The 132,062-nt window shown below is 40.7% G+C and overlaps 1 protein-coding gene across 1 annotated transcript; it reads left to right on the top strand.

The window, feature by feature from the left end:
• The first annotated feature begins 20,915 nt into the window (after positions 1-20,915).
• On the top strand, positions 20,916-123,781 carry WWC3 (WWC family member 3). The gene is made up of 23 exons (XM_084790583.1): positions 20,916-21,543; positions 61,417-61,526; positions 64,954-65,157; positions 75,075-75,151; positions 76,532-76,611; positions 86,324-86,453; positions 87,486-87,635; positions 89,470-89,543; positions 97,008-97,250; positions 102,347-102,436; positions 103,198-103,760; positions 108,771-108,891; positions 110,069-110,143; positions 111,047-111,133; positions 112,084-112,276; positions 112,618-112,785; positions 113,137-113,288; positions 114,706-114,871; positions 116,007-116,171; positions 117,853-117,945; positions 119,514-119,741; positions 120,236-120,363; positions 121,205-123,781. The coding sequence occupies exons 1-23, from the start codon at positions 21,260-21,262 to the stop codon at positions 121,269-121,271; spliced, it is 3,648 nt and encodes a 1,215-aa protein (XP_084646709.1). The 5' UTR covers positions 20,916-21,259; the 3' UTR covers positions 121,272-123,781.
• Positions 123,782-132,062: the final 8,281 nt, after the last annotated feature.

Genomic DNA, 132,062 nt, shown 5'->3' with positions numbered 1-132,062 from the left:
CATTCACATGGTACATATACATATGTGAAGGTAAAACATCCATATATATAAAATAGTCATTTTTTAAAAAGATACACTTGAGCTACAGAGATGGCTCAGAGGTTAAGAGCACTTTCTATTTGAGTTCAATTCCCAGCAACCACATGGTGGCTCACAACCATGTACAGTGAGATCTGGTGCCCTCTTCTGTTGTGCAGGCACCCATGTGGGCAGAAGAGTGTATACATAATAAATGAATATTTTTTTAAAGATACACTTGAACTGGTCTTTCTGCCTTTACCCCCAGAGCTCTGAGATTACCAATGTATACCATTAGGCTGGGTTTACATGGTATTGGGAATCAATTCCAGGGCTTTGTGCATGCTAGGCAAGTATTCTATCAACTGAGCTACATTTCCTAGCCTCTGCTTCACATATTTTTAAGAACTAATAAATTTCTGGTACTTTATATGCCGTTCACCACATGTAAAGAAACTTTTAACCAGGCATGGTAGTGCACACCTTTAGTACCAAGGCTTGGGAGGCAGAGGCAGGAAGCTCTATATGAGTTTGAAGCCTTGTCTACAAAGTAAGTTCCAGGACAAACAGGGCTACACAAACTCTTGTCTTGAAAACAAAACAAAACAGAAAGAAAAAAAGGGAGAGAGAACATTTTTTCCTGAAGTTATTTGCATATTTTTATCCTTGATCCCAGAATTTAACAACAAAAATGTGTTCTGTATTATATATATTCTTATTGCATTTATCATGATTATAGATTTTCACACTTAGAGTCTCAACTAATTTTAAGTACACTATTAACACATTTTCTGGATGACAAAACGCATTATTTCCAATAACTGAGAATCAGGGCTCCCATGACAAACAAGCATAGATGAATGTCATCAAGAGTCACTCAAGAGAGGCAGCCCTGGCAAAGTAAAGCTTTCTAGAGGAGAAAAGGCTGACTGAATATTGGGAGCCTTTTCAGACTTGGAATAGCACCTGTGTTGTGCAATGTAGCCAGCAGTGGGTTCATGTCCCAGTTCCTCCTATCACTCTGGCTGCCAATCTGGACTGTGAGTTGAGCATTTAAGTCAGGGATTTAAGGATTTCAGATTCAGCGTTTTTTACTTAACCAGCAAAATTTTATCTTGTAAATTCCCCCTCAACTCCCACTCTGGCACTTTGCCGAGGATGAAACCCAGACCCCTAGAGAGTAAACGTTCTAGGCAAAAGGCTACAATACATTCTGCTCTCTCTCTCTCTCTCTCCCTCTCTCTCTCTCTCTCTCTCTCTCTCTCTCTCTCTCTCTCTCTCTCTCTCTCTCTCTCTCTCTCTCTCTCTCTTTCTCCCTCACCACCACCACCACCCCCCCGCCTCCGCCCCGGCCCTGGTGAGTGTGTGTGTGTGTGTGTGTGTGTGTGTAATTTTTATTTTTATTTTTTACACTCCCGTTATGAACCATGTAGCTCTGGAAAAGCATGTGGAACTGAGCAAACCACACAATTTAGGAAGAGTTTAGTAAACTATGCCTGTAATCCCAGAAGCTGTGGTGGAGGGAGGGGTGGGGTCGGGGAGGGAAGCACAGCCAGTCTAGGACACGTGGGTAGACCCTGTGTCAAAAAGCCAAACAATGTCAAAAAGGAACAAAGAGGAGAGGGGAGGTGGTCTTAGAGAAAGAAGCACTTACAAAAGTATGAGGTGGTTGGGCTCAGCCAGAGAGGGCCAATTCCATACCAAAGCACTTCACAGCAGGCAAGGATCAAACCCCTCTCTGGTGCTGCAGGGGAGGGGAGGATTAAATGGCAATTTTCTCTGTTTCCCAGAGTTAGCACACCATTTGGGTGCTCTGAGCAAAGGGCGCCCAGAGGCTTTGTCTCTGGCTGATTGGCTGACTGGATAAGAAACCAGTCTTGAGAGTAAGAGATAGTGCTCTCATAAAGATAGGGAACAGCTTCCTCCTTAGAGGCATCCTGGGGATCTCAAGCCTTTTTCCCCTCCAGGGAGCCCTTGGCGCATCTGGCAGGCTTAAAAAACCAGGAAGTTTTAATCTCTGACTGGGAGGCAGGCCATGGCATTCCAAGCAGTGAGTTGGTTCCCTGGGGGGCTAGTGGGCCAGATAACTCAATGTCCTAATTGAGGGTTCCTTTTCTGTAATGCAATGGGGCCGCTGCAGACAAATGCCTGGCCCTCCTGATATGGCCTGTAAAAATTGGGGTATCAGGCACTGGCTCTGGAGGTTGATCTGGCTTTTGCTGTGAACAACAAAGTACCAGTAGTGGATCTCTGACCAGGATTTTGGTGTCCTGAATTAACACATGTTCAGGAGACTGGGGCAAACTACCAAGTTAGTTGCAGGACAGGACAAATCTCACTGTCTAACTTCCCAGGCTGAGCAGAAGCAGGCTTTGATGGAAGGACATAGCCAATTCGAAAGTCATGAGACCAGCTCTCACTACTCCCGTTGCCAAAGAGGATAGTGGTTGTGGCTGCTGGGAAGATGGGTGAGGAGATGACAGTACAAAGTTTCAGTTAGATCACATGAATACTCATTGGAGGGCAAACACCTAGTAGGGTGACAGTGGGTAACAGTACTTTATTTACTATGTATGTGAAATTGTCTAAGAGGGTAGATCTTAAGTGCTCACTCCAGAAGGAAACACAGTGAAGCGGTAAGCATTTAATTAGCCAGATTGTGATGACCATTTCACATTTATGTATATCAAGTCTTTAAATTGTGCACCATATACACAAAACTAATTTAATTCATAAAAGAGTTTTATAGTTGGTGTGATGGTACATACCAGTAATCCCAACACATGAGAGGCTGAGGTTAGGGGATTATTGGGAATCTAGGCCAGTCTGAGTAATAGAGTAACAGCCTGTCTCAAAAACAATAACAACAACAATAATAGTAATAGTAATAATAAATCTTCCCACACTTCTTTTGGTTTTACGTTGAGGATTTGTACAGTAAAGACCAGCCTGTCATAGAAGGAAGAAATAAAAATAAATGTCTTAAAGGTACAAAGTTAAAATGCCTCTGAGGATGAACGTTCCAGATCACTGACTGCCTCCCTTGCAGACTGTCATTGAGACATTCAGATTCCATCTTGTTTTTCCTCAATCTCTTAGGACACTGCCCCTGTCTTCCACAACAATGCTGTGGAGTTTCAGTGCCTGAAGATCATTGAGTAAGAAGACATTAGAATTTAAATTGCTTTCATGCTCCCTTGACAATGCTTGTGGATAGCCACTCCCAACCAAAAATGGGGCTACCAAATATATCCAGGTGCCCTAGACTTTGGTAGCAACTATCAGGCCTTGCGTCAAGAGCCATCATATTTCCCCCTTAGGCCGCTACAAAGTTGTTCAATGTTATTTAACAACCCTGTTTTCCACATGCATTCACGTGTGCCTTACCAACAGTAACTTCATTTACTGTACCCTAACTTCAGTCTATTTCTACTCACCTATCCACTTCAATGATGCACTTCAAAAGTTACATTAGCTGACAGAACGTTTTTCTATCAAAAAGAGAGAGTACATTCTTTCCAACTTCTCATTTAACAATTTTTCTGACTTTTTTGCTTCCTTCTTTTTCCATGTAAATCTCAAGTTAGCTTATGTACTGTAACAATAATTGCATTACATTTAAGCGTTTGTAAGTTAATTTAGGGATTTCTTATTCAAGCTCTTCTGCCTTGTATCTTGTAGTGTATTTTGGGTTTTTAAAAGTGGTTTAGTTTATTTTGAGGGGGTCTTTTTTTAGATTTTAAGTGATTTTTAAAGCATTTACTTATTTTATATTTTTCATTCTGGGAGAGGCAGGCATATGGAGATTAGAGGACAAGTAGGGGGAGTTGGTTTTCTCTTTCCACCATCTGTATCCCAGGGACTAAACTTTGTGGCAAGTTCTTTTATCCTCTGAGCTATCTCACTGGCTCCTTCCCCCACCCCATCTACACCCCCAGAACTTATTGAATATGTGCTGAAACTTCTCAGATGTTGCTGTTGTTGTTGTTGTTGTTTCTGTTATTGTTGCTGTTCATGATGATTATTTTGTTTTTAATCTCCTGTGATTCCATTTCCCCACTTTCATTCATGGAAACTTTCCCAAGTCTACTTTTCTGGCTGACAAATTTTCTCTTTAGCTCTCTAACCCATTCATTGAGTTTATCTCAGTGATGTAGCTGACCCCATTCCCAATAAGTTTGTTTTGTCCTTGATGAATTTCTTTCTACTCTCTTCTTATAGTAACTTGCTATTTTGTTATAGTTTCTACTCCTCCTTTTGTCCATGTAAACATTTTAAACCATTGATTTAATGGTCTATTTTACTGTCCCAACTTATGTCTTAATTTTTTAATATATTTTCTTTTCCTTTGTTAATTTATTTTTTGAGAAAGAATCTTGCTGTGTAGCCCACACTAGCCTCTTACTGGAAATCCCCCGCCTCTTCTTCCTCCTTTCTAGTGCTGGGATAACAGATGGCTGGCATGACAAATGGCTATGGCCCTTCTTTGTCAGGCTTTAAATCCTCAAGGATATAATGTCTGTTAAAATTTCTCTATTTTAGAAGGCTGATTTTTCTTGGATTATGGTTGAATACTATACAGTAGATAAGCTTTGTTTCCATCAGACCAACCAAGTCTTCTCACCAATTTCTCTCCTTGGAATTTCCATGCCCCAAGGACAGTGCACATTGTCACTCTACAAATATCTCCAATGGGCTTGAGTTTTCTTTGTTCTCATAGTTTTAGCTCAGTCTCCTTCTCTTGCAATGAGTAAGCACAGAAGCCTGTCTGCAAGGAGAAGACATTCATCTTGTCTTCCATTTCATGAAAGAGGTAGTCTTGCTTATGTCCTAGCTTTTGGCAGGCTCCATGTCTTATTCCTATGCAGATATTAAAACTGCAGCTCCTGACAAGAAGTGTCTATGGTTGAGGAAATTGATCTTTCTAGTGGTCTGTGTATTTAATATTTTTATTATATTATATAAAGCATGTCTATGTGTTTGGAGAAATATGGGGGGCTTGGGATGCATTACTTCCATCTGCCCAAGTTACAATCTGTTTTCAATTTTTCAATACTATAAATAATTCTATGATGAATATCTGCACCCATTAATCTTTATGTGCGTCTCTAGTTATTTTTTTGGATAAATGCCTAGAAATGGTCAAAAAGTAAGACAAATTTTAAGGTGTTTTACATATATTTTTCCATTGCCAGGCCTAAAGAATGCATCACTTCACAGTCCCTGAGAATTCTTGTTTTCCTGTGCCCTTGCCAACATTTGGAAGTTTTGAAAAAATGTTTGTTATTTGGTTAGATATTTTAAATAGTGCGAAAACAATATTTTTAAAACATTTTAAACAGCTTTGGAAAAGATCAAAGGAAGAATAAGATTTGTGGTATGTGAAAATTATATGATATTTAAATTTTAGCATGAACAGAGACAGTTTTACAACTGTATCCATTTGTTTACATATTATCTATGGCAGCTTTCCAACTACAATGGCAGAGGAGACTTATTTCAACAGAGACCCTTGGTCTACCATGTAAAATATTTGTTATCTAACCATTAGTAGAGGCAGCTTGCTAACTCCTTTTTTAGATAAATATAAGCTTATACACAGCTTGTGACATGTTCAAGAGAATCATTACCATCACAGATGTTGAATTAGCTACAACTATACACAATGATGCAAAGGATTTCATATACATGAAGTTTTTTTTAAAAAGCTAGCTGCATATAAGTACAAGTAGTGTGTCATCCTATAGATATAAGAAAAATAAAAACTGAGTGTGGTGACACATACATGTAATCTCAGCACTGGGGAACTTGAGACAAGAGGATACGAAGAGATTGAAGTCGCCTTGGGCTACAGAGTGAGATCTTGTCTCAACCCTGAACCCCAACCAGGGCACGAATGCCCTGTGTTGACAGAAGTCGAAGCATAGGTAATCACTGGAGCAACAGAGTAATTCATAGAAGAGCTATAGATGATTACCAAGGCATGCCCATTCAAGAAGAGAGGAAATAGACTCTACATCAATAAAAGGAACCAAAAAACATTCATAGGCTTCTTTAATCCACCAACTTTCTCTATAGTGGCTGAGGAGTTAGCTGGAACTCGTGGGGTTAAAGGACATCAGTGGAATATGACAGATTCTCCTCACTCCTGTCTACAGTATGGGGAACTTCTGATGGACCACTAATGAAGCTTGTTTATGTTCTCATTGCAAACATACATTATCCAATAATTTTGGGGAGCAATTCATTTAGGTAATTGAATTGTATATTGTCAGCTTTTCATTTAAAACAAGTGGGTATGGATTGGAAAGATGGCTCAGCTGTTAAGAGTGCAGGCTGCTCATCCAGAGATCCCAGGTTTGATTCCCAGCATCCATAATGTGGCTCGCAATCATCTGCAACTCCAGTACTGGAGGATTTGATACTCTTTTGGTCTCCTCAGGTCCTAGGCATGCACATGATGCATACATATATACATACATATAGACCAAACACCCGTGTCTATAAAATAACAAATAATCTTAAAATCAAAACAGATAAATACTACTATTTACTCTGTTGGGCCTGAAATTCAAACATGTTGCTAGAACAGCAATTAATGCTACCTGCACTTGTATAGATTGATACTTCTATTTTTTTCAAGATTTATTTTATGTGCTCTATCTGCATTTACACCAGCAGGCCAGAAGAGGGCATCAGGCCACATTACTTATGGTTATGAGCCACCATGTGGTTGCTGGGACTTGAACTCAGGACCTCTGAAGAACAGACAGTGCTCTTAACATCTGAGCCAAATCTCCAGCCTTCTTAAACTTAAATTGCAATATGTATAGGACTCATGTGAGCAACTTGCTGAAAATTACATTCTGATTTGGAAGGACTGGGGTGTGGGCTGAGTCATTCTGTTTCTAATATTGAGGCTGATTATCTCTCTTTGTGGAACACAGAAGATAGGTGCCTCACACCATTGTTAGGCAGAATTGAACCACAATAGTATTCAATTAGTATTCTCTAACTTTCAAAGTCCCTATCAACTATAGATAAGAGCCATTTGAACCTTCCTTCATTACTTCTTAGTTAAATTATTAGAGAGCTAAGCTGGTTCTGTATTGGAAGCATAAATCAATTGACTAATAATGAATACATTTCTTCACTTGAGGGTCAGCTCCTCCACATATGTACATGCATGCACACATATACACATACATACTAGTTTATAAATGAGAGAGAACATGACAAAGAAAGAAAATTAGATTCAGAATGTGTAAAAACAGAAATGCAAGTACCTTATGAGGAATGCAACTTGCTTCATATTAGATCTTATCAACTCCAGGCTCTGGAGAGCTAAGTAAAATCCTAGGTTGGGGTGGAATTATCTAGTAAAGATAGATTTGTACATTTTTTTAAGCTAAACACATTAATTCGGACATTGAGCAGGTCTTCAACTGCATTGATTGTAGCCCTAAAGAGTTATGTGTTTCTGTGTGTACGAAAACATTTATTCAGTTTTACAAATCTAATAACTTCCTTAAATTACAATTTCAAATGAATATTTTTTCCTTAATGTTATATTCAGCCTGGAATTGAAATTGTTATCACAATTTCTCTCTCTCTCTCTCTCTCTCTCTCTCTCTCTCTCTCTCTCTCTCTCTCTCTCTTTCTCTCTCTCCCTCCCTCCCTCCCCTCCCCCTCTCTCTCTCCCTCTCTTCATCCCTCCCATCTTCCCTCCCATTCTCCCTCTCCTGCCTTACTTATTCTTTCACCCCCTCTCTTCTTTTTCCTCTCCTTCCCTTTGTCTCTCTCCACATGTAGCATAGGCTGGCCTCCAGCTCAAAAAGTGTCTGAGGATGACCTTGAATTGCTGCTAATCCTCCTGTCTCCATCTCCGGTGTGCTGGGATTACAGGCATGTGCACCCATACCTGAATTATTGGGTGCTAGATGATGAAGTAGGGTTTTATGCATCCCAGCAATTAAACCACATTCTCAGGCCCTCAGTTCCCTTCTTAATCACTTCGGTCATCTCCAATAACAAATACATTCCCAAGTACCTAAATAAGTCTTTGAAATCTAATCAGATTTACAGTGAATCTTACGTTCTCTTAAAATGTATGAATACTGTATAAAATATCATTTTAACCCAAATCAGTAGTTTAATTCATTCATTATTGTTTTGGGAGATAAAATATCTGACTTTGTAGCTCGGGCTGGCCTAGCATTCACTGTGTAGTCTAAGCTGGCTTCAAATTCAGTGTGATCCTCCTTCATCAGCTTCCAAAGACTGGAAATACAAGTGAGAGTCAACATCTCACTCTAAAATCACTAGTTAAGATTATTCAGTTGTTCATATCATGTGATTTCCAAAGTTCATTCTTTTAAATGTTATAAATACTCTGATCATTTTTATACAGTCAGATGTCTGTATCCACATGTATTCAACTAGCTGTCTTTTAAAAGATCTCAGTTTTCTTTAAGCCACTGGCCACTGAGAGTGTGACCATGCTCCAATGAGTATATGGGCAACACAATTTGGACTTGGTGTTTTGAGAGGTTTGGGGAGGTGCAAGGGTAGAATAATAAACCTGAGAAGAATGGGAAGTGAGTATTATTGGGGTGTATTGTGTGAAATTCCCAAATAATTAATAAAAATATTATGTTAAGGGGAAAAAAGCCTGCATCTGGGCTAAGTATATACTGACTGTTTTTTTGTCAACTGCTTTCTAGGCAACGTAGTCTAACAACTCCCTATATAGCATTTATATTATAGTAGATACTATATGTCATCTAGGGATTATTTAAAGTATATGAAATTATTTTTGTAGGCTAACCACATCCTTTTATTTAAAGGACTTGACCATCTTCAGAGTTTGTTATCATTAGTGGATTCAGGGGGAAATTATATGTACAAATGTCTTCCACATCCCAAATATATGTCCTATAGCTTTGATTCATTTAATAGGCCTTGTATATTTCTGAAGCTTTCCTCAAGCTGAAAGACACACTTTTTGCACATGACAGTTAACTTCCTAGTAGCTAAGCCTGAATACACACTCAAGATTTAGGTCTGACTGAGACTAGATTCTTTTCAGGGCCCCTAATGGAATATTTAACCCATTAATAATTGCAATGTTCATGACACTATAACTCATGGGAGGTCATCTCAAGACCCCTGACCCTAAGTTTTAAATTATAGACATTATTGATTCTTCTAGGCACATGTAGGCATTTGTAGGGCCCCCAGCATTGATCACCTGATTGGATTCTGCATTCTTTTGGTTCTGGAGATACGTATTTTCCCCTCTAGCTGTAAAGACCTTTGCACTTAAAGGAATTCTATGATAGATAAGTGTCCCTTCTATCTGCCCCTAAAGACCTTTGGAATCCATGGAATCTTTCTAAAGCTTTGATCAGATTTGGGTTGGGGGAAGCAGGACTGCCTCATAGGCCATGGTGTTTGTTTTCTTCCCTGGAGGAACAGTATGCCTGGTGACTCATCTCTCTCCTCTCTCTCTCTCTCTCTCTCTCTCTCTCTCTCTCTCTCTCTCTCTCTCTCTCTCGCTTTCTCTTGCTCTCGCTCTCTTTGCAATGTTAGTAGGAACATATATTATTCAGGATTTTTCAAACAGTATTTAGTTTTAGCCATCTTGTGTGCCTTTTCTGTGCTATGGTAACTGATTTTGAGGTAATTTTGACCAGAAGATACGATGTAAATGATTAACAAGTTTACACTTTATTCACCCAGCAAATATATCTTATTTCCTGCTCTTTGCAGTTACACAGTGGATAGTAACACATGCTCTTTGCTTTCTGCTGCTACTTACCCAGGAGCTAGCTAAGGTTTTGCTTTCTAGAGTTTCTATAATGGTTAGCTGCTTCCAACTTGTGGCTTCTATCCACCAGAATTCTAAGAGTGCTGCTTCCCTGCTCCAAGTTTCCTGAAATTGCCCAGTGTCCCTGATAGGCAAAATCACTGTTGTAGTATACTTGAGAACAGTAAATATGAACAAACAAGCAGAAATATAAACTTGACAGCGGTTACCTACAGGAAGTTTTATGGCCAGTGAGTGATAGTTAACAGATAAATATTAGCATCTTAGTCCATTTCTACTGCTATTATGACATATGATAGACTTCCTTTCAAAACACACATGGATTTCTCATAGTTCCAGAAGCTGGAAGTCTGAGATTAGATGCAAAGGTCATGTTTGAGGCTCTGGTATGGGCTCTTTCCAATTTCTGATTATATCCTTACATGATAGAAAGGGAATTAGTTTTCTGGTCTCCTCTTATAAGGGAAGCTCTGATTCTATTCACGAGGGATTTTCTCCCATGATTTAGTTACTCTGAAGTTCTCACCTTCTAGTAATATCACAGTGGATTTAAAGATTCAGTGAGTGACAATATCACATTAGAATTGAGGAACTCAGCTAGTGACTTGGGGGATATGAATATTACATCCAATAATCTGATTAAACAAAAGTATCTCCAAGAAGATACTTTTCAAGTTCTGATCTAGCCCAGGAGTTGGCAGATGTTTGCCATAAAGGATTGTCAGATAAGCACTATTTTTGACTTTAGGGTTCTTAATTTCTCTGTTGCAACTTCTGAACTCTGCCACTGTACACTGGAATCAAACTCAGATAATACACAAAAGAATGGCCATGGCCATATTCCATTAAAGCTTTATTTACAAAACAAGCAATTTGGTCTATGGGCCATCTTGGTCTAAACCTTTAGTGGTTGTCAGCTAGACAGAATGAAATGGGACGTTTTGTGCTTATGTCTTATAGACAAAAAGCAACTTTTATATTTCTTAATGCATAGACAACTAAAATACCATATATAACCTTTTCTTAGAAGTTGATAGTCAGATCCAGGATCTCATTTGGATTTTTTTGGACCATATCATACATATTTGGACATGGTCTTCCATAGAAAGATCATGTTTTGTTCTATCTCTTTGTGTAATGTTAGCAGCATTGACATTCAAAGTTAAGGTCTAGTCAATTTATGGAAGTTATAGCCCTTTATTCTAATTCTTTCACTCCTTTAGGATTTCTGGAAGGCTTCCATGGAAAAACACTTTCCTTGTCTACAGGCTAGATAGCCAGAGGTCCAGAGTAAATCTGAACTTTGAGCATAATGTAACAACAGCATATGGCTTGCCTCTGGTCTCTCCACAGACTGTTGTCTGATACAGCTTACGGAATACTTTTGTGGAGTCATGCATGCCACAGCTAGGATTCCTGGCTTTGGAAGATTTCTGGATATCATGGTGGGTTTCTGCTTCTTAGGATTTCCTGGCAATCTCTACTAAAGTAGCAGCAGGGACCTGGGGACTAACCTCTAGGTACATTCCTTTCCTAGGGCTATTGTAATAAAGTGTCACACACTGGGAAATTTCAAATAGCAGGAATTTCTTTTCCCGTAGCTCTGCAGGCTAGAATTTTGCAGTCAATGCACTCTAACGACACTTGAAAAATAGGTTCCATGCCTTTCTCTTAGCTTCTGGTTACCAGAAATTCTTGATGTCCTTTTGCTTGTGGCTGATTCGTTCCAATTTCTGCTTCCATTTGTCATTAAACCCTGGGTATCTCTGTCTCTTCTCCCCTTCCTATAGGGTTACCAGTCATATTGAGGTGAGGGCCCACTCTATGGTATTATGCTCTCATCTTAATTGATTATACCTGAAAGATCTGATTTCCAAATAAAGCCAGACTCTCAGCAACCAATGAATGGTACCTAATTACATCTTTTTTTTGTCTGCATATATTAGTTATATAATTGGTTCCATTATATTATGACATTTTCATATATGTATATAATGTATTTTTATCTTATTACATTATTCCCACATTACTTGGTCCTTTCTCTTTCCCGTACTTACAGTCAATACATCATTTCTTAAGGAAAGGGATACATTTCTAACTCTAGGGAACTCATGGAATCAAGACCCTGGGAGTGCTTTCTTCCAGTGGGAGGCTACTGGGTTAGTAGAGGAAATTTGAGGGGAAACGGATTTTATTTACAGTGATAGGGTTGGATTTTCAAAGAACCTTCTCTGCTGTTACTGACAATTGTTACCTCTTTAGAACTTTGAAAGAGCACAAAAATAAAATTTCAAAAGGCTGGCTTCATAGGCTGTTACCTGTATGCTCATCTAGAATTCTATGTTCTGAACAATTATTTACTTGATTTCCTTTTTGAGACGGGGTACTGCTATGTAACCTGGGCAAGACTTGAACTCATGGTTCTCCTGTCTTCCCAAATGTGGGGGATACAAGTGTGGACAGCTGTACCTGGCCAGTGCTTATTGTAATGTTCTACTGTTTCTATCATGAAAATTTTCAGATTTTCTGAACGAAGGGTTAAATGTGTTTTCATTTTACATTCCAAAATGTAAACCACAAATTACATAGCAGATCCTGGGTGGGGAGAAACACCAGGCCAGGGAGATACACTTGGGAGGAAGGCAAAAGTCAAGCTTTGCCCATAGTCTGGTTGGCCAGCAGCTGACTTTTTTTTTTTATCCATTTCTACTTCCTGCCTGGGAAGCCAGACTGAATTTCACAGCGACATAACGTAAAGCTGAGTCACAAACAGATCCAGGCTCTTAAACCTGCTCATCAAGCTGAGCAAGTGTGAAAGTGGCTTGTGATTACACTTCGCTTAATGACTGCTGTAGGGCCTGGCACCTCTTAAATGGTAAACAAACCCTTATTGATTACGGGGGTGAAGTGAGGAAAACACTACCCAGATGGCTCTTTGAGTCAATATTGTAGTAAAAATGCTATCAAGAACTGCATGCATTTTTAAGGCTCTCAGCCTTTGCACATCAAGATCACTGATCATTACTGTGGCTGTTGCTGTGAGCTCTGTGAAATGTACAGCAGTGTCCCTGGACTTCACCTACTAGATACCAACAGTAACCTCCATCCCTACTGGGACAAGTAAACCTGTCTTCAGGTCCCTTGGGGGACCCAGTTATTCTTTTCTTTGAGTGTCACTCTTATATAATTATCATCTTGGGCTATTGCTTCAAGACCCCACTGGCTCATAGACTATTGCATTCATGTTATAAATGAAATTTATTTGTAATGCTACTGTTATGAATTGAAAAAAAAACCCCAAAATGCTTGCTTCTTTCTGTGTGAAAATCCCCTTTGTGTATTTGCAGGCAGAAACCTTGGAGCTATGCTGCTTGGCTCAGAATGCAGAGGTCTGCAGTTTTTCCACATACTCTGGGGACAAGTACGGTAATCCTAAACAGAAAGGAATCCTTCAAGGAGGAAGCGTCTTGTACAAGGCTGGCTTGGGGCAGCTTCATCTTTCTAAAATTATGGTTTGCCTGAAATAAATTTTAAATCAGCCTGAGAGCATTTTGTTAAAGAGAACCCATGGGCTGAAAGGGGAAAGAAATAAAAATATAGTATTGGAAGGGGAGAATTGGGGAGGAATGATGTTGGCTCCTTTTCCCCACCACTACATCCCCCTGACTCAGGGTCTCTCTGCAGCTCAGGTTGGTCACACAGCCACTCAGTTCTCTTGCTTTAGTTTCCCATAGTCTAGCTTTACAGGTGTGTGCTATCACAGTAAGGCCCAAGTTTTCTTAAATTTTTGAGAAAAATTGGTCTAAGTTTTTTTTTATCTGTATTGTAGTAACCTAACTATGCTGTACCTACACTGACGAAATCTCACTTGAGAAGAGTGCCCCTCACCACCACCAATTTTAAACCAGGACTCCTCTCTGGCTACAAGTTAGAAATTTTATAAAAACATGTCTATCTTTATAGAAAGCCATGGACTAAGCACAAAGGGACAACTCCATACCATCTACTTTCCAACTCCTGAGCCAGGGGAAAGGGTTCCTCAGGAATCCTTGCTTTTCTCCTGCCTTCTCACCCCAAAAATTAAGACAAGAATGATCAAGAATAACTTCTAATCGACTTTGCAGAGGAGGCTGGAGGGCTCCTATCATTTAAATACATGAGAAGCACTCATGATTAATTATGCAAGAATTTTTAAAATGTCAAACAATAAACCATTTCTTCTACAGCTGCATTTCCCTTGTTCTGTTAGCACAATGTGTAGAATTGCCTGACTTGTTACTTCCTAGAACACTGTCTTGTTTATAAAAGGTAGGCAAGACTTCTCTAGTGGCTCTGTATTTCTTTTGCTTATTTTAGACATGATGATTGCAGCCTTTCATAGATGTTCCTTTTCTAGCAGCGCCTCAAGTATTGCATGTGCATTAATCCAATTTAGTACCTTCCCTTTAAAATTAAAGTTCATTCTTTTGGGAAAAGAGTAGAGAGAGAAGGCAGAATCTAACGGAGTAAAAGAAAAATCTCTCGTTTCTGTCCTTGTTTGATTTACTCTATAACAACCATTTTAAAGATAACATTTTCTGCATGTCAGAAACCACTGCATTTCAGTAACTTCGGAAAGGGAACTTCCCAGAGGGCTTTTGGGTAGGAGAACAAAAGTATTTGCATGTCCTTTACCCAGAGCCAGAATGGATTTTTCTGGACTGTTCTTCCATGTGAAATCTTGGTGGGAGGATGGATCTCTACAATGCTCATACTTTTGTTGCTGGCAGGGCCGTTGGTTTTAATGTGGAGGAAATAAAGAATGAATAATTGTGCATTCAGTTAAGACTAAAGACTCCTTTACCCAGCAGTATTGTGTATGTTTGTGTGCATGTGGTTTTTTAGTTCAACATGGAAAGTCCCACTTGACTGCAAGAAAGGCAGACCTTATTTTCCCTCAACTTCCCTAGTTTTGTAGCCAAGCTGCAAAATTAAGAGTTTCTGCACCCCTCTAACAGCTCTTTTTCCTTCTAACACATTCTTAGCATTTTAGGGACATTAAGCAGATGGCTAGCACAAATGTTGTGAGACAAAAGGACTAATGGAGTAATAGCGGGATCGTGGTCATCCACATGCTGGCTTCTTCCTCTCTGTTTAGCTCCTTTTAGAAATACAAATATAATAGTTCCACTTCAGTTACTTAAGGCAGTGCCTTAAAGATGGTAGTGGATGAGTTTGTGAAGGAAACCTTATCAGGGAGAGTTACCAATTATTCTTCCTTGGTATGCCACATCTCCCTCCTTTTTTCTCTATTAATGTATAGATGAAAATGAAGAATACCTATAGATACTGTTATGAGGATTATGATTTAATTACTACATATTACAACCTCTTGGGATCCCTTGAAGCAGTGACCAGGATGAGCTCTCATGTGAGTGGTGAGTTGAGGGCACATTTACACAAGATATGGTAGGCAAAATAGGGTAAAGGAGGCCATGGCAAAGGTTGGTTTTGGAAAAGTGTAGCCTAATCCCCTGGACAGCTTTGTGAGTATGTATGGTACTGGAGTTGGTTCCCCCAAGGCAGGATAGCTGGGCTGCTATTCTACATAATCCAAGGGGGAGGCATAAAACCTCTCAAACTGCCTCTAGGCCTCAGCTTCTTTTTTTTTTTTAAGATTTATTTTTTATGTATACAGGATGTATCAGATCACATTATAGATGGTTGTGAGCCACCATGTGGTTGCTGGGAATTGAACTCAGGACCTCTGGAAGAGCAGGCAGTGCTCTTAACCTCTGAGCCATCTCTCCAGCCCCTGACCTCAGCTTCTTAAAGTACATGTGGTGTCATGGGAAAAATGGCAAAAGTAAAAGGTTTCTGAATGTACAATGACCAAAAAGTAATTCAAAGTCAAAGACCACCTGGATGTGGTATATTAACACATGACAGGCTTAAGCAAGAGGATCAGGAGTTAAAGGCCAACCTTAGCTACATAGTGAGACCAAGACCAGCTTGGACTACATGACACCCTGTCTCAAAACAAGAAAATGAAGCACAGAATGAATCTGAGGTGCTCCTGTCAGCAATGTGACTTCATGGCAACCTTGGCTCTCAACATATAGCATGCATACTTTGTTATTTGATTTTTTATTTTTATTTACTTACTTATTGGTTTTATGCGACAGAATTTCTCTGTGTAACAGCCCTGGCTGCCCTGGAACTTGCTTTGTAGACCAGGCTGGCTTCAAACTCACAGAGATCTCCTTGCCTCTGCCTCCCTGAGTGCTGGGATTGAAGGCATGAGCCCCCACCTCCTGGCAGTGCATGCATACATTATATTGTACATCTTGTCACAATATGTAACACTAATAGACACTGGCTGAAATACTTGGACTCAGATTCAAGATTATTGAATGTTATGACTTGCAATATTTTTTTTATTGTGCACAGTTTTTCCTGCTATTGTAGAAATACCATAGTATAATTACGGAAAATCTTTTTAAAATATTTATTTATTTATTTATTTAATGTATATGAACACTCTATTTGCATGAACACCTACCTGCCAGAAGAGGGCATCAGATCACATTACAGAGGGTTGTGAGCCACCATGTGGTTTCTGTGAATTGAACTGAGTATCTGTCGAAAAGAAAACAGTGCTCTTAACCTCTGAGCCATGTCTCCAGCCCCAGACAGTATTTTCTTACCAATATTCCTCAGCATGAAAGTATACAATTAATATCTCCTTGGTTGTATTGTATTGTTCTGGTTTCCAAATTTGTTATGTTTGTGTTGAAGGATTGATACCATGGTGGAAATGGGAGAAGGAGGCTGAGAGAAGGAGATAGTAGGATATAAGTATTATAAAGAGAGAAAAGGGGAAAATGGGAGAGGAATTTAACTGAGGGGTTGGAGGAGGGTAGTACAGATGGAGATAAAGGAGAGATAAAGAACGTTAAGGATGTTTGGAAAAGCTAAAAAGAAACATAATTTTATAAGGTTACTTTAAAACACACACACACACACACACACACACACACACACACACTGCCATTATGCCACATAGGGCAGTTATGCTCTCCTCAGGAGCCATAGCCTATCTAAAAGTACCATGCCAGGCAAGGGAAACTTACATTTATTTGAGTTATTGGTGAAGGGGGTCCAAGAGACCCCCCAAGAACAATGTTGGTTATTGCCATTGCCATTGGTTGCCTCCTAGAACTTGAAAGTAGTGCCCTTACTGAGGACACTGAACACTTGAAACATAGGACTTGGAGGAATCAAGCTAGATCTGACCTCAATGTCTCCTCAGTGAGGAGTATCTCTTATTAAAAGGAAGGATCTATGCAAGCTGGAAAGGGAGAAAGTCCTATGTAGACGTAGATGCAAGCCTTCAAACCACAACAAGTATCAGCCTAAAAAGATATCAATGGTGAAATAGTGGCACTTAAATCTTGGGAGTAACCAACCAGGTGTCTAATTAGACTAAAGGACCATTCAGTACCAGGGACTCATGGCTGGTCATGACAATTGCCTGTGGCTGGAGAGGTCATAGACCCTATTGGAAAAAATTATGTCTATCATTTTCCTAAATCAATATAACTTCTAACTGTATTCTAAACAATTTTCTTTATACCCACGCACAAGTGTAGCTCTCGCTTTTCATCAAGCAGCGCTTTTTTTTTTCAGCAGACAGAGACCAACACAGAGATAAATAACTGGTCACATGCAGATCATAAGTGAGCATGACCTGCCCAGCCCCAGTTGTATACCTACAACACAACCTCTACCCTAAAGGCTCAGAGAACACTGTGGGAGAGGAGGCAGAAAGATTGCAAAAAGTCAGAGGACCAGAACATCTGATGAGAGATAGTGTCTTCTAGATATGACAGGTATGCTGCACCTGTGAAATTTCAACAATATGGTTGCCTAAACAAGACCTGCACAATAACAACAGTTGACATTCCAACGGCTATGGGGGAAATTTCACAAAGTCCTAACTCTAGGTGAAGAGCCACAGGTAGTCAACAGGTTCTAAAAGACAGATCAGGTTTTCCCTGGGATAAACCAATGATAGGTATCCAATCTAGAGTGGTCAGCCCTAAAAACTTGTACATACAAGGGACACTGCATGCATGTATATCAATAATAAAATAATAATTAAAATGAAGGGATCAGGAATCTGAGAGTGAGACGTTAGATGGGGAGGGATGTGGAAATTATGTAAAAACAACATACTCATTTAGGAAGTTCTAGAAAAGACTCTTAAATTTAAAAAAATCATTGAATGAATTTTGGCTTCAGATTAGGACAGATGTTTTCAACAATTTATAAAATGGCCATAAATATCTTCTGCCACTTTGCAGCCTTCTAACATTCACAATTATAAAATGAAAATACTGATCGACTCAAAAAACATTGAAAATGCTCTATTTACTACAGAATGAAGTATTTAGCCAAAGCTTAATTATTTATGTAAATAAACAAAGGACATCTACCTTATTAGTATGCAAACTTGCTTTAATCTTTAATAAATTTGTAAAATTGTATGTCTATTAAAGTATTTTTTATGACTCATTAGCAGTACATGTTTAATTTGTTTGCCTTTTATATATTTATACCCAGGATCATGTAAAAATTTCTCATGTGAAGAAGGATCACAAGGTGCTCTATTCCAGAGAAGGAGCCTGCCTCACCATGGCATTCTGCACAGCACCATGGAGCATGGCATACACTATCGAGGATTTGATGATAGCAGTTCATAGGCCACATGGTAAGAACTCAAAACTCAGGATTTAATAGGACCATGCCTCAGTAACCCCTTCCAATATATCTTCCCTTCCAGTCCCAGAACCCTCACCTCCTTGAGGCTTCAAGTTAAGGCTGGCAGACAAATCACCACTGTATTATCATTTTTAATTTCTTCTTTTGATCCCCAGCAGGTAAGAATGGAGCCCAGACCCTAGGCTGTGTAGTGCAGCACCTCCCACCCCCACCCCAATGCAGTGTCTGCCCGTGTGTGTGGTCAGCAGGGCAGGCAGAGTCTCTCTCACCACAGCAAAGGCCAATCAGTACTGGCCTCTTTGAATTCCTGGTTGGATACAGCCTAATTCCTCATCTTACTATTTATCTGTTCCACCCCTCCCCCCCCCCCCCCCCCCCCGCGTCCTTCACCTGGCCTTCTCTGCCCTTTCTCCTTTTCTCCAGGGTGATTTCACTCCCCTATACATTTGTATCCAGATTTATGGGATTCTGAAATGACAATGTGTCTGGGAGGGTAGGAATGAAGCTTGTTAGAACAGCCAGGCATGTTGATGATAAGCTGCCTTCAGGATGGGCAGGAAGGGAAAGTAAAAGAAGGCAGTGGCAGTCTAGTGGTGATGAATGGTAGGAACCTGAAGCAAAAATGTGAGAGTGGGAACACACAACATATAGGACAGTCTATAACAAATGAGTCATCACAAAGTAAATGTCTCCATGTCTGCAAAGGATCCCTTCCCACAACTTAAGTTTAGTATAAGATTTGCCTAACAACTTACATGCTCCTCACTTCTAGGTGACTTACAACGTAAAATGCTATCTAGATAGTTCCATTATTTAGGGAATGATTGCAAGAAAAGATTTCATGTATGCTCGGTGTAAATGTAACCACAGTACACCTGACTACACACTGCACACCAGCAACGACTGAGCAACTCCCCCCCTCGGTTAGTCAAATCCATGAACTGGGGCTCTTGGGTGTGAGGGAAGCCTGCCTTTGCTTTTCTGGCCCTCCTCTAATACTCATTCATGGACCACGAAAATGAGGCAACTAGTGAAATTCACAACAAAATTATCTGGTAGAAATACATAAATACTTGAGGAGCCCCATGTTTTAGGGGTAGATGGGGAAGAAAGGCTTTTGGTGTACACCTTTCTTGGCAGTTTCTGTGTCTTTGCATTCTTTTTAGGCACATTTTTTTCCCCTTTGTAAAATAGTCCCACTTTACGAGAAAATCGGAAGGTAATTCTAAAAGAAGGGGAAAAAAGCCCAAGGAATAAAAACTACTGTGAACAATTTTGAGTTGGAGGGTGCGGGAAGCACGTTTTCCCTCAAGCGACTCTTCCCCTGTGCAGTGGATTTAAACAGCTGGTTAAGACGTAGTCAAAAATGCGTTTACATTATTGTGTCTTTAAAAAATTCCGTGTTCATGCATTTTCATGCTCTAGTGGATTATGGCCCTGGGTTTATAACTGGGGAATTTAGAGCAAGACGCAGATTTCACTCTGGGGTCTCTGTTTCTCCGCTCTCAGATGTGAGAACAGAAATTACTAGTTAGGTTTTAATGTGACCTGGCTTTCTAGCCAGCACTAGTTTTCTAAGGTCTCTGCCCAAACTGTGGGATCATACATACTGGGTAAAGAGCATAGAGAGGGTTCTGGAGTCCAGTATAAGGAACCTATGTAGAAGCCCCTGAAGATGTCGTAGCGTGACTGAGCTTGCCACCAGCCTAGATGTCCTCTTACAGTTGTGTCCCCTGCTTCAATGAATGTTCCTCGGCAGGCTACCGCGGCTTTGCCTACTTTGTGGCTTGAGCTTGAGTAGTCAACAGACCAAAGGCTCAGCCTCCACCCCCAGGTGCGCAGAGGGGAGGACCCCAGGCGTCTAGGGTCTGAGGGCGGGTGAAGTGCGGTGACTGCCCTCTCCAGGAGTCAGTCCTGAGCAGGCTGCGTCCGGGTGCAGCACCGTCCTCCTGGCTCTCCTTTCTCTCAGAGGTGGCCTGGGGGCGGATTGACGTGGCGGCGCCGGTCCAGGCCCGGGTGCGGATTCCCGAGGCTGGGGGAGGTGGTGTGAAGAGGGAGGGGAAGGAGGAGGAGCGCGAGGAACCTAAGAAGGCAGGCAGAGGAGGAGCCGCTGGAGGGGACGCAGGGCGGGTACAGTTGCTTAGAACAGAGGAGGAGTTCCAGAGGGAAATGGAGGAGGAGCTGGGAGGGAGATGGGCAGAAAGGAGAGGCGGAGCAATGGGCGGAGAAGGGAGAAGCCAAAGCCTAGGGCAGAGGAGGAGCCTCGGTGGGAGATTGACAGAGGAGCAGCAAGAGGGGGCGGAGCGAGTCTGGAGTGGGCGGGGTGTTCCCGTCCGGGCTGTGTGGAGCGAAGATGGCCGGACCGGCCTCTGGAGTGGAGGAGCCGCCGATGTTGGTGGCTGTAGCTCGGGTTTCTGGACTGTGACTTCGCGCCCGGCAGTGACCTGGGCCATCCCAGCGCAGCGAACAGCGCAGCTAGCGGCTCGCGAAGCCTGTTGGGCGCCGGTGCGCAGGCGCCCCGTAGAGGATGCGCCGGGTGCGGCGGGCGGCTCCCCGCAGCCGCCCCCGCGCCCCGGGCGCCCGGCCTTAGTGCTGGCGGAGGAGGCGGCGCGCGCGGGGCGGCCGGGCGGTGGCGGGGCCCGAGCCGTCATGCCGTGGTTGAGCGGCGGCCGGCGGCGACGGCGGGGACAATCTCGGGAGGCCCAGCGGGAGCCACTGCCTCAGGCTCAGCCCCAGCGGGAGCCGCCACCGCCAGCGCCCCCAGTCGCGGTCTCCGCACCCTCTGTGCCCTCCGTGCCGCCGCAGCCCCGGGCCCGTGATAGCGCGGAGCTACCGCTGCCCGCAGGCTGGGAGGAGGCTCGTGACTACGACGGCCGCGTCTTCTACATCGACCACAACACGCGTCAGACATCGTGGATTGATCCCCGCGACCGGTAAGTGTACCATTGGGGGCGGCGGAACTGGGCGAGGGTGCACCACAGAGGATGTGCTGGCAATACGCCCAGCGTGGAATAGCCAGGAATACTTTTGGGTGCCCCTTTTCCTGGGCCCTCCGAGTCAGGATAGGTGCTGAGTTGGGGATCAGGATGCCTCCATTTCCAGAACTGGAGCTTTTCTGTAACCCCTCAGTCCTGGCTATGATTGTAGCGATTCCAACCTTTGGGCCCAGTGAGAGGATGGAGTACAGGAGGCCCCTAGGTCTGGAGAAGTTCCTGTATCCCTGGTATTGAGATGAGGATTTGAGTTTCTCTGCTGCACATCCCTGCTCCCAGTACTCTGGCAGAGGGTGGAGGCGACCGCTCTGGAGTCTTTACAAGTAGAAGCTCCTATCTCCTCCAGGCCCCTAGTCTCGAGGTAGACACCAAATCGATTCCCTCACGTCACCCGCTGTACAGGGCCCGGAATCTGGGCCCCTGGAATTTCCTCTCTGGAGTCTGACGGATGGCCCTCTTTTCCTTTTTCTGTAGTGGCCTCGCCCATCCATACCCCAGGTCTTTAGCGGCCCACCACCCCAGGATTGGCGGGGCAGGGATTCCCAGCCCCTAGCAGATGCGAGATGCGCTGTCACCTTGGATCACAAATGTGTGCACCAGTTTTGAGAATGAGGGAATGAGTTCTCTGCCTGGAGGGTTGAGCCTGGTTTACATCCAAAGTCTGGTGCCAGACAGGCATTAAAAGTATTCCCAACTCCTCTGGAGTTAGGAGAGGCTGTTCTCAAACTTTTTGTGCTCTAGTGCCCTTAAAATCAAGTGAGTTAAAATTCTGTTCGAAATAGCCTGTGTATTGTGGCCACAATGGCATATGATTAGTCCCATATGCTTTTGGAATAAGTGAAAAACAAGAGTTGAATTTAAGTTTCCTTTTTGTGCATGATATGCACAAGGCACAAAGTTGTCCAGTTCATGTAAATAAATCTGATAAAGTAAAAACAGGTTCTTCTAAGAGAACTACCAGATTTCACTTAATTACTATCATATAATAAAGTTTCTCCTAGTTGCATTGAGTCAGCTACTTTGGGAGGTGTGTGTGTGTGTGTGTGTGTGTGTGTGTGTGTGTGTGTGTGTGTGTGTGTGTGTAAATGGGAATTCTGTTGAAACCAAGTGTTTCCACTGGTTATCTGATATCTTGTCCTTTCTGGAGCAAGTTCTCTCCACCCTGGCCCGAATGCCAAAAAGGAAATACTGTAGGCTTCCTAGTGATTTCAAGACTTGAAAAGGCTGGTGTGGTGACATTGTGCCTGCTTCCTCCCACCTACACAGGAAAGGCAGCTTGTATGGCACTGTCGTTTGAAAATAAACTTTTGAGGAGGGAAACTGCTAGCCCCTCCCCCTTTTTGAAGATTTCTGTGTGTTTAGATAGGGCAAAACAAATCTATAAACAACCGGGGTTCCTGAACATAACCTCTAACCTTTGCAGACCTCTGGACACAGACAGAAACCTACATAAATCCAACCTCAGCTTTATGGATTCAAAATGCTTCATTTAAAAAATCAAGTGACACACACACACACACACACACGCACACACACATATAATTTTAACCAAATGTGAGAGCCACATCTGTTTGCTCAAACCTTGTATGATTTTGAAATTGGTGGAACTGCTTGAAATGTGATGCTCTTTTGTGTTGTATGTCTGTTAAAATCCTAAACAACTAGAAAATGAACCAATTAAAATAGTATTTAAGGCAGGACATGGTAGCTCATGTCTGTAATCCCTTGGGAGGCTGAGGCGGGAGGATAAAGAATTCGAGATAAGTCTGTGCTGTATAGCAAGACTTGATCTCAAAAAAGGTGTTTTATTGAGAAAAGGCTAAGGCCTACTTTATAAGATTAATATAACAGTTGTGGCTATCCCGCAAAAGAGATTTATAATAAAATACATAAGTGTAAACATTTTATTTTAATGCAACATAGGTATATAGGTCCTACAGGAATCATCTTCTAGATCTTTACCTCGATAGATTTTTCTTTCCACAAATCTGTTTTGCTCCTGAATAACATTTTCCCCATTTCAGACATAACTTTGATCACAGGGCTTTCAAAGTCCCCTTTCTAAGTGCTAAGTGTTGATTGAATGAAAAAAAAGTGGATATTTTACATTTTTTTAAATAAAGTAAAAACACGTGTGTACTTTTTTGAGACATTGTTTTTATAGTGAGTGAAAATTCAGCTGGGGACAGCTTGAACTTCAGCTCCCATAATACCTTGCACGAAATATGTATGGAATGTTCAGCAAGCCACAAACATTTCAGTGGAGCCTGCTTGAAGGGTGTGCTAGTCATTCTTCCTCTTTGAAAACACAAGGTTGCCAATTTTTATAGGTGACTAGGAATCCTTTAAGGTTGTAATTAACTTTTATTATATGAACAAGACTGCATATCAGAGCACTGTGTTTTCTCCTTGTATCTCTGACATGTTTTGAATCTTGTTTCATTCAGAGGACTGGAAAATGGTGTTCAAGAAACTTTGATCATATAGCTTCCAAACAGAAATGACAGAAGAGGCGGAAAAAAAAAAAAGAGGAAAAAAGCATTTTAAAGAAAATAAAGTATGGTGGAATAAATGAATGTGCTAGATTAGGGGGAACCTGTTGTTGACTTTGAACATTATTTCATCTGTAATTATTAAAATCCTTAAATGCATGAAGTATACTGTAGTAAACAAAATAACTGAGTGCCAGAGGATGTAGAGAATATCTCTTCTAAAATGTTAAAGTGATTCTATTCAGTGTTGTATTTAATAACATTAGATATGTCCAGTTCAGCATATTAGTGAATTATTGGACCTCTAATTTTTAAAGTCAGAATGAATGGCATATTATTGGAAGGAAATATCTTTACAGATATGGCTTCATATGTCCATGAAAAAAGTCTCTATATTTTATTGACAGAACTTTTTAGTTCAAATGTGAACCACCTTTTGATTTAAATTCGTTATTTTTATAGATTGACACTGTTCATATGATTTCTATAGTCAACTGAACGTATTAATAAATATTGTTGTGAAATTATTTTGCTATTTCTAAGGCATGAAGTTCACTTGTTTAAGTTATGATATATTCTGCATATATTATCTTATCATACAATGACTGCCTGAAAGTCATTTCTTTTTTTGTAGGTTGTTTATCATTTATTTAATGGCTAATATCCACACATATACCATATTTATCTTAGTGGTTACCACAGAGAAAGTTAGTTCTTATAGAAAATGATTACAAAATCTTATATTTAGAAAATATAGGACAAAAATTTTTGTTTAAAAAAAACAATTTAATGCTTTTAACAGCTGTGTGTATGTATGTGCTTCCAGCATGGTTCTCTTGAATTATGCTGTTCAAGGATCCAGTTGTAGAAAGTGGGGCATTTTGTTTCTTGTAGCCTGGTTATGTTGTATAGTGCTGGAAATGAAGATCACTGAGCAAAATTATATTTAAGAGCCACAAGATAGTGGCTAAAGGTGCCTGGTGCCAAGCCTGATGACCTCAGTTCCCTCCCCAGGACACATGAGGTAGGAGAGAAATGACTCCCGAAAGTTGTCCTCTGACCTCCACATGCATACTCTGGCACATTCCTCCTCCAAATTAAAAATAAATCATTGTGAAATGATATTTGAGATCAGAGCTGGATGTAAATAATGCTGGACTGCTATGATTATGTCATGGCATGAGAGTTAAGGGCCATTTGTTCACTAGATGGGATTTGACCTGGTACCACATGTAAGAATTCTGTGGTATATTAAAAGTTCTCTGAGCAGGCTTTTTCATCTTTCTTTGCACAGAAAAAGGACACACAGATATGCTCAAGACATGGTAAGATTTAACTCCAAGCTTTTTCTTAAGGAGAAAACAGTCTTTAGCTCTAGTTGGAGCCTTCTATAACAGAGCCAGATAACACTGCTACCTTCTTGGAACTACTATTCAGTATTAATTAATAGAAGCTTGACTATATTTACCTCACAGAGTCTATTTCTGGGTTATGTGAACTGTCTAAGTTGGGCTTTCCTATAAACAACTTAATGATTTTTCCATTTTTCATTCTTTAAGATTATAGATAGTGTTTGTATGAACACGGGGGAGTTTTGGCTTTAAAAGCCATCAGAGGTCAAACCCTGGAAAGAATCTTCCTTTTGTATCCTTTAGATGTCAGCTACCACTTTTCAGTCTAATACCTTTCTTTTTCTTCCCTTCTCTCTCTTTTTTTTTTCCTCCAAGAAAAGTAAATGGAAAAGTCATTGATTTCCAAAAATAGTTCTCGGATGTTTAGAAATCCCCAAGTTTCCTTCTCTTTCCTTTCCCTCTGATTTGGGAAGTGGAAACGGTGTGTATCACAGTCTCTGGTAGGTTCACTTCAGGAAACTGCGGGTCAAGTGACATGACAGGATCACCTGGTAAGCCTGAGGTAGGCCTTCTGGCCTTCTACTGATGTCTGCCTTTCCAGTAAATTCAGTAAAACTAATCTGATGGAGAAGAAAGTAAAGTTAAATCCTATAGCGCTCAATTGTCTCCATCTAAATTTAATAAAACTAATATTTATGAAGATTCTTGACTTCATGCTGTGACTGTACATAAAAATCAGTTTTGTTTTGTTTTATTTTTTAAATAGGTGGTAGGTAACAGACATGTAAAGCAAACAAAGATGCTAAAGGTCATGGGACATGCAATGATTAATTCAGTTCCTTAGGTGATAGTAACTTCCAAGAAAAGGAGGGAGAGTCCTCTCTTAAAAAAATACACTATTTGTTTTATATATTTTCTTGAGAATTTATACATGTATATTACGTGTTTTTTTTTTTATCAGATCTGTCTCTGTTCCTTCCCTTCTAAATCTTCCCCTATTTTTACCACCTTTCCCTTCCAATTTCATTTATTCTCTTTTTAAAAACTCACTGAGTCCATTTAATGCTGCCTGTATTTGCATGGGTGTAGGATCGTATCTACTGGGGCATAGGTAGTCTTTCAAGGTTGTTGTTTTTATTTTTTCAAGACATGTGTACCCTTTGCTGTTCTGGACTCACTTTGTAGAACAGTCTGGACTGGAACTCAGAGATCCGCCTACCTCTGCCTCCTAGAGTGCTGAGATTACAGGTGTACACCATTGTGCCCAGTAGTCTTTCAGGGACTTTTTTTTTTGGTTTTTCGAGACAGGGTCTCTCTGTGTAGCCTTGGCTTTCCTGGACTCGCTTTGTAGACCAGGCTGGCCTCGAACTCACAGCGATCCGCCTGCCTCTGCCTCCCAAGTGCTGGGATTAAAGGCGTGCGCCACCACGCCCGGCTCTTTTCAGGGACTTTTAATCCCTGAAGAAAACATATTTTCTCTACAGCCATCAATTGGTAACAGGGCTGAGACTTCATTAGGCCCTCCCTTTATTCATGCCACGATTTTGGCCTATTTCATCATATTCTGGTCTTAAGCATGCAGTCACAGCTGCTGTGAATTAAGGTGTGCAAAGGCCCTGTGGTGTTGTCATGTCTAGCACTCTCTTATTCTCTATATGTTAACCAGTTTGGGTACTAATTGTCATCTACTACAAAAACAAGTATCTTTGATGAGGGATGAAAGATCTCTTGGTGTATAGGTATATAGATAAGAGCTTAGGAGACAGTTTAATGCTATGTGAATTTAGCAGAATAATAGTATTAGGAGCTATGATCTAGCAAGTTACAGGTCGTTGGTTTGGTTTCATTTGTTTTGTTTTGATTTTTTGTTTTTTGTTTTTTGTTTTTCAGTTAACACTACCAGGCATGAATTCCATCTTGTGCAATGGTCTTTAAATCCAATCAGATGGTGGTTGGGTACTCCCATGGCATACCAGTGGGCATACCTTGCAGGGTTTATAGTTGAATCCAGGAAACTAATAAGGGGTCATAGGAGAGAGTTCAGGGAAGTGGATTAAATTCAGGTGGTATGAAAGGGAGAAAGGAAAATATAGAACAGGTGTGATTAAATGGAGTAGGTGATGGCAGGGTAGGGTGGAGGAGGAAGTATGGAGAGGGAAAACTTAACACTAAAGATCTTTGGAACAAACCTACTGTAGAAATTTCGTGAAACATTTACACACACACACACACACACACACACACACACACACACACACACACGAGTTTAAATGGAGTTACCTTATAATGGTGAGGGGCCCAAGGCCTCCCATACTCCCATAGACTAGTAAAGAAAAAGTGTAATGTTGGGTATGGGTCACTTGTTTTTGAGTTGTTGGTCAGAGGGTTTCCATAACATACACACCCAAAAAGGTCACAGACTGATGCCATTGCTCTTGGATACCCTCAAGAGTTTCATGATAAGACCTTATTAAGGATGTATTTGGGTCATACAGCATGGAAAAATCAAACTGCTACCAACCTCTATTTCCACTACTGGAGAGAGAAAAGCATTCCACAATTTCACACTGCTAGGACAACTTTCTTGAACATGCAGTGATTTTTATCCTTGTCCATCGATGTCTTGAGGCAAGATATTCATGTGTTTATAGAACTGAGTAAGATAAAGAGATGCATGAGAAAAATGCTGGAGATGAGGAAGTGCTGAGCGTGTTCCAAGCAAGTGAGAGAATGAGTTGATATGACTGGCCCAGAGGTTGTATGTGGAGTGCTGAAGACTTGGGACAGACCTTTCCTAGCTGAGATTGCCATAGTCTTGGGGCTAGAAAAGCTAGGAACATCTTGTTCAAACTCCTCTCTTAACACTTGAGAGCCCAGCCAAGTGGTGTGTTCTGCTCATAGTTAGAAGGCCATGGGTTCTCTTGACCTCCATTTTAAGTATCTACCCTCTGTTCATTCAGTTTTTCATTGGTCCAGCAGGGGTATGTTGCACAGCTTCCCTCTTCAGCATTTTTTTCCGAGGTTCAGGACTGTAGTGGCTGCACTCATGCCATTTTTAGTAAGACCTCATCACAAAGTAAGGTTTCTCTCCATTGGGATTCCATGCCTTTTCCCACTACTGGAGATAGATCTCAGAGCCTTGTCAATGTCAAACAAGCACTCTACCATTGAGTCAAACCCCAGTCCATGGCTCTGTGGATATGTTAGACATATGTTAAATATGTAGCATGTATGTTTTCACCAGAAGCCCATCATAGCTGCATGCGGTATAGATGGACACATGATTAAACTGAGGCTAACAGGAGGTTGACTCAGAGACCTCTTTCCCACAGCCAGTATATTTGACCCTCCCCTGAGTAGGGTAAGTTTTCTGGCCTTTGTACTGTGATGGGCCCTCTGGCTTTTTTTTTATCTTGTATTCATTGTTGTGTGATGTTTATTCCCCTCTGAGGTATCATGACCCCTTAAAGATAGATTATATTAATGTCTCATTGCCTGTTAATAAGTTACCTTTCATGGCAAGATAAAGTTTGCAGATACAATTAAGGATCCTGTGATAGGGAGATGATTCTGCCTTATCTGGGTGGGCCCAGTATCACTAAGAGGCTTGCCAGAGAGAGCAGAAAGATGAGGATGAGGGAGAAGTGAGAATAATGACAGTGGAATCAGAGGATGAGGACACATGGCCATGAACCAAGAAATGCCGACAGCCTTTAGAACCTGGACAAGGCAAATAAATAGAAGGATGCTTTCCTAGTGCCTGCAGAAAGGACTTCAGCCCTACAGCCACTTTGACTTTAGCATAGTAACGCTGATGCAAAACCTGTGATATATAATTCATCTGTGTTGATTAAAGCCCCTTGGTTTTTTTTTTTTTTTTTTTTTTTTTTTTTTTTTGCCAGTTTGCCACAGCATCAATAGGTATAACTACCATACTCCCAAACACTGTGTCCTGGAGAGAATGGAAGTACTTGCTCAGCTTGTTGTTTTTTTAAAAGAGCCTCCTGCTTGTCACATGCCAATGAAACAGGCCCTGTGCATTTTCTACCAGCTTGCATTTCTGGCTAGGATCCACTTTCTTGTGGTTAGAGTGTCGAGTCTTATGTTGAGGCTTATATATATATATTACATTATATTCTCCATGTTAGGTGAGCTGGTCAAGTATGGGTGATGAGCAGGTTGTATATCTGAGAGTACTGGAAGATTAGAGACTATTGGAGGTTTTCTTGGGTGATGGTGGGCCTGCATAAGAGAAGTCTCAGGTACTAGGGCTAGAAAAGGCAAGACTTGTGTTGGAGAATATTGGAGGAAAACAAAAAGTGCAAAGGATTTTGGTAATGACATGAGGTATGGCCAGTGAAATGATCAGGGATCTCAGACTTATTGATAAAATCTTCAGAGGAGCTGAGGCACTCTGGACCAAGATGCAGGAGTTCTTTTAGCGATTCCTGGAAGCCTTTATTTTTACCATCTTGTATATTCAATGATATAATAACAAGAGAGAAGCCTGTTAGGTCATTCGAATGACTGTACAGCTGACAGGAGCGTCCTCAAAGGTATCTAGACTATGAAAGTGTTACTAAACCAGGGTTTCTCTGCTATAGTAGTCTTGTATCTGGGGGCAGATAGTTGTTTGGATGCTGTAGCATAGAATAGTTAACATTATCCCAGGCCTCTACTTACTAGAGCTAGATGCTGCTAATAATCCCCTCCCAAACTCAAGTTCTGGTGATCAGATATGTTTTCAGACATTATTACATGCCTTATCCCTTGCTTACCATGCTTTGGTGACTGCATTTTAATTTTAATTGAAGCAATTGATAGCTCCTGTGGTATCGTATGTAAGCAGGTAAGACCATTGAGGACTGGCTGCTTTCTGTATTTCCATGAAGAATAAAAGTTACAAATAAGCATATGAAAATCCTTGACCCAGCACATGAGACTTTGTAAATACATGTCAGTCTGCATAGTGCTACCTATGTGTAGGTGCTTAAGATACTCCAAGTCACTGAATCCTCCCTTCAGTGCACAGAAAAAAAGTGAGAGGGTTGCTTCTGCCTTTGCTCAGGTCTGGAAATGAAGAGCAAGCACAGTGCATCTGGAAAGGCTACTTATGGGGCTGTGGGATCCCCAGTGTTTTTCATCTGGAAAATGCTCTATTTCTTTAAATGGAAGGGGCCTAGGGAAAGAGTGGGAAGATGAGAGGAATGTTGATGCAGAGAACGAGGAGTGCAGCCAGGCTGTCTGTGCCACCCCCAGATGGCTAGCAGTGCAGTGTTGTTGGGTGGGCCACTGAGACAGACAGGACATCCTGAGCAGTTCCTTAGTAATAGCCTCATTCCTACCAGGTGAGAGAACTTCTACCTGGAGCTTGGCCATGCGTGTAACCTCGTGGCTATAACTACTTTTCAAAACTCTGTGTCTCGGAGTGTGGAATTGACTCAATTAACTTCTTAAATAGTCTGTCTACTGCTTTGTTTTAAAACTGAGATTTAGTTCACATACTATAAGATAGCCCATTTTAAAGGAGCACAATTTAGTGGCTTTGGTATATTCATAAGGTTGTCAACCACCACTACTATCTAATTCTTGTTACCCCTCCCTAAAGAAACCACATGTCCATTAGCAGCCATTTCCTGTCTCCCCCAAAGCCAGTCAACATCTAATCAGTTTTCCGTGTGTATCATCTCATAGATGTCTTATGGAGTTGTCTCTGGATAATTCTTTGCAGTACTCGGATGGATTTTTTTTTTTTCAAAATGAAAAGTTAGGAAAAGGAAATTGGGAATTGAAGGAACCAAGTAAAGATCTAGTTTTGTTTTGTTTTTTTAAATCTCCTTTCTTTTAACTTACCCATATTTTATACTGCTTTGTGTACAGAGTGCCTGACATATAATAGCATGTCCTCCATAAATGTTGAATGTAATCAGACATATGGGGGTGAGTTTTACTGATTTGTAGTGGTCATTTTACATTTCTGTATTTCATTGAGTTTTTCTCATATATTCTAGAGTACTTAAGAGCAGTTTCTTCTTACAAAGATGTCTGTGCCTCTCATTTTGACTCAGGATGGGATCCATCTGTAGCTTTTATTAAAATGCTAGTTGTTCTTAGATACTAGGTCTCAAATGGGGAGGATCTTGTCCTCCACAGGGTATCTGACAGTATTTGGCAACATTTTAGATGCTACGACAGGGGAATGGCATATAGTAGGTGGAGGCAGATGAGGGTGCTAGGTATCCTACAATGCATGAGATAGTCCTCATAACAAAATGACCCAGCCCTAAATATTAATAGTGCCTGAGAGTGAACTAAGCCAGACATTTAGTATTTAAGTTTACAATTGGCTGACACAGGATTCCATGACCCAGATCTTTCCAGTTGAGCTGGGATGTGAGGAATGAGGCAGGAATGGTTGAAGAGAAGTCCTTCACCCCCATAAGGTGATGTAGAGCTAAATAATGTCCCATGGGGTTAAGCCACTGTACTGCTACCATTGTGTTAGGAAGGATCTAGTTGTGAAGTTGGGAAAACTGAAAGACTATTTATTCCCTTGCTAAGGTGTATGGATAGATGAATTATACCTTTGGGCTGTCTACCCTCAGTATTTTTAGAAATGTCTCCTTACTTTTTAAATGAATTAAACTGGAGTTTCTGGGGTTTTTTTTTCTTTCGAGCCTACCAGCACACAAACATTCTTGTTTTCTACCCAATGTCTCCTATAATTTTATTCATGGCTTTCATTCTTTTCTCTTTTCTTTCTTTGTTTCTTTTCTCTCTCTCTCTCTCTCTCTCTCTCTCTCTCTCTCTCTCTCTCTCTCTCTCTTTTTTTTTTTAGGCAGGATTTCTTGTGTAACAGCTCTTGCTGTCCTGAGCTTGCTTTGTAGACCAGGCTGTCATCGAACTCACAGGGATCCACCTGCCTCTGCCTCCCTGAGTGTTGGGAATAAAGGCATATACCACCATGCCTGACTTTTTCTTTTTTCTTTCTTTCATATTTTTTTTTCTCTTTTAAGTTTTTCAAGACAGAGTTTCTTTGTGTATACTTGACTATCCTGGAACCTGTAGGACCAGGCTGGCCTCAAACTCACAGAGATCTGCCTGCCTCTGGGATCAAAGGTGTGTGCTACCACATCCCTGAATATTCATGGCATCTTCTGGGGTCATAATTTGTCACTAAGTACATATATTGACACTTACTTTTCTTGTTTTAACCAAGCGATACTTATGATCAAGTACTATAATTGTAATGCTCCTGTGTACTCTCTCTCTTTCTTTCCTTCTTTCTTTCTGTTTCATGTCTGCCTTAGAAGTGAGTTTATGTTTTTAAATGTAGGGCAAAAAATGCATTTTGGTTCATTTTTTGCTTTAACACACTTCTATTTTGGAATGTTTTAGAGTAATTGGAGAGTTGTAAAATTTGCATGTCTCCCCCATTATTAAGTTCTAATATTATCATAGTAGGTTTGCTAAAACTGAGAAGCCAATCTTGATCCATGTAACTGATAGACAAACACTAAATATTTGGTTGTCACAAGTTTTTCTATTGTGCCTATGATTTATTATTATTATTATTATTATTATTATTATTATTATTATTATTATTATTATTTAGAATCAAACAGTCTTGCTTTGAGGCTTCATGAATTTTGGAATCATAAAGCCTGGGAATGTCAGGAAGTAACTGTGCTCAGATAAAGGTTGCAGCATGTATAATCCTGTATATACTAAGATCACAGACTTCTGCAAGCCCAAATATAGCTCCTAAAATAATGGAGACTTGGTTTGAAATGGGCTGGTTGCCCTAGAGATGCCTGCCACCTACCCTGTTGCTGAATGAGTGTATGCTTCTGTACTTAGCCGTCATCAGCCTAGATATACCACAAAAGATTCATTCCATAGTGAGTCACAGAAAACTTTCCATGACTTTCCAACACAGCTTGAAAGAGTGGGGTACAGTCCCAAGTACAGGATAGTTTTCACATGAACAGGGCAATTGTTGGGCCAACTAAAAACCATGATGTTTAGTGAAGCAGTGAGACAAAGACAACAAATTGTATGATCTGATTACTACTATATCCAGAAAGTACGAATTTGTAGAGGTGTAAATGGAATAGTGATGTCAAGGTCTTAAAGTGGGAAGAGCTGGTGTTAGCAAAAGGGCAAGAGGTACCTTATTGGATAATGTCCTAAAATTGAAATGTGTGTTGTACAACTCAGTAAATTTACTAAAATCACAGAATTGTACACATGAAATATGAAGTTTATTGTATGATGGCTATTCCTAGTAAAATTTTTATAAACAATTTGAAGGGGAAATCATTTTAAAATTCAGATAGCCACCTTGACTTTGTAGTCGGAGAGGCTAGACTATGTAGATTAGACTTGGCAACATCTTACCACGCCAAAGGGTTTTGGGTTTTTTTTTTTTAAATGCCCATACAATTGTCAGGGCAATGTGCCAAGAAGCCACATGTTAATGTTGCTTAGGAACTTTGCCAACTGTGAGAGCAATACTATGCAACAGCCTGGTTATCATTACTGTGGCAGCTAATTTTTTTACTCAGAGCCATTGATCTTCTAGGATGACTCATTCATATTTCTGTGCTGTCTGGTTACATGATAAGGAATAAGGTTATTCAAAAGGAGAATTTGACCAATTTGACTATTTGATCAATTTGGTATTCAGAACTCTAAGGATCAGCATTTTGTTTTGTTTTGGTTTGGATTTACTTTCTCACATGTTTTGGGGATGAACCTCTGAAAATTGTATTACACACTTTTTACATTTTTTTTGGTTTTACATTTTTAAATTATCATTTGAATGGGTGGCCAGAAGCAGGGTGGACCCTAACCGTACATGGTATCAGTAACCATGTGGACTGATTGCAAACATGGGACATCCTTGACACACTCCTGGCTCTACTATTTGTTGTGGCATTTCTGATATCCCGTTTCTTCTTCTATAGTATATAGGATTCAGCAAGATTGTATAGACACTTAAGTCAGTGTCTACTGTAGAACAGATACTATATTTTATTGATTCTTTGGTCACTTTTTATTTTGTGTTTGTGTGTGCAGGGTGTGGGTACTCTCAATGATATATAGATATACATGTGTACATGTACAAGTCAGAGAACAGTCACTGGGTGCCATTCCTCACATACTGTGTGTGTACATATACATATATACATGCATGTACATACACACACACACACACACACACACACACACACACACACACATATTATATCTACACTCTCACTGGCCAGGAGCTCACCAAGTGGGCTAGGCTGTCTGACTTGTAAGCCCCAGAAATCTGTCTGATTACATGTTCAAGCCACCAAATCTTTTTTTTAAATATATGTAGATTCTAAGTATTGAAGTCTGGTTTTTTTGTTTTTTGTTTTTTGTTTTTTTGTTTTTGCTTGCAAAGTAAGCATTTTACCATTCGAATATTATCCCAGCCATTTTATAAGAATTGGATTTTATGCAAGGTCAAGATCTTCAGCCATATCTGTTTTTAATCACAAATTTGTCAGTACTTTGGGTATATGTTTAGTTGTACATACATTTGGCCTTACTTTTGGAGTGAAATGAAGTTTTTCAAAAGTCAGTTGTTGGATCTTTGAAGGAACCTGTCAAGAGTATGGGCAGAGTAGGTAGAGATACATTGTCCACATCCATGTCCTCGAAAATCCTTGCTTATGTGGTGCTTACTATGTTTGGTAGGAGAAGCGAAAGCACGTTCAACTGAATTAGAGAGAAGCAGTGGAAAACAATGAAGAGTTAAGTTCAACTGTAAGCTTAGATATTTTCCTAGCAGCATGTGCCCAAAGCTGTAAAATATCTTCACCCTTAGGTTCACAAATTCCATTCAAAGTGGTGGTTCTCGGCCAGGGATAATTTTTGCCTTCCAGGGGACATTTGGCAATGTCTGAAAACATTTCTGGCTGTCATAACATGGTGGTGGGTGGGGGTAGTGTGGGCTAAGGTCATGTAGTGGGTTGGAAGCCAGTAACATTGCTCAGCATCCTACCAGACCCTAAATGGCCTCGTATGATGAAGAACTGAACCATCAGTTGTCTACAAAGTTAAGACCAAGTGGTCCTACCTTGTCCATGTGGGATTTACAGTAGTGGAGACAAAGAACAATAGTGAATATGTTAGTATCTTCCAAGGTGAAAATTCTGCTTGAGGGAGATTGATAGGGAGTGTGTCAGATATAGGTAGCCATTTTGTGGAGGGTATCAGGAGAGGCATCTCCAGATTCAGTCAGTGCCCTATGAGCTAAGTCTTGCAGAGGGTCAGAAGAGAGCCTGTCATCTGAGTAAAGAGCCTTTTAGGGAGAACAAACCAGAGAGGCTGAAGTCAGAAACAAGGGGCCAGTGGGAAGGTGATATCTGTAAGCGAAACATCCATTGATGGGGACCCTGGATATGATTCTAAATAGACTAGGAAGTCATTCTACTTGAAAGACTTAACCTTTCACTTGGGGTTCCCTCATTGTTTTAGGAGACTAGAGCAGTAGGAACTGAGGCAAGAGGACTAGATAGGAGATGGTGATTTTCCTTAGAGTCAGGCAGTGATGGCCGAGGGTAAGGAAGAAGTGGCAGTGTTCTGAGACATAGATATATGTGGTTCTTAAGGCCCTGGATGCTGTGCTTTGGTCAGGTGTATAATTCACCCTTCTTGGGACTCTCTCTTGGATTACTTGTTAGCTTGGGCAGTATCAGGTCTTACCAAAATGGACATTTGGTCATAATGACTACATCAGCACAGAAGAGCTGGCTTTATTTCTGTATTATTCTCAGCTCTGCTTCTGGCACTACAGTGAGTTTTTTGTGACAGAAAATGCAGTGCGTACATCATGTTCTTACTATGTTACTATATGTGTAGCACTGTATTTAAAGATAGAATCTGTAAAAGAGATCCAAACTCTATGAATATCCATGTGCTGTAAGTAATGGTGCTTATAAAGTTATGGTATTATTATTTAAAAGTGGTGATTGCTTGCTAATGGGTAGTGATTAAGAATCTGAAATAATGGGGCTTGGACTGGTTGACCACCTCCACAGAGTCTGTTACATTGTTTCCTGCTACATGGACACTGACTTTTTTCAGAAGCACTATGGTCTTGTTTTACTTGCTATACATATGCTTATTCAAAAGGCATTTGAGATAAATCATTCTGTGATTGACCTGATCTAGGTTAACCTAAGATTGTCATCTTGTTAATCTCAGTATTAAAAGCCTAGACACCAGAAACCAACCTTCCCTCCTCCTCAGCCCATATCATAAACCTCCAAAATGTCACCATGTACATGGCATATTGACAAAAATGTCAAGGATTACCAAGAATAGCTTCTTGCATTCATATGCAGTTACAAGAGAAGGACAGAGTAGCTTTCGAATTTCAAGTGCCACTGCAGTGGCCTTAAGCAACAATTCTTGTTTGAACAACTTCCAAAGCTCAGCTCTACCTTGGGGTTTTAGAATTACATCATACCTTGAAATTTAAAATATGAACACATGTTCTTATGCACCCAGAGTTACTAATAGAATTATTTTTGTTTTTCCTTTTATTATCTAGTTCCCCTTTAAAATATAGATGGCTATAATGTTTATATAAACTGGTAACTGATTTTTCCTGACTCATTGTCAGTGTCTCAGCTCTGAAGCTTGTGCCAGCTTAGTCAATATCTAATGGAATACAAAGTCTACATTTCCTTCAGATGTGTTCATTTTTTCTTGTCACTTAGATATACATAGTACTTCCTTTTCATCTGTTTAGGAATGGTTGCTGCTCACTCTCTCACTGTTTGTAGGGGGCCTCAGCCCTTTTGTACACTAGTAACAATAGTATTATTTTATTTCAGGGACCAACATCTGGTTCTGTATCATTTTAGAGTTCTGAAACCATGTAGATTAGCCCAACCATGTGGTGAGAGGCTGTTTTTTTTCTCCCACCTTCATGTTCCATGAGAGAAGTTTGGGGGAAAATCCTTAGCAAGCCTGTATCTTAGATCTTTGGGTCTTCTGTCAGTGATCTTCACTGATCACTTAATAGAAAAAAAAAAAAGGAATGTACCTCTGAACTTTTTATCTCTTTTTTTTTGCAGTCTCTTTTTAGATCTTACTGGTGTTGGGTTGCTTGTCCCTTCCACCCCGAGTTAATGAAGGGGCCTCAGCATAATCCAAACTACTAAAATAAGTGGAAATCAGGAAGTTTTCCATGAAGCAAGCCTATGACATAATGGTACCTCAAGCATATGAATTACTGAAATTGGTTTTGTTCAAGTGGCTTGCTAGCATTATTTGCAAAGATGGGAGGTATGTGTGTGTGTGTGTGTGTGTGTGTGTGTGTGTGTGTGTGTGTTTTCCCTCTAAAAGGGCAGATCCCCATTAAAGTTAACTTCTTCTATTAATTAATGCTTTTTTAAAATGAAAATAATGTCCCTAAGTTATGTATTTCTCTTATAACACTTGCTTTTAAAATATAGGTGAAATAGAAGTATAACATTTGATTTTCTGACGTGGCTGGCATCATCTGCAAAGTTCATGCTTGAAAAATCTGTAGTCTTCTTCACAATTGAGTGGAGAGTGGGGTCTGACTTTCACACGAACTCTGGTGCCCCATATTTGACCATGTCCCTTGGAGGGGGAGGCCTGGTGGCACTCAGAGGAAGGATAGCAGGCTACTAAGAAGAGACTTTATACCCTATGAGCATATACAGGGGGGGAGGTCCCCCTCAGTCACAGTCATGGGGAGGGAAGTAAGGGGGAAATGGGAGGGAGGGAGGAATGGGAGGATACAAGGGATGGGATAACCATTGAGATGTAATATGAATAAATTAATAAAATTTTAAAAAGATACAAAAAAAGAAAAGTCTGTAGTCAAGTTACATTAAAAATTCTGATGTTTTAGTAAGTTTTAAGTTTTGTGTTAGGCCACATTCATAGCTGTCCTCAGCTGCATGTGGTTGTGGGCTGTGGGTTGGATATACCTAGTATTAGACCATGATTCTTTTAGTAATTAGATCTTAAGTTTACTAAAATGATGGGCCAAAGGGCCCAAATCTTCAGAAGCAAGGAAAAGAACATGCTAGAGAAAGGTGTCACTTGTAGCCCAGTCAATAAAAGGACACATGAATAAATCTAATTAGTCCTCATTGTAACTACTCCAGTGAAATTGTTTAATTAAACAGCATCACATTCACAGACCTCTAATTTAACACCTGGTTTCTGAAATACCTGCATGAACTATCCTCCATGAAGACAATTACTTTGTCATAGGTTTGAAGCCTGGTTTTATGGTGGGTCTTGTACCACATAATTCCTGTGGGAACCACAAATTCAGTGTCAACCCACCAGCAGTCCTGTGGACCTTCCTATCCAGTGACATCTCTAATCACTGCATTTTGGGGCAGCTCCTCGCTGCATCCATCCATCTTTTTTTTTTTCTATTAAGCTGGTCATAAATGCAGCTGATGATGCCTCACCTGCCCATTTAAACCTGGTTAGTTCTGCAAAGAGTCCACTACTCTTTGCCCTTGTTTAGCACTTACAACAATCAAGCTGCTTCTTGCCATGGCCTCTCTAGTTTATCTGTAATGCACTCTGTTTTTCTGTCAGGTTATGTGAGTGTCAGGCATTCTCATCTGCTACTTTTAAATAGTTGCTGCAAATACAATTAACCTGGGAGACTTTATAATAATTATATATTTGTATACACACACACACACACACACACACACACACACACACACACACACACACCCCTTTCCAGAAGATTCTTATCAGCAGGTCCTAGGACGCCCTGATAGTCATTGGCCCTCCTCCCACACAGAAAAATTATTCAGGCTAAAAATTAAAATAAAAAATTAATCACTAACATTTTAAACTGTATAATAATTCAGTAACATCCAGTACATGCACAGTATTGTGCAACTATCACCTTTATCTTGCTCCAAGACATTCTCATCAGCCTCAAAGAAAACCCTGTACCTATTAAGTAGTTACTCTTCATTCCTCCTCACCTCCAGCCCTAAGCAACTACTAATCTACCTCATATATTTGTGAATTGGACTATTCTGCACTTCTTATGTGAATAGAACAGAGTATGCATCCTTTTACTTTACTATTTTTACTTACCATAATGATTTCAAGATTCATCTATACTGTAGCCCATGCCAACACTTCTTTTGCTTTTATAGCTGAGAAATATTCCATTATATGGATTGGTTTATTTTATTTATCCATTCATCTATTGATGGACACTGGAGTTGTTTCCCCATTCTGAATACTGCTGTGATGAACATGCATGTAAGTGTTTGGACAGGGAAGACTTGACCTTGGATGCTATAAATGTTGACACTTGTGAAAGAAGAACAAATATGGAGCAGTTATAAATGCCATTCTATTATTTCTTTGGAGCAGAGGTGGGAAATAAAGATCTGTATATGAGTTTGATGTTCTGCTGACCACAAATATATTTATATTCATGTTGAACAGTTAGTTTCCTGCCCTCCGCTTCCTCCACGCTCTGTCAGAGCCCCTCCTACAGGGTGATTGTGGCGAGTGTGTTGGCCAGTGGGGATTTGTTATTTGTTTGCTCCCTGGTAGAGTCGAATTCCTTGAGGTTAACTCCTGGCACTGAAGATCTCAAATAGCTTTTCTTCAGTGAATATTTAAACAAATGCATAGCACTTTGCAGTCTTTTCGTGGAGCTTTTTCTAGGGTGGGGTCCTCTAGTGCTCTCATCCTTAGCCAAGGTAACATGCCTAAGGCGTATGAGCATCATTTATCCCAAACTTCCTGCACGCCTCGCCTGGCAAGTGCTCTTGGTACGTGCCATCTGGCTGCCCAGGTTGTTCCCCAGGAAGGCTGTCCCATCTCTGTGCTCAGCTTACAGGGATCATTGCACATCAAGGTGCCCACCTGGGTTGGCTCACAACCAGTTGGCCAGATATAATATGCTACAGTGTGGTGGGACCTGTGGTGAGATTGAAAGGATGGCCCCAGTCAAAATGAGCCGCTTTTTTTGTCTTTGTGGACTGTTATCCATGTGTACCATGTGTATTTTTTTTTTTTTTAGGATTCTATTCCATATTTTGAAACCGAATCTTATGAGTTTAATAGCTGACAGCCCACTGTAGCAATGACAGATCTTTCCCAGGGCCAACCCAGAAAGCCAGACATAAAAAATCTGTAGGGGGAGGTGGCATGGGCACCTCTAGAGTCATGTGACTGTAGCTTCCACCATCTAGCTGAATCTTCTCATAAGCAGAGAGAAAGCAGAATTCAGAAATAATTCATCTATATAGCCCATTTGCCCTCAGGAATGGAAAAGGGGTGGCCATGCTGAATTCTGGGTGAGATTTTTAGGCAAATGGTTTCTTTTGCTTTCGTATGCACACCAAAAGTTACAGCTGTATTTGCAGGGGGGAGGGTCTAGGAATCCTCATCCCTGAAACAAGGGAGATCATATGTCAAGTAATTTCTCTCTAACTATCTCATAAAAGTACTCATATGTTATTAGAGTGTCTTGTTAAAAATCGTTTAAAAGTTACTGAGCTGGATATGTTGCTCAGTGGGTAGAGTCCTTTTCTACCATGCCAGCACAGCATAAAACTAGGTGTGTGGTAATCCCAATACTAGGGAAATGGAGGCAAGAAAATCAGATGTTTAAGAATATCCTCAATTTGATAGTGTGCTTGGACCAGCCTGGACTACTTGAGGCTCTGTCTCCAAACCAACTACCACCACAACAAAAATCCCATCTATATTTTACAGGAATTCTGTTTTGATTATTCTCTGTCCATAGCAAACCACACAGGGAGCTAGTATTCATTGAGTAACTTATTCTTTAAGACAGCTCTTGGAGTGCTGGGATTACAGTTGTGTACCATCAAGCCCAGCTAATAAATGATCTTTTTGGGAGGTGCACAATAGTTTGTTGGATAATATCCTTAGCATTGGACATTTGGCTTCTTTATTTTTTCTTGCTGTTTTAAATATAATTTTGGTATAGCCTTTTAAATACTCTCTCTCTCTCTCTCTCTCTCTCTCTCTCTCTCTCTCTCTCTCTCTCGCTCTCTCTCTCTTTCTCGCTCTCGCTCTCTCTCGCTCTTTTGAGACAAGGTTTCTTTGTAGCCCTGGCTGTCTTGGAACTTGCTCTGTACACCAGGCTGTCCTGGAACTCAAAGAGATTCTCCTGTCTCTGCCTCTGGATTGCTGGGATTAAAGCTGCCCAGCTGCATATATTTAGACTTACATATACTTTAGCTATTTTTATAGGTATGGTATTATAGGCATTTGAGGCCACAAAATTCTCTGTAATAGAGAATACTCTATGCATTGGGATATATTAGCACCCTTCCTGATATACAGTCTCCACTCACAAGATGCCAGGAACAGTGCCCAATCTGTTTTTTGGTCTGACTGATTGGTTAGCTTTGCTTCTTTCCAAGACAGGGCTATTCTCTGTATTCTGGATGCCCCGCAAGTGACGCTATAGATCAGGCTGACCTTGAACTCAGAGATTTGCCTGCCTCTGCCTCCTGAGTTCTGTGACTAAAGGCATGTGTCACTACCTCCTTGACCAATATGTTCTAATGGTAACCTAAAATAAGTCTCCAGATATTGTCAAGTGTCCCTTGAGAAGAATTGTAGCCTCTGACTCAAGATCACTGTACTAGTGTGATTACTGAACTGAAAGGTATCAATGTGTTTTAAGATTTTAGACCTTGACTTGTTACTCACCACCTGTTTACCCCTTACTTTACCACTCTTTTGAAGGCTCAGCATCTTCCATCGTCTTTGACTTTTATTGCAGAGCGCCTCTGATTTGAGGCTTTCAACAGCAGGTGTTTCTTTTCTTGTAATCTTGGAGGCCAGAAGACCCAGATCATGTTCTGACACAGTTTGTGGTATGGATTCCTTTTCTTTTCTTTTCTTGCAGACAGTTACCTTTTTACTATGTCCTAAGGAAGCAAAGTAATCAAAGTTTGGTTTTTCTTAATCTTCTTCTCTTGAGACACTATCTCACTATGTAGCCCAGGCTAGCTTAAAAAAAAGATTTATTTATTTATTGATTTATTGATTTATTGATTGATTTATTTATTTATTATGTATACAGTGTTTCACCGACATGTCAGAAGAGGGCACCAGATTTCAGGATAGATGGTTGTGAGCCACCATGTGGTTGCTGGGAATTGAACTCAGGACCTTTGGAAGAGCAGCCAGTGCTCTTAACTTCTGAGCCATATTTCCAGTCCCCCAGGCTCACTTTGAACTGGAGATCTTACTGCCACTGCTTGCAGTCTTGTTGTAATGGTTAGGGACATCTGCCCTATAAGATTGGGTCCTGTGCCCTTATAACAATATTTAATTTTTATCACCTTTTCAGAGGCCCAATTTCCTAATATTGTCATTTTCCAGATTAGAGCTTATAACCTGAGTTTTTTGTGGTGATAGTTTAGTTCATAGTATTCTACCTTTGGCCCCCGCAAAAATCATGTCTTTATATATATATAATTTTTCCATTTTAGCAGCCCCCAAAGTCTGAATTCATTCCAGCATCAACTTGAACATCTGATTCCCAAAGTTTCTTCTAAATAGCATCCAAATCAGATTTGGCTGAGATTCATGTGATTCATTCTGAAGCAAAATTCCTTCCCAGCTCTAAACCTGTAGAACCAGACAAGCTATGTGCTTCCTAAATACACTGGTGGAACAGGCGTATAGTAGAGAAAGAAGCAGAAAAGGAAGGAGGTGACAGGTCCCAGGCAAGTCTCAAATCTGGCAAAGTTAATTCTATAGAAATCTTAAGGCCGATGTCTGGTCTTTGGCTTGATGCCCCAATTTGCATCACCCTTATGACTCTGCAAAGGACTTGACTCTGAAACCCAGAAGAAAACATCCTCGTTCCTGGGCCTGTGTGAGGAGGGTCTGACAACTTTGGTGGTCCCTGAATTACCTCCAAGGTAATTTTTTGCTTTTTTGAAGATTAGTTTATGTTCAGTTCAAAGGATCTTTATGGTTTCACCATTTATGTTCCAAGAAGTCTGACACCCTTTATCCATTTTTATACTGATTTCTGCATCCTCTGGAGTTCAACCTGTCAGTATGTTCACTAATTTGATGCCATGTCTATTTATGAGTGTTGCTGAGATGGCTGATAACTATTGTGGGAAAATGTCTGCAGGAAGTGCTTGTCCAGCACATCATTTGGGTGGGGGTGGTTTTTGTTTTTGGCTTTGTGATACAGAGTTTCTCTGTATAATAGCCCTGGCTGTCTTGGACTTACTCTGTAGACCAGGCTGGCCTTGAACTCACAGAGATCTATCTGCCTGCCTCTGCCTCTGCCTCCTGAGTGCTGGCATTAAAAGCATGCGCCCATATGCCTGGCTTTGTCCAGCACATCTTTGACATTCTTTGAAAAATCATTTTTATTTTCCACATCCTTTTATTGCTCCTCTTCCGTATTTAGGTCCATCCATTCATCCATTCATTTATTTTCTTTCATTCCTTACACTCCCCTCATCTATCTGAGCACAGAACACTTGGGTCCACACTAGGTCCTGGGGGAAAAGACCTCATGATGCGCAGACTGTAGTGGGGACATCTGAAGGCACTTGTGTTTTGGTGAAGTCTTAGAGAAATCTGGTAGACAATTTTAGGATCAAGACTGCTTGGGCAAGTGGTAAGGCAGCCTCTCCTTGAAAAGGGTAATATGGATGTGCACAAGGCTAGGATATTTTGAGATCAAGTCATTTTTGGAATTAGAGCTCTGGGCTGGTGCTTTGGCAGATATAGAGAGAAGAGGCCTCCTTCCTTGTATTCTCACTCCGTAATGGAAATGGTGGGTCATCTCTTAAAGTCAGAGAAGCATTGACCTTTGACCTTCTTTGCTTTCTGGATCTCAAGATAACTGTTTAGTTCTTTCATGTTCCGTCTCCCACCATGAGGCAGACCTTGAGCACACAAGGTTTGTGCCAACAAAGGAACTCAGCATGCAGTTCTGATAAGCATTGTTCCAGTGATACAGGTGGCCAGCCAGTTGAGCTCATTAGCAGGTTCAGTTTACCCTTTGATGATAATACTGAACTCTTTTTGGACAAGCCCCAGAACTGTATCCCCTGAGGGAAATAGCTTGAATCCTATGTGCATTGCCAGATTGGTTGGCTGTGGCATGATACCTGCATGCCAGGCTGAGGGCTTGCTAGGCTGCCTGGACGTCTCCACATATTTCACTGTTGCTTCTAGAGAGGTTCAAATATATGGATGTAATGGCCTTTTGGATCCCATAGGGTCTACCAGAGTGTTTGGAGTATATGGCAATGTGTACTGTCATGACTTCACAGTGCTGGGTTGGAAGTAGTTGCTGTAATATAGAGTACCTACTACATTCTTTCAAGTGTAGCGTTTCAGCTTCTTTGAAGTTCTAAAAGGGAATTTGCTATCAGTCGGCCTCATAGAGCTGATCTGGCCTCCAGATGTTTTGAGTCAAACGTTGCTGCCCATTGTCCTGCTCTGAGGATTTAGAAGAGAATACCCCTCCCCCCAACAAAATACAATTTGTATGACTTGATTTTGAACAGAATGACAGATAGTCCCTGCGTCAGTGCCTTTTATTGGAGGAGGGGGAGATGGAGTCCTTTATTCTAGAGGAAGTCTAAATCTAACCCAGGCACACCTAGGCTACTTCATTTAAGTCACTGTTTTTGCACACCTGTATGTTGGACCGCTGCTGGAGATTCTGTGAAACAAGTACTTGTTAAATATGTGCCACACAACACACATGGTATAAGATTTATTGTAGAAGCATGGGACAGGAAGGAAAGGAGGGTGCCCCAGGGTGAAAGAGAGTGAGAGTGAGAGTGAGAGAAAGAGAGAGAGAGAGAGAGAGAGAGAGAGAGAGAGAGAGAGAGAGAGAGAGAACAAGAGCGAGCAAGAGAGTAAGAGTAAGAGGGAGGAAGAAGTGGGGGAGGGGGTGAGGTAGGTTTGCACTTTTTATATCCTGGGCAGCTAGCTCATCTAGTGACAGGCAGATAATGACATCATAGGTTGCTAGCCAGACTGGGGGCAGTATGCTAACAGTACCAACAACTGTATTTCTGACCCTTGAGAGACTAGAGCAGGGGAAATCTTACCCTCCATATCTTTCTGGAACACTTGGAAAGAAAACCACCAGAGTGGGTAGAATGATAAAAAAATGTTCACAGAGGAATCAACTGTGTCTCCTCCCATTAATTTTGCTACAAAATACAGTGAAGATGTTATTCACCCAATCCTGTGTCAGAGACCTAGTAATTGACTTCACAGTAGCATCAAAGACCCTGGTTCCACCATAACTATTCTTGGTCCTGATCTACCTCAGGCCTTCTGATTTTTCTGCCCTGCTTGTCAGCTGACTTCCTGCTGCCCACCCCTCCCCTCTCTCTGTTCACTCTGCAGCCCAGGGGCTCCTTTGCAAAGCCAATCTGCTGAGGACACATCCTGGTTCCCCATCTTTATCAGGACATCCCAGGCTTTCTTCAGGAGTTTCCCTTTTAGGGAAGGCCCCCAGTCTACAATGGGACTGGGTTGTTAGGGCTCAAGAGTCCTCTCCTCATCCTCTGCACTTTGGGAGTGGTGACTTAGAACCTAGGTTAAAACTAGTCCTTCCACCTAGAGCTGGCCATGTTTACCCCCTCAGCGATGCCCTCCCTGGGCAGTGAGCTTCGAGAATAGGCATTCTGAAACTAGAGTTCCAAGACTAGCTGCATTGTGAGTATCCCAAGTTGGCACATTTTTCCTAGGAAGATTAATACTTGTCTCTAATTCTCAAAGAGATCTAGTTCCTAAAAAGAACCACCGTCTCTGAGAGCTTATGTTCTACATCCATTCTTGACATGCAGTTCTTACATCATAAAAATTTCACATTCCCCACCCTGTGCCTTTAAAGCTCGTAGGTGCAGTTGGTGATATAGGCAAAGATACATTTATAAACTGACATTCTCATGTCTAAACAACACAAGTTAAGTGACTGCTGGCAGTGCACGTTTGCAGGGGAAGGTGATAGGTGCAGAAAAGGGTGAGTGATAATATCCTGTAACTTTTTCTCCTAGAAGTCTGATGTAGGCTCCAACACAAATAGAAGAACTCCATCTTTATAGTATTTGAAAATTTTACAATGAGATCCTAGTACCCAAGAGACTGTGACACTGCTGCCTTGGGATGTCGGGGGATAGCCAAGAACCATCCTGGGTCGCCTCCCCTGTGATGCCATTTCTAAAGAATGTTATTGTTCAGCCTCTTCCCTCTCCTTTAGCCACTGTGGTTTTCCTTTCCCATTTCAGCTGAATTCACTTCTTCCGTTGATTGTTACTATTTGTTTCTTTTTTCCCTAAATCCTTCCTTAAAACCTTCCCTTTTAATTTTCAAACACTTCTTCCTGTCTCTTATCTTCAGGAGTAAATTAAGGGACAAATTATTATAATATTGTATTATATTTTTAAGACACCAGGTCAAAACTCATTGTAGCATTTTGGCAGTATGAAAAATAAAAGAAGCTGGCTAGTAACTTGCCTCATGCGTTCACCAAAGCAATCATCATTAGAAATCCTCTCATATATTATGTAAGCGACTTCTCAAGAGAATAAGGATGATAAAATAGCCATTGAAAAGCAGAGTGTGGGGGCTTGCAGCATATACTATGCATGGTACAACCTTTATGGAATGTGATATGCTCCAATATTATAAGGACTTATTTATTTGTCTATCTGTATGCACACATGTGAATGAAGGCATCCCTAGAGGCTAGAAGATGACATTAGATCTCCTGTCCATGGAGTGATAACAGATGAGAGCCACACAACTTGGGTTTTGGGTTGGGTACCAATCTTGGGTCTTCTCCAAGACCAGTATGTCCTCTTAACCACTGATCCATCTCTCCATGGGGACCTACTCACTGGAATTCATTGTTCCTTTGTGGGTTGTGACTAGGGGGTAAGAACCCCAATAGAGTTAAGGTGCTGAATGAATGTAAATGAACACACTGGACTGGATGTCAGAGACTGAGATAATGATTACAGATGTTTTGGAGACATTTTGAGACTTTATTGAATCGAAAATTTGCAGATCAAAATAGCCAGAGCATGTAACAGGTTAAAGCAAAAGAAATGGCCATGGATCTAGCTTCCTCTGATGTTTCTCTTTCTTCTTCAAGTGTTTCGTGAGAGTTGGAATCCTAAATTGTTTCTGACCACTGCAAATTAAATACTCAATAGGAATCTCAATATTTGTATGTGTATTGTAAAAATACAGCTTTTAGTGAGGGTGTAGATTCCATAAGATTCACTTTTTTTTGCACTTAGTTTGCTAAGTTTTATTTGACTTGGACAGCTGTGCCCATTATCACAACTGCATTTGAGAAGGAACACACATGCTTCCCACCATCTCCCTGTTGCTTTTCTTGTCTCTAGTTCCTCTTTTTTGTGGTTTTTGTTTTTTGAGACAGGGTTTCTCTGTGTACCCTTGGCTGTTCTGGACTCACTTTATAGACCAGGCTGGCCTGGAACTCACAGAGATCCACCTGCCTCTGCCTCCCTGGTGCTGGGATTAAAGGCGTGTACCACCACCGCCTAGCACCTCTAGTTCCTCTGAGGAAAAGGTGTGTTTCAGAAGCCTGACTTTTCTGGGTGTCATAATTTCTTCACCTTTCCTGATGAAGTGTAATACCTGGGGATCTGTCTGTGGGGCAACTTCCTTTCTCTGAGGTCCAGGAAGGAGGACTCACATGTGTCCTCTAGAGGATACCATGGGCTTCTCTGCACATGTATACTTGAGAGGAGCTTCAGGATGAAAGTGCAGAGCTAACTTGGGGACTTAACTTACGTAATCCCTCCAACCTACCTTAGCTCTTCTTTAGCTTTCTGTATCAGAATGTCTTTCCTAACTTGAGAAGCCCATGTTGCGGGATAGTGCTGGTAAAAACAGATCCTGAGCACCTGTTGTGCCGTCCCCAAATAAGAAGCCATGCCTCTTTCTTGCTGCAGTACTGTTGTACACAGTTCCCAAAGAAGAAGCCATACCTCTTTCATGCTGTAGTACCTTCTCTTTCTGGACCAGTGTCTCAAGACTCAAATTGGTATACGTGCTCATGAGTATATGCCCTTGAGACCAGCACTCACTAAACACACCCCCAAACCTGATGTAGATGACACCTATTTGAGTGTCAGGGTGCATTCATCGTTGATCAAGTCAAGATTGACTCATCCTGTACATGTAATAGAGCACCTGCTAGGCATGCCCTAGAGTTCCAGTGGGGTTGACTCAGAGTTGGAGGAGATGCCAGCCTAGCCCTCGAGGCACCAATACTAGGGGAGATCTGACATGTAAATAGGCACATCACAGAATATAGCAAATACTAGGGCTAGCCAAAGAAAGGCACTTTCCTCAAGCGATGACTATAGACAGGAGGAATATGGACCACAACTTGGAAGAAACATAGACATATGAGCATGAGGTGGTTGAGTAAGAACTGTTGCAAACAGGAAGAACAATTCAAATTTGGGCACAGGGTTACTAGGGAAGCAGATGGACAAGGGATCAAAAGGGAGCTATGAGTTCCCTGCTTGTTATTTTATGATTTCTGGAACCTGGTTCATTTATAAATCCATCAAGGGGGTTGCTGAGGACAGCTTCTCTGGTTAGACAGGTTTTTTTTAGGGCTCCAGCACTAGCCAGATGGTTTTCTACTGCCATCAGTGATAGAAAAAAAAATAATTGTGGAAGTGAGGTGTCACCCTAGAGCTGAGGTCTCCAGAATGGTATTCATAAACCATCAAGCCCTGAACAGTTGCTTTTGGTGAGATCAAGGAGGGAAGAGCTCAATGTGTAAAGCACATGCTTGCTTTTAAAGAGTTCATACCAAAAAATGTAAAGCATCCCAGTTTTACTTTTTATGGTCAGTGCACTTTAAAATGATGGTTATTTTCATTTATAAAGAATAAAATGTTTCAGTGTACTGGTTTAAATAAAATATGCCTTTACAATTAGTTGTACCTACTTTTTAAAAAAAAAATCAAGTGTGTGGCTTTCACTGTGTTACAGTACTGCCCTAGGGAAATCATTTTTACCAACTAGACTTAATTTTGCTTTTATTTCCCCTCAGTTTTTATATCATTGTAGCTTATACATGAAGGGGAGCAAAAGCTTTTTATGTCATCTGCAGAGTGTGAGCTTGACGGGCTTGCTGAGAAATTCTTTTTCTTGCTCTTGCTGGGTGACTGTGAGTGGATTGGTCAGGCCTCCTCTGGGTGTGGTTTCCTCTGGGTGGTACACTTGCAGGTTGGTCTGAGGTCAGCTTGCTTTTAAACTATGTTCCACTGATACAGTATTATGCTGCTAAATCAGAATAATAATGACATTCTTCTAGTTTTTACAGGAAAAAAATAACACAGAAGAAAAACAAACCTTGATGGAATATGAAGTAAGTTCCACAAGCCTTGATCTGGCTTCTGCCTTTCTGTTCCATCCCCCCCTACCCCACCCCTGCTAGGAAAAAAGGGAAGAAACTGAGGTAGAAGGAGATCAAGTCATTGGCCCAGGCTCAACAACTTTACCGTTTAGTTACTTCTATAAAGTTTTAAAGAATTATGCCTGTGATTCAATAAAATATATATTGAGGGACCTTACAGCCACACAACAGTTGATGGCATGTCTCAGATCTTCTCCCTTCCATCATACCAGTGCCTGAACATGTTTGAGAACTGGCTAGTAAGGTGGCTGTGAGAGCTGAGACTGCGAAATTTGGACCTTTTCCTAAATGTCTTAGGACAGTTTATTCTTTGCTGGATGATAGAACATCTTGCCAAGATCTTTCCTCTAGATTGTTTTCTCTTGCTACTTCCTTTCTTGTGGACAGGCCTACATTCAGGTAGCCATATAATGTATCTCAGGTTGCCTTATTCAGTAGAAAATCAGAACAAAAGGGCACAAGAAGTCTTTACTGATACTTTACCTGGCTCTGGTAGCCTTTCTTTCTACCACGGAACACATCAGCCTAAAAACAGAGATGTCCAGGGAAGAACTGGTCCTGGCCTCTGGAGTCTCACATTTCTTATTATCTGGGTCTTTTGATCTTAATTGCTGATTTTTTTTTCTGTTGTCAAATAGGCTGTGTTCTGTCCACCTACCTTCCCCGATGGTGGGTTTCTGAAATCAGCTGCAGTAATTGATCAAACACTTTATTGTTTTGCTGGGGGATCCATCATAGAAACATGAGTCCCAAGGAACAACATCCCTTCATTCAAGAAATTCATGCCTCTTCCTCTTCCTCTCGCTCCCCTCTCTGTCTCTGTCTGTCTGTGTCTGTCTGTCTGTCTCTGTCTCTGTCTCTCTCTCTCTCTGGGGTACCCCTCCCCTTTTCCTTCTCTCCCCATGGTCATTTAATAAGCCTCATATAATCTAAAAATAAAAAAGAAATTCATGGACTAATAGAGAAAGTAATGCCTACATTGATAAGTAAGAAACATTGGCCACAATAGGAATATAGACACTGATCTTTCTTAGTATTTCCTTATAAGACTCCAGGGTGTGTGTGTGTGTGTGTGTGTGTGTGTGTGTGTGTGTGTGTGTGTGTAAGATTGGGGAGCAGGAGAACAGTCCAGTCTTCACCACAAAATGTCTATACATATCTACACATCTTGTGAATCACTAAAGATACATCAGGAAATTAGAAGAAATAGTCAGACTTTTCACAGATTGAATTGATCTTCCTTCCTTTGTCTGGCTCTTCATGTGTGTTAGCCAGCTAACGGTCTAGCTAACAACTCCAGAGTTTCCGTTGCTTAATAAAACAGAAATTTCTTGCTCATATTAGTTCAGTATGAATGCTGAAGGGGCTCCTAAGCCTGTGATCCACACAGCCATTCCTGGACTTAGGCTTCTTCCATGGTGTAGCTCAACCATCTACCTACTCCTTTACTTTTGGCCAAGAGGAAAGGGAAGAGAGATGGCATGAGAATCCTGCCAGAAGCTTGTGGGACAGGCCTAGATAGAATATGTGTGTTCCTTGATTAAATCCAGTCACATAGCCCTACCCAAATAAGAGAGGCTGGGAAGTGTGGCCTTTCCATAGGTTCCAGAAACACGTATCATAGTTTCTTTTCCATTATTTTGAGTAAGAAGTACTTAAATACTCACAGACTTTAAATATTGGCTCAATTGGTGGAACAGTCCCATTTTATTGGCTGTTGAAAAAAGCACTTGGCACATGTAATGGGATTTTGTGACATGAATGATACTGCTGCTGGGCTATTAGTAACACTGACCTTCAAACTTAGGCAAGTGGGTTGTGACCAGATTGCTGCACTGGTCAAAGCTGTGAGCTAAAGAACATGACAGTGTGTGGCTTTGCAGGGAGGGAATGCAGAAAAACATACATACTTAATGGGAATTTGTGTTCCTGGGAGGGATATGGTCATTTAGAAGAATCTCAGAAAGTCACCACTACTTGAAGGCTATAGACTAGTGTCACAGCTTGTTGCCACCAAGCAGCTATGTAAATCTGGTGATGTACCTTTTGTTTGTCAGTAGCCATTTAGGCTGAGGGGTCTCTTGCAAATGTGCTACTGAATTGCTTGGGGGTGCATCCAATTCTCTGTTTTCATATGCTTTTACAGGGGTATTTCCATTTATGCAAGTTGTGTTCAGCTCTTTATTCTAAGTGAAGATCCAGTAGCCATTTGCTCTCCAGATTAGTCCATAGGTTTATCCATGTACCCTGACAGCTTTGTGACAATGAAAAGATTAGCCAGTGTTTACTGTAAGACATTCTTATTCTCAAGAAGACTTTATCTTTTTCTGCAGGATTCATACTTTTTATTTTGGAATGATCACTTCTAAGGTTCTGTCACTAACTAGGAGCCTCACATTTCTTTAAGGCATTGAATATCAGTTGCAATGGTTAGACTAAATTCTGAGTAATACTAGTCCTCACCCTAAATTCTAGAGTTGATTCTTAATAATAAGTGCCATTTCTATGTTTATACATATTCTAAGTTAACATCTGAGACTAATACATGCATTTAAATGAGTATTTCAAATGGCTTTTCAGAACTAACATGGCAGGTTCGTGGCATGATAGCTGCTATTTAAAACTTTGACAGACTGGGTGGCAAGACACCATGACAGGTAAGGGTATTCGCCACCAGGTCTGATGAACTGAGTTTGATCTACTAGGTCTCACAAGGTTGAAGGGGAGAACTACTGTAAGCTTCCCTCTGACCTTCATGCATTCACTGTGGCACATGCATGCCCACATACATACGTGCACAAACATACAATAAATAATAATAATGTGGCAGACATTCAAAGAATCTTTCTAAAGAAGCCTTGAAGTTTCATTTTTGGGAAAGCAGTGTCCCCAGGAATCTGCTGCTTGCTGCTGAGTGAGAACCTTGGCTCTGGAGTATAAATGTTATGCCGCCAACAGCTTGGAGAAACAACTATAACAGCACACAGAGTTGAATTCACCACATAAGTGACCACAAACAGACTGTGTCCAAGTTCCGGCGGACTTCGAAATATATTGGGAGCCAGGCATCTTAGAAAAGATGAAGGAAGTCATTATAATTTCTTGAGGATTGGTTTGGCACTGAAATTGAGATTAATGGTGTTCTTTCTGAATAGCATATAAAAAAACAAGCATGCATTGGAAATATAAAGATGACTTTGTTCCAGGAGACTGGAAAGTGTAGTTCAAGGGCAAAGGATTACTCTGGCCTCCTGATAACAGTAATGTGTACAGAATCAGTCCCTTGCTCGCTACTCCTACTTCCTGCTACTAGCCTCTACTTTTCTATAATTTGATATGGTTAGTCCCTTGAGCCAAGCCTGATTGGGAAGGAGAGTGTAGGTAGGTTTCTAGGCTCATCCCCTCAGGGCCTTGCTGCCTTGTAGTAGTTAGAGCAATGGCTGTGAAGACATCTGTGTCCTAATACTTGTAACTTGTGAGTATGTTGCTTCATGTGACCAAAGGGACTTTGCAAATGTGACTTAGCTAGGAACATTTTGATGGAAAGATTATCATGGTGGGCCCCATGTCATGACAAAGGGTTTTCTAAATCAAAAAGAAAAGCACAAAAGACAGCAAGAGAGCTGCCCTTCCCAGGAATATTTCTTTGAAAATATGAGGAATATAGGGCTACAAGCCACAGCTCTAGGAGCAAGAAAAGCCAAGGCAATAGCCCTTCGCTCCCCATCCGGTATGTCCAATCTGTAGTTTTGTGGACTACATGTGGCTGAAGTCTATGAAGTCTAGCTATGAATGCAACCCAGTGGGGAGGGACTTGTGACATTATGAGATGTATATATCTTATTTATTCTGTTTGTAGTTTGATTGCATTGTTTATGAGCTTGAACTTGGTAGATGGCAATTGAAGTATCAAAAGGCTGGACACACTCTCAAGACTTCAAAACATGAAGCAGGCCTGTGAAACTGTTAGGTGTCTTCAGACCTCTGAGAATGATGAGAGAATAATGAGCCAAACAGCTGAGGCTGAGCCCTTCTGAACTGTGGGAGAAGAAATGCAACTGAAACCACCACTTTGGTTGTAGCTAAAAGCAGGCAACCCAGTCTGAAGGGCTGGTGCAGTGAGATGGCCGGAAGGGAACTAAGTGCCTGCTGGTCTCCACACTGCCGCCAAAGAGGCCACAGTCAGCCAACATGACCCCATGAGGTTCATATGGTTATCCTCAGTGTAAATATTAAGAAACATGGGCTGGGGATATAGCTGAGTAGCAGTGTACTTGCCTTTGCCTGGCAGGTTTTAGGCTGTAGGTTCACTCACTCATACTGGGGAGGAGGGGAGGGGCTAGGAAATTGAGGCTCAAGGCAAAATGGAGTGAGTGACTCACTCAAGGTTTAATTCATGACAGTACACAGCCTTTTTAAAGCTGGCACTTAGACAGCCTAGCAGGATGTGACAGACAAAGCAAAAAGAAACCAGAGTCTGGGCTTCCACCACTCTCTCCATTCATACTGCCTTGCTCTTTAAGAATGGACGGCAGCAGAGCAATAGTCTCACTTTGCAGAGGCCAAGAAATATGATTTGCTCAGGGGAGAATCTGCAATGGCAGGAACTCTGGATGGTGGCTCGGGGTTAAGGAAGTGTCTCCTCTGTTTTCAGTTTCTCCTACATACTTTTCCCTTTCCCACATTCTGGAATTGCTGTCCAGCTCATGCCTGTTCACTCAGGGTAAAGCATGCTCAGGCCAGATGGACTTATTCTGAGCTCTGGAGTACATGTATTAAAAATATCTCCAGAGAGTGGTGAAAGACCTTTCTTCTTTGGATGGCAGGAGCCTAAGGTAGTGGCTAAGCTCTTTGGCACTATGTAGCAAGTGTTTAATATAAATGCATGTCCGTTATTAACCATAAACAACAGATCACGTGGGTGTGCTTGAACTGTGGAAGCCTGATGAATAATTGTGGTGTGCTGCACAGAATGAAAGATTCCAGATCCCAGAAGGCAACCTGAAGAGAGCTAAAAGACATAAATAGCCAACTAAAAAAACAATCAGCATCTGAAATTGTATGTATTATGATAGCATTTGTATGAAGAGGTAGGAAAATAGGGGAGGGGAACAAACTAACATGTGACTCTGGGGCTTCTGGATCAGGAGTGGTTTTTTTCCTAGTTTTTAGAATTTACCATCTGGTTTTGTGTACTTAATTTAAGATATAGGGTAGAAAAACTTCCCAAACCCCAATATTCCTCTATCATATAGATAAATAATGTTTTATTTACTCATCAGTTGAGGTCTGCTAATTATTTCCATCTTTGTGTTATTTTGTTTTGAACATTGGAGTATAAGATTTGTGTGGGGGGGGTTGGGGATTTAGCTCAGTGGTAGAGCGCTTGTCTAGCAAGCGCAAGGCCCTGGGTTCGGTCCTCAGCTCTGGAAAAAAAAAAGATTTGTGTGTGTGTGTGTGTGTGTGTGTGTGTGTGTGTGTGTGTGTGTGCGCGCGCGCATGTGTGCAGATATATGTTTTCATTTTCTATGTATACCTACATAGAAGAGGGATACAGTGTCAAATAGTATTAAGTATATTTTTAACTCTTTAGTAAATTGCTGAATTGTTTTCTAAAGTGAATGATTCTCATGGATATTTATAGAATTGAAAATCTGGACTTAATATAGGTATTACTAGTTGAACAGAGCTTGGGTAAATTACATTAATCTCTTGACTGAATGGTTTGTACAAATACAAGCTACTTATTTAGCAAACATTATTGAACGTATTTAATTTTTTCCTCTATTCAACCTGTCTCCATTGTCTTTACCCGCTCATGTGAGTGAATACCATGGGGACCAGGTAGGCAGATCTGAGAACTGCCTAAAAGAGTTGCTTTTCTTCCTGTGCCAAATGGGTTCCGTGGGTTAAATTCAGGTCAATATTCTTGGCAAGGGCCTTTACCTGCTGAGCCATCTATCTAACCCTGAACACCTGTTTTGTACCTCGTCCTGGATCAAAGGCATTATAGATGAAATATTTGTTGTCAAGGAGCTTGAGCTATTCACTTATATCAAGTGATGTTTACAAATAATTTATGACAATAGAGACAGAATTCTTATCCTATAGTGCTAGGCTAGCATGTGTAATTTTGGGAGAGACTTAAGAGTTACATGTAACAAAATGAAGTAAAAAACAGTAAGGTAGAAATTTGTATGTACAATGCAATCATGACTCTGTCAGACATTTAAGTCTATTGTACACTTTTTATAATGAAACTAAAGTTTCTCCTCATCTGTGTATGAGAACTGTGGGGTGGAGTGTGTGTATTTGGGGGCAGGTGAAAATTGAAGAGTCTGGACAGGCTCTCTGTGAGTAAAGATAGGAAATAGTGTGCTGTCTGCTAGACTTGATCCTTCCTCCTCTCCTTTTCAGACAAACTGACTCCTTTTTGATGTCGTTTGCCTGTCCATGGCCTTACCCAGACATCAGCAAATACCCCACTGGGTAGTTAAATGAGAGGCTTTAAACTTTTTTAGTGGGAAGAAAGCTCTTCAAAGTTAAAGCCCTAACCATGCTTTTATAAGAAGACAAAATTGAATTGCTTATTTATTTGCTCAAAGAGTATTATCTAATCTTTTCCCATAGATTAGAAAGGATTCCAAGACCAGAGCAGAGAAACTGCCCAAACCAGCTAATCTACTAGCCCTGATGATTCCAGAATGTTCTACTTAGGGCCCGCCTGAGCACCTCCCTTGCAAGCAAGCCCACTTATCTCCATTTTAAACATTCGAATCTGTCTGACCTGGGGAGGTGGGTGGGAGTAGTGAAAAGCACAGCGCCAACATGATTTTACTTCTGAGAAAAGGCAGAAACACAGCAGAGACACCAACCTTAGAACAAAAATTCTTCTTAGTTTTGCCCTTTTTGTTGTTTAATACTTTTTTATTTTCTGAGACTATAATTCCATTTCCCCTTCCGTTCCCCTCTCTAGACTCTCCATTTGTCCTACTTCCTTTATTCTTCTTTCAAATTCATGGCCTCTTAATATTTTGTTGTTATTGTTATTGCCATTGCTGTTCGTGGTGGTAATGATGTGGGTGCGTGTACACACGTTTTCTTTTCAATTTGCTGGTGTGAGATTATTTCTTGTGTTTATTGGTGTAGTTAATATCCTCGGGTTGGAGTTTTCTTCCTAGTATTGCGCGTGCGCGTGTGTGTATTCATTCCTAAAAATAAATATACAACCTTTCAGTCCATATGTATATGTTTTCAGGGGTGACCATTTGATATTATATAACCACTTGGTGTGCTCTTAGTTCATTTTTTCAGACACAGTCTTACTGTGTAGCTCAGCCTGGACTCAAACTCAGCGATCTTTCTGCCTCAGTCTCCCCAGTGCTGGCATTACAGGCATGTACCACCTAGGCATATTCCTCCCCTTCATTGATGCATTCAGAATCAAATCAATGACTTTTGTCAGATAGCAGGTTTCATAGAAAAAATATGTAGGAAATGGGTCAAGGTTGTTTAAAAAAAAAGAATAAAATGCATATTTTTATACATCATTATTTTACATATTTTTAATTGTGTGCTCAGCATTGGGACTAGTAAAGTAAATATAATGAAATGGAAAATGTTCCCCTTAGTGATAATGTAATCATAGTATTAGAAATCCTGTCCCCTTGCTAATATAAAAGAATAACTTTTATAGTAAAAATTAAGTATACATAAACAGAAAAACAAATAAAATTAGGTATAAATACACTCATGATAATAAAGCCAAGCATGGTGGCACACGCCTTTAAGCCCAGCACTCAGGAGACAGAGGCAGGTGGATCTCTGTGAGTTTGAGGCTAGCCTGGTCTATGGAGTAAGTTCTAGGACAGCCAGAGCAACACAGAGAACCCCCCCCTCCCACACACACACAAACCAACAAAAAACAACCCAACAAAGTAAAACAAAAACCAAACACGAAAACCCTTCACAGTGGTCTTCATGAATATGCCTAATTGGGTAATACTTAACATAGGAAGCTCCTGGAGAGACTGAGATACCTGAGTCTCTTTGAACTTTTATTGAATGTTTTCAGATTTGGCAGTTTAAATTTTGTCATTTGTAGTTTCTATGTCTCCTTTCCCTTGTTAATGAGCCACCCTGTTTTTTCTGTTTCTGCTTCTATTTGATATGTAAGGAAGTATGGGAAAGGTGAAAGACTTTTGGGCCTTGGGGGAGGTTGAAAGGACGGATCTCCCATCCAGAAGTGAAAAGGATGTAAACAAGTCAACTTCTGCCTTATCTTTTTCACATTGTCTTTGACATATTTCTTTTTGTTTAGTGCCATTAAATCTGTCCTTTTCTTTTTGGATTTGGCTGAGTCCGGATGTTATTTAAAGGTTTAGCCTTTCCACATACTGAGCAATTTCCACTTTTCTTTTAACTGCATAAAGTTCATACAAGCCATCTGCTAGCATTGGCAGTTTTGTTTTTTCCATCTTTTTTTTTAATATAAAATAGTACAGTCACAACACATTTTTAAATGAAAGGTAAACCAAATTGCTGTGAGCTCTCATAGCTCCTTCTCACTGCATTTGTGCTGAGAAGACTTCTATGCTTCTTTCTCTCCACAGTGACTTGAAAGCCATGCAGTGAGATGGGTAACATTGCACTTATGGTGCCAGGCACACCTTAAGATGCCTGAAGTCTCCAAACAGTGCTTTTCCCATGAGAAGGCATGCATCCTGGGTTCATTGGGAAATACAAGAAGGAATCTGAATGTGAAGGGTGGCATTAGGGTTTGGAATAATTTACATGAAAAGGACTGATTTTTCTAGAATTGGAGACAAAGATATTCTTGTAGGGATGTTATGGCTCAAACTCTCAGTGAGGATAGGAAGGACTGTTTCAGGAGGAAAGCAAATGCACCTTTGGCTGCTTGCTTATTTCAAATGCCACCTTCCTTTACAAGATCTCTGCTGGGCTCTGAGTGAGATGACTAAGCAGTTACCCTTATGCCTGTGGAAGATTTACAGAAATCCAGTAAATATAGCTAAGAGTCCTGTTTCATGCCCACTGGGCCCAATGACTCAAAAAATGGAAGTTGCTTCCAAGGTAAGCAGGGGTTTCAATGTTGGACAAATCCCTTCCTAATGATTTGTGGTGTGTGTGTGTGTGTGTGTGTGTGTGTGTGTGTGTGTGTGTGTATGTGTGTGTGTGTGTGGCCTTTTCAGGTCATGAGAGGGAAGTAGCTTTTGCCATAGGCCTAAGAAAGTCTGAGGGCAAGATGCTAAATTGAAGTGGGCATGGATTTTTCAGGGGCAAGTGGGGGGGGTGGAATCAGGGAGACAGAGTCTACCAGGAGCAGAAGTTGTGTGTATATAGGGATTGAAGTAAAAAGAGCTAGATGCATTGTATGAGCTTGTTTGGGAGAGGACTATAACCAGCCCAGGGTCCTGGAAGACACAATGTTGTATACTTTTATTTGTATATGTATATTATTGGGGATGGAACTCAGGGTCTTACACATGTTAGGACTTCATCACTTTTCTGTGGTTGTAAAGGCCTTGATGTCAGTATTAACTGAACCCCAAGATGTGTAACTCCTCCTTGGCTTGCATGGAAGCACCAGTTCTGTGTATGATTATAACAATTCATGTTTGACATAGAAAGGAAGTGGAATAAGGAGACGTGCCAAAATGAAATTCATCAAAATGACAGAAGTACCACTCAGTTTCCTCTTGGAGCAAACAGTATGGAATTGTTATTAGAACAACTTGACTTTCTTTTTTAAAAATGGAAAGGTAGCATGTTATAATTTTTCAAAGTTCTGAAGTCTAAAGTAAATGGATTAGGCTCAGCCGTGGTATAAATATATGCATATGTTAATTAAATCACATCATATATGTAAATAAACTTCAGATATACTTTTTTGGGTTGCATAGTTCTCTAGACTTGTATATGAATGTTTACTACGCTGGGATGGCAATAATATACTCAGGACTCAATTTTCATTAAAGCAGAATTATTTTTGGTATGATCTATTCCCATCATGCACAGTATCCTGCCACTGCTGGCTTCACATGGAAAGCATGTCATCACATGATTCCCCCTGGAAGTAAATCCTGTTTTCAGATGTGTGTTGTGGGATGGAGCAGGGAAATGCACAATATGTTGGTCTCCTCTATGGTTCTTCTCCTTCTGCTCCTTCTTCAGTGTACCATTTTGGGAAGGCTGTCTACAACTTAACTTTTGCTTTTGTAATAACCACAGATTCTTGAAATCATATATTTAAAGTAAAGATTAAATGTGGATCAGAGTCAGTATTGTTCTGATAATGTTTATCAATTTTCCAACCATCCCAAGAGAGATAGCTTTGTGGTCTAACCAGTTTTGGGGAAATCTCATGGGGACTGGCTATGGTTTTGATGTCTTCAGTTTTCTGCAGCCAGGGACTTGAACAGAAGAAGTGGGAGGACCAAGCTTGTGAAATTTAGATTGTCAGATTCCCATGCATGCCAGTCAGTGTGCATTTATAGAGACAACCAAAGAGATAGCTGCCCAGACTCAGACAATTATAGGTGTGTCCTGTTTTATACAACAGCTGCTGCACTCAAACTGGCTTGTCAATCAACATGATCATGAGAGTGGGGGAGGGAAGAGGTGACGATTAAAGAAATCATAGTACACCCTTTACTTTCTCTCTATCCTGGTAATCCTGGAGTCCCTTAATAAGATCTCCCTCAAGAAGAGATATTTTTAGGCATTGTGCTTTGGCTATTTTTCCTCTAGAAAAAGGAAAAAAAAAGACCCTTTGAAATCTTTGATCCCTACTATACAAGGAATGCAGGAAATACTCAGAAGGTGTCTCACTATATTGTTAGGTTTCCAGCTTTTTACATTAGTGCAGTAGTTGATGTTTGATTTATTAATGGATAGATGACAGTATTGCAACTACCTTGTGCATAGACCTAAGGCAGTGTTCACGTGTATTGTGCGGAACTAGAAGTTGTGAGGACATTTCTCAAGGAGGGAGAACAGAGCCTGGTTCTCTCCTATTCTGGAAGAGTTACATTCCATTGCCATGGCCTCATTAATCATACTGTGTGGAAGAAGACGCTTGTCTTACTTGTTTGGTTGGTCATTGTCAATATCTGTTTTCACTGGTGCTTGAAGTGTGCTTTGCGATAGTATGCTGCTCGTAATCGTGTGTGTGTGTGTGTGTGTGTGTGTGTGTGTGTGTGTGTGCGCGTGCGCGCGCATGCTTATATGCTTATTGATTGTTACTTAAACAAACCTAGTAAATTAATTTTCAGCCAATAAGTTGGGCAAAAGCTATCAGTTAGATAATATGAATTATAATTCTTTCTATACTTAATAATTTTTCTAAACAATAATTTATATCAGCAAAGTTACTCAAATCTAGTCTGTCATTGCAGTTTGTTTTCATAATTTTGTTTTGCAGAATAACAAAGCCACTGACATTTGCTGATTGTGTTGGAGATGAACTTCCTTTAGGATGGGAAACTGTATATGATAAACAGATCGGAATTTATTATATGGACCACATAAATAGTAAGTAGAGTGCCACATTTCCATTGTTATATGTGAGAGTTTTTTTCTTTCCTTCGTTCCTTCCTTTGTTCTTTCATTTCTTTCTTGTTTGATTTTTCAAGTTTCACATTGAATCTCAGAAATGCTATACCCTTGTTTCGTAAAGCAAAATGATCATGGTGTCCAGTGAAATATTCAGGTTTTATCATATGGCACAGTAAGTTTTCCTTAGCTGTGTTTTGAATACACAAAGCAGGTTTTAGTATTTTCTATAAGAATACATTCCACAGGCATCTAGGACACAGAAAAAAAAAACTTCCCGTGTTGATTGCAAAGTAGAACCTACAAGTTCTTAGAAGGTGGTATGACTGTCCTTCCCCCAGAGGCAATATCTGGAGACATGTTCTATAGCCTAGGCCTGGGAGAGGTGCTGTTGGCATGTTGTGAGTGGAGGCTAGGGGTGCGTCTCAACATTTTATAGTGCTCAGGCTGGCACATACTTCTAATATGTGTAGAGCTGAGATGTAGAAACCCAAATTCAGAGACTATACTATGTTCAAGATCTGTTCCCTAGCTCTTGCTCTTAGTATTCTGCCTCTTCATCAGCCTTCTTTGACCAGATCTCAATTAAGGTTCCATTTCTGGCTCTCTTTGCAGTTTTAGCCCATCTTCTCTCAGTACTTTGTTGTTGTCATTTTGCAACTGGGGCCATGAACCATGCCTTTCCCTTAGTTTGCTTTCTGTGCTTCAGTTTATTATGTATAGGTCTGAACATCCATGTTATTCTTTACCTCAGTGACTTTGAAGTTCTTTCCCACCTAGGGCCTGTAGGGCTGACTCCAGAGTTTTTAGTTGCTTGGGTCTGAATCTTTGTGTCTCAGATCTTAGAGCAGTTGCGTTTCTCATGTGGGGCAGTGAACCTGGAGTAGTTGCAGCTGTTCTACAATCTCACAAGTCATAATTGGAGAAGGAGGAATAATTACTTCCTAGCTCTGGTGCCTTCCAGACAGGTATCCAAGGGTCAAGGAGCTTTGAGTGGAAAGGACAGAAGAGAAGCTGAGAGATCAAAGCTGAAGGTAGCCCTTTCACTATTAGCATGTCCAACATCTCATGACTGTGCTTGTTCAGGGAAATTCCGGTGACCATCTAGGGTTGTCTTCCTAGTTCAGGTTCCAAGGGGAAGCTTTGCATACATACCATTTTGCTTTCCAGGTCCCCTGGACCATGGTCTTGGCACTGTGCCTGTATCACTAGGTTTTGTCCTTCTCAGCACCAGGTGATGTGGATGCTTATGCTTACCAGATGGCAAAGGCAGTGGGTGTATATAGCTTTCCTAGGAAGCCTGCCTACTGTTGTGGGCCCAGAACTCTTTCTGGCCAGTCTTCTCTCGTAAACCAAGCTGTCTCCTCTGTTATCCTCTTGTTTGCCTTTGTTGCTTTTCTGCTCTATAACTATGTCACAACAAACATTTCTAGAATTCCTCTATACTTCCCATTGTATTCCAGCCCTGGGGACACAGGAGAGTGAAACAAGTTCTCAACTCTTAAGGGTTTAATACTCTCAAAAGTGTACATGAGCCTGAAGAGCAAATAGAGACAAAAAGACTTTCTTCCAGCCACCATAAAAGCATGGCCCACCACACAGGAGGCAGTAGGTGAGGACAATAGTTGTCTTCCCTGCAGACCTTCAGAGAATCCCACTTTAAGACTCTTTAGGCACAAAATTTGAGGAAACAAATATCAACATGGGAACTGTACAAGTTGATGATGAAGTAAGAAGCAAAAAGACCCTAGACTGGTAGCCTGCAAGGTTCCCATGAGCCTCTAGGGCACTGGAAGAGTGTGAATAATACTGTTCACCTAGCTGGATGCAGTGGATCTCACAGCTGAATAAACATCAGGAATATCTAGGCAGTTATTAAAAAGCCCTGCCCATACCCCATGTTAGGCTAACTGTATCTGAACTCTGGTGCTTGGGTAAGACTGTGACTTCTGATGTTTTACATTGTTATTTCCCTACTTGACATAGAGAATGCTTGGAGAACTTTCTAAGAGTCTGTGGTGACAATAATGACTGAATAGGGTCAAGGAGGTGGGGAGAGTATTTCCAAAGCTGACTTAGTTTGGAATATTTACACACACACACACACACACACACACACACACACACACACACACACACACACACACCATCCACCTTCTCTCCTTCCCTCCCCCTCCTCCTCTTTCTCTAGCTCCCTCTTTCCTCCGCCCCTCTCTGTGATTATGAGTGTGTGTGTGATAGACAAGGTATAATTTACCTCTCTAGCCTTTGAGATAAAATGCATACATCATAAAAGAAGCCATTTTAAAGTAAACAGTCTGATAGCATATGTGCTTTTGTACAGTAGGCTGTACATTTGTGCAGCCATCTCTATCTAATTGCAAAATACTCTCATTTGACACAAAGAGAAACTCACCTCCTTAAGTAGTCACCCTGCATTCCCCTTTCTACAGACTCTGGTAGTTATCAACTTGCTCTTATCCCTGCGGCTTTACCTATTCTACATATTTCATATCCACGGGCTCAAATACTGTGTGCCCTACTGGATCTGGCTTTCTTCAGTTAATATTGTGCTTTTAAGACTCCTCCGTGTTGGAGCCTCTCCATGCTATTCCAGCAGATCTTCATGACACTTGGTATGTTGTGGGAGGGGGAACTCAGAGAGGGAGTTCTTTGAGGATAGGAGTCAGGTTGATTCCCAGTGTGGCTAAGCTGATAAGTTGGGGCTACTTATGGTAAAAAGGAAAGCCTAGAATGAAGGAATGTGTGCTGTGTATTGTCTTAGCTGGTCTTGCTCTGGAGAGTGAAAGGACATTGTATGAGAAGGGTTGTACTTTGGAGACTAGTGTAGAATTACTTTGGGTCTGTGTAGAAGGAGTTGAAGTCTGGAAGCAGCTGAGAATCACAGACTGGAACTCAAGAAAAAGATTAGCACTGGAGACATGTCTGGGCCCTTCCCAGGCCTGCAGAGTAGGAAGGCAGAAGTGGGGAATGTTACAATTCTGAGTGTCAAGAGATAAGGAGGTCAAGCGAGAATAAGAAGAGGAGGAGAGGAGCAAGCTGAGTTGGGGGACAGTAGTGTGTGTAAACTATCCCACATTAAAGAAGTCCATGGGAAGAACGTTTTAAATACCCTCTAGATTTATACTTTAATTACATTAAGTTTCGTCTCTCCCAACACATATTTTCTTGTATTGCCTTCCCTTTTATCTCTGTAGCATTTTCTTCTTGTCTGAGAGATGAATACCTTACTAGACAGTGGGCCACTCTTCAGAAAAGTCTATCATGGAGAGTTCTATATCGTGCATTCTGGTAATTAATTAATTGACTAGTAATGTAAATACCTGTCAACCAATGTGCAGCCTTCACCCTCAACTCACTTGTGATTTTGCCTTTTTCACCTCAGAGCTTACCCAGATTGAAGATCCAAGAGAACAGTGGAGGCGAGAGCAGGAACGGATGCTGAAGGAGTACTTAATTGTAGCCCAGGAGGCCCTCAATGCCAAGAAAGAAATCTACCAGATCAAGCAACAGCGGTTTGAGCTAGCACAGGAAGAATATCAACAGCTGCACAAATTGTGTGAGGATGATGGCCGCTCATATACCAGCTGTGAGTTGACTTGTCTCCTTCCATGAACATCTGTCTCTTTAAAGCCACTCTCTTGGCTCAGTTCTCTGAACATGGTCAGTTTTATTTGGGCAAGACCGCTTTGTAAAGTCTCAGTCACATACTATTAGGCAATCTGTATTTATTAAGTTGTCTATGTTGCACCCAGATTCTGGAGGATGGTGATGACTAACAAAGAAAGATCAGTTGGGAATGGTAAAAAGTAAACACCCATACAATTTTAGGCTGCAGTGTGAAACAATCTCCTATGTCCTTGTCAGGTTTCACTTGGAGGGTTCTGCTTAGAGATGACTACAGTTAGCAGTGCTTGTCTGAAATGATCTCTTAAGAAAACTACAGAGTAGCTTCATGAGATCCAGTAGTCTACAAATTTATCAGTCTCCTGCCTGGGTAAAGCCCATTCCTGGTCTTTGCACTTCATTAGGCAGAATACTGAAGGAGTCTAACCCAGGTATCTTTTACCCTTAAATAAGAGGCTGTACTCCGCTGGTCTCAAAAGGTACCGTGCAGGGTTCCATTTAGAGACTGCCCAAGGTGGGCTGCATTTTACTAGTGCTTAGCAGGCACCTGGAAGAATCCAGGTTCAGTTTCAGAAGCCATAGCCTTTTGTGACATGATCAGTCACTATTTGAGTATACAAGAGCCTTCCCAAAGAATTGCCTGTAGAGATATACGTAACCACCATTGTTTTGGGTGCCAATGATCTTAGAGAGAATATATGGACTTGGTTCTACTAGGCTTTGTTTTTATCAGGACCTAAGTCTGGTTGAGACATGGGAATGGAGGACCTAATAGTGACACTACTTTATTACCACGTGTTTACTCTGGTGACAGAGCTTTGATCACTAAAGATACAACCATAGTTTATTTTTTTCCTGTGTTGTAAGTTAAAATGGAATTGAGGCCAAAGGGCTGTATGCTTTGTGCTTTTTTTTTTTTTGCAGCAACTACTGCAGGTGAAAAACTTAGAAGTTATGAACATTGGGGAAGAGTTTCCTTCTGAAGCAGGAATTTTAAAATAGTTCCATAGCTGCATTTCTTGAGGGAATGGAGACAACTTAGGTTTAATGATGTGTTGTTTCCAAGCTGTATTATCTCTTGGTCATAAGGTATTGGTTGCCCTCCTAGTTTATTTTTTAAACTTCCCACTAGAAAGTGATAGGTCAACTCAGCGCTGAGCTATAGAGGCTCTCTTCTCTCCACAGTTTTCTTGTAAGCCTGTACCCTAATTTTGGTAGGAGGGCAATACTGGTTTCATAGAATACATTGACAAGTATTACATCTCTTCTCTGAAAGAGTTCATGAAAGATTTGGTATCCATGCTACCTTTACTATGTAATAACATTCACTAGAAAAATCTTGGAGTATAAAGTTCTTTGTGGAAACTTCTCAATTAGATAAAGGCCTATTAAAGTTTGTGTTTCTCCTTGAGTCCATTTTTATATCTGTGTGCTTCAAAGAGTTTATCTACTTCATCCAGTCCCAAAGTCAACAATCTTTTCTATGAGGTATCAGCAGTAAATATGTTTGTTGGCCATTCCGTCTCAGAGCCGTCTACCTAACCCTGTCATTATTGTGTTAAAACAGTTACAGACACCACTTAAACAAACTAAGCTATGTTCCAGTAAAAGTATAAATATAGGTAACCAGTCACCTTTACTCACAGGAAGGACTGTGTTCTGAGTTGTCAATTCTGCAAGTTATCTTTTTTTTAATGTTTGTAGGCAGGCTATGAGGTGGTAGTCTCTTCCTTTATGCCTGATAAATAATTTATGTCTTTCTCTTTTCCTCTTTTTTTTGGATTTGTGCATGTGTGTGTGCAATTGCATGCACATGGAGACCAGAGATCAGTTTCAGTTGTCTCTTTCAGTTGCTCTCTATGTTCTTTCTTCCTTTTTTTTTTTTTTTGAGACACCATTCCTCACTGAACCTAGAGTTCCCTGATCAGGTTATACTGGCTGGCTAGTCTACCCTGTGGGCCCAGAAATCCAACTCAAGTCCTTGGACTTGCCAGCAAGTGCCTTTACTCATCTTGCTACCCCTTACTTTTTCTAGTTTTATTAAAGCAGAACTGTAGGTTAGTGATTTAAAACATTCTTATTTTTACATACCCTTTAAAAGTATAAATTCTTCTTTAAGTTCTGTTTGATTCCACCCTTCAAATTGCAGTATGCTGGATTTTTTCTTTTTTTCTTTTTCATGTACTTCAAAATCATTTCTCAAATTTTGTGAATTAATTTTTGACCCATGGGCTCTTTAGAAATAAGTTGCTAGAACTTTGAAAAGCTGTCCAGTTGCTGTTGATTTGTAATTCTATTGTTCCCATAAACTATACGAGTTAAGATTTCAGTCTATTTAGAAAAATTTTGTGGCCCAAAATGTGTGCTATCATAGTATCAGGAGGTCAACACAGACTTGGAACCTCAAGGTCACACCAAGTTCAAGCATTGCCTTATAACTGGGTCTGAAGTTGTATAGTTAGTAATTCTTAACCTTCTAGAAAGCTGCTTGGCAGAAACAAGGTTATTCTTGGGCTTGTCATTCCTTTGATATTTGGGCAAATAAATAATTATACTCAATTACATTCTTTCCTCCAGTTAGAAAGACTCAGGATACTGTATTTGAAGGGACTCCCTGTCTCCAGTATAAGCAGCTGATGACTTTGTGGTGTAGTGATGTTAGGACGTGTTCAACAGGTTCTATCTCCTGACCTGCCAGCAGGAACTTCCTAGACCCTGTGCCTTCTCCAGGAGTAAGCTGTCTTGAAGGCCAGGGTTAGGCCTGTCTGTTTTCAGGAAAGGGCTGGAGATGCCAATGGAGCTTCCTGGGGCCTATCAGCTCACCAGGGAAAAAGTCAGCTATGAATGGAATCTAGGAGTTAATCCAAGTGGTTTATCAAGTGGCTGCTGTCCCTAGGGTTTCTACCAGGCCTTTTCAGTGTTCTGTTTAACCTGAGCTACTGATTACAATGAGGAAAACCCTGCTAGTCATGACTCAACTGAATTCTTTCTAGCCACAGGGTAAAGTTCAGTACAATGATCCTGTTGGCTTAAATGTCTGTGATCTAACAGACATCTTATATGGCCACATCAGGGGGCCTCGGACCACATTAGTAGCTGCTTGTGGGTGGATGCATAGCACACCTGGCTACAATCAGCCACATGGGATCGTTCAGTATGCCAACTGGTAGCCAGCTCCTTTCTGTGGTACTGTAAAGTGCTGTCTATCTAGACTTGCTTTCTATTAATTAACTTCTTCAATGAAATAACTTAGAGCAAAAGCAAAACAGAACTTAATAAGCTAACGTTTTGTGTATGTTAGTATGTTTGCCAATGATAATCACATGCTGTGATCTTCATTGTTCTGTAAAGAAATTGAATATAATGCTGGGGAGATAGTTTAGTCATTAAAGCCTTGTAAACCTGAGGACCTGAGTTAAATCTCCAGAAGCTGAGTAAAAAAGCTGGGTGTGGTGGCACATTCTTCTAATTCTAGCATGGGGATGAGGGTGGGGGGTGGAGGGGTGGGGTTGGATAGAGGCAGGTGGATCCCCCAGGGGCCACTGATCAGCTGGCTTAGCCTATTTAGCAAGTTCCAAGGCAGTGAGAAAGCTTGTATCAAACAATGTGGTGCCCAAGAAACAAAAATCTGAGTATCTTTGACCTCCACATGCATACACACCAGTATACACATGCACTCTGGCACACACACACACAACCCTGCACATGTACTCAAAAGCACAAACCCCAAGGGGAGGGGGAGAGAGGGAGGAGGGAGGGAGGGAGAAAAGGAGACAGGGGGCAGCGGGAGGAGAGGAGATGGAGTATGAGAAGCAATATGAGTGGGAATAGATGATTTCTTTACGGTTAAGTACCCAGTAGACGATATAACTTTGATGGTAACCCAGATGTGTTTATGACCTTCAATCTCTGTACTCTTTCTTAGACAAGGAAGTGACATCTCAGAAGTTCTGGTTGTAATTTTGAAATGCACTCAGCCCTCCTCCACTTTCAAGTTATCTGAAAATAATGACTAACTATAAATAAGTAAGGTGTCTAGAAATTATGCAAAATACATAGAGCAACTACAAGGGGTCAGGTACTTTCTATTTCTTGACTTTCTTGTGCCCCATGTAGGACTATTCATTCATTTTTTGCACAGATCTCTACTGCCTACTGTTGGTACGGACTAAATGCTGGGAAGACAATTTATCCTTAATGGCTGATTGTCAGGAAAATGAGGCAACAGTGATAAACATAGAAACAAAGCAGAACAGGCATTTCTAATGCTGGAACAGAAGGGTGTGGAAAGGATTGGAGGAGCGGAAGTTCATTTTGCCCACACCCTTTACACATTTACCCATGAGTTATAGAATCACCAGAATGAAACTCTATTCGTTGGAGAGGAAAGATTTTGTGTCAATGTTGGACCATCTGGGATCTAAGAATATCCAAGCTTTGACCTTTTTTGTTCCCAACTAAAACAAATTCAGATGCTCTGCTGTATTAGAGCCAACATGTCTCTAGGAACAGAAATCATAACCCTTGTTCATGTGTATGAGCACCTGAGCTTACTGCCGTGGTATATAGACCTATTTTATGCTTTATAGACCACTGGAGTTGAAATAGTTCTATGGTGGACACACCCCTCCTTATTCCTACTGCTCCATTTTACAGAATTCTCTCCTATATTTTCCATTACAACATGTTCTTCTGTTTGCCTTCCTTTTACTGATTAATGCATTCTTTATCTCAGCAACTTTTTTTCTGTAGTTACTCCCTCATTCTTGTGAAAGTCTAGCCTCTGCACGAATTCAAATGAACTATGTGACCATTCACAGCAGCCTTTTGAAGAAATTCTTGCCTGGGGTATAATTGTAGTCTGAGCCACAGGTCTGCAAACTATGTTAGGCCTGCAGGCTGAGTTCTATCAATGCAGGTGTTTGCAAAAACATTTTCTTGGAACTGAGCCATGACCATTCACTCACTGTCTATGGCCTTGACAACAGCAGAATTGAGTATTTGAGACAGACCATACGGTCCAGAGAACCAACCAAACAAAATTGGTATTTATGTCTTTATAGAAGTATTTATGTCTTTATAGAAAAAGTTTCTCTCCCTCATTCTACACTAGTACTTGTCAACTATGGGGACACCAAGTCTCCTGAAGGGCCTTTATCCACTGCTTCTGCCTGTTAATTAGCTGTGAATGGAGTAGGACGTTTTTATTGTTTGTTCCTTTAACATCCTTCAAGTAATTCCTGAGTTGAGGTCTGGTGGCCTAGATTGACTGTGACTTGTCCCATCTAGCAGCAGGAATGTAACTTTATTATCATGATTCCAAGAATGAGCTGAGCTGCCGCCAGTGTCTCTGGGTGCCTGGGAAAGAGGCAGTCTTATCTCCGGTGAGAACGTGCTGACTCATCCTGGATTCTTTGGTCAGGTGGTGGCAAAGCTTGACCTTATCAGCCATCAGTGCTGCCAACATTCTTTCTGAGGCTCCAAGCCCATCCCACTCAGACTATCTTCCATTGGCACTGTGCTAAAGGTTTTTTTTTCTCATCTGCTTGTCTGGCTTAGGATGAGAGCTGTAGGCAATCCTGTCATCCTTTTGTTTCCCTTCCCACAGGCAGGTTGGAGCAGGCCAGAGAAAAATAGATCACACAGCATTTTTCTCATATGTTAGTCAGCAAGCCTGCATTCTGAAGGCTACGGGAGGGCATGCGTGTTTACTGAGAGCTAATCCCCAGGAGCTCAAGTCCTAGCTGTGAGTCCTCCTGTGAATGATGGCATAGTGTAAGTCAAGTAACTACAAACTCAGTATTTTCCTTATAGAAGGAAAACACCATCAATTTCTCCCCTTGACAACGAGTTTTCTGAAAATAGTAAAATACATATGAAAGGCTCTCTGTGATAATAGGAATAATACCTTCCATTGTTGTGATCTAACTAAAGCTTTAATATTATTATTTTATCATCCAGGGCAATATTATATTTCCTGAACAGACTCCTTGAGTTATTTAATGTCTTCCTACATTGAACTATCAATTGAGAAGAGGTTCTTGAGATGGAAGTCTGTTCTTTATTGTAAACATTGGGATTGGAGATAGGTAGATAACTATCTTGTAATAAATATGACATGTATGCTATGAGAAGAGGTCAGGAGTTCAAACTATTCCTTGGACTCTGAGAGTGATTCTAATAGACTTACTGGAACTGAGGATTTTATTTATAAATTGAATTATACTATTAAAAGTTTTGCCAGTGTTCACAACTATTCTTAGTATCTAAAGATTAAATATATTTGCAGTCTTGGGTACTTGGATTGCTTTTCCTTCATCCCAGAGATAGAATTTTTTAATTTTAGAGAGTAACAGAAATTGCTTCGGTGCAGTAGAAGGTATCATTTCATATCATTTTAGCTGTAGATAATGGAAGATGTAATCCCGTGTGCTTAGACACTACACAATTTATGGACAATACAGTCCTTCTGGGTTTGGATTAGGGGTCTTCATTGGTGGCTTTGGAACCTCTGTAGTGGTACTCTTGTTGCACTGAGTCCACCATTTAGATATTAAGTATGTTGACAGTGACTACTGGTCAGTGTTATGGTTCTGTTAAGGAGAAGCAAGAGGTGAAGATAGAGAAATACTGTTATGTAGATGTCTGGTAGCGGCCATCACAGCTCTCATGTGTTTTTCAAGTCCCTGATGATTTTTCCCTATGAAATCTCCGAGGCAGGAACAGTTTTGTGGTAATGATTCTCATTCCTTGTTACCTAGTGTCTGTCTGTCTCTGTCTCTCTGTCTCTGTCTTTCTCACTCTCTCTCATGTGTATATGTGGATGTGTGGATGTGTTGTTCAGGTGTGCACATGAGTGTACATGTATGTGGAAACCAGACCTTAGGTCTTGTTTCCCAGGGGGCTTTTGTTAGTTTTTACTATTATTTACTTCTTGGAGACAGAGTATCTGCTGATTAGGCTAGTCTGTTTGGCCAACAAGTCCCTGGGATTCAGCTAACAGCACTGGGGTTACAAACACTCCCTTCAATGCCTGGTTTTTCACTTAGCTTCTGAAAATTGAATTCAGGTGGCAGGTACTTCATGGACTGAGTTTTCTCCCCAGCTCTGCTGTTAATAGTTTTTAACATGGAATTTAATGTTGTTGAGTTTTAGTGATAGGGTTAGTTTCTAGCCTCAGTGGGAAATATCTCAGATGCTAACTCTTAGGGTTATCCTCCTGATTTAAGTTGACAAGTAAGGGAGGAGATAATAACCCTTAGTCTCATTTGCATATTACATTTAACCATTTAACTAAAGGCCTTTAAGCTTGGGTGTGGGAATTATGCTTGGTGTGGAGAGTGTGTGTGTATGGTGTGTGTGTTCAAATGTGGGCACACAGAGCATGTGAGTGCAAGTCAAGGAGCAACTTTAGATGACGGTCTTTGCATTCCACCTTGAGACAGGGTATCTTCTTGTTTCATGTCTGTGTGTGCCAGGTTAGTTGGCCAAGAGCCACTGGATAGTTTCCTGTCTCCATCTGTCCTCTTGTTGTAGGAACATTGGAATTAGGCATGTACATTATTATGTCTGGTTTCATGTGAGTTCTTGGGATTTAAGCTTAGGTCTTGATGCTTACATAGCAAGTACTTTGCCAACTGAGCCATTTCCCCAGCCCTGATGTGAAATTTCTCTATAAATGATTTTTGACAGGCAAGACTTTGAGGAGCTAGAGAGATGGCTCAGCAATTAGGAGAACTGGCTGCTCTTCTGGAAGACCTAGATTTGATTTCCAGCACCCACATGGTGGCTCACAACCATCTGTAACCAGTTCCAGGGGATCCAATGCTCTCTTCTGGTTCCATGGGCACCAGACATTCCATAGTACACAGAGATACATGAAGGCAAAGCACCCATATACATATAGTTTTTTAAAAATTTAAAATAACATTGTTTAAGCCATAACATTCATTGTTGATCTTAAATGAAACCCACGAATTGGGTAACATTGAAAGTTGTAGAATTTGGAAATAGACATTCTTATCTAATACAGAATTCTGGTGGTATGGGTGTTGGAGTGAGTCTGGTGTTGGTTAGATACTGGGCTTTGTGCATGCTATACAGTTTTCTACCAATTTTCTGCATTCCTAACATAAGAATTATAGATTTTGTTCTTGTTTGTGACAGGGTCTCACTCTGTGGACCGTGCTGGCCTTCAATTTAAAGCAGTACTCTTGCGTCAGCTTCCCAAGTCCTGGATTACAGGCATGAGCCACCACACCCAGCTAAGAATTGTGTTATAAAAATGTTTTTATCCATGTTCTTGAGAGATCACAAATCTAAGTATAAGACAACTTGAGATAAAGCTGGCAGACATTGCAGTCTTCCAGATATTTATTTCTAGTAGATTCAGTTGTTTGAAGTTCTGACTAAATGGGGCTTAAATAGTAGATTTTCCATAGAGCTGTTTTTAAAATAGGAGCTCTGAACTGCTCAAATTAACTTTGGATGTGGTTCTAATTGAAGTTTTAAATAATCTTGCTGTGTAAGCTACTTGATAGTTTTAAGCTGTCCTTTCAAATATAAAGTGAGGAAAGGATCTTGAATTAAATTCTAGTTGTGAGCATCTAAGTTAACTATGAAAGGGACAGGCATAGGTACTGAAATCACAGGAGCCTCATGATGCTTGGGTAGTTTGGCTCACAGATGAAGACATGGAACTAAGAAAGGGAATAGATATCAAGTTACCATAGTATAAACCACCAAGCCTTCAGATATCTAACCAAAGGTGGCAGAAAAAGAAGGGAAAAAAACAGTTTAGAGAGGTGAGTGCAGGGGAGAGAGGGAGAAACAGCTACTGGCTGTCTCAGCCACTGGAATGCAGAATTGGGTTTGTACCTTTGTGAGGACAGAAATGGGCAGAAATAGATCTATGGGGCTTATTCACCGCAGGTATTGGCTGGTCATACTACTGACATAGTGTCTTTAAAAGCATCAAATCACGTGCATAAGATTGTTTAAGACTCTATGAGTTTATTTTAGCCAAAAATCCAAACAGTCTGGGAATCAAAGTGTGAACATATTAATTCAGTTTCCAGGGAGCAAGTAAATTGGGCATACACTGCCTTCAATCTGGCTAGACCGATGTAGTAACTAGATTTTGACCAAAAGTAGAAAACTAGCTGCCTTTTAATTTTGTATATCTTCAGTGTTCTCCTCTCTCTCTCTCTCTCTCTCTCTCTCTCTCGTCAACAGTTATCTGTCTGGAGAGTATAGATGCAAAGACAATAAAGATAAAATCCTTTGACATGCAGCCATGAACAATTACAATAGTTAATATGAGTCTATCCCTCAGTTACTTCTGTGTGTTTATATGAGAAAGAAAGTTAACAGAGAAAAAACTATTTTCTGGCTTGGAAAGATGATTTAGCAGTTAAGAGTACTGTCTGCTCTTCCAGAGGTCCTGAGTTCAATTCCCAGAAACCACATAGTGGCTCACAGCTATTTATGATGTGATCTGATGCCCTCTCCTGGCCTGCAGGTGTACGTCCAGGAGTACTCATGTAAAATAAATAAATCTTAAAAAGAAAGAAAGAAAGAACATTTTCCATACTATAATCTTTTCTCACTTGTGTCTGTGTGGGCTTTAACCGTTATAGATTTGTAGTAGAAGTAAACAGTTTATTTACCTTTAGCTTGTGTTTTCTTATGTGATCATGTAGTAAATCCTAATGCAAATATCTTTGAGGATGTGAAATGTTGATTATTTAAGAGTCAGTGCCCATGTATAAATCCTAGACTGAGAATTAGTTATTAATATGATGAATCAGAAGTTACTTTTGCCTATTTATTTTATAGACTCCATTATAAAATAAAATAAAATATTTTCTTCTTCCTTAGCCTTCTCTGCATATTCAGCTAATACAAAGTATGATCCACACCAAATTAAGGCAGAAATAGCAAGTCGTCGGGATAGGGTAAGTAAAACAAGTATTTTCACTACTAGAAGCACTGTATGTGTTTTTATGTAACAATACTTTTACTCCATTGTGTGATGATAAGAATGTGTGAAACCAGGATATTGGTAAGATTTTTATTTCCTGAATTATTGTTGCATTTTGCCTTATTTTTCACTTGTTTTGCAATGACAGAAAAAAAATGTTTTCTTTTAAAGCCATTGCTCACCAGACAAAAAATTGCTGGTATCCATTGCATGTTTTATAGGCTAGACTACTTTGGGAAGATGGCATGATGTCAGGGCCCAATATCATATGGCTGCTTCTTTGTACCATTAGGGTACCACTTTTGACCCTTAGTAGCTGTTCTCCCAACAGCAGCTAGTCCCAAAGGGCTAGCTCCAATAGAAGTGCTTTATCAGAAGGATTCTGATCCTTCCTAGGTGACACTTACATTCTGTCTCATCCCTTAAAACCCTTAACCACCTGGTTGTCTGAGAGAGGACCCATGTGTTTTTGTTTGTTTGTTTGTTTGTTTTTTGTAACTAAAGCTTGGGAAACATCTTGGTAATGAGGCCTTCACTTTTACTGGTGTGCATTTCACTTTTTATCACAGCAAAGAAAACCACCTGAGGAGCTTTGTAAACTTGCAACTTTATATGCCTATTTCACTGTGCTTTGATAGAGAAGCGAAGTGGATTTAGAATCTGTGTAATGAACGTGTATCTGGGGACTGAGGTTTAGGTAGTGAGAAGCTGCAAATATCCTTGGTATCAGCTATGAGGAATAAGTACAAGGGAAGTTGATAAAATATGTACCTTGTTACCCTCAAAAAAAATAAGTACTTACCATTCCCTATTTGCATAGGGCCTCTCAGGATTGGGAGCTTAAAAAATTAAATTATTCTTTACATGTATATATGACGTAGGATGATATCCATCACCCATTCCCTCCCTTTAGCTTTCTCCTTATTCCCCCCCCCAACAGGTCCCTTTCCCAACATCATGTCTTTTTCCTCTTTTTGGTTACCTAAGTCCGATTAGTATTACTCACATGTGGATATGAGAGCATCTACTGGAGCATGGGAAGTCTACCAGTGGCCACATCCCCAAAAGATTATTCTTTTTTCTTCCCCATCAGCTATTAACCCCTAAGAACCCTGCAGTAAAGGGCTTCTTCCTTATCTATGCTGGAGTTTGACTGTTTGATTTTGTGCAGGTGTCCAGCAGATAGATAGTATTTCATAGTCTTCAGGATCTGGGATTTTTAAGTCTAAGCAAGGTACGATTCCTAGCATAGTAGAGAGTGGATGATCCATGCAGTTGAAAGCTAAGGAAAAACTTAGATGACTGTTACATAAATCATTTATCAGTGCTTGAATTTGGAAAATTTTGTTTTTAGCTTTCCAGACTAAAGCGAGAGCTGACCCAGATGAAGCAGGAGCTACAATACAAAGAAAAGGGTGTGGAGACCTTACAAGAGTGAGTTACTTACATGTGTACATAAGAACAGTTTCTTGTGATTTCTTTCTTTTTTATGACACACTTGGTGCCTGTACATGTCATGTTCAAAAGCCTAAAGACTTTCACTTTTCTGCTTTTATTTATGTTCATTATTTTCTGATATCAAACATCAGAATCTTTGTTTTCTTTGAAGATACCTTATTCCTTTAAATGGAAATACTTGGGAAACAAAATCCTTCCATGTATGTATGTGTGTGTTTGTGTGTGTGTGTGTGTGTGTGTGTGTGTGTGTGTGTGTGTGTGTGTGTACTTTTCTATAGCTGTATTGCTTAAGACACATGACAGTTTGCCTTTCAATTCAGGATTTTCTTTGTTGCTCTTAATTTTTTAATTCTAAAATAATTTAAATAAAATTACAGTCTTGTTCCTCAGTGTTAGTAGTCACACCTGAAATTCTCTGTGGTCATATATATGGGTAGGACATATTTTCCCTACTATGACAAATAGTGATATTTTGGCCTAGATGGTTCTTGATGTAGACCATCCTGTACACCAAGGAAGTTGTGTAGCATCCTTGACCTCTACCCACAAGCTGTCAATAGCATCCAGTTCTCATTGTGACAATATGAAATGTGTCCAGACCAGAGGACCTCAACCTTCTTAATGCTGCAACCCCTTAATACTGATCCTCATGTTGTGGTGACCTCCAACAATAAAATTATTTCATTGTTACTTCATAACTATAATTTTGATACTGTTATGAATTGCAATGTAAATATTTTTGTGAGTGGTTTGCAAAAGAGGATGTGACCCACAGCTTGAGAATCATTGGTACAGATTTTGTCAAATGCTAGCAATTTACAAGTTTAGGGCTAGTGGCTACACATTGGGTAGCATAGGCTATAGATTCCAGTCATCACAAAAAGTACTGCTGGATGGTGTCCTCTGCAAGAATTTCTCCTTTCACCCCCTTGCAGTTAGAACTGTATTCCTACAAACAGTTTGAGGAGGAATTTCTAAAATTAGTAAACTATTAAATCAGCACACAAAGTGAACAACAAGAGTCCGTCTTTTGCAGATGGTAAAGAGGTTGGCCTGAAAGATTTCGTTTTTTTAAAGATAGAATAGTGTAGACTTACTGTTGCCTGAGCGTCCTTTCAGAGCCTGGCTCCACTGGCTAATCTTGGCATGGGCTTCATACTTTCTGTGCCTGTTTTTCTTCTTTACATGATTGTCTTAGCCATTCTGCCTACTCCAACAAAATACCATCAGCTGGGTGGCTTGAAGAACAGTCTTTTATTTTTATTTCCATAATTCTACATGAAATCTAGAAGTCTGAGTTTATTCCTAGTAAGGACCCAGTTCCTGACTTGTATATAGTCACCTTTACACTATACCCTTACATGGCTGAGAGAGAGCTCATATAAGTTTTGGTATCTCTTTCCTTTCTTTGGAGGTCATTTATGGGTACATTCATTATTAGGGTGTATGTGGCACCTAAGGGAAGGGGATATAGAGACAATCTCTGAAGGCACATGAGAGAAGAGAGCAGGGAATGGGAGGAGTTCCCTTTATAAGCAGCCTAGCACAGGCGCAAAAAGTGCACATACATGCGCAGAGGGTGCATACCTAGCTTAGAGGACCTGAATCCTGCCGGCAGGTGGTGACGTGTTTCTGATGACATGCTTCCAGAGTGGCTTTGGTGTTGTCTGTTTCCCTACTGTCATCAGGGTCGTTAGGAGTGGCTTTATCGCAGGCCCTTTACTAACACTCATAACCTTGTCTAACCCCCTGGCCCTGTCCAAGTACCTCCACATTAGAGCATAGGGATTTAACAGAAGAATGGGGAAGAGGTACAAATGTGCAGTTGATTAGCAGTGCTGATCAAATTCATTTGCAGACAATGCAGAAGTACATGGTACCTAGTTAACCTTCAACAAAGGCATGGGTCCATCTGCATGGTTACTGTGGTTAGTAAAGATGAGTATCATAGCATATTTTGTACCCTGAATTTGTGCTCAGTAACATAGTAACAAATATGAGGGTAGTGTTGATCTTTATGAGGATGTAATAGATATTTAACAAGTGTATTTACCTCAGTCTTGTGTAAGGAGTATGATCTGGGCATATCATACTCTATTTTTGAACATTAAAATGAAATTGATTTTTTTTCCTTTTCTATGTTGTATGTGTTTGTGGTGTGTTTGTGTATGCATGCTTGAGTATGTGTGAACCTGTATGTCATGTATGTGGAAGCCTGAGGCTAACATCTGGGACTCTTCATCACTTTCCAAATCCTTATTCATTAAGATAGGCTTTCTCAGTGGAACCCAGAACTCCTGTCTCCACCTTCAGAGTGCTAGAATCATCACACCCACCTGACAGTTATACAGGCGCTGGGGATCTAAATTCTGGTCTTCATGTTTCATGGATCAGCAAATGCTTTAACCTGTGAGCCACTTATCCAGTCCAAGACTAACTTTTGTAGTCAGCCAGGATTGGGTTGGTTCAGGGTTGTTTTATATGTCCCTTTTATATTAAGGTCATCTGGGTACTAGGGAAGACAGTAAACAAAAGGTTTGTTGGATTTTGCCTGGGGGAACTTGGCTTTCTCTGCAGCCCCCCCCACCACCACACTCCCAGGAATGTTAAAAGGTGGTGGTCTGTTCAGAAACACAGGCATGCCCCCTGCAGGTGGGTTTTGATAATCCGATTAGCATAGTGCCATGTGAGCTCTTTTAAAGTCATTTTCCCTCTTTGTTCTTTACTAGAACTGAGCAGTCTGTTTGTGTGGTCTGCCTATGGTTTGCTTCTGCAAGCTGAGATTCTTTTAATTAGCGCTAGTCAGTTAGCACAGCTGGTTTTTTCTGTTTTTTAAAAGATTTTGTCTTTCTCCAATGATGCTCTGTTGGAAGCTGCATTGTCACTGTGTGCTTCCTGGCTACTGGCTTTGTTGCTCATTTGGTCTGCTGGTCCGCTTGATGCAGTTCTCCCTTTGACTTATGCAGGCTCTTTATCCCCCACCCTAGCACTTTCTAGGATGCTTTCTTGTGTGTTGTGGCTACTTTGCTAAAAGGGCTGAGTAAAGAATAAAAGCAAACCAATAATTGGATCTGATAGTTTATCAGAAGTTTCCTAGACTGTGTAGTTGAATAGGAGCTTGATTTCCTGCTTTCAGTGTCCTTTGCTACTGGTAGCATTACTCTATGGTGCTGGAAAATCTGACATTTTTCATGGTGATCCCTCTGTATGCTAGAAGCTGCAGTCCACTTCATTTTTTATATTCACATGTTCTGAGGAAGGTGACTAGGGTTCAGAAACAATCTGAGAATGTATAGCAGCCCCAAGGCTCACAGGGGAGCCAAACTGTGCTTTTCCCTGGAGGCTATGTCTTTTGCTGGGGCCCAGTTATTCTCCTGGCCCATTGTGGGTAGCCAGTTTCCCAGTTTGAATACAAAGCTTGTAATGTCCGGTTACGACTGAATAATCTAAAACGTAAAATATGCCAGGAACTGGGAAATGGACTTCCCTTTGGCTTGCTGGGAAGTGGTTCATCTCATGTAGTTGTAAGTGGCTCAAGGATAGGATGGCTTCTATTTCTCCTGCTATGTAGTATGAATGAGCACAAGGAGAGGCTAAACTTTATGCCTGCAGCTGACAGGAAATATGAATTGGGATCCTAGAAGAGAGAGGTATGATGTTGTTTTTAGATAGTTTCTGCTTGCCTTAGCAAGACTCCATACTTGGGAACAGTCAGTGTAAATTTGCCTCTTGCCAAGGAGAGGCTCCCCATGCCTGCCAGAACTCACGAAGATACCCACCCCTACCTGGGATGACAAGAAGTAGCTGGGTAGATTCTGGTCCTAGTCTTAGTTCTAAGGGGCTTCCTTGATTTATGGGCCCTACCAGTGGACCAGGCTTCAAACACCTTCCAGGAAATAGCTCCCCAGAGAAAGTTCTACTTAAATAGCATGCTACTTGCTCTGTTGGAAGCTGCCTTGTCACTATGTGTTTACTGTATTCTGTGACAGCCTCTCAGGAAAAAAGAGAAAACATAGACACTTACATCACTCTTGAAATTCTTTGGAAGTTGAAAAACAAGCTGGTACTTTGCCCTGAGTTCCACAGGCAATGAGATTTTACAGCCTAATTAATTTTCTGCTATTGAAGATTGGCCATTTATGTTTTAATCAAATCATGCGTATTTGTATTGTTTGTTGAGAAATTTTGGGAAAAATGATCCTCCCCCTGTCACAGTTAAGTCCTGACTCTAAGTCCAGATAGCACGTGGGCTGTTGTACATAAAATGAAGTGTATAAGTTTGTTTGTTTGCTTGCTTTTAAAATTACCAACACAGTTTGAAGTGGCAGTTTTGGGTTTTCCTCCAGAAATTGTCTGCTGTTCTTGCTTCCCAGAACTGCAGAGCACCTCAACAGGAGTTTGGCTGCTTGCAACATTTTAAACTTGACTTGTTTATCTTGGTAAATTTCCTGGCTAGCAAGGAAATCCATCATTATGCTTGAGTCCAAAGGAGGAAAAAAGAACCTTTTGTATTTAAAAAAAATCTATATATGCTGCAAACATTTGTGAAAAAAGCTGGCCTTGGATATATTTTCTGGATTAATGATAATGTTTTACATATATATGTGTATGTGTGTGTGTAAATGTACATATGTATATATATATATATATATATATATATACACATATACATACTTTCAATGGTAGAAGACAAATAAAAGTAGAGAGAATAATAAAATGAATTTTAACCCTACTAGTCTTGGCAGATATGTAGCCCTACCTCATTCCCTAAGTTCTTATTGAAACAAATTCTCAAATCACATGTAATTGATAAACCTTTTCATAAAGATGTACACTTTTGGCGGAGGGGGGCATATAATTTGAGGGTTAATATCTCAGTTACTAGGCACCCATCAGCAGTGAGCTTTCCTGTTTCCTCATTCTGTTCGGCTCCAATGAGACCCTCACAGTATATTTGTTTGTTGCATCTGTTAATTGTCTTCATCTGTGCTTCTCCTCTTTTTGTTTTCTGATAACTGATTTGCTCAGGAAAAGAATTTGTGTGTCCTAGACGGTTTTGCTGATTTTAGATTTCAGTTCTTGAACATCCAGATTTTCAGTGAGTTCTGGGTTCGGTGGCTTGCTACAGTCATGCATAATAATTTTCATAAGCTTTCTGCTTCCTTTGGTACATGTGTATCTTTCAGGCTACATATCTGAAAGTTGGTTTGGTTGGTCGTAGGATGAATGTATTTGTTATATATTGGCCACTGCCAACCTTTCCTACAGCAGTTGATCAGGTTGTCTCCCTACCACTTAACATGAACACTTATGTTATCCATGGCTTTGACAACAGGATGTGTTGACAAGCTAGGGCATTTTTGCCTAGTTCATTAGTGAATGAGAGCATTTAAGGGAATTACTCGCTTGTGTTTCTCTCAGGACTCTCTGTAAAACTCTTAAGAAAATGGGGATATTTATCCTGAAAAAAAAATCTTAAGTGAGCTTTTTCAGTGAAAGATCATTAGACTTTCTTGCTCACAAGTTTTTGAAACCTAACTTGAAAAATACCTTAATGTGACTCATTGCTACTGTCCAGAGGCAAATAGAAGGAAGGATACAGAAACTAAGAGGGTTTCTAGAATGAACAAAACATAAGAATGGGCTGGGTGTATCACAGTTACGGGCAGAGTCCCCTTGGTCATCCCCTGTTTGGAGATTTGACGTGAACTTTGTTCTAGTTTCTGGGCTGTCCTGGCCGAGAAGCCCACTTAACATGGCTTTATCCTAAGCTTCTCCCATTGAAGCCTTAATCTGCCTAACAATGTAATGTCCTGACGCTAGTGTGATAGCCTCAATGCTGACCTGATCCCCTTGTTACCACATCTGTTGTTTATCGTGTGATATTTCCACACCTGGCATGCAGTCCCTATCATGGATTCTAATCTGACCACACTGGGCTGAGCCACTATTGTGATTCCTAATTCCTGTAACCACAGAGATTCTTTTTAAAATGTCTCCTCAGCTTATGACTCTCAGATGGCCTTCCCTCTTCTCTAAAATATAAGTTAGATGTAATGAGTTAGCTTCCTGGACCAATTCCATTACTGCTTAGATTCATCCTCACTCATCCATGGCAGCCCCCTTTGCCACTATGCTGGCTCTTAGCATACCTGGGACACTTGTTTTTAGTACTGGCACTTACTACCTCAGTTCATCTTTCTTTTCTGTGGGTTTCTGGGGCAAGTGACATCTTGCTGAGAACCTTCCTATTGAAAGAGGCAAATTCTCTTTCACATAGTCACCCTAAATTGGCTTTATTTTGTTCAAAACCGGATACTGCATTACTTAATGGTTTTTATAGTATTGGCTACATTTATGGTTCAAGTGTCACATTGCCTTGGTTCCTGCCCCATCTGGAGGACTCAGAGAAGTTCTGGAACCAGGTCAGCTCAGCATAATAAATGCATCCTAGTCTGAGTGCTGCGGGAGAGACTGATGGCACTGTCCTTGCTACCTGTCATGGAATTCACTTCATCATTGAATGCTAGAACACTCTGAGCAAGGGAAGATCATCCTCAGTCAAAAGGCTTTCCTCAGCAGCCAGGATCTCAGGGAGCTCTGTAAATTGGCCTGGTTACTTTTTTACTACTGGCTCAGTCATTTCCTTCTCTACAATTTGGATTATATTTCATTTGAGCCCCGAGTTTTAAGAAGTCCTGTTGCTAATGTCTGTCTGTTATTCACATTATCAAAAGGAATGTTCACTAAGTGGTCGACAACCAGTTTCTATGAGGTCCATTCCTAGCATTCTGTGATCCTCTCAGCCTTACAGTTGATTAAGGAACTTTCCTGTTAAGGTAGGATGGATAGAGTTATATCTAATTATCTCCTTAAATAAAAGTGACTACACATTTCGGAGTCTTTGACATCACACTGAGGCATTACTAGATAAGAGAGTTAGCACTTTCTGTCTGAGGAATTAGCAGTCCAGAAAAGAATGGAATTGTGCACATCTGGAGTAGGGTTCCATTAACTAACATGAGCATAAAGTACAGCCTGTGCAACCCCTTTCTGGCAGTGCTCAGATAGCAGTAAGATACACAGAAATGGTATGGAAATGGTATATATCTGCTACTACAATTTTTGCTATTGGCCTTTTTTCTTTCCTCCCTCCCTCCCTCCCTCCCTCCCTCCTTTCCTTCCTTCCTTCCTTTCTTTCTTCCTTCCTTCCTTTCTTTCAAAGTACCCACCAAATAGCTAGTTAATACAATGCTGGGGAAACACACACACACACACACACACACACACACACACACACACACACACACACACTTTGTTTTGTTGTGTTTTGCTTTTAAGACATGGTCTTCTGTGTATCTCAGGCTGGCTTCAAACTTGTGATTCTCCCGCATCCCCTGCTTGACAACTACCATGTTATATCACATTTGACAGAACTTTTCATATTTTATTGCTAAATTTCACAACAACCATCAAGTGCTATAGAGTTAAAACTAATCATCTCACTCAGTTGGATGAGGTGCTGTCAAGGAACCAAAGCAGGGATCTTTTGAGAACAAAGAAGAACAATACCCACCACCCAAACTTCAGTTCATGCTCATGCTATTTAACTTTTAACATAGAGCACTATAGTTTAAAAATGCATGCAGTCAATTAAAATAATGTATAACTAAAGAATTTTGCTTTATAGAAATGTACACTTGAGAAACTTATAGGTATAATTGGCCCATTATAGAAGTGCCTGTGGAGTAAGGTTATGGTTGGATTTAGGAGTGTCATCATCCAATATGTGGATCCTATGGTGTATCTGTTCTCTATAGGAAAGGATTTAGGCTCTGTCTTCATAAATGTTCATAGTAGCTGATGGTTATCATAGAAATACTCACTGGTTCTGTTGTCCCCACTGCATCCAGAACTCAATTTCTTGCTTCTGCATTTACTCTTCTGTTCCAGGAATGCCCAGTAGGTCAGGTCAGTTTTGGTGCTAAGCTTTGCTTTGCATTGTAACACCTATGACTAGAAATTTATTAATAATAATGAAACAGTAAAGTTGGCAACTTAATACCTTTTCTCCAATGAGTAAGTAGTTTTGTTATCCTGATAATAATCATTATTACAAACATCACATTCTAGGCCTTCTGCCAGGTGAGTCCTTTCCTGCATATTCTCCGACCTGTGGGAGCAGTATTGTTAGTATTCCCATTTGAGATACAAGGAAGTAGATAAAAAAGACATGGATGATTTGCCTAGGGTCCCACAATTAATGAGCAGCAGAGCTGGAATTCTACGCCTACTCACAGCATGCCAGGTTTGTGTAGTGGAAAACCAGGCAATTTGAGTTCGCAATGGATGATCCAGATCTTCAGGGTAACCTGTGGGAAAACTATTAGGCTCAGAACCTGTGTAATGATGGGCTTGGAACCTGAAGAGTAAGGTAGCTGCTTTCCAGGGAAGGAATTCATTCCATCCCTGGACCAGTTTCTCCATCTCCTTAGCCTTGAGGGCTTCCCAGGCTTGAGACAAGCATAGGGAGACCTGACAGAGGATGTGCTCCCAAGGCTGCCTGCCATGGAAAGGTGGAGCCAAGTCTGGTACTGTTTTGTGTTCTATATCTACTACTCCAAGCCAGGCCTTTATGTGCAGAGGTTGACTGAGTAGTTAGATGAACAGACAGAAACAGGAGAGAAAGGGAGTCGTGAGAAAAAGGGGGAAGGGAGGAAGTTTTCCTGGATAGATGTTTGGACTGAAGGGAAATATCAAGGAGATACAAAGGAGTGGTAAGTGATGGATAGAATGAAATGAATGGAGAAGGCATACATTCCCAAGTTTTGAGGGATGAGGATATAGTGCAGTGGTAGAGTGCTTGCCTAGCAATCCCCAGTACCATAACCGAGGTTCTAATCTCTGTTCAAGTATTTTATTGACACATACAACTTCTTGCTATTTCCAATATACTCTCCTGGCATACAAATCTCACCCATAAGTTTAATAAATATATTTGACTACTGATCTTGATAATGCTGAGAATAAATGAAAAAACTTTGGTTGTCCTCCCAGGGAAGGAATATCCAATCTTTATCTATTATGTAAGTCTGCTGCTTAGTGGAAGATAGGGGCCTCCTCTTCCGCACAGGATCCTCCTGGAGCAAAGGCAGATGTCCAATACCTAGTTCTCAGGTCTTTGTATTTGCCATTAAGAAGGAAGGTTTCAAGAAGTCATGCCTGTTCTGTACCCAAACACTGCTTTTAACTGTCTCCCACCTTTCTGTGATACTTTTGAATATTTATTGTTTTTTAAAAAGGATGTTATAATCTCATGTGGAATGACTATAATTTCTTTTCTTTTTTCTAAGACAGAGTTTCTCTGTGTAGCTTTGACTGTCCTAGACTTGCTTTGTAGATCAATCTGGCCTCGAACTCACAGAGATCTGCTTGCCTCCGCATCCCTGAGTGCTGGGATTAAAGGTGTGCACCACTGCACCGGCTGATTCTTTTTTGGGGGAGGGGATTTCAAAGCAGTTTAATTTGTGGTTTTTAATGCTATTAAACACTTTGATGATAGCCTTTGTTTTGGTCCTTGCCCCCCCCCCCCCGTTTTTGTAATCTCAATCATCCCTAGGTTTTATTTGTTTGTTTATTGGTTTTTTAAAATATATTTTATTAATTCTAATTTCTTAATTTTAAACAGGATTGACCGGAAGATGTCAACTTCTCACACCAACTACAAACTGGATGAGGCCCAGGCTATAATGAATGAACTCCGTACTATTAAGAAAGCCATTAGTACAGGCGAGAAGGAACGACGTGACTTGATGCAGGTAAAGCCAAAGCTGCCTCCTGAAAACTCTGCCTTCCCACCTGTCTGTCATTTACTTATTACATGTTATATATTTACTGTACAGGCAATTAATGGATAATATGTATGTGTATTTTGTGCACATGCATACCATGTTTAAGTATGTGCGTTAATTTTGCCTAACCTCTTCGATCTTATATCAACTCAAGATGATTGGCCCCTTCCAAGAAGCCTTTGTTTTAGCTCTGAGCCAACTTCCTGAGTTCTGTTGTACTTGTGCTTTCTGATTCTGGTGTTTTCAACAATGCCGAGAATGAATAGGTCCCAAAGCCTAAAGAAATAGTAAACAACTTAATTTCTCTTGAACCTCTACACAAATGAGCTCCATGTGCCAGAATGCTTACACCTCCATAATTCTTGATAAACTAGCAGCTGCAGGAGATTATTTTTGACCATGTAGCACAATGGATGAAAAATTAGGTTCTAAAAGTCTGGCCTGGGAGATGTTTTCATCTTTAGATTATCTATAAAAAATTGAAGTGGCATGAATCTTTGTCAGATCCAGTTACTAATTGGGAATTTGGGATAGGAATGCTTTTTTTTTTTAACTTCAGAAACATGAAGACTTAAAAAAGCAGTAACAATGGTACCTTGACTCTTCTCTATTTTATGTCTGTGTTACCAGAAGATTCAGTTTCTCTTTTACTTAAATGACTAACAGGGGTTTTTTTGGTTTTGTTTGTTTGCTTGTTTTCCAGACAGGGTTTCTCTGTGTAGCCATGGCTATCCTGGGCTTGCTTTGTAGACCAGAATGGCCTTGAACTCACAGAGATCTGCCAACCTCTGCCTCCCTGAGTGCTGGGATGACAGTTTTACTTAACGTATGTGCATTGAAAAGGATGCTTTTGTAAAAATCTAATGCTAATAGGGAATAGGGCAGGAGCTCTCTCTAGTCATAGGCTGTAGATTACTTTGAACCAGAAGGAAACAATTGCTTCTAAAGGAAGGAAACTGTGCCATCTCCACTCACAGAGCTTGTTTTACTCTTTTCCAGAGCCTGGCCAAGCTTACTGACAGCTTCAAGAATAGCTGTGCCATTATGGACACTTTGCAAGATTTCTCTCACAGCACAGGTGCCCTTGGTGACTCTGGTGTCCCTCAGCAGTTCTGTGATGCTGGCTCTCAGACTGACACTATGGGGGAGGTATGCTTACCCAGGGCATAGATGAACATCCTCAGAGAGGAGTCACTGGGTTGGGTGGTGGCAGTACACATTTGATTTAACTTTTACTTTCTACTTCTGAGATTATTTTTTACTTTTGCATCAGCAAATTTAAAAGGAAAATTGTAATAAAGTCTGAGTTTTAGTTAATGGTAGTTTGAACGTTTGAAAAAGAGTGCCTTTCTTGGAGAAGTATACGTTATTAATTGATATGTCTTCAGTGTCCTGGAAATAACTTGTTTTCAGTTTTTACTTTCATTATTGCTTGAAGTATATTTAGACATTTTTGAAAAGGTATCTTCTTTTATTTAAAGAACACAATTACCACCTGTAATACCCAGAGAAGATTCTGTGAACCAAAACACTTGTCATTTTGCCTAATGATTTTGGATTGAAGGAAGGAAACAAGCACAAGACTCAATGAGTTCTGGAAATGACTTTTTCTTCTTAAAATGCTAAAGTTGATTTAGAATTTATAGCACTTAATTAGTTTGAGTGAAACAGATAAGATCAAAGCTCTCTAATGATTTCAGTAAGCCATTCTAAAAATGTCAGGTTGGGAGGAGTGGCTGGTTCTGCCATTCCAGCTATAAATTTTCATGGTTTATAAGCCCCTGAAGTTTACTGGGGTCTGCCTTAGGTTGGCAGCTTTACAACTGTTACCTTAGTTTAACTAGTTTTTTGTTTTGTGTAGATTTTGTTCCCTTCAATACAATTGGCATCAAAATATTTAAGCCTAACTACTAATAGTATTCCGAGCATTTAAAGTGTAACTTGTAGGTGATACTCCCCAGTCCAGGTCTTGCCTTTTCTTTTAATCTGGTTCTGTTTTGTGCCTTGAGGCTTGGAAGGTAGCCTCTAGCCCCTTCTCTATAAAACTAGTCTGTCTTATTTAGACCTTGGGATTTCTGAGTAGAATGTCTAATTTGGTCACTGTGTCCATGTAGGATTGGTTCTCAAACACCATGGAATACCAGAATCTACAAATGATAGTGTCCCATATGTCAGGTGGCAGGCTATTTACACACACACACACCCATATACTTCCTCCTGTTTACTTCAGGTCATCTCAAGGTGATGTATAATGCCTGATGTGATACAGGTAGTTGTCATACTCATATAGTTTCGGGAATAATGACAGGAAGAAAATGTCTGTGCATGTGTAGTATAGATGTAACCATTGTGGACTTAACTACATTTTAAAACCTTGGTTGAATCTATAACATGGAATTCAGAAATATGGATGGTTGGCCATGTTTTTTATTAACCGAGGAACTGGAGAAACTATAGTGAAAAGTAGGTGTGAAGGTTTTGCTTTTGTGTCAGCTTACAGTAAGCACACACATACACACACATACCCCTTTTTGTGTTTTTTTGTTTGTTTTGTTTTGTTTGTTGGTTTGGTTTGGTTTTTCAAGACAGGGTTTCTCTGTGTAACAGCCTTGGCTGTCCTGGACTCACTTTGTAGACTAGACTGGCCTCAAATTCAGAGATCTGCCTGCCTCTGCCTCCAGAATACTGGGATTAAAGGCATGCGCCACAACTGCCTGCCTACATTACCTTTTTTAAAAAAACACAAATAATACCAGTTTTAGGATCAGAAGTCTTCCCAGCCTTCCTTGCAGACCTCAGCAACCAGGGGTGACAGAATAGTATTGCTACTTCTAGTGTTCTTTCTAGGCCTTTGAAAAGTACAAACATTCAATGTAAGCAATACTTTTAATTTTTTCCCCAAAAGTTTATGTGAATTTTCTACTTGAAAACATGTTTTTAATATTTGTTCTCTTTCCTTTTTTTCCCCCTGTTTTCTGGAAAGTTTCTGTTTGATGATAAAACAAAACTTGTAGACCGTGTCAGACTTAACTGGCAGTATGAAGAAGCCCGAAAAAGGTAAGAAGCACACATTTACAGTCTGGCCTTCTGCTCACTTTCTTTCTTCCATAGAAAAAGGCTGACCATTTATTTAGTGTCTTGACTGCCCACATTTTACCAGAAAGCAATATCTGCTAAAATAGAAAAGAAAGGTGCATTATTTTGGATGTTCTTAATATAATATAACTGGTGAATTTTCAAGTGCTTTTAAAATGTGAAATTCTCAGTATTGAAAGTTAAAATGATATGAAGCCACTAGAGACTTCTGCACTTTCATTATCATACCAAATACTTGAGAATTCCCTCCCTGCCCTCCCTTTCTTCCAACCTACAAACAGCATCCATCCACCAAGCCAATGGAAGCAGACTGACTTGTCTTTCACATGCACTGGCATTCGTCCCTTAGGTTGATACTGAAAGTCATCCATGTTACCATCAAAAGCAGTTTGGTACTGATAGATCAGCAGGTGATGTAGCAGTATACATTAGACTTCATTTGTCAGAGCCAAAGTGGCATCATTTGTGTTGATCTATATTGTATCTTATTGTCCCTCTGCAAACTTTACATTTCTCAGGGTTTCTGCCTTGGGTTTGTCTTTTCTCTTTCCACCCCTCCATCCAGTCTTCACCACAGGACATTGGCCAAATCCTTACATAGCAGAGTATTTTTGTCTTTCTGATTTTAGTGTGTACCTTTCTCCTCATGTGCTCAAGTGCTCCATTTTCAATATGTGAGTGGTTTACATGGCCTTTGTTTAGAGACATTTTCCTTATAGACAGAGTCTGAAAACCAAATCATTTAAAAATATGTGTTTCAGAAAAACCATGAAACATAGATTTTACTTTTTATTTTACTTTTATGTGCAGTGCAGAGGATAGAACCGAGAGCATCGCGCATGTTAAGCAGGTGGCCTTGCGCTGAGCTGTATCCCGGCTGCCTTCTTACTTTGTATTTTCATACCTGATCTCCCTAAGTTGCCTGGGCTGGCCTTGAACTCATTTAGCCCAGGCAGGCCTTGAACTTGTGGCCTTCTTGTATCAGTCTCCTGAGAAGCTAGGATGATAGGTCCATGCCACAAGGCCCAGACTGAAAATAGCTTTAAAAACACTCTAGTTATGGACTACATATTGTCTTAATATTTAGGGGTGGGGGAAAGCAGAATACCAAACAGTGAGAGACTTCTTAGAAGCTTGACACTTGAACCAATGTTCATTGATATCTAGAAAATCAGCTTTATAAAACTGTAACATTAATAGAGAAGCAAACGGAAACCTACTTCTCTTTACTGCGAGATATCACACTAGCTCTCCCGGGATTTTTCAGGTTAGACTTGTGGCTGGTAATGAATTTCCCAAGTTCATTGGCCAGTGCTGGTTACCTCCCTGGTCATATGCTTCATTTTGCATGCATTCTTTCATGGTAGTTTAGGGTGCTTGTGGGGGCAATTGTTTCTTCTAACCAGTCCTCTGCTCCTTCATGCCTGTTTCGAAGTGGGACCGCCAAGTGTGGGTGCTGGAATTTGCTGTGCTGTATTAAACACAGAAAATAGATTATTGCTACACTTACAACCGTAATTGTTATGTGTTTCTGTGACATTTACCAAACATAGCAAGTGACTTCTTTGTTCTAGAAATGGTATTAGTACGTACCAAGTCACCTTTTAAATGTCGAAGTAATACATTTGAGGATTTAAGATTATTCAGTGGCAGGCGCTGCATTTAATCATTACTTTTGCATCAGAGTATTATTCTTTCACACTTTATAGAACCTGGTTATGATGTTTACTGTAGATTCTTAGAGGAATCTAGGCCTAGCATTTCTATCTTAGCAGCACAGTATAAGCTTCTCAGAAAGACAAACAGCTCTGCCGTTCTGGTGAGGTTTAAGCATCTTAAGATGGGGAGAGATGTTCTTCTTAAATGAGCTCATGAGGCTGACTTCCAACCCAGGATCCTTGTGAGATAGACTCAGGAAGATCAGAGTGATAGAAGGTAGACATAGAGGCCCACTACAAATTGGAAGAGGCAATGGGATATATTCTTTTCTAGGGGTTCTAGAAGGAACCCATGACCTATGAAACTGTAGTCAAATAGTAGTGTTGTTTTAAGCAATCACATTTGTTGATCAGTTTTGTTTTGTTTTTGTACCAGGAAATATATAATACTTTAATTCAGTCCATTTGGATATTGCTTGCTAACATTGATAAAAGAAAGTGTTTTTACTTAGTCTTCTGATTAAAATGCTAATAATTTCTAGAAATTCTCTCATAGATACTGTCAAACATAATGCTTTATCTGCTATCTAGGCATCTCTTAGCCTAGTCAAGGTCACATATGCAAAGTCACCATTTACCTATTCACTGCAGAGTCCCTCATGTTTTGCTAGTTCTAAATGAAGGAGAAGGCGATAAATTTGCACAATTTTAGAAAGTCTTTCCTTGAGTGTCTAAAATCAAGGTTGTTTTATAAAAATATAAGATTATCATAAATTCAGTTTGGAACAATGGAGGGCTTTACCTGTGCTCAGATTTAAACAAAGTCTCTAGGAGTGGAACTTAAAATTTCAAGTGGTAATGTAAGAATTCTGGGGAATTACCTGACTAAACTACCACTGTCAGTGTAAACTGTTTTGTATTTCAACACTGGGTCATGTGAAATGTCCCAAGAGGGCTGCTTTTACCTTTCCCTCCCATAATGACTCCTTGGATTCCCAAGGCAGACCTTATGAGCAGAAATGTTTTCACATTACTGGTTTAAAATTTTGGGGATTTTTTTTTTTTAAATTGGAAGAACAAGTCTTCTTGAAACCATCCCTATGACGCAGATGACTTCGTATTTTTAACCTAAGAGCACTTGTTCCAGAACTGTGCACAATTTGTAGCTGTTTCCATGGAAACATTCGGCTAAGATAGGAACAAAACATGTGGTGCGTCCAGTTCCTGTGTCTTCAGTCTTGCTCTCGGGGTTGGCCATGCTGTTCATCGATTGGCAGGATTCAGTGATAGTCTGGTTCCAATTGAATTTTCTTCCTCATTTGGAGTTACCTCTTCTTCTCTCAGGTGACTTTGTGTATAGACTCTGACAAGTAAAGAAAAGCACATTTGCTATTGTAACTCCATCTTTTCCATTTGAATGAAGATAAGGAGTTGGAGACTTGCTGCTTTTCAGTTATAGAAAATTTGTTCTCTAAAGAGCTGTCCTTCTCCAGGGGAGAAAATGTTAGAGAGAGCAACTGAGGAACATGGTGGGGCATCAGTGTATTGACAGATACTTGTTGTACCATGTGTTCTAGATGGAGACTTCCTTTATTTCCCAGGTAGAAGTTAGTGAAATATTCACTGCTGAAAAGATGCCATGTATCCCACTTAGGTCTCAGTTGAGATTTCCTTTGACCTTTCTTTCATAAAAGTAAACGTAGGGTTGGAGAGATGGCTCAGCCGTTAAAGGCTAGGCTCACAACCAAAAATAAAAGTAAACGTTCCCAAGAAGAAAACTAAGTGGAAATGTATACCAGATGAAATGCCAGATCTGGGCCTCAAATTTAAATCTAAAGACACAAGTTTCTAAATTGCTATCATGACAGTAGGATCTGTCCTGACTTGTCCCCATCTAAACGGATGACAAGCTTCCTGAAGTTCTGCTTGCTAATCCAGAAGCCACATGACTTAAAGAACACGGGAAATTATACAGCAGATTGAAGATTTTACATCTAATTTGGGATTATTCTTGATGTGATTCAAATGTTTTTTTTTAATTTGAAAGTGCATTATTCCTAGAAAATGCAAACAGTTGAATATTTTCCCAGGAACTTTAAAAGATCTAAGTAATTTCTGCAGCCTAAAGACAGGTTTCCATTCCTGGTTTAATATACCTTGGTTGTGACAGAAAAAAAAAAACACTTGCTCATATATCAGAAGTGAACCATAGTTCCTATTTTACTTCTGTATTAGACCTGCTCAGGGAACAGCATTTAGAAATCACATAATAAATATGAAACGTAAAGTGAGATTTTTGCTGTCATTTCTTCACTCTCAGAGCATGGGAAAACAGATGTTTTAAAGCTCTTAAAGGCATTTGTGAAAGATTATATGTATGCCATAAGATGTTTTACCTATCAAAAAGAAGAATCAATAAAGCATATAGTGAATTTGTACAAAAAAGAGAAGAAAATCCTTTCCCAATTTTATATGGCTTTTAGGGCTCTTTAAAAATGAATTTGGATGACGTTGGGGCGGGTGGGTTCTGGAAACTTTCATCATGGTCTTACTTTTCAAGCACTTAATTTCATTGAAATGATACTTCAAAGAAAAGTCTTTCTAGAAATTGTTTTTCCTATAATGCTCAGAATTAGAATGATGGCCCTCCCAGGAATGCGCCTTTAAGCAGTGGATCAGATGTTTAGCATGTATCTAGAAGAAGGTGCACAGACCTGGCAAGTCTGTGTTTTGCCTCCGGCATGAAATCTGCTTCCTCCTGGAAACCTCTAATAGTAAAGATGCTCCCTTCCTGTGAGTCTATTCCAGGCCCTTAGCCAAAGAGACACTCCTGAAAAGGCCAAGGAACTGTGCTAATAGTCAGTTGTTGGAAGAATCCTTTCTCCTATTGCTCTAGGCTTCTAGAAGAGACAAGCCACAGACAGATGTTCCTCTTTTGACCTGGCTGAAGGGAGCTCAGATTTCCACATCCAGAGTGTGGTCACAAAGAAGGGGATTGCTTTTTGCAACAGTTCAGTATTCTAGATTCTGAGGTAGCTTGAAAAGCAGCTTACAAGCATCTTTATTGTTATGAACTTGGAATTAACAAAGCAATGTTCTTAAGCCTGGAAATGCTTGCCTAGTTTTCAGCATGGCCCAAACAACTTTTCCAGATGGGGTGCAAGAAATCATCCTTATCCAGATCTTGTTTCTGTTAGAGAGGTTGGCCCTTCCTAGCACATTTTTTCCTGTAAGCTATGAAAAGTTATAGTACATGGTTTAATTTTGGCTGTTCTACTGTTTCATTATGCGTGAGGTGAGCCGGCTCTTTGAAAAATCTGTAAATTTTCCTCCTTCCAATAATTAAATTTTTCTGCTCATAGATTTTTTTCTAGATAGTGTAAATCCCTTGAGATCTTCCTGGGAAGGATCGAATTATCTGGAACTGGACTTTCTGACACTCTCAGCAAACTGAATCCTTAAGATACCAGCTAACATAGAACTGCCACACTCAATGGATATTTTTGTATTTAAACCACAGGAAATTCAGTCTGCTCAGGGGTAGAGCATGTGGTGTATAGCTTAGTGAAAGAGCATGTATGCTGTTCAGAAGATGGATTCAGTAAAACAGAGAGAGGGAGATAGAGGGAGGGAGAGAGAGAGGAATTGCACATGCACACACACATACACACAAAAACACACACAAACATACATATACACACAGAACATAAAAACCCTCTGAGCACTCAAAAGGAGTGCCTTTGAGAATGTGTCTGTTTGATTCATAACTGTGACAGATGTGGCTTTTTTTTTTAAGCTTAGTTTGGATAGGCTTTCCTAGGAAACAGATAAACTGATTTTCTCATTACCCTTCAAATCTTTTATATTTATTCTTTACATTTGTCTTCGCTAACAGTAGATTGTTTTAGAAATTTTACTGGGTATAATGTCTGATTTGGCACTGAATTATTTATGGTCGTACTCAGAATGTGTTTTCCTTGGGCTTCAGTTATATATTACTGCCATAAATTTTAATTCCACTAATTAGACATAGGTGGATACTTAAGCCCTGTTTAGTTGCCACTGACATTACTTTTTTTTTTTTAGTGACATGATTTGGCATCATTTTCTAATACATTTTCAGGATATTAGCTTTAAGTTAGAAAACAACTTATCTATTAAAGCTACTGATGCACAAGTAGTATTTCTTTACCTTCCTGGAGAACCGGGCTTGAGTAAAATACACACATTAAGTTTTAGCCTGCAGACCCTTTTCCTTCTGGGACTATGGATTTCAGGTTGATTCTGTACCCGAAGGAGTCCTGTCCAGTTCTCCAGCCTTTGTGAGTCCCTGTACACATATCTAGATCAGAGCCTCTTTTGGCACAGGGTTGGGCTACAGTTTTTTTTTAATGCATGTGGCAACTCCAGTCAATTGGTAACATATAAGTGGAGCTCTGGTTTGAGGAGGATTCTGAGGGCTGGACCCAGCAGGCAGGAAGCCAGACATGGTTAATGCCATGTGTCCTGAATACAGGAGGTAGGTAGTCTCATATGTGCTCCTGCCCTGCATCTGCCATTTCCATATTAGTGAAGAAAAACATCCTGTCAGTTCCTGATGTAACTCCCTAATGGTCAGTTAGCACCTTCCAGACTGCGCAGAGTTGTGGAGGAGGAAGCACTTGGAGTCCTGGCTGTTCGACTTGAGTAAGCAGCAGAAGGACCCAGCGGGCTTGCCAAGACCCTAACCTCGTGGCCCGTGGCGTAGGAGTCAGTAGATCTGGGCTTGGGCCTGATTGATGGTTGCCTTTCTAACCGCTCCCAGGTGATCCTGAGGCGCCAGCCCTGAGGCTCTAGTTTTGTAATCACTGCCTTAAGGCTGTGTGGTGCCTGACACTTACATGTTCACACAGATTGCTGTCATCTCAAAGAAGTCTCTGGATTTCGATTTTAGCCATGTGTACCTAATTTCATACTACACAGCCCTGGGTTCACATTGGGTCTGGCATTGCTACTTTTTTTCTTAAAGAACCCTTATCTAAAACATACTGCTCACACTTTTAAGTATGTTTTCAAAACATGAGCCGTGTCTATTTCACTTAATCTGAATTCAACACCACTTCAGGGCACAAGTGATGAAGTCTGTTTGCCAGGCAAGCACTTGGAAATTTAGGGCCATGGAAGTGTTCAAGCACTCAGCTTTTGTTGAGTGTTTGCCCCTCCTTAAGGCACTTTTCAATCCCACCTGACCAAGGGCTCTGTGGCGGGAAGGAACACATGTGGAGCCTGGGGCCTCAGAGCTGTTCTTTTCAGAAACATTCCTGATTGATGCCTTTTCCTCCTGTTATTTTCTCAGTGTGTCTGTTACTGCTCACCCCTGGATGAGGGACCAGAAAGGCAGAGGCGCCTCTTGGATGAAGAGTTTAGATACTGATGATGGTAGAGAAGGGAGACAGGGAGACATGAGCAGCTCCCTTCCTTTCTGGCATGATGTCACATAGGAAACAAAGTGTGGACGTGTTGGGGACTGCTAGCCTTTTTTGTCAATTCTTTGAAACAAGTACAATGTAATTGTCACCTCACAGCTCACATGAGGAAAGATTACAAAAGACTTCTGCCGTGTTTCATGACCTCTCATTTCCAAATGCTATTAAGTTGAAAGTTGGAGCAATTAACTCACCATTTATTTAACCAAGTGAGTTTATAGAGTCAGCGATGGGGAAGAAACTGTGTCCACATCAGGTTTTCTGTTCATTCCTGTCTCTCCCTGCCCCTCTGTCTGTCTCAGAGTCGCCAGTATTCAGCAGCAGCTGGCTCAGCTGGCTAACGAGTCATGGCCCGGCATGGCGGAGGCCGACAGGGACCGGCTGCAGCTCATCAAAGAAAAAGAGGCCCTGCTGCAGGAGCTGCAGCTCATTATTCAGCAGCGGAGGTCGGCAGAAGATGTGGCCCGGCTGGAAGAGGAAAGGAGGCGCCTGGAGGAGGAGATCCAGCGTGCTCGGGCCACATCTGCACAGGGTGCCACAGAAAGGTGTGTGGCTTTCCAGGACTTTGGGACCAGAGGGTAACACTTCTGGAAATAAACCAACTAGAAACACTAAGTGGATGACTTGTATATGGATTGAGGATGTTCTTAATTGGTAAAGTGCTTGAACCCAGAAATGTTTTCAGTTTTGGTGTATTTTATTTAAAAGCTTTTGTTAGAGTTTTATTTGTCTTGTATATGTGTATCTATGAATGAATGTGAATGCGTGCCACAGTACTCATGTGAAGGTCCCAGGTCAACTTGCAGCAATCAGTGTTCCTTCTATAATGTGGGTCCCAGAGATCAAATCCATGTCACCAGGCTTGGCAGCAGATGCCTCTTTACCTACTCAACAACCTCACTGACTCTAGATTATTTTATTTTTATATTTATTGTATTTTTTACAGGTTAGCTTAACCCTTTACTCATCAAGCTACAGCCCCTAGAATCCTTTCTCTTCTTTCTTTCTTCCTTCCTTTTCTCCTTCCTTTATTTCCTCCCTTTTTTTTCTTTTCTTTTCTTCATTGTTTGGACAGAGTCTTCTATACCCAGGCTGGCCTCCAACTTGCTGTGTAGGTAAAGCAAGCCTTGGCCACTGCATCTACCTCTCAGGGCCTGGGAACACAGGCATGTACTTTCTCTTGGGACTGGAGGCTTTGTTTTGTTTTTTATTTTTAATTTTTGAGTATTTTTGTAGATACACTTCTATGGATTTCTGATCTAAAATGTTCCCACACCCTAAATCCTCACATCATCCTTAGGTGACAAAAAAAAGCTTGAGATCCTATATCCATTTAGATTTGGGACCCTCACATCAGGCATGTTCCACTTCCCCAGAGAACAGTGACTGCCTGGCACAGTTCCTTACATTGTGGGAAGTGGAATCATATGCCAAGAGAGGTGCCAGCTGATTCTCAAGGCTGCTTATGCCTACTCAGAACTGGGACACGAAAGCCAGGAGCAGTGACTCACATCTGTAATCCCAGCACTTAGAGGTGGGAAGATTGCCTTGAGTTCGAGACCAGCTTAGGCTACATAGTGAGTTACAGAGTTTGATAGTGCACTACAGAGGGACATACTATCTCCAGAAAAAGAAAAGCAAACAGACATAAAGAAGTGGTGGAGGGTAGCAATAGAGAGGGAAGGAAGGCAAACACCGTGTCCGCTGTTGCCTTCCTGGTGTGGGTGCTTGTCGCTTCTGCCTGTGTTTGCATGCATAACAGTGCCTGTGTGGGATTGGAGGCAACTGCAGGATTTGGGGAGTGGGGCAGGTGTGTTCCAGCTCCAGAACAGGGAGCCTCTGTTGCCTGGGGGGAATTGCTCGCTGTAGCATTGTGGGTGTCTCCCTACTGCTTTTATCTCCGACTTTGATTTCTAGCCAGGGAGGCCAGCGCTTTCTTTTGCAGTAGGAAGTCGGCAGCCTTTTGTGAGTCCATTTCTGAACGTGCCTCTCCTCAGTTACTCTTGAGACTCTTTCAAGCACAAGACACGTGAAGCCTGTGTCTTTTGTATTCTCTGATGCCAAGTTGTTCAGCCTTTCATCATGTGCCACGTCTCCTGGTTTCCATTTGCTGCCTGCGATTGTGGAGTGTGCCGAAGGCTGGGTCTGCTTTCCACATTTAACAGCTGTCAGTGGTTTATCTGTGGCTATCTGCCGAGCTTTGGGGAACCCCGTTTTGTTAATACACTGACCCACTCAAATTCAGTGTATTGACATAACCCTCAATTTTATCTCTGAGCATTGTCTACGTAGAGTTTAAATAATCTGAATTATTTGACATGTTGTGTTGATTTCACTGTGACTTTTTATTTAATTTTTTATTTTATTTTATTTTATGTTTGTTTGTTTGTTTGTTTGTTTTGAAACAGGGTTTCACTATGTAGTTCTGGCTGTCCTGGAACTCACTATATAGACCAGGCTGGTCTCAAACTCACAAGAGATCCACCTGCCTCTGAATGCTGGGATTAACGGCATGCACCACTACTGACTGTTCTTCGCATTGCCTAGCAAGCTTGACGTTTGTATGCTCATTGTTAATCTTTAGGGTAAATGATTGGTGGCCTGGAGGCACTTGGGGCTCAGAGCTCAAGGAAGCATTAGAAGGAAGTGGTAGAGTTTGGAGATTTCAGCTTAGCCTAGTAATGAGCAGAATGAATTTTAATTTTTCTGAGATGAGAGCATGCCCTACCATCTCACTCCAAACCTAGAGCTGAGTCTGAATCTCAAAATGGCAGAATGCGACTGGACTTTTTCTAGTGTGCTCTTGGGCTCCAGTGCTTTTTTTTTTTTTTCTGAGACAGGGTTTCTCTGTGTAGCCCTGGCTGTCCTGGACTCACTTTGTAGACCAGGCTGGCCTCGAACCCACAGAGATCCACCTGCCTTTGCCTCTCCGAGTGCTGGGATTAAAGGCGTGTGCCACTGCGCCTGGCTTCCAGTGCTTTCTTAGTTAAACATTAGCTTCTTTTCTACCTTGGTATTCTCTTTTTGATATGTTGTGGATAGGAGGGGCTAAAGTTTCTGTTGGTCTCGGTTCAGCAGGATGAATTTGGTCTACAAATGGTGCCTGCCTCCTCAGAACCTTCACCTATGCACCCTTGACTCTAGCGGCCCTCCCCATGTGAAGTTCAACATTGCCAGTGCTGTGGGCAGAGGATACACATCTACAGAACTCTCTGGGCACAATGTTAGCTGGGCCCAAAGTATGAGACAACAAAGCTGGACTAGTTTGCACACAGATGGTGGTCTCTTGTGGGTCCAGGCTGGCGAGTCAGTTCTGGCACAAGAGCCCTCAATCAGAGCTGAGTAGGTGCAAATGATCTTGGTTACAGGAAAACATGTGTATCTAATAAGTATCTTTCTCCTTTATACTTTTAGTGGCTGGTGAGTATAAGATGAGACCAAACTCTCCAAAGGGTTCCAGCATCTGTTGGCACTCTGCAAAGTGGGTGCTGGGTACATTTTTCAGTGTCACTTCCCACCAGTTTAACTGTGGGATCCCATGGTAGGAGGTTTCTTATAGCACAATCTGTATGGATAGACCCAGAGTGCAGGTGGAACAAAGGGACTGAGGCTGCCTTCTTTTGCCTACGTTGGGCAGCTAAATGACCAGGACCCAATCTTTGCCTGTCTCAGCTCCAGAGTTGAGTTACGGTTACAAAGCCTAGTGAGGATAAGGAGGTTACCAGGATGAGACTTGATAGGCTGTGACAATATGGTGGGGGAGGAGGGCCCTCTGTCACAGACCTAGGGGAGGGGAATAGGGTGAAAGAGGGAGGAACGGGAGGATACAAGTGAGGGAATAATAACTGAGATGTAATATGAATGAATTAATGAAATATTTTTTAAAAAATTAAAAAAAAGTAAGCCTAGTGAGGGAATGTGATTGAAGTTCAATTTCTTTTACTCTTTCTCCATTTTCTGGAGAAGAAATTAATGATGAGAATTTGGTACCTTTTCCATTGCTTCGCCTTAGGTAGGAATTTAAGCATGACCCCAAATTGGGAAGTGTTTTATGGTGAAAAGATGCCCCCTTTCTTGTCACATATTAACAACAGAATAAGGATTGAAGGAATTAGAAGCAATAGGGTCTGGTAAATAGCCCTGGCTTTAGGTTCAAGCTGATGAGCAAGCCTTGAACTTGTATAGCCAAGGCAAGTTACTTTCATTCCATGAGTGTTTGTTTCCTCATCATTAAATGGGGCATCGAATCAAATGAGCAACAAGAAATGAGGTGTGACATGATTCCAAATGTGTTAAAGGCATTGTCCTTTTTTATGCACTCCTATATGATTTCTAAATAGGTTTTTAAAACTCTACTCAATAGGGCATTGTGTTGCTAAGGTTTTCTATGAACAAATAATAAAAGGTTTGCTTTCAAAATGATTGGTATGTAGAATCTTAAAAATTACTACATTAAAAAGAATGTATTGCATCTCCGCTCAGGTTTTTGGATCTCAGAATATCCTTCAACTGTTGAAATTACTAAGATCTTCCAAAGAGCTTTTGCTCATATGGATTTTTAATCTGTCAATAACTAATGATTTAGAAACTACTTTGACATTGTTATTTGATTAAAGATAACAAAGCCCTGTTACAAATAAAATTGTATGACTGATAGTCTTTTTAAAGCCAAAGAGAGTTCAAATAGTACTTTAAAATTTTTATAATAAACTTTTTAGACATCTGCCTTTCTAGAAGGCAGCTGCTAAAGCATTTGGCCTGTTGTTACATGTTATTTGTGGTGAACACATGAAGATTTTGCTGTTCTCAGATATGTGGTAAAGAAGAGGGGACATTTTCGGACCCCTAGCAGGATGCTAGGGATTCCTGTGGGGTCTGCAGACCATACTTTGAAAATCATTGATTTTAATATGTTATTCGGCTTTAAAATGTGTTATGTTATAAAGATACATGACTCAGTGGGAAATGTTATACGGCTTGTTTTACTATGTCAATGAAACTTGACATAGCTTTTCGCAGATGCATGCTGTGCATTTGAACTCAAATTCTAGTGTAGCGTCCAGTGGTTCTGTTTATTCTTCTTCCTATTTACCCTGTCATCCTTCACCCACTTTAACAACCTATTCAGAATATACCCATCCATGCACTCACCTGTCCATTCACCTGCCCTCCCACTTGTCCACTCCCCTGTTCACAAGTTCATCTCTTCAACCCTCCCTTTTATCCACTTGTTCAAACCACTGTATATCAAGTATCTACAGTATTTCAGCCAACTTAGAGTGTCACGGATGTATTTTCCAAATAAGACAAAAACCTTTTTTATTATGTTGCCTTTTATAATATATGCCTTTAGAATTTGCTTAATCATTCCAACCCAAATAATTTATGGGGCATCTACAGTTGAATTTCTGTTTTGTCCCTCTTCCTCTCCGTTCTTCCTCACTCTTCTCTTTCTGTTCTTCTGTCCTCTCCTTTGCCTCTACCTCTTCTGTATATGGGGATGGGGATGGAATCCAGGTCCTTAGGCATATTGGGCAAATATATGATTGAACTACATTCCTAATGCCTATAGCTGAAGTTCTTGTTATAAAAAGTTTCCCTACTTTTTAGAACCAGCAATTGACTATTTTTGTATCTATAGGATTCTACTTCAGGAAAAAAGAAATTGTCTGCTTATGCAGCTGGAAGAAGCTACACGTTTAACATCATATCTCCAGTCCCAATTAAAGAGGTAGGCTACATCTGACGGGGAATGTACTTAATAATTTTATTATTTTTTACAGGAGCATGTATTATATTACAGTAACATGTGCATGAGCTTCATAGTTTCTTTTAGCTTAGATTTTCTACTACTGGCGATTGGTACCTGAAGTGGGATTAAACAGAGCAGAAAAGTGGATATGTTTTATTTTGTACATAACTTGCTAACATACAACTCAGATAAAAATGAGGAGAACCAAATTTGGCTTCAGAATAAGTAAGTCTGGCCCCTAGCACGGTTTCACACACCTGTGATTCTATCACTTGGACAGCTGAGGAAGGAGGATATGGAACTCAATTAAAAAATCAAGTTTATTAAAGGAATGTGTAATTTACTGAGCAGCTTCTTAGCATTCATCTATGCACATTTTTATTCTGGATCTTTTTGTAGAAAAAGAAAACATCTGGATGCAAAATGGCACCTTCCTTTGTTAAGTTCTAACTGTATTGTGAAGCAGGAAGTTAAGGGGTTTTGTTGTTGTTGTTGTTGTTGTTGTTGTTGTTTAAATGAATGACATTATCGGTTACTCCCCCAACTCAAGAGTCTGCTGTTGTGCACTGCCCCAAGTATCATTCAAAAGAGATACGAAGCAAACTCTGCTCAGATGCTCTCAAGCTTAGAACGGCATGGCATTCCTGTTGCTTCAATTCTTCCCTGGGGCTGTAGAACTTTGTGGTGGGTGGTGGAAGCAGCATGTGTTTTTCTGAGACCATGGCGCTCTTTCGTTTCAGCCTGTCTGCCAGTACCCTGACTGTGTCCTCTGGGAGCAGCCGTGGGTCCCTGGCCTCCAGCAGGGGCTCACTGGCCTCCAGCCGTGGTTCCCTCAGCTCCATCAGCTTCACGGACATCTATGGCCTCCCACAGTATGAGAAGGCTGATGCTGAATGTGGTCAGCTTCTACGCTTCGATCTGATCCCGTTTGATTCTCTGGGGCGCGATGTCCCCTTTACAGACCCGCAGAGCCACTCGGGCTTCCACAAGCAGAGGAGGTCCCTGGATACACCCCAGTCTCTGGCCTCATTGTCCTCTCGCTCCTCTTTGTCCTCTCTTTCACCCCCCAGCTCTCCCTTAGATACGCCCTTCCTCTCAGCTTCGAGGGACTCCCCTCAGGCACAGATGACTGACAGCTTTGAGGTGGCAGGCCTGGGAACACTGGACAGACTGCGGTCGCAGGCCTCTACTCTAGGAGATGAAGATTTGCAGGGAACTGCGACACTTCAGCCACATGGAATCCCTGTGGATGGAGAAGGACCCCGTGAGCGGGGAACTCAACTTGTGGCTCCCACTAGTGGAAGTAAGTTGTGACAGGAAAAAGGGGACCTTCATTTCAAGGGGGAGGAGGGTATATGTAGGCTATGGCTTTGAGGCTGGTGACTTTCAAGTTTTAAAATATTGATAGGACTAGGAAGAGTCCAGATGTTCACTAGTCTTTTCTTTCTGTGTCAGAAAAGATTGACCTTGATGAAGCTATATTTGGCTTATTTGTGGAATGTACTTAATTGCTAAAAAAAAAATAACATTAAAGACTACATAGTCACCAGGTGTGGCGCTGCATGCTTGTAATCCCAGCACTCAGGGAGGCAGAGACAGGTGGATCTGTGTGAGTTTGAGGTCAGCCTGGTCTACAGAGTGGGTCCAGAAGAGCCAAAGTTACATAGAGAAACTCTGTCTTGAAAAACAAAAATGAACTACATAATCTTCCATATTCAAAGGCAAATAAACAGGTAGTAGGACCTTAGTGCACTGTGTGGGGCATTTGCTAAGATGGAACTTTCTGTGTATGCACCCTTCAGGCCATCATGTAGACTTGTGTCAAATTGTATCCTTATAGAAATATCTACTTCCTCTGTCACTTCAATGTCTCTCTCTACCTATATGCCCTTGTTTCCAAGTATATAATTCTATCAAAAGTGGAACTAATTCCGATTGTGCCATTTCATAAGACACTGCAGCAGGTCTCAAATCATTTCTCATTGTTCTCTAGATAGGGAGACTACCACACTATATAGGAAGCTTCATCTACTCAGCTGTGCTAGCTCAACCCCTTATTGCTACTGCAATGCTGTGTGAGAAACTATTGACGGCTGTAACATAGCACCAAGAACAAGATTTCCTAAACCCAAAGTTCAGCCCGTATAGTTAACTTTCTTATTTACACAGCAAAAAACAATGTTCTAGACATTTAATTTAGGATAGCACTGGATAGTTTATATAGCATAGAGGATCCTTCTTCCCTGCCTGAAGGAAATTTAGCTCTCACTACTGGCCAGAGGAGATACTCTGGCACCTAGTGGATTGAGGCCCAGGGAGTTGCTAAACCTGCCATAGTATACAGCGCAGCCCTTACCACATAACAAAGGCTTTAGCCCAAGATGTCAATAGTGTGGAGACTGAGAATCCTGAGAGGCATTCTATTGGCTGTGTATCCAGTAGAGGGTGAAAATAAAACTGGAATACAGAGTAGTGTGGTGTAGTGGAAATGGCTTCAAATAAGGAGCCTACAGGCCAAGAGACTATTCCCTATCATGTTGACCTCTAGTTCTGTGATCTTTGAATTGTCCCACATTTCTTGCCCTCAAACATGATGATCTTTATTGTTTCTTCCATTTGCCACTATTTTGTTACCTAAGAGATAAATGGATTGATAGAAAAATCAAGTGATCTTTCAATTAGCTTATCTATAATATAGCAATCCGCTAACACTACATGTTTATCTGGAGATCATTATGTTCTGGGTTGCCTCTTGGCTTTTGACACCTCTGTTATTTTGGTATCTTACCTTATATTTGCAAACACGCATATATGTCCCCTGATATATTGCTTCTGTAACTCATATATCCAGGTAACCTTTATTTCCTTTATTCTTCTTTATAATTACAAATTTATCACCCCATACTTATTCCTTTCAACAGAAATGAAATTATAGAATTGTACATATGTCTTGATTAAACTCATCTTTCATCTAGTGCCCCACTCCCTTCTTAAGTTCTCTTTAAAGGTTGAAAGTCAAGAACATTAGTTTAGTTATACAGAAAGTGTACATGAGAACCCTGTGGGCCAGGGCAAAGGCAGGTTCTGAGGGAGAAGAGCTAAGTTAATTTCTGATCCTGATTTCTTTAGTTTTCTTTCTTGTTCTATGGCAGACATTGGTTGTCATGTTCCAACAATTTAGACTGGGAGGATTTTGCTTCATCTACATTTAGGGACTGCCACCTGGTGGAAGATTCCTGGATGACACTGAAAGTTGACTTGTGACCTTAGGAATTTGAAGTAATTAAGTTGGTTCCTGGAACTTGCTAGGTGCTCCCAGAATCCTAAGCAGGGAAACTGCGTAAACACAGGGAGACTCCTTGCATTCCTATGTGCTTTAGCAACTCTAGAGCCTAGAGTTGTGATAGCATTCAAGCACGCTATCAGAGCCCCGAGCATACCATCCCACCGTGTTCCGGGTCATACAATTCCCTCCAACATTCAGCCTTGCTCTGTAAAATCTAAGTTTGGCTTCAAGCTGTTCTAGTAAGAAAGTTTTGCTAAGATAAAAATCTAAATTGCCGAAGCTAGAAGGCAATGACTTTCCCGTTAAGACCCTAAGGCACTCAGATAGACAGATGGCAAGACAGTGGAGGATAATTTTGGACATTTTTTACATTTTTGCCACAGTTTTGTCTTTCCGGGATTTTTAAAGTTAAATATATCCTGATTTTTAAATACTTTATTTTTTTTAACCTACTGGTTAGTATATGCTATCAAAATCCATAAAATTCTTTTGAGTTTGCGATTTATTGATGATTTTATTGTACATACCCTGTTTGAAATTATCAGCTGAAGTCTTATAGTTTTCACTCTGTGATTTTTTTTTTTTATCTCTTCTCATGCTGCTCCACAGAAACGTTTACTGTAAGTGGCTTTGGTATTCTCCTTATCACCCTTTGATGCTCAGGCTTCGGGCACAACTTTTGCAGTGACTACATGCTTAGGGTGGCTGGGGGTGGTAGCTTATTGATTGTCATATCATTATTATTTCACTGCCATTATTCATAATAATGTATGAACTTTTTTCAAAAAGCTTTTAATATTTATTTCCTATATGTATTTTTTTCTCCAAAATTTAATAGTATTCATTATTTTAATATGCCTATTGATGGCTTTGGCTATGATGTGATTTTCATTTTTTCCCCTTCATATCAAGCAATGTTTATTATGTTCCTTGGTCTTGTGTCTGTCTGTCTATCTATAATAAGGAAAGAGCAGTGTGCTTCTTTGTTTATTTGTTTTTGTTTTTGTTTTTAATGAATGGGTAGAAAAATTTCTATTCCCTGCATTATTTTCACTACTTCCCAAGCCAGTCTTGACGTTCTAGAGTTTTGAGTATGTACTGTGGATGTTGCTGCATCTTTTTTAATTCAGGGCACCTGGCGAAGTTGCTCCCTCTTGCTCTGTGAATTCAATGACAGTCTGAACTTTCAGTGTCCATCCTCTCTGAAAGAATTCACGTTGTAATGATGAAAAAATGGTTAGATCTGTATGATGGAATAGGACTATGGAAGCGGGAGGATTGTCACCTAGTTCTGTTTCCCCAAAAGGATATAAAGCTTGATAGAGGAAGCATCTTTGGTGGATGTCTCAGTAGGGAGTGGAAACAGGCATTGGTTTCACTTGTAGAGATCTGCAAATGTAGAGGCTCAGATACCAGAACATCCCAAATGCAGTCAGGGCTTGAGGAATTTCATGAGACAGGACAAAGCCAAGAGCAGGACCTTGGAGTTCTAGTTACAATTTGAGAGTTTTATACCTTCAGCTACTTGAGGATCAAGTTGGCTTCTGTCCTTGGCTAATCATAGCAGAAGCAGCTTAACCCCATGGCTGGTACTATAGACAACTAGAAAGCCAGCTTTTGTTTCCAGTTAATATTGATAGACCAAAGGCCATAGCCTTATCTGTTTAATATGCTTGAGTTTAGTTGGTATGGGCAGTAATTTGGTTAAAAAAGAGAAGTGGCTGGGTTGTCATTAGGCTCATCCTTTTTGTTAGTTCAGAATGTCAAGTTTTCAGTTTCTGGAACTTGGATAGCCAAAGAGAAGCACAGAGACATTAGAGATACCTGTATTTTTAGCAAATGGCAGCATGAAGTCTGAGCAGTTCTTATTTATTCTGTACTTTAACAAAGAATGTCTCCTATAAAATAGAGATTTCTACATGTATGACCACATGTATCCTAAAAAGGTTGAGTATGTTTTGATTGGTTTTGTTTAAAGGAACCCATTTCAGTAAAAGAAAAAGATAAACTAGGTTTAAAAAAAAAACAAAAAGCAGTGATTATTTTGGCTCCTAAAAGTAGATATGAAAGATTAAAATCAAATACTCAGGAACAGTAGCATTCTGAACCAAGAAAGCAATTCCGGAAGCCAGTCTGGCCCAAGGTGACAGAGAAGGGTACTGCAGTGGCACTAACAGAGAGATGTTAGTCCCTGTGCAAGCGATAGGTCTCCAAGACAGTGTTTTCAAAGGGTGAATCCGTGTCCTTGGTATGAAGATCATCGTATTTTGTTAGGATGTATTTGGATAGTTTTTTAAAAGTTATCATAAAAGCAATATGAAATAAGTTTATTGTGTAAAATATAAAGGTTACTAAAGTAGCATAAAAAAGAAAAGTAGAAAAGAAAACCTCAGTGCAGCTGCAATTCTTCTGAGTATCTTTTTTCTTTTAAAAATTATTTTTACATTTTAATCAATCAGTACATAATGTATTGTATATCATTATGGTATATTTGAACAAAGTGTGTTTTTGTGATTCTGATTTTCCCTCCTCTCCTCCAAACCCCTGCTACCTCTGTCCCTTCCTTATAGCCTTCCCCTCCCAGACTCTTTTAGGGGTTTCCCACCTCTGTCATCTTATGCCCTATGTTCTCATCATCAAAGGGGAAATACAAGATGTATGAGTTCAAATGTATTTCTAGACAGGTAAGAGACTAGTTTAAGAAGATGCCAATGCCAGCCATAATGGTGCATACCATAATTCCAGCATGGAGGAGGATGAGAAACATCTCAAGTTCAAAGAGCCAGGATTACATAGTGAGCCTCTACCTTAAAAAGAAAAAAGCAAGAAGTAGTACTCAGACAGAAGTCTGTTGCTTTGGTTTTGCTTTTGGTTTTCAATATTAAAGACCATCATGCACAATGTCTATCTGCATGCACATGCCATGGCTTGTCTCTGGAGCACTTAGTGACTTTATAGCACTCTACCATAGATGTACTAGCCAGCTGAGCTATCATCTGCTGACCCAGGTGTGTCCCTTGTTTGCAGCAGTGACCCTCCGAGAAGACAGCGCCAAGAGGTTGGAGAGGAGAGCACGCCGTGTTTCTGCATGCCTGTCAGATTATTCCCTTGCCAGTGACAGTGGGGTATTTGAACCCCTAACCAAAAGGTTAGGAGCTGACCACCTTGTTTCCTCATCCCTAAATACCCTAGCCAGAGCATTATTGGTATTCACACAAAGAATCTATATGGAAATAGTAAGATTCTGAGCTTTGTTTATAATCCCATGAATATTTTTCTACCTCTAATCTTCGGGAGGTTGGGCCTTAGAACCCTGTGGGGAAAACACCTCTGGCTAATGTGTGCCATTTGGAGGTTGTGTTGTTCTGGAATGGCTTTTATCCCCTGGACCTTGTCCAATAGAGCTGATAAAGAGCAAGTATGCACAATGCGTACAAGGGACCTGCATTCCTAGCAATAAAGTTTCTCCCTTTCTTTCCTTCTTTAGCTACAGGTAGACCCGTGTGGTGAAAAAAAATATTTGGAGATTGAGTAGTTGGTTTTGATTCACTGTCTATGCTGTTGTTTATTCTTTGTACAGTTGTAAATCTCAAGTATCTGTAACGATCTTTTAGTCATTACAAAGTTTTTTAAAAGTTCACTTCATGAACACTGCCTTTTGTGTCACATGGAGTTTCAGAAGGTTTGCACTTATTTTCTAAAACAAAGCAAAACCCCAGAACAACACAAATAAGGATCAAGACATGTGTTGCTGTAGCTCATACCTATAGTTTCAGCATTGTGGAGGCTGTGACAGGAAAAAAATATTGCCACAAATATGAGGTAACCTTGGGCTATAAAATGAGTTCTAGGCCAACCTGGGCTAAGCTAGCAAGACCCCATCTGAAAACAGAGAGGTAGGCTAGAGAGATGGTTCAGTAGTTTAGAGAACTTGTTGCTCTTGCAGGGGACTCGATTTCTGTTCCCAGTATCCACATGGCAGCTCACAAGCATCTGTTACTCTATTTCTAGGCTTAACATATTTCCATTTCCAATGCCGTCTTCTGGCCTTCATGGCCCCTACATATGTGTAGTGCACACACTGATGCTCAGGAAAACACTTATATACATAAAATATAAATAAATAAGTCTTTTTTAAAACCAAGGGAGGGATAAAGAAAGAAGTTTGTGTGCAGGTACCCATGATGGATCATGGGGACCAGTCATGCCTTATGTGCTTGAATCACAGTTTGATAAAGCTCCTTTCAGTGAGGGACACCCTGAGCATGAGAGAGCCTGTACAGGTCCTTTTGGAATAAACCTAGTGAATTTACCATTATGTTTAGAAATGAAGACACTGAAGAGGCTGCTTTTGGAGACACATATGGAAACAATGAGCCCCAGATCTATGTGGGATTTCTGTGAGTATAAAAGCCAACTTCCTGTTACTCTTCAAGATGCCCTGTGAAATGAGGCCCACTTAGGTGGTATTCCATCACCTTTGATACACCCAGTCATCTTTCAGCCTTAATGATGCCCTGTAGGTGGAGTTGAGGGGGGTGGCTTCATGGTTCCCATCTCCATGGACAGGTAAAGGAGGATAGAGGGACCCCATGACTCAGGCGTTGCTTCCCCATTCTTGATAGCTCAGGTCTTACTTTTGTCTCAGATGAGTTGACAATGGTAGAAGGCAGAAGGGAAAGAGAAAAGTGGCTGCATTGCTATCTTTCATCACTGATACCACAGCTGAGGACTGTTAGCTTAGTGTTGGGAGTCAGAATGGTGGGAAAAGCAAAACCTCCTCAAACTCAAGACCTTGGGGGTATATTTCCACACTTAATGCTGGAAGTTGACAGTGATCACCATAGTAAATATAAGATAGCAAGGTCCTTCCTTTATCCCCAGAGTGAGTCATCCAGTGTCACTTATGGATGTCTAGCCACAGTTTCAATAAAAGCAGGTGCCATGATGTTTATACTGACAGCACAGGATGTTCAGGTCTCTGTAGTTTTGGTTTTCCCATTCTTGTTATTCTGGTACAGATTTCTTAGTGCTGACACTGTTGACAGAATCAGGTCATTCTTTGCTGTGGTGTCCCATCTTGTACACTGTAAGGTATTCAGTTTTGTCCTTGCTATCCATCTACTTGACACTCTCATTCCAGTTTTGATAATAACAAATACTTTGAGATATCACCAATGTCCCATGGGACTCAAATAGGGTAAAATGCTCCTCAGTCAGTGGGACACTGTTGCTGTTAAATCAGGAGGCCGTTTCCGCTAATGGGGAATTTACAGTCCATGAACTTGAGCTTTATTTTCTAGGCATGATAGTACGAATGAGTATCTCCTTGTGCATGTGCTGCAACTGAGGAACCTTGCTGGCCTAGTAATGAAGGAAGACTGCAAAATGTAAGTTCCTGCTATTGGAGACCTGAAGGCTGTGTACAGCTCGTGAGGGTCTTCCTCTACCCAATACTGCTCATTGCCTGTTCTACTCACCAGACTGGGGAGGGAAAAAATGGTTTGGGAGCCTGAATTTTCAGTAAAAGGGTAGGGAATATCTATCTAAAGTATAAAGTATAATAATATAATATTATATATTATATTATATATGTATATATTTGTATTAAGCGCTTAGTTAATTAGTTAAGATGTTTGGTGTACTGTGCCGCTGCCAATGAAGTGCCCGCCACTGGCAGTGTTGAGGATTACCCTGTGGTACTTGTGCAAGCACATCCCACTCTGTGATCTAATGACATATATCAAGAGGCCTAAGATTGAGTTCAAGGAGTCCACGGCTAAGGAGAGGAATAGGAAATAGGAATTGGGGCCATTTGGCAGTCAGCTAGTGATTTTGGCCTCTGTGGTAGAATTGTTGCCTCTGTGTGCTCTGTGACCCTAGGTAGGTGCTCATGAAGGGTCTCCCTAAGGTGAGTGACTGCAAATAATGGTGCATTCAAATCTTAGGTAACCAACCCCATCCATTCCTTGTAAACTAGCTTTGTAACAATGAGGATCCACATCGAGATTCAGCTCATCTGGTGATACACACAGCAATGGTCACATGTATTTCACCCGCTCAACTGTTTGCCAAGTCCCAGGCTGGGGTTAGAAAGCACAGGAAAAAGACTGTACCTCTATAGATGCCAGAACTATAAGGAGAGGGCAGAAGAACTCTTTCTGAAACAAAGTATCCAACAGAACCTCAAAGCGCCAAGTTTGATCTTGGCCAGTCGCTCATGCTCCATCCAATCTACAGAGACACATTAGTCCTTTGGACCTGGAGGGTGGGAACCACACTAATGTCATACCAGTAAGCGAGCTGCTGACACAACATGTTTTCTCCCCTCTATCCCCAGCCACATCCGAGTCTACTTGCCACCACTCGACTCTGGCACTCCCAGCACCTACTGCTCCAAGTCTCTGGAATTCCAAGCTCCACTGGTTTTTAATGAAGTGTTTAAGATCCCTGTGCATTCCAGCATGTTGACATTGAAATCGCTGCAGTTGTATGTGTGTTCAGTGAGTCCTCAGCTACAGGAAGAACTGCTGGTATGTGTGGCAGCAAGGCCTCCACTCTCTCATACGGTGCTCTCCCTCCCCTCTCTGTTTTATGACCGTATCTTCTTTCTCTCTTCCTCCATATCTTCTTTGTTGCTAATTTAATTTTTCATTTTGTTTTTTTATAATTACTCTTATGTTTGTGGGGCCCAGGGGGGGCAAGTAGGGGTGAGGGTGTACATATGTAGGTACTAGAGAAAAACTTTTCTTTCTCTTTCTCTTTCTTCCACCGTGTGTGGTCTGGTAGTCAAATTTGATATTTTAAGGGACCACAGTTACAGAATAAAACTATTAAGGATTGGCTTTGGCTTTTGTTTCTAACACCCATGCAGGGCATTTCTCAGATAAACTTGGCCGACTGTGATAGTTCAAGCGACATGCAGCTGCGCTGGTATCCTGTGCAGGTCTTTGCCAGCCCTGAGCCACCTAAGCCAAAAGAGCCTGTGCAAGTTCTGGAGAGTGCCACACAGGACACCATGAATGCCAGCTCGAGAAAGACGGTAGGTACATGGCACTAGCTCAGAGAGCCAATCTTTTACGTCCATTTTCTTGACTTTGAGACTGGCTTTGCTCTAGGTACTCATTTTTAAGACGGTTTCTTGTAGACTTCAAGTCAGCGCGGGTTATCAGTGAAACGGTGTCAGGAGAAGGAATCAGATGGGAACATAATAGCATACAAGACCACTTCCTGAAAATGAATTGTTAATGCAAACATGTTTGCAATCAGTACTTTTGTACAAGTTTGTAGGCACAGAGCTATAAGCACAGGGTGAACAGTATGTTGCTGGGAATGGTGGGGTCTTTTCCTGTGTTGTCAAGAGATTAAGCACAAACATCCTTTCCTCTTTCAGGATGCAGTGACAGTGCTGCTGGCCAGAACCACAGCACAGCTCAGAGCTGTGGAGAGAGAGCTGGCTGAGGAGCGGGTAAAACTGGAATATACTGAAGAGGAGATCCTGGAAATGGAGCGTAAGGAGGAGCAGGGTGAGGCTGTGTCTGAGAGGTGAGTGCATAGTCCCCTGCCCTCTTAAAGGCTGCAGGAAGAGGCAGAACTCTGCACAATAACTTAAGGAGGTGAAGCGAAGTTACCGTAGACAGTCTAGCCTGCCCAATGCCAGGCAGTGTGGCTCTCAGTCAGGAGAGTGTTCTACATGCAAGTCACAAGTCACTTTCCTCCTCTTTGTCCCTCTAGGATGTTCTAGAATATGCTCAGGAGCCATATTCTGGTGGGGAATTTCATGGTGGTTTGAATAAGACAAATACCCTGAGTTCTGTGCCCATTCCTCTTCCTTCAAGTCCAGAATTTCTTTTTAAGACTCCACTCTGCTGAGACTAACAATAACAAAGACACCCCGCCCCCACTCCTTTTTTTTTTTTTGAAATGGGCTCTTAAAGCTTAGCCCAAGGTGGCTTTGCAGCTCTCCTGCCTTAACCGTTTGAGTGCTAGCATTATAGGCATATGTCACCATGCCTGACTCAAAGTTCCTTTTAGATTATGTTGTTGTTTGTTGTTCCATTTCTTTTAGGGTACTGGGAATGATCTAAGGCTTTGTACATTCTGAGCTCCACTCCCACTGTTGTTGTTGTTATCTATCTATCTATCTATTTATCTATCTATCTATCTCTCTCTCTCTCTATCTATCTATCTGCCATTTATAGTGTACAAGTCACTAGTGTGGGGTATAATTACAATACGCCATTTTTATCACAGTCTGCTGTGGAGAATTTTTATAAAACAAAAAGACTCCCCGTCACCCCCCACCCCCCCCCTCCACACATACTAGCCACCACTCCCATTCCTTCTTCCCTCTGACAGTCTTCAACCACAAATGCACTTTGTCTTTGTGGACTTGCCTCCTGTCAACACACCCCTCAATGGAAGGATATAATCACATAACCAAGCGGCTTCTTTTTCCATTGCTGCTTGAAGTGGCCAGTCAGTGACTCCTTGGCTATAGAGGCCTGTGGGAGATGGATGGTCTTCTGCTAAAGGAACACCTCCAACGAAATGGTTTGACTTACCCTCTATGGAGGGAGGGTCAATTGAATTCCTTCCACGGAGTTCCCAAAAGAGTATTGTCTTTATGAAGTGTGCTTTTGGAGCACCTGGCAGAGGGATAGGGTATTCTGTACATGGTCAGACAGAAACTTGGGTAGGATTTTCTAGTAGAGTTTTTGGTGTCTTAAGTGGCTCCAATTGAGTGATAAAGAAAGATAAGACTGTTAATGAAAGACCTTGAATACTGTCTTTCTTAGAAAACAGAAAGACTTCTTCTATTTTGTGAGAACAGCAGCTGTCTTTAGTTATTGAAAATAAACAAGTCTTCTTTGCTGTCTTTGCTACCCTGCCCTGCAAACAACCATGAAGGGTATCACCTCTGATGAGCTTTTCATGGACTGTTGCAATATTTATCTTTTAGGAGTTGGCAGGCTGACTCGGTTGATAGTGGCTGTAGCAACTGCACCCAGACCAGCCCCCACTACCCTGACTCCTGTTACATTGGTGTGGACTCCAATCATGGCCATGTGTTTACTGGCCAGGCAGATTCTTACAACCCTGAGAAACTTCAGCCCCTGCCTCTTAAGGTAAGTAAAAAGTGTCAAAGGGGCCTTTGAATGTATAGCACCTGGCCAGTCCTAGGAGGAAAGTTGGTATGTCCTCATATATATTATAGGAAGTGTGAGGGGCAGGGTAAAAGAAAGCCAGGTGTACTTCAGAAAGCTAGACTGATGTGGTCACGTGTACGAGTAGACTATGCACTCACTAATAGCCACGCCTTGTAGGTATTAGTTGGTATGGAGATGTGTGGCATTTGAAGGTAATAGCTAAGCAAGGGCCCTTTATTATTGAATACTGAATGGTAGCATTCCCTACGATGTGTAAGAAATTACTGTGAGCTCAGAAGGTCCTACAGAAATGTCCATCACCTGTGGGTTACAAGAAAAGGACAGCTGTAATTTAGTAAATAGGGAATTTTTACACCATGCTGTGGTAAGCCCTTCCCATCTTCAGGGACAAATATGTTTTTGAGAAGTTGACACTCTATCTGTACCTCACTGAAATGGCATTACCCTAACAATTCGATGTACAAAAATTATGCTATGCCACTGGTCCCTGAACAGCACGTGTGAACTCTTCCCCCTGCTTACTTTCTTAATCTGCAGCTTTTGCAGCAGACTAGAGTACTTGATTTAGACTAGGTCTCCAGGAACTGCTGCAGTTCTACTGTTTACAACCTTGAGAAGTAAAAGCTACCAAAAAAAGACCTGGAGATGCTAGATTGATGTCTTCCCTTTTTTAAAAACTTTATTTACATTTATATTTTGGAAAGGACTGGAAAGTGAGATGATATAATTACTATGGAAAATGGCACAGCAGGACTTCAAAGCCTTCAGTGGCTTATTTTTCTCATCCCACCACTTTGGACTGGATAAGGCAGAAAGATTGCCTGGTGTTCAAGACCAATGTGGACTATATAATAAGTTTCAGGCCAACCTGAGCTGCATGGCGAGACCCTGTTTCCAAAAATAGAAAAAGAGAGCTGATAGGAGTAGGTAGGGAGAAAATGAACTACTGCATGCTCTAGCAATGCTGCTTCTGTGTAGTAGGTATAAAATAAAGGTAGACCAGCAGGAAGAAACTTCCAAGGGGATGTTGTTCACACTAAACATACTGCTTGTGCTATGAAGATGTTAGAGTAACAAAAAGCCTACTACCTAGGTTGACAAGGAAACTACCACAGAAGACCTTTTCCCAGAGGAAGCACTGGGTGTTCGAAAGGACCGGCCTAGCCGCCGTGCCCGCGGCTCTCCTTTTGTCCGCAGTAGCACCATTGTGCGCTCACAGACCTTCTCACCAGGGGCAAGGAGCCAGTATGTTTGCAGGGTGAGTTGAAATTCCTTTACTACTATGTGCAACATTTTCTTCATTACTCTCTTTGTCATGTTTCCATTTTTGCCATCTCTGCTAAAAGACATGTGTATTCTCACAAGCCATACCAATGAATGAATGACCACCATGTATGAGTAGAGATAAAATGAGTGCTAGGCGCTCAGCTTGCCACCTGGCCCTGAGCCTGTTAAGTTCTGGATTTCGTCAGAATTCTACCTCCCACACATTTTCACTGCTTTATGTGCCCCATCTTAGATGAGGAGGCAGGGTGAATATTGTGACATCAGCCTCAAAGACAGCAAGTCAAAATGGGGATTGTCTTGGGTTGGATAAAGGTCTGTAGGTTTCACTAGCACATTCTCTTCATTCTCAGAAGTCCTAAAGTGTAGTCACATGGCTGAGCAGCAAGGTGCCAGTCTCTTTGAATCCTGTAGGTTCTAAGGAATACATTTCAATTCATCCACATGGAAATTTATACCCTTTGGGGAATGATGGAGATATGCAGTCATATCGCATTAGAATGCTTTACTAAATACTGACACTCAGGTCCAACTCCTAGAGGCTTGTCACTGGTCACAGGTTGAACCTGAGAATAAGAACTTTTAGAAGCTCTGATGTGCACATGAGACTGAGAACCTGTAGGTAGGTAGATAGGTGGCCAAAGCCACTGTAGTTATTGAAGGGAGGACAGTGAATCTGAGTGACAATAATACCATTGACCTGGACAGTGAAATGGTTTTGAAGGGAAAATGAGGGTCATGATGCTTATATAAGTGGTTGGGCATACTCACTTGAATACCATCATCATGCTCCTTCTTTAGCCTATGCTTCAGTAGAACCAGCAAGGAGCAGATTCAGATGCTCTTTGACAATAAAGTAATAGTAGGACAGTTTGCTTCTTGGAGGAAGATTGGCAGCTGCTGGGTTGAGCTATGTGCCTTAGCATAAAAGACTGCATTTATTGGTGTTGGTGTTAGAAGCCTTGCTGTTTATGTGCATGTTGGTATGACCACAGGGCAAGTAAGCTTCCATGCCACTGTGTTTCCTGAGTATCTCCTGTAACTGGTACAGAAACTAGGGCTGGGTAGGAAAGACTTGGGCACTCACACAGACAACCATTGATCCACTACCACATGAAATCCGTAGGGGCACCCATAAAGAAGTGTTCTTTATTTTCCCCTTTAAAAACCACACCTTTCCCTTGACTGGCACAGCAGGGCTTGGTGAATGTTGGCTTGTCATTCTACCAGGAATGAGTCTCTTTTTCCAGAAAGCCATTTTACTAAAACCAGAAATAAATAGCAAATGTGAATGATTGCTGAACAGTGAAACATGCTGAAGACAGTGCCTGCTTTCATAAGCATCTTACTTAATATCAAATCATAGTAGGTAAGGACAGCACAGAAGTATGACTGCTTTGGTCCGTGTAGAAAATTCATGTGGTTAAGTTGATAAGCATGAAAAAGACCATGTTGGCAGTTTTGTTTGTTTTGTGTTTTGTTTTCACTTAAAACTCTTTTATAAGGTCCAAAGACCTGGTAAAAGCATCACCAACAACAAAAATTAATGTGCTTGAAATGCCTCAGAGAAGGGGAAAAAGAATCCCAGTTGGAATACTCAGCAATTAATAGAAAATGGCTAATAAAATTGTTTCTGATTATTCTTTTTGGTGCAGCTTTATCGTAGTGACAGTGACAGTTCAACACTGCCCAGGAAGTCCCCTTTTATACGAAATACTTTGGAAAGACGAACCCTTCGCTACAAACAGGTGTGTACTACAGAAACTAATGGAATCTATAACAGCTGTGGTTTATTTGTATATTTACAGAAAATAATGTTATTTTAGGAAATGCTTAAGGCCACATTAATTAAAAGAGTATTTTTATTTTGTTTTAACTTCTTTAGGAAGCATAATAGCGTCATACTTCTATTAGCATTTCCTGATGATTTTATATCATTTGTGACCATTATAGTCTTACATGTATTAAATAAATAATTATTTCTACATGATGTTATTTTTTTCCTTTTGATGAGAGTATCTGTGTCTTGGCAAATTTGGACTTTCTATGATTTATTTTTACTTTAATTATGTGTATTTATGTGGGAGTATGTGCACATGTGGATGTAGATGCCTGTGGATTCCTGATCTATGGAAGCAGAGTTATGGGCAGTTATAAGCCACCTGAATGGGTGCTGGGAACCCAACTCAAGTTCCTTGCAAGAGCAGCCCACTGTGTTAACCACTTAACATCTCTCCAGTCTCTACAACTCAATTTCTTGATATAGAGCATGCCTCTATTGCTTCCATTGCCTCTGTTGGCCAAGGTTTCTTTTCCTTTTTATCATGCCAGCTTTAAAATTTGTAGTTTCTAGGGTAAGTTCCTGTCTTTTCTAGGCAAGCATCTTTTGGAATAGATATTTTAAAAATCCAAGATTCCCATGCGATATTGCTACTCAGATTAGTTGCATACTAGAAAATCTAAGAAAGTATGTAATTGAGCTACAGAAGTTGTGTCTGAACAGCAGTAGTATCAACATTTTTAAAATGAGTTATACTTTGTTACTGTCCCATGCTCTCTTGTTGAGCACCATCCTTGACCTTGATCCATTGGATGCTGGAAATGCCAGTTTCCTGCTGTTATATACTTATCCTTCCACCACCACTGTTTTAAACACTACTTAATTGGGTCACTTTTGTGTGTTGTCATTCTTGCTTATCAGATGCCAGTGAAAAATGAAGTCTCAAAGCCAAAAAATGCACATTTTTATACCATAGACATACATTATCAAATGACTTTACTAAAGGAATGTGTTCATTTTTTTCCTGTAAGCTGTATATAAGGGTCTGTTGATCTATACTTTGACACAGTTGTAGGCAATTATTAAAGAAAAAAGTTTGCTCTTCCTAATTTTGGTATTGATAATCTTGCCAAAATCTTTTTTGTTTGGTTTGGTTTGGTTGGGTTGGGTTTTTTGTTGTTGTTTTATTTGCTTTGGTTTTTTTTTTTTTTGAGGTGGGGGTGGTTTTTCAAGACAGGGTTTCTCTGAATAGCCTTGGCTGTCCTGGACTCACTTTGTAGACCAGGCTGGTCTTGAACTCACAGTGATCACTTGCTTCCGCCCCTGAATGCTGGGATTAAAAGCGTGTACCACCATGCCTGGTGAGAATCTGTTTTGTTTTGTTTATTAGTGTGGATGTAGGATAGGTCAGGCTTAGAGACATATTTGTACCACAGCAATCTCCTGTTAATTGTGGAAGAAGCTACCAGAAGATGGAGCCTGTGCCAGCCCAAGCTGGTTGCATGCTCACTGGTGCCCCCTGCCTGTCTTCCACAGTCCTGCAGGTCATCCCTGGCTGAGCTCATGGCCCGCACCTCTCTGGACCTGGAGCTGGACCTCCAGGCCTCGAGGACTCGACAGAGGCAACTGAATGAGGAGATTGGCACCCTCAGGGAGCTGAGGCAGCGTCTGGAAGATGCGCAGCTGCGGGGCCAGACTGACCTCCCACACTGGGTGCTCCGAGATGACCGGTTCCGCAGCCTACTGAAGGAAGCAGAGAGGCAGGTAAGAGGGCCAAGGGCCTAATCTGGACTCCCTCTAGAATTCCCAAGCTATTGCTTTGTCCATGGTTTCCACCCTGAGCTCTAGTTGCCAGTGTTCCTATAAAGATACAGTAATTGAAAGGGTCCTGGCACTTTTATGAAAAGTTCCCCTACTATGCGTATTTGTGGTGGCACCAGTAGACACCTAGAGGTTCTTCAAGGAGAGTGAAAGATACCAAGATCCTCCTTGCCTTGTCTGGGGAATGTCCTGGGGCCACATTCAGCCAGGCTTGGATCCAGCCACCCTGGGCACTTCTGTGGAGATTTCTTCTGTGGACACAGCTGGAGCAGGCTTTTTTCTGAATCTCTGTGTCTGATGTTATAAGTCTTCTGGACTCCCAGGATGGGAGTGAACTCATTCATTGTGTTTTTGTTTTGTTTTGTTTTGTTTTGTTTTGTTTTGTTTTGTATTAAGTAGCAGGAGAAAGTCTTGCTCATCATATGTTTCTGTTGCAGACAAGACAGACCACACTTGACTACCATCAAGAACAAGTAGCTGAGAAGATGCTGAAGAAGGCCTCCAAAGAGATCTACCAGCTGCGAGGGCAGAACCACAAGGAGCCCATCCAAGTACAGACCTTTAGGTAGGTAGGGAATGAACCCTGGGCCCAACATTACTGCTCACTCCTTTCTTATCACTATGGCATGATTAAAACTACATTCTCAGTGCCTATGAAAAATTACAGTGAAATTCAGAAAGCATAAAATTAACATATTTAAAACAAACAGATTAATACCAAATACCATTTGCTGCATCAATAATCTCATGCTGCTACACCCTCCATTTGGTTTTCAAATAATTGTCATAGTCCCCAAAGGAAAGTGCCTCATACCCACTTGATAGTTAAGCCCATCCCCCCTCCCTGATCCCCGCCAACCAGCAGTCTGTTCCCCCTCTCTCTGTATTTGCCTTCTCTGGCTATTTCCTATTAATGAGATTAGTTTTCTGTGTCCTCCAACTTGCATTTAGCATCAGGCTTCTGAAGGTCATCCACACTGTAGCATCTACCTGTGTCAATTCTTCTAATTGCTAAATACCATGGTAGACTTTTAGCTTTAATGTATTGGGATCTTTAATATTCACATCCTTGTTATAACTAGCATTTAAGTAGTATAACTTTCTGCCTTCAGTTTTGATTTGGAACTCATTCATTCATTCATTCACACAACTCTCGCCTTATTATTTATTTCTTAACAAGACTTTTCTATATACCCACCATATACTAATGAGTATTTTAGCCGGTATAGACAAGCACATACATCATAGGTTTCATATAAACAGTGGTTACTGATGACTTAAATTCAGCCTCTGCTACTGGGGGTTGAGTCTAGGGCCTTATGTAAAGTAGGCATGCACTCCGCCCCTGAGCTATATCCATAGCCCTTTTGGATCTACTTTTAACATACAATTCTTTCCAATCCTAGGGAGAAGATAGCATTTTTTACAAGACCAAGGATTAACATACCTCCTCTCCCAGCCGACGACGTTTGATGTAGTGCATTGTGCACATGAAGTATTTATCTGCCTGTTTTATTTTCATGAAGTTCTTAGATTAGCTAAATTTGTCTTTAAAATATTTGTGCAAAGCTATTAATATACACATTTTGTAAAGAAAACATATATCTATACATATATATTTTATAATAGTGACGGCAACAGGGCTTGGTTTTCCCTTGTTGTGAAATCGACATCTCTGAAGACAGGTTATTTTATAAAAGATCAAATATCATGTTAAGAGTGTACAGTTTTTACACTGTTTTATTTGACTTAAAGGCTGGAAGACAGAAACGAAGTGAGTTCAGGCAAATTCACTGTATTGTAATTTATTTATAGTACTTTTTTCCTTGAAGGAAAATACTGACTTTAAGGTGTATTTTAAGTCTGAAAATTTGTTCTTCAGTCTTTGTCATGCAGTAGAATGGAACTTGGGGCTGGTTTTGTTTCTGACACCTAAAACGCAAACACTATGTGCTGAGTTTGTCACATGTATCAGTTTCTCATACGTGCATTTACCATGTATATTGTATACTTTCACTCTCTGTGTGTTATGTTAAAGTATCAACTGCAGTGGTTCAGTCATACTCTGCAAGCTGTGTATGCGTTGTAGGGCTCAGTGTCCTGGGCACTGATGGCTCCTCATTGCTGTGTTGTCATCTAATGCATCTTTCTGTGCTTACTCCAAGTCTGAAGCCGGCAACAGAGCTTCCAGCATCCCAGGTTTCAGCCTGCCTGTCCACTGGTGACTGGTGGCTGTTCACATTGCTTACAGTTGTCAAAGCATGTACAGCTATCTTTGATACCTCTGGCTGATCTGACAGACAGCAGGGTGGGAGTGCTCTTCCATTACCCCTACTGTTTTGTGAAGGAAAGTGAAAAGAGTGAAAACAACAGATACTAAGAGCAGAGACATAACCTTTGAAGGTGCTTTTTGTGTATGTGGAGAGAAGGGCGTGTGGGTAATATGGCTTACCCAGCAAGTCATTGCAGGAGAATATTTGAGTTAAATCAAAATGCTTCTCTCATATTGGAGCTAACCAATATTCCTCATAGAATTTTAGAACTAGATCATGAGGGAAAATTTAATGGAATAAAAATATACCATGATTCTTTTAAATGCCAAACAATTTAGTTTGTCTAGCACACTATTATTATATGTAAGTGTGCTTTCTTTTCTAGGCCTTGAATGAATAAATGAAGTAATCATAGGAAATGTCAAAGAAAGCAGAACTCTCTTCCTTGATCTTTCTTCCCCTCCTTGGAAATGTCCCTTTTGATCGGGTTTCCTTTCTTATCTGTCTGTAACCTCGTCCTTGTATAACCCACTTTCATTTCTCAATTTATTAAAAATGAATTTTGTTAAAAGCATTTCATTGACATGTGACCAATCACAGACAATGGAATTTGTCAGTGGTGGTAAGATTGAAAACCTTGTTTGTTTTTTTTTTTTTTTTTACAGTTGTCATCTCTTGCTATGCATTCCTGCTTCTAGCCTTGCCTTTTTGCCCCCACCCCCACCCAATTTCCTTTTTGTACAAACCTACAATAGAGGTAGAGACCCAAGGTACCAATCCTTAGAGCCCTGCCAGTAGCAAGCAGCATTGCTGAGCAGGCCCTTGCCCTGTGCCTGCAGATTATCGGGACCTTAACCTCCAGCCAGAGCCAACTGTGACTGACACTGCCTCACAGAGGCAACTCTTCCCAGGCCACTCTCTACCTGGAATGAGGTAGCTTTTCTGCCAACCCAAATTAGGGAGCAGCTGAGGAAAACCAATGATGCCAGTACAAAAACTCTAAGCGTACTTTTCAGAAACATCACTGCCTATCTTATGTCAATTTCTGTGGGGAGTGTTATGTTCCTACTCTTGCCCCCACAGGAAACACATGCAGCCCATGCTTTAGGAGCAGTCCAAGGAGGAGCACCTGGGTTTGACACCTTTCCGTCATCTCTCTCTCTCTCTTTGCCATCTGGCTTTGCAACATGTGGAAGGTGAATTTTGTGCAGGTGTATTGCATGGACTGTTTGTTGCCATAGGAGACATGGTACCAAACACCCTCACTTGCTTCCTTTTGGCAGCTATCAGCCTCTTAAAAATACCATGCCGGGAATACATTGCCCACTTCAGATAAATGAAGGGCTGCGGGCATTAGGGAGCTGGAGGGAGTTTCCATCTGCTGTGTGAGTTTGTATATATGCTTGGCCTGGTGAAAAAGAAAACTCTGGTCTCTGAGCAGCTCTGGTCGTACAACAACCTGAAATCTGCCACCAGGGTCTCTGCAACAGCACCGCGTGTAAAAGGGAATTTGGTGTTTTGCTTTATCTAATCATTGCATTGTCAGACTTTGGTGATTATTGCTGAAATAAGTAACCTTCTGTTGTGGGAATAAGTTATAATCAGTATTCATCTCTTCTTTGTTTTGTCACTGTTCTCCATGATTGTGTAATTTGTATTGTTTGAAGGTATTTCTTCTATAAAATTAAACTAACCTGCCTTAAGAACAAATGGGAATGTGTGGTTTGTTGTTTAAATAAACAAAAAATGGTGCTGGAAATATAGCTCACCGGTAGAATACATACATACTTCACATATACAGAGACTTGATTTCAGTCTCAACACTAACAAATAAATGAATAGAGACATTGTGTTAGTCAGGGGTCTCTAGAGAAACAACTTATAGAAGGAATCTAGATAGATGTAGAAAGGTAATTTATTAGAATAGCTTATAGGCTGTAGTCCAGCTATTCCAACAATGGCTGCCTATGAATGGAACGTCCACAAAGCTGGATGACCCAGCTGGTCTTCACTATACACTGGAATCCTGAAGAAGTAAACTCTAATGCCGATGAAGGAATGGACTTGCTATAGTGAGAGCATTCAGGCAAAGAGAGCAGGCTTCCTTCTTCTGTGTCTTTATATAGACTGCCAGAAGGAGTGACCCAGATTATAGGTGGATATTCCAACCTCAAAAGACCATGATTAGGGTGGGTTGATACCCATGGGGGGCTCCCCTTCTCTGAGGAAAATATGAGGGGGAATGAGGGAAAGAGGACTGAGGGTGGGAATGGGAGGAGAAGAGAGAGAAGGCTGTGATCAGGTTGTAAGATGAATAATAAACTAATGGGAAAAAATATTAAAGTTTTATCTTCTCACCTCAAAGCTCCTGATTAGAAGTGGGTCTTCCCACTTCAAATGATTTAATTAAGACAAAATCTATCAACTATTTGGGCTTTAGTTAATTCTAGATGTAGACAAGTTGAAACTAAGAATAGCCATCTCAGACATGTTTATTTTTAAATATAAAATAGATGTATAAAAATTTGAGACTAGTACAATGAATGAACACATAATAAAACCCACCTGGCTTCCACACAAGCCATTAGTGTTTCCCCAACTCTCAATCTTCTGATTTGAAGCACGTTTCATATGTCTTTTTTTTTTCATTTTAAAAATATTTCAGTATATATTGTTAATAGCAAAACTCATACATAATGACTTTATTACAACCAAGCATCTGATATTCATATTAAATGGCCTTTAAATGACATCAATATTAATATGACCTTCATGTTAAAACACAAAGGTCAACAGCCATACTTTTCTTATTTTTTAACTCCGAACAGAATCCAAATATAATCATTTGTTAATTTTTATATATGTGTTTTTTTGTTAGTACCTTTCTTGAAATAGAATTCAAATACCATGGGATGTACTCATTAAGGCATATGACTCAGGTTTTTATATATATTGAGAGTTATGAAAGTATTACCATAATTAATTTGGATATTTGATCACTCCCAAACAACCCACACATCTATCAGCTATCACCCTTTTTTCCTCCTCCCAGACATTTGCTTTCCATATGGATTTGCCCGTGTAGGGATATTTCATATAGAAGGACTCATACAATATGCATCTTTTTTATATGCCTCCTTTCATTAAGCACAATGCTTCCTAGATTCAGCCACACTGTATTATCTATCAGCATTTGGTTTTTACAGCAGAGTAATTTTCCACTGTGTGGACAGACCATATCTTATCCATCCTTTTGTCACTTGGACATTTAGGTTGCTTCAATTTGGGGATGATTATATGTAGAGCTGCTGTGAGCTTTCATGTTCAAGTTTTTCATTTCTCATTGGATTATACTGAGAATATTTTCCGAAGCAGCTATACCATTTTACCTTTCCAACAGATGTGCACCAGACCTCCAGTGTCTCCGCATTCTGGTCAGAACTTGTCTTGCCATTACAATGATAGCAAATCTTGAAGGTACAAAGTGGTATCTCATTGTCTTTCAATCTACATCATATCGACACACAGTTCTTCATGAATCCTCCAACCCTTCTATTTTCTGGACTTAGTGAGTTCATCTCTGGTATAGTTGAACATTTTCTACAGAATTTTATTACTTATAAATTGGTAGTTGTTGTGTGATGGTATTCCTGGGGAGATGTGAATTAATGCCTACTTACCCCAGATAGGGAACCCAACCAAACATGCCTTGGTTACAAAAAGCTGAGCGTTGCATGAAAACTGGAACCCTGAAACTCTCTGCACAACTTGCAGGCTCCACAGGTCAGGGAGTACCCTCTACTCAGTACAGCCCTTGCTGTTTATGTAACCTTGGGGAGAGGGTAGACTTGTACCTTTGGTGGGTTTCAGGAACTTACTGAGACTTTTGAGTTGTTCACTTCTTGGGACTTTTTAAATTTTATTTTCAAATATTCTTTACTTTCATTTTTGTGTATGTATGTTTCCATGCTGAAGTTGCCGGTAGTTGTGAGCCACCATTGGGGGCTGAGAATACAACCAGGGTCCTCTGGAAGGATACCCAATGCTCTTAACCACTGAGCAATTATTTATGTTCCCATTTTTTAAATTTTAGATGTACTTTATTTTTTTAAGAGGGATGGAGGGGAGAGAGAGTAGGGGGAGAGGAGGGAGAGAGAGATACCTGAAGAAGACAGAAGAAGAGGGCATTTGATTCCCTGGGGCTAGAGTTACAGGCAATTGTGTGCTACCTAACATGGGGACTTGGAACTGAACTTAGATCCTGCAAGAGCAGTGCTTAAGGGAGTAACCAGTATTAACCACCAAGCCATCTCATTAATTCCTCTGGTTTTTTATTGTTGTTGTTTTTTTTTTTTCTTCCTTAGAATTAAAACAGGGCCCTCTTTTTCAACATTCTCAGTCTTAATCAGCTTTCCTCCAGGATGGACTGTTTGAACTCAGAGGAAACTGCTCCACAACAGTAGTCAAATGTGGAAGTTCATTTTCTTTTCTTTCTTTCTTTTTTTTTTTTTTGAGAAGAATGACTGGTAGATTTCCATATGGTCATCATCTGGTGACTTCCAGTATCCTGTGTCTTTTTGTAATGTCAGCTACTGTTGATAAGACCTACAGCCAGTGATTCCCTAAGGACGAGTTCCTTGTAATCTGAGTCTACCATGTTTTTCTACACATGAAGTGAAATACTTTAAAGAGAAGCTTATCTATTTGGTTACCCTGTAATAACAGCTTCTGTGGGAAAGGCATGATAAATTCTTGACTTTTTTTTTTTTCTTACTGGTTTTCAAAACAGCAAATCGTATTACAAATGTACAGTAGTGAGCAATTTGATGTTTTGTTTTTGAGAGCTTTACCACCATTATTATTAACATACATTATTATTAGTGTGAGTAACTGTTCCTGGTGTTGACATGCACTAGACTTGTCCTTGATGCTCAAATTTCTCCATCTTTGGCTAGAGCAATCTGCCCAGTTCCTGTCCCCCTCTGTTCTGAGCCTAGTCTTGTGAAGTGGTCTCATTGCCACTGACCTGCTTGACTCTATGCTCCAGGACTAGAATTTGCCATTTTCTCGATACAACATATTTTGCTGGTAGAGGTCTTTATTACTACTACATTGGTCATTGTTTTTAGATTGTTTAAATGGTTAAAGATAGAGCAATTTTCTGGGGAAAGGAAGTGGATGGTAGCACTAGAATATCATGCCACCATTCGTTTGCTTTAACCCGTATCATGCGAGTGCTCGTATAGCAATTTAAGAATAAGACCAACAGGGCTGGAGAGATGGCTCAGAGGTTAAGAGCACTGTTTGTTCTTCCAGAGGTCCTGAGTTCAATTCCCAGCAACCACATGGTGGCTCACAACCATCTATAATGTGATCTGCTGCCCTCTTCTGGCAGGCAGGCACACATATAGGCAGAACATTGTATACATAATAAATAAATCTAAAAAAAAAAAAACAGTTTATATATAAAAAAAAAAGAATAAGACCAACAGTGCTAGTCATGATAGAATTACTAGAAACCATTTGAAAATTTTTTCTGCCATCTCCTAAGCCTTAATGTATACATTTTTAAGAATGTAAAGTCAATTTACCTTAAAAAATTTTAGAACTATTCTAAAATATTTGCATAGTGCTAAAGATAAATATACAAGGTGAGGGCGATCCAAAGACTAAATTTTTTTGCCTTATTTTCTTTATTTACAGATAACTATTTTTAAAATATTGGTTTTATGCTATTTGTTGACACAAACATATATACACGCAAATAAATATATACAGATATGTACATATGAATATAAATACACAGATATTACACAATTACATTTGTCTTCTTTTCAATAATATTCTCCACTTGATTTTTTTCATATCAAAATATATCTGAAGGGCTGTAAGTGTAGCTCAGTGGCAAAGCAGCTGTGCCACATGCACAAGGCTGACAGTTTGATCACTCGCTTGCATGCACATACCTCTGCATTGGTTGTTATAAGAGCTTCCCTCTAGTCACTAGCCCCATCCTCTCATCACTTACTCTGTGTTGTTTGTTTCTTTTTATCCCATAAGAACATGTGTCATTGTATGTGGGGCCACATGGCTAATCCATGATAATCCCAGCTTGGGGTTTTTATTTAGTTACTTTTGCAAAGACTCTTCCTAAAGAAGGCAACATTCTCAGGTTCTAAGGTGAAATATCTTTTGGATCATCCGAACAACCACCATTTAAACCAGTGTACAATCAGGAATATTGGTGTACACCTGTAATCACAGCACTTGGGAGGCTGAGACAGGAGGAGCCTGAAATTAAAGCCAGCCTGGTCTGCACAGCCAGTGTGAGGCTGATCTAAGCCTATGCCTCTAAAAGTAAAATCAGCCATCTCAATACAGTCTGCTTTCTGGTGCTGCCAAATTTAAATCTGTCCTACATGCAAAATACATTGTTCCATCCCCCATTTCTGTCACAGTGTATATAGCAAATTGTTCATCCTTTTTTAAAAAAATTTTTCCACATTGCATTGGTGAGTGTGACTTTATCCAACCATCTTCCTATTGTCTCTCTAGTCTTCTACTATTAAAAATAAACTAGATTAGTTTCTTTTACAAACATGTTTTCACATTTTTGGGGCCACAATTTCTGGGAAAATGGAACCTAAAAGTGAAACTTCTGTAATTTTGTGAGGTATCACTAAGTTTTCTTACTCAAGGTGCCCTATTTTTGTATCTCACTGTAACATATAAGTCAGTTTTCCCACAGCCTCACTGGTAGGGTGTTAGGGTAACTTTTATTGGCCTGATCTGATTGTAATCTTGAAGGCCTTTTGTATCCATCTGCTAACCTAGGTCTATTCCTGGAAGCTTCTAGCCTCTGTACAATCTTATCTAGATCTAGAATGTTTTCGGCCTTGGAGACTTACTGTTTACCATTTCTAGTACTTTCTGAGTTCTGGCTGGCTGGATCAACTCAGCTGTTCTGGCTCAAACTTCTCCCCAAGTAGACTGATTCAATCTGGTTTCTCTCTCCACCTCTGACTGAATTGCTCTGCTTGGCCTCATAATAAATCTAGCAATCTTCCAGGCATGGTGGTGCACACCTTTAATCCCAGCACTCAGGAGGCAGAGGCAGGCGGATCGCTGTGAGTTCGAGGCCACCTGGTCTACAAAGCAAGTCTAGGACAGCCAAGGCTACATAGAGAAACCCTGTCTCGAGAAGCCAAAACAAACAAACAAACAAACCAAAACAAACCCAAAAAATAAATATAGCAATCTGTTCTAATCTTCTGGCTGCTTCTCATTTTCTGGCTTGTTATGTCTTCACTTGTGTCTAACTTGTTTTCTCTTCAACCTTTCTGTAAAACTCTCCTGGTAAAAACTGCCTCTGAATTCCATGAACTAACAGCCATAAACTCAACTCTACTACACTGCCTTGCAACTCACTGACGCAAGTGAATTGACTGAACAAAACAGACTAGAACTCAGAGATCCGTGTGCCTCTGTCTCCTGGATGCTTGGGATTAAAGGTGTGTACCACCACACCTGGACCCAAGCTTTTTCTTTACCTCAACTAACTCTACACCAGTCTGGCCTTAAACTTGGATCTGCTTGCCTCTGTCTCCTGGAATAAAAGCTGTGTCTGTATTCCAGCTGGATCACATGGACCTACAAGCTCTTTAGATGTGTTCTTTTGCCAGAGCAGCCATAGTCTAAAGTTCCTCTACAGTAAGATGTCTCATATATGAGTCTTTGCCATTCTGAGAGAAAACACTGCATACTCTATATCTGTTGCATGGGGAGAGGCTGCATACTCTATTATATCTGTTGCATGGGGAGAGGCTGCATACTCTATTATATCTGTTGCATGGGGAGAGGCTGCATACTCTATTATATCTGTTGCATGGGGAGAGGCTGTTGATAGTTTTTCCTGATTTTTCAGCCCTAACTCTCCTTCCTTTCTTCTTTTCAGTGCTTTGCTAGATAGTCTTGCTTGTTTGTTCTTCCAAATGAACTTTGTAATCAACGTATCTGGGTCCTGTGGAAACACAAAGACTGTCAGACAAACCACTGGAGCACCAATCTCACTGAGATAGTGATAGCTTATTGAGTGAACGTACACCCCAAGACAAGGCTGATTGCAATCAGAACCACAGAAAGGACTCAGGAGCCCAGCTGTGATGCCAGCCTGTTTCTAAGGCAGGCCTTTTATTTAAAAAAAGACCAAACAAACAAACATTAACCAGGTAACTAGGTGGGAAGCAAGCAGGAGGACAGCACTACATCTTTTTGATCAGCTAAGCACAAAGAATTGATTTTGTGTGGAGCACATTGTATCTAGGTAGCTAGACTAAGCATTTTAAGCTGATTGGCCAGGATATCGGATTGCAGGCTTTCCAGTTCCCCACTGTGGTGGGAAAAGGAAACATAGCAAGGTATTGTGATTTTGTTAAAGTAGAACATATATCATTACTTCTAGCAGATCATTCAACAAGTATTGAATTGTAAGTAAAAGGCTGTTCAACTGCCAGGCAGGTAGAGCCTGAGAAACTGAACTGAAGTTCACGTTATGATCAAAATGGAGAATTCAAAACAAAATGGAGGATTAAAAACAAAATGGCTTTTGTTATGCTAAAGACAAAAGCAGGTGTTAACAAAGGAGCTACAGTTTTAAGCAGGTTACAAGAGCTCCAAGAAAAAAAAAAACCAAAGTATTTGTGTATTTCTTCTCTTGTTTTGCTTTTATTGTGTTAAAGGCAGAAAATAACGATAAGATAAATACACAAACACTAAAAGCAATATTTTTCACTTGGGTATTGTGAATGCACTTATAGTCCCAGCATCTCAGAAACTGAGACTTGACTGGAATTCATTATGTAGCCCAGACTTATCTTAAACTCCCAGCGATTTTCCTGACTCAACCTCCCAAGTGTTGGGATTAGAGGCTTGAATCACTCCATGCAGCTTGAAGCAGGTGTTTTAGCCTGCTTTCTGGTAATATAGCAAAAACCTGATGCCAGGTGACTTATAAAGAACATATGTTTATTTAATTGATGGTTCTGGAAGCCAATAATGCCTAATGAACAGTGACAGTGTAAATGTGTGCAATGGCTTCACAATTTGGTGAATGTAAAGCCAAAACCAGCACTAGCAGGAAATAAGAATAAAGACCTGCCAGACTGTGGTGGCACAGGTCATTAATCCTAGAGCCTGGGAGGCAGAGGCAGGTAGATCTATGTGAGTTTGAGGCCAGCCTGGTCTAAAGAGTGACTTCTAGGACAGCCAGGGCTACACAGAAAAACCTTGTCTTGAAAAACAAACAAAAAACAAAAAACAAAAAGACGAATTACTTGCCACAAGTAAGGAGTACAGATGTTTTCCCACAAAGCAATGCCCTCCTTAAACAAAAGAAACAGGAAGCAAAGCACATTAATGTAAGAGTTCACCCTGGAAGACACAGGTTTACTTAAAGGCTAATAACAGCATCAGCTCAATTTCTAGTGGGTACCTTGAAACTGCTGCATCATCATAACATGGTGACAATGTTAAGGGCAAGCAGCCTTATGTGGAATAGACTAAACTTGGGAGTGTGGTTATCCACTGTTGTCAATAACCTGTTCCCCTGAGAAAGACATTGATTTTCTAAGCAAATAATCACTTTATAAGGACTCCACATCCCGACACATTCACAAATCAATCAAATTGCAAAATAAGTTTTGAAAACTACAGCTCTCTGACACAGGACCTTATGCAGCCCAGGCCGGCCATGAACTCACTATGAAGCTAAGGATAACTTTGAATTTCTGATCCTTCTACCTCTACCTCCTGAGGCTAGGATTACAACTATGAACTACCATAACTATTTTATAGATTGCTTATAGCTTATATATGTTAGGCAAGCACTCTACCAACAAAGGTATATCTCCAGCCCCAAGTTTTTTTCCCTTGATTTCTTGGTTTGGGGAATAAGTTTGGGGAAATTCTGCATGAAGCTGTCTGGGCCTGTTCC

This window comes from Acomys minous (assembly GCF_964271855.1).
Source record: "Acomys minous genome assembly, chromosome: 7".
Lineage (NCBI taxonomy): Eukaryota > Metazoa > Chordata > Mammalia > Rodentia > Muridae > Acomys > Acomys minous.
Note: the sequence above shows the minus strand (reverse complement) of the source record. Positions and strands in the feature narration are given on the sequence as shown.

Excerpts from the sequence above, each read along its gene's own strand:
- WWC3 (XM_084790583.1), top strand. The coding sequence starts at position 21,260 with ATGCCGTGGTTGAGCGGCGGCCGGCGGCGACGGCGGGGACAATCTCGG. Across the intron at positions 114,872-116,006 it reads TTCAGCCCCTGCCTCTTAAG|GTTGACAAGGAAACTACCAC; the intron begins GTAAGTAAAAAG and ends CCTACTACCTAG. Across the intron at positions 116,172-117,852 it reads GGAGCCAGTATGTTTGCAGG|CTTTATCGTAGTGACAGTGA; the intron begins GTGAGTTGAAAT and ends TTTTTGGTGCAG.